This window comes from Heteronotia binoei, chromosome 2 (genome assembly GCF_032191835.1).
Source record: "Heteronotia binoei isolate CCM8104 ecotype False Entrance Well chromosome 2, APGP_CSIRO_Hbin_v1, whole genome shotgun sequence".
In the NCBI taxonomy this organism is placed as follows: Eukaryota; Metazoa; Chordata; class Lepidosauria; order Squamata; family Gekkonidae; genus Heteronotia; species Heteronotia binoei.
This window is the reverse complement of record NC_083224.1, coordinates 151,579,532-151,682,455: the sequence shown is the minus strand read 5'-3', so window position 1 is coordinate 151,682,455 and position 102,924 is coordinate 151,579,532. Positions and strand designations below refer to the sequence as shown.

The following is a 102,924-nucleotide window of genomic DNA, read 5'->3' as shown; positions in this document are numbered from 1 at the left end:
CTGCTGGAGTTTTTTTAACGGCATGAGACAGAAGCCCTTATTTTCTTTTCATTAGATTTTTTTCTTGTTTTTATGTGGCACTATAGGTCTCATTTAAAAAGCATATACAGTCTAGGGCAGCATGATTGCTGTCTCACCCTTCTTGGGCCAGTCTTCCTCCTCTTGCCTTCACAGACCAAATTATCTCATTCTCTTGGCTTTTTATTCACAAGAAAATTGAATCTGCCAAAACTGTATGTGTTTAATGATTTTGACTGGGAATCTGAAGCTTAAGACAACCCTTTTAACAACAAGCCCTGTTCTTTGGACTGATGAAGAACATGTTGAGTCAGAGATATGAAAGCAACCCAGAAATACACGCCATATGAAAGTGGGACAAAAATGCAAGTTTCACCTTTCCAGCTGGCTGGTCAGACTGAAAACTATGGGCAGCAGGCCAAGATGGAATTAAATGTCTTTTATTAAGTTGGTGGTTTGGTCGATCTAGGGATTCATATTATCAGTAGGCATGACAACTCCCCAAGTACACACTGAAAGATGTGTTCCTTTTCCACCAGACTGTGAATGATTATTTGAGTCAAAACATGGTGTTGCATCCCTTTGTCTCTAGAACAACTCCAAGCTAGTATGAGATCAATACAATTTAATTACAAAAAGGAAGGATGCAACTTGTCAGTTACTGAAGTTCAATTAAAGAAGATCAATTTTTGCATACAGAAGAAAATGAAATGGCACTGTATGAAACTCTGTATAAGAAAAGCAGTTTCTGCTCCAGTAAGCAAGCAGCTCTGTGCTTCCTGGCCTGTACAAGTAAATGGTGCAGCATTTTAATGAGGCACGACTCTTATTAGTCTGTATGTTCTGTGCCACAATCTTCCCTTCAGATTTGTTGCATGGCTTACACGTACAGAGAGACCAATGCAGAGATCCAGCACAGTTAAGTCTTTTCCTGTCAATTGCTTTATTGTACAGTAATTACACAATGTATATACGCTGTTGACAGTGAGACAAACCTCTCTCCCCCCCCACCCCCTCCTGCAGCACGTTTATTGCAAGAAAATCAAATTTTTGCCAACCAAGGATAATCAAAGAGCTGTTCGCAATGCAGGACCAGAAAATCTAAAATAGAGGCTGCCTGTGGTGGTAAAAAAGCAAACTGACCATTGACTTCTGTAGTATTCAAGGATGCGCTGCTTGGAGACAGGCCACCTCCCATCACCAGTAGCAATTATTTATGGAAGCATCTTAAGTACACTCATCCTGCTTTATGGTGAGACTGACCTCTTTGGCAGAACACTATCTGCAATATGCTTTCTCCTTCTCACCTTCGCAAACCAGTCTCACATGCATGCCTGCTGACTGTAGTGCACTGAGAAGCACGTCATTTCATGTTATGGACATTTGTCTGAGAACACCACCAGTCTCCACCCTACCATTTGCCTCTTCTCTTCTTACATCTCCCCAAGCAGAGCAGTAGAGTGACATCATGCCACCTACAGGTTTGTTATGATCACACTTATCTGAGTCTCAATTATAGCATGAAGAATGGAACTGGCATTTTCTGTTAATTTGGAAAGGCCCTAACCGTCCGCCCACAGAGACACCTTCTCTGAACCATGCAGTGTGGGAGGCAGGAGCATCACATGGCAGTAAGATGGCCTATTGGCCCAGGAGCATATGGTGGCTTTGTGCAAGCCTGCACTCTGCTGGTTTCTGTGGCTGTGACAAGAATCTCTTAGAAAGAAGGTCCTTTTTGGTTTTTTAAACAAACCCTACTGTAAAAGGTAAAAGTCCCCTGTGCAAGCGCCAGTCATTTTCGACTCTGGGGTGACGTGGCTTTCACAATGTTTTCACGGCAGACTTTTTAACGGGATAGTTTGCCATTGCCTTCCCCAGTCATCTACACTTCCCCTCCCCCAGCAAGCTGGGTACTCCTTTTAGTGACTTCGGAAGGATGAGTCAACCCGGAGCCGGCTACCTGAATCAGCTTTCGCTGGGATTGAACTCAGATCGTGAGCAGAGGGCTCCGACTGCAGTACTGCAGCTTTACCACTCTGCACCATTTTCTCTGAAACTTGGGTTTATGGCAAAACATTCCTTGGAACAGAGGTCACCAATTTATTACTTCTTTAAAAAATGAGAGCTACTGAGTAATAGAAAATACCCCAAACATGTTAGCGATTTTTGTTCTGTCTTGATGCACAACATGGGCTATGAAGAAATGAAGCTCAGCAGCACAGAGAAAATTATGTGTGTGTGTGTTTTGCTTTTTTTTTAAGCAAGCAGATTGTTTCAGAGGCTGAGTAAGGTATATTCTACAGCAACCAGCAAGCTATTGGCAGTTTATGAGCTAGCTGCTGGGGATCCTGCCCTAACTCTGATGTGAAGATATATTTTGAATTAGGTGCCTGATGCTGAGAAACCATATCCCAGTAGCACTTTACTACCTCCATGGCAGCTCTGAAATTTTTATATAAAGCAGAGAACAATTCAAAGACAGTACAAGCTGTGTTGTGTTAATGAAGTAAAAAATCCTGGTGCATATCATAATACTCATTAGTCCCTCCTGCCAGCCCTTACAGGCTCAGAACCTCTGAACCCTTCCAAGCATTCATTCATTCCTTCACCTTGTTCAGTGTTCCCAATTAAGGTCCTTGATGCTGCTTTACAAATCCTTGGCAGGAGAAATGTTACCTTCCTTGTCTCATTCATTGTAAACTAGACAATGGCTAGTCTTACACAGCTGTAGTATACTTGTGCCAACACTGCTGGAGTGGAATTGTTTGAGGTATGGGCCATGACGGGGAGAGATTTAATTACCACCAATCACCAAAAACTCCGATTCAATTAAAAATAAATAAAATTACTTGTACATACAGCAAAAGTTAAAATGCAAAAATATTCCCATGGCATCAGTTTTGGACAGCTTGAATCTCAAATTGTTTCTCTCCTTTGATACACTGGCAATTTTTTCACACACATATACTTTACTTGATGAGTGTATGTACAATTTTCTATATCCACTTAGTAGATATCATATAACTGATATCTTCTGCAAAGTTATTCCCATACCCTGTACTCATATTTACATTTGTTAATAACATTTGATGCACGACTAAACAAAAATCTGCTAAACAACCATAAGCCCTGCTTTAATGCTGTGGACAGCATTTCACTAGATAATTAAAAGATAATGTCCTTAACAAATAAATAGTTATTATTTTATAAATCAGTAGTCATTCTTATTTTTAAAAAATTATAAATAAATGCACATTGTGCAGTTTTCAGATTTGAAAGGCCCTGTGAATTTCACATAACAATAGGGTTGTGTCAAAAGAGGGTGGGTGCCTTTTTCACAAATAGCACAAAAGTGCCCCCCCCCTTCAGTCTTATTTTTTTCCAGGGGTTCCTCCAAAAGTGGATGGAACTACAAGTAAAAAAGTAAAGGTTGTCCCCTGTGCAAGCACCAGTCGTTTCCAACTCTGGGGTGACGTCGCATCATGACGTTTTCACAGCAGACTTTTTACGAGGTGGCTTGCCATTGCCTTCCCCAGTCATCTACACTTCCCCCCCAGCAAGCTGGGTACTCATTTTACTAACCTTGAAAGGATGGAAGGCTGGGTCAACCTTGAGCTGGCTACCTGAACCCAGCTTCCACTGGGATTGAACTCAGGTCGTGAGCAGAGAGTTTGACTGCAGTACTGCAGCTTTACCAGAGGGCTCTCTGGAACCACGAGTAGCTATTGCTGATTAAGAAAACACTGTAACTGGATTCATGAAATTGTCATGTATGCAAATCTGGCTGCGTAGTGTTGTGACATTGTGTTTGCCACACAATAATCGCCTGGGATCATCACCCTTCCACAGACAGCCTGGTATTTTGAATACAGTAGCATACAATGTGTGAGCAGGAAAAGCAACATAGGGTAAGGAAGTGCTGGGAAATATTTTGCTTCCCCAGTCCCTTTTTTAACTGGGAAAATATTTGGAACGGTCCCTGTTTTACATTTTGTTTTTCTCTGCTAAACAGTTAAACTGAATCAACTGTAATGGAAAGTCTGTTAGATACTTCACTGCTCAGTGTGTTTTGTTAGAGGAGGTTCTAATTTTCGGGAGAGTGCAGTTAATATCTGGTTGAATTTCTCGTATCTTTCACTTTGGTTAACCTGTGCTCCTTTGCTGCCCCACAGCAATCTCATTTGGAATTCTGTTTTGAAGATTTCACTCATCTCATCATCTGGCTGAAAACCTGTTGAGGCAAAAATAGGAAATATGTAAGGACAGCTATAAAACAGCATTTCCAGCACAGAAACATTCAAGACAAAAACCTCCATTTGTCTGTTGAGCAAAAAGACAAAACTGTTCTATTCAATGTTAAATACTTAAGGAGACCAGTTCAGAACATCCTTCAGAGAAAATAACATTTAACCTATCATGGCTGTAGCCACAGGAGCTTGCAGCTGGTGCTCCTGTGTGCATATGGCACTTGAAAAACACTTTGCTGCAATTATGTCAATTGCTATTAATGAGTAATCCTCACAGCCATAATTCTGGGGATGTTCTTGCATGTTTTTTAAAAAGTCCTAACAACAATTTAGGCTCCAGAGTAGCTACACTTAAATAATGGGCATCTGGATTTCCAGCTTCCATTCCTAGAGCCCCTAGCTTGAGGGGTGGTTAGCCATTGCTATAGATACCACTTGGGTGCTCTTTTCAGAGCCAGTTTGGTGTAGTGGTTAAATGTACAGACTCTTATCTGGGAGAACCGGGTTTGATTCCCCACTCCTCCACTTACAGCTGCTGGAATGGCCTTGGGTTAGCCATAGCTATCACAGGGGTTGTCCTTGAAAGGGCTGCTGCTGTGAAAGCCCTCTCAGCCCCACCCATCTCACAGGGTGTCTGTTGTGGGGGGAAATATAGGAGATTGTAAGCCGCTCTGATTCAGAGAAAAGGGCAGGGTATAAATCTGCAGTCTTCTTCTGTTCCTTGGATGTGTATTGAATGAATTAAAGTAAGATAATAGAATAGCTAGTCTTGAAAATGTTGCAGACCTCTTTTTCCAGGGGTAATACCAGCATAAAGCAAGTTTTTTTCCCATAGGTTCAGCAACATACTTTGCTATTTTAGAAATGTTTCTTGTCATTACTAGAATCAATGGCCATGTCAGCATAGCAGTGTCTTCTGCTACTTTTGCTAGGTAAGGAATGAGTCATAAGTACCTAGAAAGGGCAGATACCCTTTCTCCCAAGCCTTACCGACTTGCATGACTTGTACTATTAACAGGTAGTGCAGACATGGCCCAGCACAGTCTTATATACCGCAGTGGTCAAGTGTGCATGGGATATTTAATTAATTAAAACATTTATACTTTTCTTTTCCCACCATCCCTGTGGATTAAGGTAAATCTGTCCCCTCTTACACCACCATCACCCCTTTGAAATTAAAAAGATTTATTTCTAAAATTACATTTCAACCGCCTTGGGCGCAATAGCTGTAGTATTATTTAAACATCCCTGTCCCACCCTTCTGTGTTTCTAATTCTGCAAAAAAAAAAAGAACCTCCAAAAGAAACCAAACACAAAACCACCCATGGAGCTGTAACAATGTGAAGAAGTGCTCCTTCCTCCTCTCCTTCCTACCGTGCAGGATCCGTTCTGCATTTGTGCTGTTCAGGTCAGCATTTTGTGCTATTGAGCGAGCAGTTGCTAAATGCTTCAGCATGATTTCACAGCTTTGGTCAGTGTTCTCCCAAACATCCATCCCATCAAACACAACTACTTGGCGTTCCAGCAGAGTAACCAGAGGCATCAGTAGGGGTACAGTAATGATGTTTTGTGGAATACAGGTTGTCTCTAAAAGCAAGTAAGAGGAAATCCATTTACTTTTGCACAACTCCAAAGTACTGTTGAAGCAGGACAAGCTTTTTCCCAAATACAAACAGGTTTTGGTAATTATTTTGTTTATCATGCAGTACTAGAATGCTACCACAGTTAACATCTCTGTATTATTAGGTACTATTTCTCAACAAACAACCCAACAGAATTCAGCTGTTAGTATCTGGGCTACAATGGTTCTACCTTCTCTCCAGGAGACAAGATGTGTACCTTACGTCCACTGCGTGGACCTTGTCATAAGTCACTTGGTGAAGCCCAAAAGAAACTATTCAATCAGTCTTCAATCAGTAAATGCAACATTGGACTTACCTTGAAGGTTCCCTTTGTTTGAGAAGGTATGAGAAGGTTCTTGGTGTGTTTGGGTACTCCTATTCTGATCATCCTAGGAGCCAAGAACTAGATCGCTCTTTCTACCCCCATGGAGAGAAGTGCCCACCCTCTTCATTTTGGAGGCTTCCACAATTCCTAAAGAGACTACTTTGTATGGCTTGAGCCTTCCTCCATCCCAACTGTCTGAAACAACTTAAACCTTAACCTTAACAGGAACAAGTAATACTGTAGGAAGCAGAGAGAAACACACAGTAGTAGTTTCACAAGCTAATCTCTCTGTTGGCAGACAGTTCTCTCACCACTGGAGACAAAAAAAGCTTGCATGAGTCCAGATCGTTGCCCTCCTTGGTCTCAAAGAAAAGGAACTTTCAAGGTAAGTCCAATGTTCCATTTTCATTTGAAATCAGTAGGACATTGTGGCACATTTGAGAGGTTACAAAGCCACATGTCCAATGGGAGGGTCTTGACTAACAACCACAGACACAGGCCTGTCTTAACAGCTGCTGCTGCACCCTTTGGCCAAAGGATACATCTGCAGCTTTGCCTATGTCTTCCATTGAGTTATCCATATGGAAGACTGCTGTGGTAGATGCACTTCTGGTAGATTGAGAACTTTTTCACACATCCTATGTATTCTGGTATGGAAGCTGGTCAGTTACTGAACAGTTATGGGTTTCTGCTGGCATTTCAGACAGACCCAACTCAGTAACTGGCTGCTACCGGAATACTGTCACCTTTTCACACAGTCCCGCGGCTCTCCCGGTAGTGAGGCATGCCGGAGTCGTTACTAACAAAGAGCAGCTTCTTCCAGTTTTCAACCCCTCTTTCCGGGTTGAAATCGGTATGGGACGCTGTGTGAAATGTCCAGTATCTAATCCGGGAGCAGTTTTCGCGCCCTTTTTCGCCCACCGGCGCGCGATCTCCGGCTTTTTTTTTTTTGAATGTCAGGCTAAGATCGCGATAGCGACGTATCACAACAGCATCACCATGGGGATGCCTGGGTTCCATTAAGATGCCAGAGAGCGCCGCCGCTGAAACTTGATAACTTATCTCAATGGAGGCTAGCCATTTCTATGGTGGTGCTGTTGGGATACGTCGCTACAGCGCTATAGCGATCTTTGCCCGACGTTCCCAAAAAAAAAAAAAAAGCCGGAGAGCGTGTGCTGGCCGGCGAAAACGGCTGGCGCTGGTGGAAGCGAGATAAAAGCGGAACAGTGTGAAATGGCTTGCTTCAATCACGGAACCCTACCGGGAAAAAAAACACGTGTTTGAAAACTCCCATCCCTGTCTCGGATTACTGCAAGGCGGTACAATACCGACTCCCTTCCGGTTTCCACTGCTAAGTGTGAAAAGGCCCTGAATGTGCCATGATTCTTTCAGGCAGGATGAGACCTTGCAATGAGTGGGCTATTGATATGCAGTCTTTCAGCAACCTGCAAAGGGCAACTCTAGAAACCTTTTTGCCCTTCACTACTGCATGATATGCTACGAACAAGACTTTTGACTTTCTGGTTGGTTTTGTTCTTCTAATGTATATAAATAAGGCCCTTTGTAGATCCCATGAATGCCAGGGTTTTTTTAATACAATGCACTAGGACAGAAAGATAAGAATAGTTCCTGTGTCCTGTGAAAAAGTGAATACACTTTAGGCACAAATGTAGGTTCTGGACATAGGAGCACCATGTTTTTACAGAAGATGCATAGCCCTTTAGAGGCTGACAGTGCTCTCAATTCAAGTATTTTTCTTGCTAAAGTAATTGCTACCCAGGAACAGTACTTAAGTGTCAGAGATTTGAGAGAAATCTCTCTCAGTGGCTCAAAAGGTGGTTCAGTTAAAACCTACATGAAGTTTCCATAATGGGAACCTCAGAATCGCACAATGATGCACCTTTAAGGAAACATCTAACTGCTAGGTGCCTGGAAATGGGATAACCATCTATACTCGGGATGACTGAAGCCAGGGCTGCTACTTTGAGACAAACTTTGGGAGAAACGATTTTGTAAGAACAGAAGTATCTGGGGAAGACTCGCTGATGTGGTTAAGCACTGCTTCTGCCTACACCACCTCACTTATGCCTTCCATGTGTAGTCATAAGATGTGATGTAGATGGTCTACGTGCAGATAACACTGTGTGAACAACCTGCGCCAAAAAAACCTTGTGCTAACAGTGCCTGCTGCTCAGTTTCCTGGTGACCAGATGCAACTATGAAGGGTCTGGGTGTGGAACAGCCCTGCATTAGCACATTTGAAACTATTGACAGTTTCCATGATAGTAGAGTGGACAAGGTTACTAAACTGGAGAACCATGGCCATCTCAGAGCCACTCATGATTTCTGCCTTCTGCTTGTAGCTTTTGGGGAATGACTGGAATCAGAAGGAAGGCATAAAGGAAACCTGTCAACTACAGTGAATCAGGGCATCCACTTGTTCCACTTGAGGGCACATGAATTGGGGGAAGAATCTTGATACCTTTGTCACAAACAGATCTACTTGTGAGCAACCAAAGTGACTCATTATCTGTTCAAATAGGTCTGGGTTAAGTGCCCACTCTTCAGGATCTAGCTGGCTTCTGCTTAGCTGGTCTACTTGGATGTTTAGTGATCTCTGAATGAGTTCTGCTGTTATTGAGGCTATGTGAATTTCTGCCAATGTCGTTATGCATGATGCTTCCTGCTGTAATTACATCAATTTGGTCCTTCCTTGGTGATCTACATGTGTTTTGATTGAACTGTTGTCTATTCTTATGCAGACATTATTATGTTCTTTATTTTCTCTTGGAAATGTTGTAGGCTTAGGCTGATCACTCTCAACTTCAGGAAGTTTATGCTGCATTTGGATTCTGTTTTGATCCACGTGTCTTGTACATGTCCCAGTGGGCAATGGGTTCCCCAGCCCACTAGGCTTGTGTCCATGATAATCTGTACATCTACAGACCACTGAAGCAGCTTTCTTCTAAGAGAGATGGTTCATGATCATCCATCCAGCAAGATCCTTCATCAAGGAGAGCCAGTATGGTAAAGCGTTTAAGACAGGCAGACTTTAATCTGGAGAACCAGGTTTGATTTCTGACTCCTCCACATGAAGCCTCTGGAAGACCTTTGGCCAGTCACAGTTCTCTCAGAACTTTCTCAGCCCCACCAACTTCGCAGGGTGCCTGTTGTGAGGAGAGGAAGGGAAGGCCATTGTAAGCTGCTTTTGGATTCCTTAGGATAGAGAAAAGTGGGGTATAAAAACCTTTTTCTGTGTTCAGTCTGATATATTGTTTGAAGGTAATGTGTCTATGATACAGTAGCATCAGCCACTGTAATTCTTAAGAGTGGATCCTGGCTGAAGGCAGAGAATCGATTGCCACAATCACTTAATCCTGTAACTGTGCTAGCATAATGAGATTCATTTTTTTATCATCTAGGTTCTTTTTACTACCTTTATTTTCTGTGCACTTTTTGGAGGTAAGAATAATTTGCCCTGTTGAGACCCTATGATTGTCCCCCAGGAGGAGGACTGACTGTGATGGAGACAACTGACTCTTCTGGATGTTGATTAGGAGTCTGTGAGGCAGTCTATGATGATCTCTAGATCCTTGACAGCTTTTGGTGAGAGGGTGACCTGGCTGGAAGTTCATCCAGGTATAGCTGCACATGGATACCCTACGTCCTCAGGTGAGCTGCTAATGGAACAAGGAGCTTTGTAAATATTCCGGGAACAGATGCCACACCAGAAGCAGGGCCTTGTATTGGAAATGGAATTTGCCAAAAGATGAATCTGAGGAAGCGACAGTGTGCTGGAAAAATCAGTACATGGAGATATGCCTCTGTCAAGTTGATTGATCTCAAATTCTCTCACCAGAAAAGATTCTGCAAAGGTTCTCAATGCTTCCATATTGAAGTATTGGTACCTCACAAAATTGTTCAAGTATATTAGACCCAAGGCCACTCTCCAGACTCCATTTTAAGTTTGAACTGTTTACTGCGGGGGGAGGAGTAAATTCCTGAGAACCATTTTGATGATGGAACAGGCTCTACTGCATCTATGTCCAGAAGGTGATTTACTGCACTGAAGGTACACTGTTGTTTTGGCAGGCAATTTGAGACTGGGGAGTGCAGGAAGTGACTGGGTGGAGGAGCAGAAAATCTGTTAGGTAGTTGAGATTGTTTCTTTCACCTACCTGTCCCAAGGTAGATCTTGGCCAAGTTGCCTGAAATTGCTAAAATCTTTCTCCCACCTGAACTGTCCTGGCATCAGAATTGTTGATTTTTTTGCTTTGCATTCTTGTTGATCCCAGCTGACTGTCCAGCAGATTTGGGCTGGCAACAGGAGCAATAAGGTTGTCTTGACTTGTTCCAGGAATTTCTTCTTAACTCTTCTCTGAACAACTAGGTAGAGTTCTACTGGACTACAAGGCTAAATTTCATAGCCTTTGGAGCATTTCTCATCTTGTCTGTAGGTGAAAGGCATAGGCTTTTTTTTTCTTTTGGCATCTATGCTGTCCCCAAAGCTTGCTGTGGGGAGGAGCTTGCTTATCAGCCCCACTGTGCCTCTTTCTGGAAGTCTGCTTTTTGAGCTTACTGGATTTTTTTTCTTTCTAACAAATCCCTTCAGCAAAGATTAGAAGGATAATCTCAAATAATAATCTCTGGTTCATTTTCTGCTTGATGACCCCCTGCTGGAGTGAAGGCTGACCACACCCCCATACCACCGGGCATTTCTTCTCTGGTCTAGAGGCCTGCTCTAGGGAGTCAGGCCTTCCTCACTATACTCTACAGGAAGCTGGTGCATCAGTTTGCTCTTCACCCCCCTTGCTGGTTTGCTTTGTAGTTTACAGTTCTGCCCCTGGAGCTCTAGTTGGGCATGTGGTTATTTCAAGAGCTTATGCAGAGCCCTCCTGCTATGATGCCTGGAAAGACTCAATTGCTAAGAAGGAATGGGGGGAAGAAAGAAAGGGGAGATAGACTGATAGTATAACAATTCTCCCTTTATCTGTAAAGCTAAAAATCATGTAAAAATCGTAACAAAGGTTAGGCACATGAAAGGGAAAGATCTTGCTATCTAGCTGCTATCTGAGAATTGGTTGTCCCACAGAGCTCAAAGAGTGTGGACACTCCCTTCCCCACTGGGGGTGGAAAGAATAATCTAGTCCCTGCCTCCCAGGATGATAGGAAGAGGAGTACCCAAATGTGCCAGGATGTTCTCCTCATCTCGAACAAAAATAAGGTATTTATTCAAAGGGAATGGTTCACAATGAAAAACGTGTTCACATACATATCTTTTCCTTATTTGGGCAGTTGCGTTCTTATGTGAGACCCAATGTTCTCTAGTGGCTAGAGGGTCAGATTAAGGTTTGGGAGACCGAGGTTCTAAGCCCCACTCTGCTGTGAAATTTACTAGGTGACACTGAGCCAGTCACACTCAGCCTAAGAGGGTTTTTGTAAAATTAACTGGGAAGGAAGAACCATGGAGATCAACCCAAGCTCTTTAGAGGAAGGGTGAGATGAAAACATACTAGACAGAAATCTTTATTTGCAAGATAGTTCAGTGCCCGGTGGGAAATCAGGAGTTAACCACAAGCAAAACAGGGTGTGGTTGGGTCTAATGGAATCTACATATTATTCTCAATGGCAGGACTTTATTTGCTTGTACCCTCTTTGTTAATGTGATAGCAGCTGAGGCCTAAGTACTTGAGTTCTCTTGATGATGATAAATGTCATGCAGCTGCCTGCAATCACACATGTAATCACCTCTTCCTTCATGTAAGGCTTTGCTGAATGGCTTCAGCTGTTTCTCATACAAGATGGCTGTCTGGGTGTAGCAGTGCCTCAAAGTGGTCCACGTCTGCTCCAACCTGGTCACCTGCAGAGGCAGAACAGTTAGACTGTCAAGGAGTCCCGTCCATTGCTTCTTCCCAAGGAAAGTTAGATGCGTGCTTGTTGAACCCTGTGCAGTTTAGGAATCTATATATCTAACAGCAACATGTGGCCCCCATCTCAAATATCTAAATCCTCTGATCAGGGCCACATTGACACTAAATAGATTTTCTGGCAAACTTGTGAAATCATTAAAAAATATGCTGGAGGATATAAATTCCCCTTAAAAATAAATGCATTGAGAGTGTACTAATCCTTAATATTCAGAACCGATGACAGCATTTGCCAGAGCTTAGAGCAGCTCCTGGACACTCAACACCACTACAGCCAGCAGGTGGTGGTACCTGCAGCCACACTAATCTTGAGAATTGTGGGGGGAAAGATTCCCTCCCACACATACACATTTTTCCTATACTATTTCACAAGACAGCTAAGTAATATTTCTTGAGCCATCTTTCCACAGCCACAAAATTTTAATCATTGATCAAGATCTTCAGAATCCTATATATAAAGGAAAAGGGGAAGAGCCCCCAGATCAGAGCATGTTGTTTCCAGAGAGATGAGAGTCTTGGTATCTCTTTTTTAAAAAGCACACCGCACATACTAAGAACAGTGCTTGCTTAGAGACATTCTTATTTTTTTTCTATAGTATAGGCATGATCAAAGCTGTTTCCAAAGCCTGTGACCCACAAAGACAGAGGGCAGACAGGGAAATTATAAAATAAATCCTGTTCCTAGGAGCGTTGTTTAATTTACTCTCTTTAGTTAGGGCAGGGCATTCTCACTCCTGGTTTCTCAAGTAACACACCTGGGTGAAAAACAAGGGAAATATGCTGAGGTACCCAACCAGAACTGATACAATCTTTATTAGGACTATATAATATGAACACCATAATGGTAGTTCTTCACTGTCCCTGTAATTCACTTAAATGTACCAAGCATTTTTACTTGTTTTTTAAAACCAGATAAATGCAAGTTCTCTGATTGCAAATTGCAATATAAACTATCAGATCAAGGACATGAGAAAAGTTCAGCGTGAATGAATTACCAACTCTGTTTCAGATATGATAGCTGGCTACACTGGAGCTTCCCTCCCAAGCCAGCAGGTTGTGAGTGGGTGGGTGAGCTGACCTGCTTCTGATGCTGGATGAAACTGCCAGGGAAATGATGCCCTCTCCCTGCATGCTAAACAGAACATCAAACCAGCAGCTCCTCCAATGATACTTGCTCATGAGCACTGGAATATGATGATGTTTCTGTCTTTTTCCACTGCCCTTCTAAACCAGCCTGGCGTGTATCCTGGCCTACTATTCTCTGTCCACTAGCCTCTTTCTGCCACATCTTCCAAATAATTTTGATCACATCCAACACAACCGTATGAATATTGCAGGGTTTGAGTCGTGTTAATCTCTTAAACCAGAGGCCTGTTTGGTCCTTTCAGAATAAATAACCTAGCCTAGGGGATCCCTTTTACCTGAGGCATTTCCAGGGCTTTCATCACAGCTGAGAAGGCATACAGATCCCCCATGGAGTCCTTGAGTTCCACAGCTACCTGGATAATCCGATTTAAGGTTGCAACTCGCTCTTCTAAGTTTCCTGTGCAGCCTAGGATATCCACTGCAATTCCTATTGCCATGGTATTGTGTCTGAAGGGGGAAGCAAACCAAGAAGGTTAAGGTGAATTAACAAAATAGCTGCCAAAGGTGGAGTTGGTGCAAAAATTGTACTGATTCACTCTGATAATAAATGTTGGATAGAAATGAGCACTAGACATTCATATAATATATAATCAGTGCCCCACATGTAATAAAGACCACACTCAGAGCTTCTTTACTGAATGTGGTCTTCTTAGAAGTATTTCTGAGTAGGAAAATAAGTAAAACCCACATGTAGATTATTGCATGTGACTGCACCACATGGAGTTGGCCATCAGTTCAACTTTCTGATCAATGCAAGAAATCCAAAGCTAAAGTACCTTTAGCAGAAGGCTGTTCAGGCTCGCCCAAAAGACCTCCAGGGAGGGAGAGCTCTCCCACCCCGGGTAATTGGTACCACTGTGAAACTGCTTTTACTGTCAGGAAGTTTTTCCTAGTGTTCAGTTGAACTCTGCGCTTCTTATACCTTAAACCTTTCAGGTCTAGCCTTGCTCTTTAGGGCAGCAGAAAACAAGTCTTTGCCCTCCTCCATATGACAACTCTTCAAGTGTGTGAAGGGTGCTTCCTGGGACTTCTCCATATCTCCAGCCATCCTCGTTGCTCTTCTAAACATCTACGCACTACACTTTTCATAGCTTTGTAAGATGATGGCAGCATCATGGCTGGCACCCTCTCCTGCTCTCTGTCCTCTTGACTGATTTAATTCTCTCTCCCTCATATCCATGAGGCACCCACAGGCTGGAAATGGGAAGGAACTGAAAATTTCACCACTTGATCTTAAATTAATGTATTATACGTTTTGATATTAATGTTATGGTTTTTACTGTTTTTACAATTCTATTTGTTGCCGAAAGCCCTACAATTGTGGGGGCTGGGCAATTCGAAATGCAATAAAATAAACAGAAGACAATCTGTGCACAGGTTTTGCAACATCTGTAGCAGTCATTGTTTCAGCCTGAGAAACATCATCATTGGCTTAGTTGCCACATTCTGTGTCTTGGGGAAGGAGACAGCTGGCAAGTGTGTGGAGCACAAAACTTTGGAAGTTTCATGATAACACCGAAAGAGGAGAGGCAGTGGTGCCTGTGTCTGGGCAGGACAGGCCCACAAAAGCATTTCAGCTTGGTTGGAAGGGCCTGGGGGAGGAAAGGAGCTGCTGTCCCTCTTACTGGCAGCTGGAGGATCAAGGCTGGCACAGCCATCTGAATCTCTTCACAATTGCTCTGGAGTAGGTCATTTTGTTGCTTGGCAAGAGAAAGGGATACCATTTGCCAGTCCAACCATTCCAGTCCTTGGGTTTCTCCCAAATCTGGAGCAAGATACCATGGCAACCACACGGTTGGCTAAAACCTCTAAACCTTGCATGCAGCTTGCTCAGAGGCAATGTCGGAAGAGTCAGAGATGATGAAGACTTCTTGTAGTTGTCATGTATTTTCTGTGATAGCTGAATACAGTCTGCAATGAGTTGTCTGGCATTATTTGTGTATGAAACATGTAAGATACATTCGATTTGACATCCTTTAGGACTTACTGTATTTACTTCTTGACAAGCAAGATCATCCACCACTATATAAACCATTCTGTAATAGGAAATTATACTAGATCATCAGTCAACATTAAATGTGTTTTAAATTGGGATGATGTTCACTTGGAAAGTAAGGAACACAATGAATCTCATTCTTATTAATGCTGCCCATAGGTTTTCATCATGAAGGTTTTTGTCTTTTTTTGCTGTGGTACAAGATCTTGCCAGTTTTATTTTGTCATAGCTGCCCTGGTATTGTTAGAAACAATTAAATGTGACAGTTGGAGACAGTCAGTCTGATGTCTCTACTTGTTATTTCTACACATACAAAATATAATCCTTTGATCCAAAATACAGTAGTAGGCAGGTAAATAAAAATAAATGGAAGGCTGTCAGGGTGTGGGGGGGGGGGGACAGCTAGCAACATTTTGCATTTACTGGTACCTCCAAGAACCATAGTGTTTAACCCAATTTTTTTGGGGGGGGGGATCCAGTGATTCGCAGATACAAGGATCAGAGATTTTTCCTCTGTTGCCTTCTCACCAGCAGTCCAGGGAAGTTTATTCCTGGGTATGCAGGACTAGTGTAGATTTTAATAGCCCTGCAAGCTCAGGATACTACAGTGCAGAGGGGGACAAAATTACCCTCTGTACCCTCAGCAGAGCTATTTTCATGGAAGAAGCAGAAAACATCATTCTGTCATCCCCGCTGCAGTCTTCTGACTTGCATCCATGCACCTTCTGCAATCTTTCCCAGAGTATGAAAGGATTGCTGGAGGGAGGGGATGCATTTTGCTGTCAGATAACCACATCCAGTCCCTTTGTTTACAACCACTGCACTTGTGACACCCTTTGGGCACTCCTTCCTGTTCTTTCCCTGGATTCTGGGATGCATTTACTTGAAGGTGGACACCTGCTGTGGATAAGATACACACTAAGCATGAAGTTGTCCAATGGCTGTGAAAAAATTGTAATTTCTCAGGTGGAGACAGGTTCTGTTTCCTCAAATAGTTTAACTCTTGAGCAAGTGACCCTATGACCAGAACCAACGGGTTGAAATTAAAAGAGTTTCCGGCTCAACATTAGGAAGAACTTCCTGACAGAGCAGTTCCTCAGTGGAACAGGCTTCCTTGGAAGGTGGTGGGCTGTCCTTCTTCGGAGGTTTTTAAACAGAGGCTGGGTGGTCATCTGACAGCAATGCAGATCCTGTGAATTTAGAAGGGGCAGTATTTGTGAATTTCCAGCACTATGCAGGGGATTGGACTAAATGACCCTGGAGGTCCCTTCCAACTTTATGATTCTATGTTTTAAGTCTGTTTGTATTTAGTAAACTTTGTTGTCAGGACCACCACTGCTCCACCCCTCTTGCCACCCTGGTCCCATCCCATGCTGGAACCTGCCCCCTTGACCATGCAGCCAGAACACACAGACATTTCCTCTTGCTGCTCTCCCACTCCACAACCTCAAAGGCAGCCGCAAGTGAGTCCCTGCTGCAGCTTACGTTTGCAGCCTTAAAAATGCATGAAGCATTTTCTGTCATTTTCAGAAAGTTGCTTTATAGCTAACCTGCCCAATAAACGTAATTCCTATATATAGGGCAAAGAAAGATCATGATAGATCTACAGCTAAAAGTATTTCTAACAAGCCCCAACCATTTTCCCTGACAGACTACTATTTTAAGCAGAAGGTAAGAGATGCATACACCAATGATGATATTTACCTTTCAATTATGTCCAGGCGCAGTTGGTGGCCAAATGGCAATGTAATCAGTTCCAAGCCTGAATTTACCCCCATGCTTCTCCTCATCTCTTCAGAGACCTCTAGTATCCTAGCAACCTGTCAAATGCAAGAGTCCACAAAAGCAACGTCAAGAACATTAGCCCTAGGAACAAGAGGGTCTGGAAATTAAAAAACACATTTAAAACTTACAGTGCCCCAAATCCTTAGCCTTAATATGCCTGACATTTAAAGACCTTCCATTCACTGCAGCTTCCTGTGCCCACTGATATAACACAATGAAGTGACGTACAATAGTTCCAACAACAAATTCATATGGTTCCAGTAGAGCACCCCTAAGATTGTCCTCTTTGCAAGAGGCCTTCTCAGTGTGCCTTTAGCAGCAGCATGAAGTCTATGCTTATCTCAAGGTTGTGCATAGCTTATCCTTCCAAGTCTATGTATCCAGCTGTTTTAAAGGTAGAAGAGCCATCGACACAAATTTTTTTACCAGTTGGCTCTAGGAAATCTTAAAAGAGTTTTTCATCAGAGGGATCTGATGTAGTCATAGCCCTTTATAGGGAGGGATGGCAATGGAGCTTCTGATCTACAGAACTTTGAACTCTTAAGGAACAATTTTTCACAGTTTGAAAAAGTATATTTTTAAATAGTTTTCAGAGAGAAAATGGGAGGGGCACATCCTTCAAAGAGCATCTTCACACAACTCCAGCTGATACTGTGTGATAAGTTTCTATCACTTTTTAGCTTACTTTTAGGAAGGGTGTCTGAAGAACCAAGTCAAATTGATATAAGAGATTGAGGAGATGAAGTTTTAGGGCTTCCAGGCAAACTGACAACCAGTAAGTCTGGAAGTCAGATGAAATACACCCAAGGATTCTTAAAGAAGTCAAATATGACACTGGAAAGCTCAATGAACATTTTGGCCCACTGTGTAGCAGCAGTGAAAAAGGCAAACTCCATGCTAGGAATTATTAGAAAAGTAAAATAACAAAAATGTGCAATATAATGCCATTGTATAAAACTATGGTGCAGCCTCATTTGGAACAGTGTGCAGGTCTGGTTGTCATACCTCAAAAAGAACATTACAGAACTGCAAAAAGAACAAAAGAGAGGACAACTAAGGTGGTTAGGGAGCTGGCAGATTATATCCCACCCCCTGGATTTCAGTAATGTCAATTTCCTACTCCTTTCCCCAGCTTTCTATGTGTTGAGTCAATCTGTATGGCAATACACTGGACCCCAATCTCCCTGTGCACGTGGTAACCTTATTACTCATGCTGACTGGCAAACTCCAACTGTTCACCTGGCCCCACCCTCCAGTCTACTGGCTGTAATACAGCCCTCTTGAAAGAAAGAGATATGCTAGGGCAGGAGTAGCCCAACTGCAGTTTGCAAGCCACGTGCAGATCTTTCACACACATTGTGCAGCTTCCAGAGGTTGAGGGGGAATTTAATGCAGGGTTACTCTCAAGTAAGTATACATGGGATCTCAGTCAGCCTCTGAGCTCTGACCCATAGGTAGGTGACTATTTCTGTTGTGTGTGCAGTGAGGGAGGAGGGGGAAATAGGCAGGTTTGCAAACTCTTCTCCACCACCACAGAGAGTCACTTGGAATGGGAGAAAAGAGAGCACAAGAGCTGAGGGAACCACTGACAGAATTAAAAGGGGCAGTGCAGGGTTCCCCCTTAGCTTCATAGCTCTTGTAGGAGCTGTATTAACCCTGGTGTTAAGGCAAAAAGAGCTAAATAATAAGGCAAACGGTGGTTGGTGATTTATATGGTACATGTGTGCTTCCTTCTCCCAATGGTGCCAAAAAATAATTCTCTAATGTTTCCCTATGCTGGTCTTATGGGAACTGTTATTTCCACCTTTTTTTTTTTAAGTCTCCTTCTAGCATAGTTGTGTTGTATTTTATCTTTCTGTGCAAAGAAAGTATTAAGAATTTTAATAAAGGTGTATATGTGTAATATTGTTCAACCATCTGACGTTTATTCTGTGTGGCCACCCCTGTGCTAGGACAACAGGGATATATCATATATGCATAAGTGTTCCCTTCCCTTGCCATCTGCTCCATACCCTGACCTGTTCAAGGGTTAAAGTTACTTATAAATGGGATTGCCAGCTCCATGTTGGGAGATTCTTGAAGATTTGGGGGAGATAGGAGGGACCTCAGTGGCATATAGTGGCACCCTCCAAAGCAGCCATTTCCTCCAGAAGAACTGATCTGTGTGTTCTGGAGAAGAGTTGTAATTCTAGGACAGCTCCAGGCCCCACCTGGAGGTTGGCAACCCTACTTGTGCATTTCATAAGTTTTGGGTGGAGCTTTATGGCCTGGTTCCCCCACCCCCATCAAAGATCACTCCAGGAACCTTTTTGACACAGGCAGGGCCTTGCTCATAGCCACAGGCCCATGACATATTACAATCCAATATAAGGCAAGTTCTACATCCACCAACAGCCATTACAATTCATAGTGGCAGTCGTATTTTACTGTATTACCCAAATCATCCACATTAGGGATCTCTAGTCTCTCTATGCTGTAAGCAGGTGGCACCAAGAGTCATTAGCACAATTATCCCCTCGGCTTAATAACATGCCCAAAAAGGTATTTGGCTTAACTGAGCTCATCGGAGAACCCTCCTGTGACTATACAAATGTGAAAACAGGAAACAGGCAATTCTTCCAGTGCACCATTTAAATGGGACATAAATATAGATTAAGCTCTCTGAGCAGAGAGCTCCTGAGTAATGGACAGAAGTGCCAGAAAAATCTCCCTCTGGCTTCTGTGGACCAGCTGATGCCAAAATGATTTACAGACTCATCAAACAGGCTGTTATTTCTAAGAAGCCTGTAATTGCTTGGGGGGTGCATGGGGGCACGTTCAAGGCAATGTCATTGAGTCCAGGATAACGGGAAATAACCTTGTGAAGACAGGTGGAGATAATGCCGATTGACACTTCACCAGCAACAGTAGCCTCAAAACCAGAAACCAGACATTTAAATAGACACTTAAATATCACTGCAGACGTCAGTACATCTGGACTAGCAACAATCAGCATGGTTGATGGGTCAATGTGTCCAACCTGCAAAAGCAACTCAGTTGCTGAATAAAGTCTGATGTCTGGAACCATCCTTACGATACATCTGCACCATCTGTTAAATCTCAGGCCAATCCTGATAATCAAGAACACATTACTGCTGGCTGTACCCACACTACTACTGCTTCATGCTTGTGGACTGCAAACATGAAAACACAGCAGGGCACACACACAGGAGCAAACTAATCCTTCAGTATTATTCCATATTCCTTTGATGTCTTGCAGGAAGCCACAGACTTCTTATAAGAGATCTAAGGTCCTTGGTGATCTCATTTCTCATCCTTTCCCACACTACTATTCTGGAATAGTCTCTCCGAAACACATCAGTTAAAGCCAAATAGCTTAATTCCTGTGAAGGGGAAAGAGCTCCACTAGAGGGCAGAGTAGCTCAGGAGGAGTACCTCAGATGCACTGCCAGGGCCAAACTCCTCTATGACCAGATACCAGAGGGAGCCAAATGTCATTTTGGCTTGTATCACAACTGAGGAGGGATCGATATGGACCCTGCCTGTAAGTCTGCATTCTAGCTTTTTATATTCTCACCTAATACTGGAGTACCCAGAATAATTTCTAGGCTCTCCTGAACAATATGGCTGCCATCTGTTCAGTGTGCCATTTTTATCTTTCAGAGACACAAAAAGCATTCCCAGCAGCCATCTAATCCTAGCCTCTGCCTTGCAACAGGAAATCTCATCATTTCACAACTTTGTAAGATAATGGCCAGTTTCCCTCCGTGCCTCATCCAGTAATTATTTTATGCAGTTAATCCTTTAACAAGCTGTAAGATCTGGTACTCGTTTGCCTAGGGACAGTAGCACTTCCTTTTGGGCTAAAAGCATGCCATACCCTTGATCCAGCTGTATAAGTGTGTGTACGCATCAGTCAAACCATTAGTGGTAGCACCAACTATCTACAGACATGGTAAGGCTGAATCTAGTCTCCTGACCAGATTATCAGTGCTATCAAAAGTGCAAGCATAACTGAACTAAAGATTCCATATGGCATGTCACATAATACTATATTATTTCCACTTTTGAAAAATCTGGCAACATTAATTGCAAGACCAAGATCCTACTATAACATTTACTCATACATCTCCTTCACCAAGGCCTTGCTCTTCTCGCGCTTCTCCTTTCTTTCTAGTTTTAATTTGCTTCCTGTTCTTTTCTGGCTGGCCATTTCTCTTGTGGCACTCATGAATAAATGGCTAATTATCAGCTCTTGGGGAAAAGGATGGTTTTTGCTGCTGTTGTTTTTAACTTGGTAGCAAGCCCAAATCATAGCCTATCACTGTTGATTTTATTTTATTGTCATCATCCTAATGCAATTACAAAACAATGGTCACATAAAGTGAAAAAAACAAACATCAGTGACTTTGCTTGTTACAAAATGAAAAACTTCAGTTCTCAAGTCCCCTTTATTTATGAGTGCCTCCAGCTGAAAGAAAAAGGAATTAACTAGTAAAAGTGAAAATATTTTAAAAGGACAGTATTTCTAGGAAGTCTGGATAGGATTTTGACTGCAGACACAGGATGGACTGATGCTGCAACTGAATATTGTAAAAAAAAAAAAACCTGCCTCAAATCAGGACTAGAAGTCATAGGGAAACACACAGAAAATACTGGCCTGCAGTGAGCATAATCTGTATTATCCATGTTTTTAAAAAGACTGAACAAACTGCGGCAATTACAGACTAAACAAGTAGTATGGAGGCTTCCTACAGCTATAGACATCATCTATCTTGTACATTTCTATCCTGCCATTCTGCAAAGGGAGCTCAGACTTATCACATGAAGCTGCCTTATATTTAATGAGAGCATTGGTCCATCAATGTCAATATTGTCTACTCAGACTGGCAGTGGCTCTCCAGGATCTCAGGCTGAGTTCCTTCACATCACATTACCTGATCTGTTTTTAAATGGAGATGCTGTGGGATTGAACCTGGAACCTTCTGCATGCCGAGTAAATGCTCTTTCACTGAGCCATGGCCCATGGTTTTCCCCCCTTCCTTGGTTCTGGCTGCTATTCTTTGGATCTGGACCTAGAGGTGCTGCACCCACATAATACAACCTCAGCTCTTTACTTGGAGAGGGATATGCATGCAGAAGCAAAAACTAACACAGTATATTCAGTCCACAGCTCATACTTTTAAATGGTCCAGACACATTTTTGGCTCTGACTGTGATGAGCCCTGTGGTGCAGAGTGGTAAGCTACAGTACTGCAGTCCAAGCTCTGCTCATGACCTGAGTTCAATCCTGGAGAAGCAGGGTTCAGATAGCTGGCTCAAGGTTGACTCAGCCTTCCATCCTTCTGAGGTCAGTAAACTCAGTACCCAGCTTATTGGGAGTAAAGTGTAGATGACAGGGAAGGCAGTGGCAAACCACCCCCTAACAAAAAGTCTGCCAGGAAAACATCATGATGCGATGTCACCCCATGGGTCAGTAATGACTCAGTGTTTCACACAGGGGACTACTTTACCTTTTTTTTTTTTAACAAGACAAAACTAGGAGAGCTGGTCTGAAACAATGGAGCTGTTCCATTTGTAAGATCAGTTACTCCCTCATTAAAAGGAACACAGATTTAGTTTACCTTGCAGTCCATTTTTAGTATATGCAGAGCAACAGTCTTTGCATCGTTGTTCGTTAACAGTTCCTTCACCCTTTTTAACATGGCCACTTCCAGGGGTTTGTTTTCTGAGGGAAGGAGTTTGGATTGGAAAGCATTTGGTCTGAAGCTGGAGACTGTCTCAAGAATGGGTGTGACAAACACGCTGCTCTCTTTGCCCATTTCAGTCTGAGTTGTTAGCGGATCCACAGAGCTCAAAGAATCATTATCACCGAGGATCAAGTAGCTTGTTTCCGAATTTCTGGATGAACACATTCCATTCTCCTTAGCTGTCAGATGCTCTACAAAGCTGTTCTTCTGACATAAAGGTTGCTTTGTCACACTGCAGTCTGTGGGAACAGCCGCATTAAGTTCACAATAGAGCACCTCTGAAGAGTGTAGGGGCCTCAGAAAGGGTGCTTTGCTGGGCTTGGGTGGAGGCCGAGGGTACAGCTGGCTGTCTGAACTTCTAAGAGCATCACTGATTTGTAACTCAGAGGCAAATCTGCGAAACATCAATGGACTCAGGGCAGGCTCACTGCCAGTTCTGTATGCTGGAGACTTTGGGCAAGGACTTAATTCAGCTTCAGGACCCTGAGCTGGATACCTTGAACCTGAAGTTTCACACACACAAAAAAAACCAAAAAAAGGATTTTAACAAAGTGATACATTACCAAAATTTAAACTAACAGAAATCAGAGGATTCTCAAGGTCCAGATCATATCAAAGTACTTGGAGCCACCTGATTTGGACAGGGACAGGGCAGGAACTATGGAAGGTTTCCCTTCAGATCCAGACAAATTTAGCAAGTGTAGGATGAGGAAGCCCACAGGTGTTGCTGACCTCTGGATTTCTCCTTTATTTTATTTATTATTTATAGCCCATATCTCTTCCCTAGAACAAAAGTTGTCCTGTTCTGAATGCTGCAGAGCATAGAGAGGGCTCCCCATGTTCTCCAGTCTGGGGCACTGGCCAACGCCCAGTGGTGGAGAAAACTGGTTTTCTTTTGATGATGTAGAGCTGTAAATCATCTGGAGCCTGGAGCCTTCCTTGACAATGGAGGCCCAGATAGCTGCCACTGCTAAATCCGCCTTCTTCCATCTTAGGAGGGCGAGGCAGTTGGCCCCCTTCCTGGAACGTAGAGACCTGGCAACTGTGATCCATGCAACTGTCACCTCGAGGCTAGACTACTGTAATGCCCTCTACATGGGGCTGCCCTTATACCAAACACGGAAACTGCAGCTAGTGCAGAATGCGGCAGCCAGGCTGTTAGTGGGACTACCTCGGTGGGAACATGTGCAGCCTAGGCTGCGGGACCTGCACTGGCTGCCAATTGTGTACCGAGTTCGCTATAAGGTGCTGGTTATTACCTTTAAAGCCCTATATGGCCGAGGACCTGCCTACCTTAGGGACCGCCTCTCCCCATATGTTCCTCAGAGAGCACTGAGATCTAGTTCTCAAAATCTTTTAAAAGTCCCTGGACCAAGGGAGGTTAGATTGAAAACAACGAGGGAGCAAGCCTTCTCAATAATGGCTCCCCAATGGTGGAATCAACTACCAGAAGACGTGCGAGCCCTGCGAGACCTAAATCAGTTTCGCAGGGCTTGCAAAACTGCCCTCTTTCAGCTCGCATTAAGATGAAACCCGGGAAACGACATCTAGCCATCCTATACATAGTTTGAGCTGTAGCACCGAAATCTATAACTTACAATGGTTTAACTGTTTATCTAATTTTAACTTAATTTATGAATGTAATTTTATCTATTTTAATTGTTTAACTGTTTTGTAGTAATGATTGTATTTTACCGTAATCATGGTGCATACCATATCGTGTTAGCCGCCCTGAGCCTGCCTTTGGTGGGGGAGGGCGGGATATAAAAATAAATTTATTATTATTATTATTAAATCACTTACCTAGTATTTTTGTACACACAGCCTGTCATGGAAATCTGGAGTAGAGTCAAGGTTGTCTGACCCATCATAGTACATTTTACATGTTCATGTTTCTAAGCCAGGATTTTCAACTGTATTTTAATCTCATTTTATTTTAATTGTCATCTCTGTTAATTCTTGTTTTTTATATTCCTGATTCACATTTTTCCCCTCTGATTTTTATTCCACTAATGTTATTCTTATTGTATTGCCCTTAGGCTATATGCAATAAACCTCTCTTCCTCTGCAAGGATTAGGAAGTTTATGTGCTTCTCCTAAATCTCTCTCCAGCCCTGTCCCTTCTGTGCACTGCACACTGGCTGAAGATTTAGACCTGGAGTAACTTGAACAGCTCAGCGTGAAGGAGGGCTCAATAAGGATACAGGAGACACACACAACCTAATGTCCTGGTGTGCTACTTCTGGATATTCCAAGGTGGAGCAAGGGAATAAACAGACTCCATTGAGTCCTACAGGGATTCCAACACGTGTAGCTGGGGTCTTGTACAGGGAGGGAAGATCATGCCCCAGATGGCTTCCCTTACAGAACCTTCCATAGCCGAACACAATGTTTGCGCCAGTGTTGCAAACCACCCTCAGGCCATGCACTTCTTCCCATGATTGTCACTGTTTCCTGGGGGTAAAAATGTTTCAGGTCATTTGAGTTCTTCCCGGTACCACACACTCTGTAGGATTTAAGATGCATCATTTACCAACAACTCTGCCAATCCTTCCCCCAAAATCCCAGATATGCAAAACAGCTGCATTGTCATGTCATACTTGGGTGACTATGATAAATCCCCTGAAAACATATATATGCTGTACCGTCAGAGAGAGAAAATCTCCACGGCTGGGAATGGGTTTGTAACCAGATCTGATGGGTAGCAGCAGAAATAAGGGCTTGTGACTCACTGGAAACAGCACCACATTTTGCAAGGAAAGAAAATGTTCTTGAAAGGGAGCCTGAGCGTGCAAGAAAATATGGAAAGAATGAACATCAAGGTCACTGCTCATGGCTCAAAGGCATTTGATTTTAGAATTACAGGGAACTACCTACCAAGGCCTTTAAGGCACATATACATCAGATCCTAACTGCCTAATTATTTTCCCAAGAGCTGCTTTGAAGGAGATGCAAGAGCCAGCAATGTCCCTCTTCTACTCCAGCCACCACCCTCCACTTTCTATTTTTGGCTTGTTAATTGTTTGGATGATGGAAAAGAAAGAGGGGGAACATGCAAGGGACCAAAAGAGATCCTTCACTCCTCCGTTTTTTCATTCCTCCTCCACTGTGAAGCTGATTCAGGCAGTGTGGATCATACTTCCAAACAGCAAACAGTGCCACTGACCCCCTCAGTACCATACATAAGAGTAGGCATGTTGGATCAGGCCAATGGCCCATCCAGTCCAACACCCTGTGTCACACAGTGGCCAAAATACCAGGTGCCATCAGGATGTCCCATCAGTGGGGCCAGGACACTAGAAGCCCTCCCACTATTGCCCCCCTCCCATTAAGCACCAAGAATACAGAGCATCACTGCCCCAAGCTAATATTGCTGGTAACATTCAGGGTTGGGTGCAGCTCATGCTAAAACAATTAAAAGTACTGAGTACTGAGAGTACTGAGATCGGGAACTCGAAATCTCCTAGTTATCCCCGGGCCAAAAGAAGCCCACTTAAAATCCACCAGGGACCGGGCCTTTTCTGTGGCGGCCCCCTCCTGGTGGAACCAGTTGCCGAAGGAGGTGAGGGCCCTGCGGGACCTTGCCCAGTTCCGCAGGGCCTGTAAGACAACCCTCTTCCGGCTGGCCTATGACTAGCTGGTACAAGAAATCTAAATGTAGTTATATTAGAGGTTGCTGTCCCTAATGTTTTAAATGTTTTATAATTTTAAATATTTTATAAATTTAAATGTATTAATTAATTTTACCTGTTCTATGTTTAAATGTTATTATGTGGAATCTTATACTGTGAGCCGCCCTGAGCCACTTGTTGGGAAGGGCGGGATATAAATTAATAAATAATAATAATAATATTCTTCATCTAGAAGACAAAGCTCTGCACCATAGGAAATCCTACATACTAAGGTATGTACAAATCAAGAATGATGTGCCTGCTTTCTCTTATTCTGCAGGCTTTATCGGCTGAGAGCCTAAATCACTGCTCCATTGCTGTAACAGGACATAATAAGAGTTCCACCAATGAAATGACATTTCCATTTCTGAGGGAGAGAACGATAATGTTAACCAATTCCACTCTTGCCGTAGACCCCCACATTGCCCCCCCCCCATGTTGATCCTGGAGAGGAGGGGGGTCCACTGACCTGCAGAAGCTCAGTTTTAAGGGGAGGAGATAGAAAGTTGCAGTGGAGTGAGGAAGCTGCCTTCTTCTACCATGATGCCACTCGTACTGCTTAGAATCCAAGCTGTTATGCACAATTTTGTGAGTAATTTATTGTGGCAAAGTTCTTCTGGCTTTGAAACTGTTAAAATTGTTATTGATGTCTTCTGGCCTTGCTAGTCATGAGGAGGAATGACAAAGCTATTGAAGGTACTAAAGCTGCCTTATAGTGCAATCCTTAGCAGAGTCAATGGACTTAGAAAGATGAAACTATTTTGAACTATGAAACATCCCCATTCTGGCTTCCGAAGCTTCCACCGATACATTTTCCAGCATACTTCGGATATGTAGCAGCTTTCTTTTTAAGAAATGAAATGATTCTCAGGAAACTCAGTTCTGAGTCTATAGCCATATGATTTGCCTTTCATGCTTTTTCCATGCTCCTTCTTCTATCTCAGCATATAACCAAGCCCCCACAGTCAGTGGCATGTTAGTAATGCTGCCTTTCCTGCCTCCATTTGTATCTATTCTTTGGCTCCCAGAATGACAGCAATAGTTGGGACAAGGGACATATAGCCGTAGTTTCGTATCAATCACTTATTTATTCCCCAGTTTTTCTTACAACATCATTCTCCTCCATTTTATCCCCACATCACCAACCTTGTGAGGTAGGTTAGGCTGACAATGTGTGACTACCCTTCACCCTGTGAGCGTCTCTGGCAAAGAGAGGATTTGAACTGGGTCTCCCAGATCCTGATATGACACTCCAGCCACTACACCATGCTGCCTCTCATATACTAACAGCAGTTATGATACTAATTATTGTTTTCACAGCACTTAGAAGAGTCAGTCTTCACCTGCACTCTTGATCACCATATATTACAACTGTCCCATAAGTCAGGCTTCTTAGTGGCTGAGGTGTATCTTATTCATGTAAACTGTGAATTTTATTATTTTAACTGAATTATTATGTGAATTTTCTTTATTGATGTACACCGCCCTCAGCCCTGTCCTACAGGGGAGGGCAGTTTAGAAATCTGATTTTAAAATTAAATTAATTACATTTGAACTCAAGACTTTGTGATTCACAGCTCACATTTTTAGCCACTGATGTTACCCAAGCCACATCAGTTCATTTTAGTGGCACAAACAAGTAGCAGTGCCATCCTATGCAAAGTGAGTCCTTTCTAAATCCTCTGAAGTCAGTGAGATTCAAAGGATGCTTAGGTCGTGGATAGCAACATGAAGGACAGCCCTTCTCTCAGAACTAAAGAAGCACCATTGAGTCCATTATCCATTATAACGAGGTTGAAATGTACACAATATCTTTAAGGAAATCTTTAAAATTAATGCTACCTCCCTCCAAACCCAGTGCATTGGTCAGACGTACCTATTGGCAGATAGCTTTCTGACTGGTGGGCCTTTAGAGGGAATCTTTTCTCTTGCACATGGTCCAAGCATGCTGGATGGCTACCACTCTTCTCCTTGTTCCTGAAAAAAGGGGGGAAATGGTACTATGAATTTCATTGTTTGAGATCAGTTTCAGACACCACGCTGTCTCCTCTGACCACTGTGTTCTACCTAAATGTTAGAGAGAAAAGGACCTTTCACGAGTCACCACCAGTCTCAACCAGAACACATGACCAGTGGATGCCACATCACTTGTTCACTTGCCAAGAGTGTTAGTTTGCCCAAAAGAGGAGTTCCTGGCATCTTCTCTGCTTTGTTGCAGCGGCTCTATGACAGATGGCCAAAGGTAGAGTTGCCCCCACCAGCAGAGCAGGCATCAATGGACACAAGGGACTATGAGGCCTGGCTCTTCATTCTGAGCAGTTCTTTGCTCTGGCACAGACTGATCTCTCAGAATGCCAATCCCATTTGACAGTTGGTTTGTCCACAGACCATCAACCCTAATATCTCTGCTTCCCTCAGGAATATGTGATTGGGGGGGGGGAGAGGTGTCATTTTCTCTGAAGGCTTACTGGTGTAAGATGTAATTTTCGCACACACAAAATCACCAGCATTTATGCCAGGAGTTCCCAAATTATGTACTGGGAGACTAAATTACAGGGGTTTGTGGCCTTAAAGCACCAATGCAAAAGGGAAAATAATTAGCATTGGGTGTGACTAGATAAATCACTCCTAGTGCAGAGACACTGCACTGTCTGCCTTCAGAGGAATGCTGGGGTTAGTAATTCTTCCACAAACACAGAGAGGTGGGCTTTTCTCAGGAAAGCTCATTCTTACACCTAGGAGTGAATGATGCCTCTGATTTTCATACAGAAGCAGATCTCAGCTGTTGCAGTTTGGAAAACACTGGTTTATAATTAGCATTGCTCTTTCAAAGGGGAGGTGGATGCAGCTCAATGAAAGGACATATGCCTGACATGCAGAAGATCCCTAGTTCAGTTCTTGGCATTCCAAGTTAAAGGGCCTCAGGTAGGAGGTATCAGGGAAGACCCTGTTCTACCTGAGATTCTAGAGAAGAGTAGCCACTATTGAGGTGATGGGGCAGGGGTCAGATTCAGAATAAGGCAGCTCTTATGAAAAAAACTAAAAGAAATGCCATCTTCCAATATTGCATTTTCTGTTCTCTACCAGTGTATAAAATAAACTTGTGCTCACAGAACATACACAACGTATGAACATGCCACCACGCTGCAACCAAGTTATCCTAACCAAAGCATGGGGCTTTCAAGGCAAGTGAGAAGCAGAGACAGTTTTGCCATATCCTTCCTCTTCAGAGTCTTTCTTGGTGGTCTCCCATCTCAGTACTGACCCTCCTTAACTACCAAAATCTCATGAGTCCATACCATACTGCCTTCTCTCCCCTTCCAGATTAATTATAGATTAAAATGAGCCCTCACTAACTAACCTATTAATTGATCAATTAAAGCTTTAGTTAGTTTATCTACTTATTCAACTGTGCCATTTTACTTAAAATAGTGTCTTAAAATAATACTTCATGGAAATCAACCATAGTCGAGGCATAATCAAGTATTTTATGCAACATGCTGGCCTATGGGAACACTCTCCCGACTGAGATCCAGGCCCTGCTGAACTTAATGCCGTTCTGCAGGGCCTGCAAAATAGAGACGTTCTGCCAGGCAGAGGGTTATTTACATTGGCCTCCCCTGCATGGTTGTCATTTGCATTGTCTTTTATCTGCCTGTTCCTCCCAGCATCAGTTGTCATCCACCTGCAAGCATATGGGGAACCTATGCAGGAGCAGATGGAGCTGGGCTGACTGAATGGTGCCATCAGTTATTACTGTTGATATTGTTTTATAGCATCTGGGTTTTAATAACTGTTATATTTTAAATGTTAAATTGTGTTTTTTATTGCTGTTGTAACCTGCCCTGAGCCTGCTTGTAGGGGAGGGAGGACTAGACGCCAAATAAATAAATAAAATGCTGGCTATACCTTAAAAGATTTCCTCGGATGGAATTCTGTTCCTGTGCTTGTCGGTTGCACATATTAAGGCTGAGTCTCTTGGGGAGTTCCACTTTTCCTTCAAGAGTGCTGCTCTCTCTTTGCCGCACTGGAGATACACCATATTTTTCCTCCAGATACCTCAGTGGAACAGTCCTGTTGATGGGCTGAAATATAATTGCTCCACTCTGCTTTGATATTGGCCGGCGGTTTCCCACATAACACCGCACCAGGCCAGGGATGCTGTCAAAACTTTCATCTTCAAGCTGGTACTGAACACGGCAATAAGCTTCATTGAGTCTCAGGATGGTTTTATTGATCTTGAAATGCTGAGAGATGTTTTTCCACTGGCAGGTAAGGACAAAGTTCCCAGGACTGGAGAGGGAGTCCCGAATTAAGAAATCTCCATCTCTCTGAATGAGGCTTTCAGCCAACTGTAAAAGAGAGAACCAAATGCACTTTGAATCAAAACATTAATCCATACTAGACTTTCATGCTGATTTTTTCTCCTTTATTTTACTGAAAGCTTCACCACAAATTATTTTTATTATCACTCATTTATTTATTAAAGTTAAAAATGCACATCTCCTACCAAAAAAGATCATACAATTGAAATACAAAAGCACATTAAAGATATTCTCTGGAACATTTGGACCAAAATTCAGCAAAACTGGCTACAGCTACAATTCTATGCACATTTACTTGGAAGGAAGATTCTTAGTGATTTACTTTATTTACTTCATTTATACCCCATCCTCCTCTACAATGTGGACCCAAAGAAGTTCCGTTTTGTCTTCATCATAACCCTGTGAAGTAGGTTAGGCTGAGAGTACATGACTGGCCCAAGGTCACCCAGAAGTCTTTCATGGCACAGTGAGGTTCTTTCCCAGATCCTGGGACTTTAACCACTTCGACCATTACACCACACTGGCTCTGATGCATGTATAGAACTGGGCTACAGATCACTCTCCCTTCTCCCTCCCCAAGCTTATCTCAGTGTTTGTTTCACTAATTTACTAGACTTGAATCATAGTTGATTGATTTATTTGAGGGCAAAATTTTTCTCCTTGCTAGTGCAAGCATCTTTGTGTTCCCTTGGGGAGAAAAGTGGGATAACATAGCTGCACTTACCTGTAACAGATGTTTGTTGAGTGGTCTTCTGTGCAGGCACATATGGTACTGTGCGCATACAGGCGTGCTGCAGAGAAGACTTACAAGATTCTAGAGCTTTCTAATTTAAGAAATCACTCTCCCCCCTCCTATCTGGAGCCTGCGTTTCCCACCTAAACAAGCACATGGAGGGGAGGCAACCTTCCCTTAGTTTTTCTTGCACCACCAAGCAGCCCACCTCAGAGAAGGAAGGGAGGGATGTATGCCTCCACAGAAGACCACACGATGAACATCAGTTACAGGAAAGTGCAACTATTTATTTTTATTTTATTTTATTTAAATTTATATCCGCCCTCTCTGTGAACAGACTCAGGGTGGCTAACAACAAGAAGAAAATTACATATTAAAATCACTAAAACAATACAAAGCCAAAAACCATAAATACAACATTATGGTGCTATTCACAACTTCTTATGGCGGTTCACAGTGTCATCAGTGGGCCAATTCAATTTCTATTAATTTCTTAAGTTGGTCAGTGGTCCTTTTAGTGCTGCAATCTACACATTTTTTAAACAGGGCCATTTTCATCTGACAGCTGAGAAGAAGGACCACCAAAAATCAAAGAGAAAGAAACAAAGTGACAGCTTGAGACAAACAATCCTCTCCTCAGGGCTGGGAAGAGAAAACTGAGGGAAGATCGTCCCCTCTTCCTAGTCACGTGCACATTTAGGCAGGAAACCAAGGCTCCAGATGGGAGTGGGGAGAGCAATGTCTTAGACTCAAAAGCTCTATAATGTTTTAAGGCCTGAGCATGCGCAATGGGATGTCACAGAAACCACAAAGACGAAATAAATGTTTAAATAAATAATGTTCTCCCTCATCTTGAACTGTATTTAGTTTGTCTTTCTTGGAAATTGAAATCTGAGTGGCTAACAATAACTTTCTCAAAAACATTCTGTGATATAATTGCATCTTATAAGAACCATCAAGATTACCCAGTCAGCACAAACTCTGAGTGGATTAGGAATAGAGGCAGAATCCATAAAATAGCCTAACCAAAAGAAGGAAGGAGATCATTTGAATTATTGTAACTCTAAAGTAAAAACGTCCATTGTCTTAAATCCAGCAATTCCTCAGGGAAAGAGTTTTGATGAGCAACTGGCTGACCCTTATCCACATCAGCACAAGGTTTCCCATCCAGTTCTATGCAGGGAACAGTGCTATGAATTAGAGAGCACATAGGCCCCTGGGTTGGCTGGAAGCCACAATTTTTCTTTCCTTGATGATAATCTTCCAGAAAGCCTGCCTAAGGATTATGGGTGGCTCTCTCACTACAAAAAGTTAATTGCCATTTGGATATGTCCTGTACTTCAATGTGCAGTGCTTCAGTAAGCAAAGAGCAATATGCTAGTCTTACAATATATTCCCCTGGTTCACTTTGTTTTCAGGGCACACACAAATGTCGGATGCTTTTTCAGTCCCTCTAATGCAACTAATTACGTAGCCTGAAAGAACTTTCTTTCAATGTAAAACAGTTAATCTCCAAGGCTCCGTGCAGCAATCTTCCTCGTTTTGCTGCTGTAAAACTAACACAGATCCTCTTTTTTGGCATTTACTTTTGGGTGAAAACACAAGTCTATAAAAGGAAATAATTAGCATCTTTATGTGAATGAGAATGCAGAGCTGTACAGCATATCCCTAAGCAATTTACAGCAATGCTTTGTGGGAAGCAAGACTTCCCATCATGCTAGTATCAGCTTTTAGCAGGGCTTTTTTGGTAGAAAAAGCCCAGCAGGAACTCATTTGCATTTTAGGCCACACACCCTGATATCACCATTGTTTCACACAGGGCTTTTTTGTGAGAAAAGCCCAGAAGGAACTCATTTGCATATTAGGACACACCCACTGATGCCAAGCCAACCAGAACTGCATTCCTGCTCAAAAAAAAATCCTGGTTTTTAGATAAAGCAATGGGGTGTGTGGGTGTGAGGGGAATCCATTTCTTTTTCAAAGTGGTCAATTAGGAAACTTCCTAAGTATGCTGATGAGGTCCAGCTGTTTTTCCTTTTCATCTACATCGGGTGAGCTGGTGGACACTCAGGACCAATGCCTGGAAGAGAGAACGGGCTGTCAACTGAAGCCAAAGCCAAATAAGACAGACATGTTGGTCAGTGAGATAAACCCTAGGTTGAGGTGTCAAGTCCATTCTGGATGAGGATGCATGTCCTCTGAAGAAACAACCTCATAGCCTCAGGACTAAGATTCCAGCTTTTAGCTGTCCCTTTAGTATCAGTTTGATCTGCAAGCAAATTATCAGGTGAGGTTACTTAACTTCCTGCCACAAAAAATCTTTGTCTGCCTATTTCCATTAATTAAACCTCTGTTAAAGGGATGAGTCATTCCCCCCCCTGTCCAGTTGGCAATCTTACTCGGGGATGCTCATCTCTCCCAAATGTTCAGATGACGACACCAATTTTCTCTGTGGTCCACACAACTTTTGATCAATTTTAGTTTGTTTGCCCGCTTCAAACCTTCCTGGAGAGGTTTACATTAGCCAAGATTATCCATGTCCTAATCAAATCAAGGTTGGACTAAGGATTATGGGTGGCTCTCTCACTACAAAAATGTAATGTCCTTTATATGGGGATTGCCTTTGAAGATGGTTCAGAAGCATCAACTGATGTAGAACCAGACCTCAGTGTGTCCTCAGTGTGGAGAGCCAGTTTGGTGTAGTGGTTAAGTGTGTGGACTCTTATCTGGGAGAACCGGGTTTGATTCCCCACTCCTCCACTTGCACCTGCTAGCATGGCCTTGGGTCAGCCATAGCTCTGGCAGAGGTTGTCCTTGAAAGGGCAGCTGCTGTGAGAGCCCTCTCCAGCCCCACCCACCTCACAGGGTGTCTGTTGTGGGGGAGGAAGGTAAAGAAGATTGTGAGCTGCTCTGAGACTCTTCGGAGTGGAGGGCGGGATATAAATCCAATATCTTCTTCATCTTCTTTAGGCTCATTAGAACAGCTTCATCAGCTTTCTATTCACTTCTCAGCCCAATTAAACTGTGCTAGTTACTATCTTTGACGCCTAAATGGCTTGGGACCAGGATATCTCAAGCAGAGACTGGTTCTGTATGTTTCTCCTTTCTCAGAGGTAAGACGGGCAGTGCACAGGACCAGGGGCTCTTCCCTTGTGATGCCTCCATCTTTGGAATGCCTTCCCCTTGGATGACTGCCTGGTGCCAGATCTGCTGTCTTTCAAACATCAGGTGAACAGATACTTTTTAAATTCTCCCACACTTGTAGGTGAGATTTTTAAAAGTCTTTTTCTCTTCCCCTGCTGCATTATAGAGGCTATTCAATTTTAACTCTGTTTGTTTTAATGTTATGCTATTTACACTGCTGGTTTCAAAATTTTCTTAATATGGAAATTTTGTGATTTTATCTTTTTCTGATTTTTTAAAAAAATTCTGATTAACATTTCATCACTACAATGTAAAAGTGTTTTGGTAGGATGCTAGCTGCCCTAGAAACCAGCATTCTAGTTGCGGGGACAGATATATAAATGCTTTCAATGGTTTAACATCCTGGTTTTTATTTCATTTCTCTGGTAAAATTTCTTAAAATTCTGTAATACTGTATTTCATGGCTTCCAGGTTCTGCTTTTTCTGAATTGTTTTCAGGACTGTCACCCACAGAGATACTCATATGTCAGATCTGTATTTTTATTCCTAGCTCATGCTTCAGAATTGCATTACATTAAAATAATTGTGGCAACTTTCTGACAGCTGTTGAGAGCAGACACAAATATTGCTGAATGCTTCCTACTTTCAGCAGAGTTACTCCAGTGTATGCCCACTGAAATCTAGACTGGATTTAGAAGTGTGCACCTCTGCTTAGATGGCACGGCCAGTCTCCAAATTCCAAACTAACTGATGTTCCTCACTGCACCAGGTCCACTCACTTCAGAATGGCTGAATACAATCTTCCAAAGTCTGGATCAATCCAATTCCACAGCAAAAGGTGCATATGTCGTTGATCTAAACATCCTGCTACTGGATCCTGCAGTCAGACTAAATTTCATAGATTAAATGTATTTCATGCTTTAGGTTTCCAAATAAGTTGGAACTTTATTTTTCAAGAAAGAGAGTGACAGAAAGCAATAGTGGGAAGGGCAAAATGGTCAGGCTATGACAAGCTAAAAATATTTGTTTTTAAATAGAAAGCTGTGTTTCTCAGAATGGAATATCAAATTCTTTGCCAGGCAGCAGGCTCTGCATTCATGTAGCAAACCAACTGATCACACATCCTGTAAAGTATACACAGAGATGTATATTCAAGGCATGGCACAGGAAGGGTTATTTTAGCACCCTTAATTGCCTGCACCATTAGCTAGGTTCAGGAAAGAATTATGCCATGTATGGAAGGCTAGAGTGGGTTAGAGCAGGCAGGCTCCTGTCCAAGGATTCTGGCATGCTTTTCGAAGATTACATTCTCTCTTTACTGTTTCATCAACAGGCTGGGAGGATAATGAGAGGGAATGAGATACAAGCATCTTGTACACACCCTCTGTACCATTTGTGACAGCATTAAATAGGGAATATCTGGGCCCAGTCTGTATCTGTATTGGCACTCACATGCCCTTTCTTGTTTCTCTATATTTCTTTATATATCATATACATAAACACTTCCTCCTTACAGACTGACACACAACCAGGGCAATATTTGTTTTAAAAACCCACTTTCCTGGGAATAAGCCCCATTAAACACACTTGCGTACAATTGTAAGGGTAGCCTGGGATTGCTCTCTATGTGTGTTTTTAAAATTTTCTTCAATAATTGTACAATGTACACATTCTTGACAGATTTGGTCCTATTTACTAAGAAAGGAAACAGGTGAATTGGAGATGGAACGCTCTCTCTCTCTTTGTGTGTGTGTGTGTGTGTGTGTGTGTGTGTGTGTGTGAGAGAGAGAGAGAGAGAGAGAGAGAGAGAGAGGTGGGGGGGAGAGAGGGAGGGGAGGGAGATAGATCTACACAATCCTTCCAGGTAGCTGTCTTAAGAACTTAAGAGGAGGAGCCATGCTAGATCAGACCGAGTGCCCATCAAATCCAGCATTCTATTCACACAGGGCTGGCCAGCTGCCTCTAGGAAGTCCATGAACAAGAGGACGGCAACAGCATCCTCTCACCCATGTTCCCCAGCAACTGATATAAGGAAGAATGGTGCCTCTGGTAGGAAGGATTGTGTCTGTCTTCAGAACCTTGACTGAACAGGAAACCAAGATGGGACGCACCTGCCGTGGAATCCGTCCGTGGTACCAGGCGTGGCTGCACAACTCTTCACTGCTCAGCTGCAGCTCCTCTTCCAGTTCTTTCTTCAGCTTTTTCGGGGCACTGTCCATTATATGCTTCTCCTTTGAAAACTGCAACAGAGAAAGAGGCTTGATTGTGCCTGGTCTGACAAGAAACACCCTACCCTTCGCTCTAAACTTTCATTTTCCCCTGTAGGTCATGAGGTCTTTGACAGCCAATGGCACTGGCACACCACATTTTACAAGCCTTTGATCCATAAGCAGCATTTGAGAAAACTACTGCCAGGTGAGAAGCTAGGTAATGATTACATGGTGCAAGGTGTATTGTAAATGTCCCACCTGGATGCTTGAGATAATAACCAGCGTGCCTGCTGAGTCATTTCTGTACCTTCACAGGAGGAATGTATCATTACACAGAAAGAAAGAGCAAGAACCTCAGTTGAAAAAACTCCAGCCCAAATTGCAGAGGCTTTTACACAGGTCAGGTGTTATGCCTGACCATTATTGCCAAACCAAACCCTACAGGCTTCATCATGTGGGTCTTCAAAGAGCACCTCCATTACACTTGTCCTTTGTGAAGTCTTCCTGCAATTGTCTCTGTATCAGCAATATCGCTATATCGGATTCCCCTCCCCCCCCCACTCTGGCTCCCAGGATACGTAATGGAAGAACATGCTGCTGCGTAGTTGGAAACGTCAAGCTTTATTTTAAAGGTCACTTAGATGACTATTACAGTCAGAAGCTGAGTTTTCTCATTTCTGCTTCTGCTATCAAAAAGGGAATAAAAGCTTCATGCAGTTACTCTTTAATTTGAAGTGCATTTTGCCCTTATGGTATTCTGGATTAGTTAATATGGAACAATTATTGCACCCTGGATTTGCATTTATAATAATTAGAAGCAGTACTCCTCAGATACATTGAAACAATTAGGGGAAAGTTCATACTATTGCCTTACTCATTTGTATTTTCCATAAAGGAATGGGCTGGTGTGGTTTCTCTGCTGCTGCTACAGCAGCTCCAAATACAGTGCAGTGCCTATGAGATTTCTGTATGGCAGGTTTCCCTGCATTTTTTCTGTCCTAGTCCCACATAGTGGACATGCTGTTTCCTCACACCACCATGGCAGTCTTTGTGTTTTTTTGTTCAATTAGCAATCCATTACAGCATTATAACAATCTATTGGGTTCACTGAATTCTGAGCTTTCATTAAAAAAAAAAAAAAAGCATCTGGAGTCTAGACCATGGGTGTCAAACATGCGGCCCCACAGAGGGCTCCAATCAGGCCCTCCAGCAACTGGCTGTGGTCTGCTTCATTCTCCTTTGCCTGCTGTCCGGTCGCCATTTTGTGTTTCTCTCCAGCGATCAGTCAGCCACCAAAGCAGTCTTTCATGGCTTCTTCTCTCCCCCCTCCCTTTTCCCAAAGGGAGGAGGAAAGAGGAGGAACCTCAGCCAATGAAAGAACCTAGCTCTATAGTTCTGCTGGGTGATTAAGTTTGCCAGACTCAATTAATCACCCTGCAGAGCTACTGAGCCAGCCCCTCTTCCTTCCTGGCTGTGGCTCCTCCCTCTCCTTGTGCCCTGGGGGAAGGAAGGAAAGAGACAGAGCTACCTTTGCCCAGTCCTCACCATCGGGAGAAATACAAAGAGCACTTTTAAGATTACTGAGGTTTTATTGAAAGTATGAGCTTTTTGCCTTGCTACAGAGAGAGAGGGAGGGAGGGAGATTTGTTGGACTTGTTATGGGTGCAGCTGGGTTCCCATAATCTTTTTCATTGTATTCATGTCCTCCAGTCTTTCTCAATAGGAAAGTAGGTGAACTATTTAGAAGAGAAATAACAAGCTAGCATTAGGCTGAGTGTATGTGTGTCTAGCCCAGGTTTACCCAGGAAATTTCCATTGATTTTTCTTTCACATTTTCCTTTGATTGGGGATCTTGAATTTAGACTTCCCAGATAGTAGGCTGACAGTAATCATTGCACATGGCTGTCTCTGTTCTTGTACTGCCACATAGGAGTTGTAGTTATTTTTCTGGAGAAGACTATAGTTTTACAGACAAGCACATAGCCCTCAGTCTGTGCCATGGTACCTTCACATAATTTTAACCAGCACATGAAGCAACTTATGTACAAAAGCTCACAATGCCCAGCCGCTTCATGTTTTCCTTTGGGTCTGAGGCTCAAAGCATTGACTATGAGATCTTTGTAATGAATGTCAATAAATCAAAAGTAGGTTTGCAACTTATAGTAAAGTAAGTAAGTAAAGTAAATTTATTTTTGTATCCCGCCCTCCCCCGCCAAGGCGGGCTCAGGGCGGCTCACAGACATGCGACAACCATGATTTGGATAAAATACAATCAAGACAAAACAAGTTAAAATACAATTAGATTACATAGGTTAGTTAAAATAGATAAATAGCTATTATAAGTTAAAATTGAGTTAAGGTGCTACAGTTCACAATCGTATATAAGATGGCTGGATGGCTACAGGTCAGTTCAGTTTAGCTGGGTTCTGTCTTAAAAGCAAGCTGAAAGAGGATGGTTTTGCAAGCCCTGCGGAACTGATTCAAGTCCCGCAGGGCTCGCACCACCTCTGGAAGTTGATTCCACCATCGGGGGGCCATTGCTGAAAAGGCTTGCTCCCTCGTTGTCTTCAATCGAGCCTCTCTTGGCCCAGGGATTTTTAAAAGGTTTTTGAGAACTAGATCTCAGTGCTCTCTGGGGAACATATGGGGATGTTATAGATGTGCACACTTGAACAAACACTTGACCAGCATATTCAAGATTGGTACAGCACAGACATTGTCTGCAGTTTTTGATGCAATAATTCATAGCAAGACATGACACCAGACTGTAAAACAAAATACTGCAAGAGTGCTAATGTTTCAAGTAAGAAAAAAAATTGTTTGTCTGGCCCCCTTTATACAATTTATATATTCACTATCTGGCATTACATTTTATGACACACATGGCCCAGACTGACAAGGTCTCATTTATGTCAAATCCGGCCCTCATAACAAATGAGTTCGACACCCCTCATCTAGACATGTCATTGTTGAGATATAAGTGGAAAGGCATGTCTCTGCAATGAAAGGGGATTTAAAATGAAAGCTGAACGCTTAATAGAGCCTGATAGACAGACTGTCGTGTTACATTGATATGTTAACTGCCAATTTGTTTTCTGGAGGAAATAAAGCCTTTTGGTGGCAGGCAGGGAAGTGGTCATTCACTGCAGGGACTGTTATAGGGAAAATGGCACTAACCTAGGTTGAACTGGGGAACACTTTCCCATCCACATTCCCATATTCATATCACAGTAAAATAGGTTTGGGAAAGATTGCAGTAAAGAAAGCGTGGGGGAAATGGAAAGTGCACATGCTGCTGAGAAGTGGGGGGAAACCATTTCCCAAAAGCATCCAAGGTAGGGCAAACCTGTATGTTAGTCACCATTGTGACCACAAGGCTTGTTTAGAGCAGGGATGTCAAACATGCAGCCTGGGGGCCTAATGAGGCCCACAAAGGGCTCCTATCAGGAACTCAAGCTAGTCTGCTTCCTTCTGCATCATAGCTTGCTTTGCCAGGCCTGTTCAATCTCACAGGAACTACACAGCAAAGCCTCTATTTTCTCCATTGGTTGAGGGTCCTCCCTTGGGGAAGAAGCAGGGAGGGAGAGTTTGCTTTGCCAGGCTCTCTCAATCACACAACAGAGCAACTGAGCCAAGGATCTCTTCTTTCTACTGGCTGAGGCTCCTCCCCCTCGTCTCCTGGGGAGGGAGGGAAGAGCTGGAGCTTTCTTTGCCCAGTTCCCTTGATCCCACAAGAGAGATACAAAGAAAGTACCTTTTTTTAAAAAAGAAAGTAAGCACCTCTGTGTCCTTTATAAAGTTTGTGTCTGTTTCCTGGCATTACAATTTATGACACACATGGCCTGGCCCAACAAAGTCTCATTTATGTCAGATCCGGCCCCTATAACAAATGAGTCTGACACCCCTGTGTTAGAGGGAAATAGTTTATTTTGAGCAGTACCCTTTTAAGAATTTGTTCCTACTGGCATCCATGTAATTCCCCTTTCAGCCTCTGGGCCCTCCCTTATAACAGGGGTGGCCAACGGTAGCTCTCCAGATGTTTTTTGCCTACAACTCCCATCAGCCCCAACCAGGGGCTGATGGGAGTTGTAGGCAAAAAAAATCTGGAGAGCTACCGCTGGCCACCCCTGCCTTATAAGAAACATAGGATGAGACTACCCATTGATTTAAATGCTCATTTCCTCCATTTCTGAAGTAAACACTGCATTAAAACTGACATGTGAAGGAATGTCATTGTGCTTGGCGCTTCCTGCAAAGCAGCAGCCAATGATATGGAACAGGGATGAAGACATCCAGACCTTTAAGATATCACATTGCAAAACTGCTGTAAAGCACTTCAGTGGGAGGTATGGGGTAGACAGGTAGAGGGCAGCAGCCATATATGAACATAATTTGGGCTTCCAACATTCTTTTGTTCTTGAATCATGAAGGGGAGGAGTTCTCCACCATTAGAGGACCACAAGATCCTCTGAAGTGCCGCAGAATAATGATCAAGAGACCCACATGGACTGTTCGAATGAATAAACTGGTGGGAGGAAAATGTCATTTAGGTACATCTAGTTTGACTTGTATTTTTGGTAAAGAAGAGGTGTGATCACAGAACTGAATATTCAGACAAGGCAGCTTTATTAGTGCCACTCTGGTGGCATCAAGTAGTCTCCCTTGTTTCTGTATTCCCATCTGGCTGGGCTCTTCCCACAGAAGAGCCAGTTTGGTGTAGCGGTTAAGTGTGCGGACTCTTATCTGGGAGAACTGGGTTTGATTCCCCACTCCTCCACTTGCACCTGCTAGCATGGCCTTGGGTCAGCCATAGCTCTGGCAGAGGTTGTCCTTGAAAGGGCAGCTGCTGTGAGAGCCCTCTCCAGCCCCACCCACCTCACAGGGTGTCTGTTGTGGGGGAGGAAGGTAAAGGAGATTGTGAGCTGCTCTGAGACTCTTCGGAGTGGAGGGCGGGATATAAATCCAATATCTTCAATATCTTCTCAATATCTCTTGTCATAATGTCAGTGCCCTGTTAGAAGATCTCTTGCCATAATGTCAGTGCCCTTCTGGTCCTGAGAATTTTGATTAAGGATCAGCTGCTTTGTTGCTCCTGATCAATGAGTTAGGAGTTGAGGGCTAAATTAAAGACACAGGGAGCTGAAATAATCCCACATATTTGCTCCCTCCCCTTCTATTCCTTTAGTTCAAACAAAGAAGTAGAAATGACATTTTAATGAAGCACAGCTGGTTCTTCCGCTGATACCACAGTCTTCACTTCAAAAATCAAATATCAGCTACAAAGACTGTGCTCCTACCCAAACACATTTGCTTCCTTTACTATGCTAAGCCTCCCAATTCCACAACAAAACTAGAAACGAAGGAAATATAACACTTCCAAATCAATGGCCAATGTAAAAAACAGTCCCTAGTGTCACAAACATCTGCCAGTCATAAGCAGCAGAGAAAGCCTGTGGGCACAACATAACTCTTCAGAGCAGAAGGAGTGTAAGTCCCCAAGCCATTTACACAAACAGTGTTTAAATCAAAATTTTATTTTCTACAACAATAAACTGAAAAGGGCACACCAAGGAGTATTTATATTAGATTTCAAAATCTCTCTTTTCCTCTCATTCACACAGGGCACCGGATCCTATGAATCGGTTCCATTAGTGGTATAGTTTCCCATGGGCAGAACATACTATTTTCCACTGAAGTAAGGCTCTTTGAACCATACTAAAGTTTTGCCATTAACAAAGCATCGGATCTGACCCTTTTCTAGAAGTGTTCCATTCAAGATGAAGGACAGACACTTTTAAAAGTGAGCTGAGAGATATTACTTCCTATGTATAGAAATCTCAAAACAAAATTGGGGGGGGGGGGTCCCATGGACTGGTTTTGGGGGAGGGATTATTTTGGGAGTTTTGGAAAATTCTGTGTGTGGGGGGAAGTGCTATGAAATATTTTTCTTCTGGAATGGAAAAAATTATTTAAAACAAGGTATTATACATTCAAATGTATCGCATGGAGATTTTTATATAAGACAGTCTATAGCAATCTATATAAACTAAAAACTGAATGTGGACTGATCTGCAGATCTAAATCTAAATCTGCAGATTGGGGCCATGCTGACAGATGCTTCCCCCCCTCTCCAGGTTTGCAGAAAAATCTGGAAACATTAAAAATTATACTGGAGAGGTTTAAATCACCTAAACAATAAAGTTGTCTGCACGTGGGCAGACAACTCACCTGAGCAGCCTCTTGGATCTTTACTGTAACTGGGCATGGCACAACAGCTGCTGGGGGCCCTGCCACTGATGTTGCAGCCCTGTAGAGGGGTTCCAAAATTTCTGGAAAATGTACATCTCTACCAATGCATTATGGACACATTTCTGGTGTCCATAAAGGGTTTTGAAAATGGAACACGAATTAATTCCAACAGCATTGATCTCCCTTTTTGAAAAAAAATTGGTTATTATCTTCTAAAGGTGCTTTTAAGCATGCACTGCTTGCTGCCTTGCTACCCCCTCACGTGTCTTCTCAAGCTCACCTCCTGAAGAGCCAGCCCCTTCCATTTCCTGATCGTCTTTCTGCTGCTGTGCTGTGGATCAGGCTGGATCCAGGAAAATCTGGTTAACCTCCTTCTGATCTTTTCACAGGCTGAAATTCCCAGACTCTACTCATCTGTCCAGCAGTCAGGGCTTTTTTTTAGCAGGAACACAGTTCTGGCTGGCTTGGCATCAGGGGTATGGCCTAATATGCAAATGAGTTCCACTGGGCTTTTTCTAAAAAAAAAAAAAAGCCCTGCCAGTAGTGCACAAACACTACTCACCTGTCCATCCACAAGGCACAGAAGCCAATCAAGTCAGCTGAAGAGCATCTTGATGCCTTGGGGAAAAGCATTCTAGTCATGAGTACCAGCTCCAGCATATAGCCCAAGTGGAGGAAAGTGAACCTGAATCATGAGTCCCATCTCATGGATGCTGCCACTACAAATAGTACCAATGCCTTAAAACAATGGAGTGTATCTAACCATCTGCTAACAGAGTGAGACTTTCCCACGTCTCCTTCCTGCTGCAGCCTGCTAAGTCTCCTGCAATTCTGTTTATGGGGATCAGTGGACCTTCAGACACAGTATAGGGGGTTAAGCGGGAATCTGCAGTGCAAGAGAGGGAATTCCCCCACTGAAGATGCTCACAATAATAGCTGGGAACAGAGCCTGTGATGGTACCGTTTGCTCTTGCCTATGGCATCCCCCCTTTCAGTCCTCTCCCCTCAGTGGAGCACAGGCTATTAGAACGCAGAGAATGGGGTGAAGAAATGCTGACGGCAACTGAGAGATTCTGGGGTTCTCTTCATAATCATCATCATGATTTATTCTAACATCTCAAACATTCTAATCTCAAGCAAAGAGCATTACAAAAACATTCCCGTAATTCAAGGTTCTGATGAAAAGCTATTTTTAAAAGCCAGCACAATATAAATAGATGCTAGATATTTGTGGAAGCTTGCCAGTTACTAAATAGACCTTTGCTAAGGAAGAGGCAAAAATAAAGTGACACAAATTTGGAGACCCGATTATTGTAATCTGTGGGTTACTATGCAGCTATAACCACAAGAACATTTTTCCCATGGCTGTGTAAGTTCTTCTTAGTAACTTGGATGAACTCCCAGGCCTTTGGTGATGTGAAAGCACTTGCAAATAGCTTAAAGAAGTTTTCACCCTCCAATCTAAATTTTTTCCTCTGCAAACACGCCAGTCCCAGGCATGTTCTCCTTATGAGCCAATTTCTATAGCACTCTCTGAAGACGTGGCATATGCTACACACTCCCTCATGCTCTCCTTCGTGTGCCTTTAACAACTAAATTTATCTCCATATTATTAAGGCATTACCTCTAACAATGGAATAGTGCCAAAAAGGAAAGACTGCTTTTGTTTATGAAATAATATTCCTGTCACAGAGGAGAAACTGGAGTAGAATCCTGCTAGTTAGCTGGCTAGCAACAGCTGAAGGACATCTCACTGAGTTTGTTCTCCTCTTGCTCACAGGTCCTTAAGGCTTGGGCATGCCCAGAGATGTGAGCCCTTCAGTGCTTAGCCTGAGGGCATAGCCTAGGGCTGGGGGGAAGAGTGGGGGGAGGGAGGGAAAGAGAGAGCGCCAGCCTGCTTGGCACTTAGAACAGAAGTCCAGTCCCTTTTCCCACTTGTTTCTGTACTGCTCTCTAGCTAGGACAACTGAAACCATGCCACAGCTTTTATTAGTGCCTCTGAGCACATATGAAGGGCTTTCAGCTCAGAGGCTGCATCTCCCAGGAAGCAATACAGATCCTGAAGTTTCTCTGTTTCCAAATTCAATAATGCACACTGCTAAAAACCTACGGTGATCCTGACAAACACACACAAAACCCTAAGAGATAAATGAAGCATGAAAGCTGACTGAGAGAAGAATCCAAAACAAATGATTTCTTTCTTACAAAGTACTGCTGCAAGTTTTGTTGCTGCACTAGCGAAACACCAACAAAACAAATGCAGTTCTACTCATCAACGTATAGGAGACAAGCAGAATATAATCTTGGTGCGAAAGAAATATCTGAAGCCAAAATGCCAATCTAATTCAGCATATTTATACCATTTAAATTAATAGGCCTAATTCTATGTCAGATTATAGCTCTCTGCCTCCTATATAGTCTCTCTACCTCCTACCACAATACTCTACAGAGGGTCCAAGATCTTAATCAGTACATACAATCTCCTGTTTTTTCCCCTCATTACCTCATTGTCATCTGTCTTTTTTCTTTCTTTTTTAATGTTGGGGCAGTTTTAGTGGCTCCATCTGATGCCAGGAAACCTGAAACCCTGAAGGGATTTGAAGTACACAGTTTATTAGCATCTCTGATTGTACATCTTCTTGATGTTCTCCATCCTCCTGATAGGATTTCAATTGTTTCCTGCTGTTATGTACAGAGCCCTGCCAAAAGACATTTAAATTCACCCCAGGAGCCGCCAGTCAAAGGATTTTTCTTGTTTATGACAAACAAGTCTGCAGTGGGAAGGTTTCCAATTTAAATGAATAAGCAAGTCACATCAGACTACTTACCTTAATCTATATAAAAATGTGCTATTTGTCAAAGCACCTAACCCAGTCAACACACTTTTTTGTCAGTGGCTCGTGGAAACAGCAGCAAAACATTTGTGGGAAGAAGGGCTAATGTGTTGTGCTAAGGGGCCCAGTGTATGTAAGAGCAGCATTATGACTCAGTGTGCAATATATTAAGCCTTCAGGGTTTTGTTTGAAGCAGCAAACAGACCTAAACAGCAGAACTCCAATTTTTATCCTATCAAGGGATGCAAATATGAATCTCCTTGGCACAGGTCTTACCTGGCCACACTTTTTTTGCACAGACCAGAATAGAAAGCAAAATCAGAGGAAAGTGAGTATTGATTTGATAGCACATTTGATTGTGAAAACATTCTTCTATGGCCAAAGGCTTGTGTGTGTGTATGTGTGTGTGAGAGTGAGTGAGTGTGTGTGTGTGTGTGTGTGTGTGTGAGAGAGAGAGAGGGGGGGGGGAGGGAGACGGAGAGAGGGAGGGAGAGAACCCATTCTCATCTATTCCCTGTATTCCTTTTGTCACTACATGTTTGATAGAAGAAACTGAAAGTCACTAGTCAGTGATAAGAAGAGTTGCCAAGCAAAGTCCTGATTTTGTATAGCATCCCAGGAACCTTTTCCATCGGGTTGCCAATCTCCAGTAAGTGGCAGAGGATCCCCTGGTTTGGAAGCCCCCCCCCCCCCCGCTTCAGGGTTATCAGAAAGTGGGGGGGATGAATGTCCACTGGCACTTCATTATACCTATGGAGACTGGACCCCATAGGCTATAATAGAACATTAATCCATGGGTATCTAGGACTGGGGGGGTGGGTGTTTTTTGAGGTAGAGACACCAAATTTTCAGCATAGCATTTGCTTCCTCTCCTAAAAAAAAATCCCAACTTTCAAAAAAGATTGGACCGGGGGGGGGGGGGGTTTGAATTCTATGAGCCCCAGAAGAAGGGGCTCCTCCATTATTTCTAACTATTTAACTACCTTTAATCCAGTTATAATACTTTGGGTATATAATTTTTTGTATGTGTTTTAGGAAAGGTGTTTAGTTTTTCATATTGGTTTTGTAATATAGCAGCAGTCGGCATAAGGCCTGTTGTGAAGGGAATACAACAGGCTCTAGAAAGAGGCTCTGGGTGACTGCCCCCCCCTGCTGTCTTCCCAACCACTCACCCAAGCGAAGGCATTCACTCCCCCCAACCTTGGTGCCTTTCCATCCACCCAAGGCAGCCATTTTCTGTAGGGGAACTGACCTGACTTAAGCTTTCCACATCCTCTCCCCTCTCTGCAGCCTCTACCTAGGAAAAGTATATCCTTTCTCCACAGTGAGGACCAAATAATAATAATAATATAATAATAAATTTTATTTCTATCCCGCCCTCCCCACCTTAGCGGGCTCAGGGCGGCTAACAGCATATTACAAAGCATACAGTGATATTATAAAAACATTTAAATCCAACAATATAAAACATCAACAATAAAACTACTAACATTAAAAACCAGTTCAATGATATAATTATTCTGCGGTGTGAATCTTCAGACCGCATTGGCGGCTCCTTAATTCTTGATCTTCCTAACAGTCCGGATGTGCCAGTTTAAAAAGGACGGTCTTGCAGGCCCTGCGGAACTGCTCAAGGTTCCGCAGGGCCCGCACCTCCTCGGGGAGTCGGTTCCACAGAGTAGGAGCCGCACTCGAGAATGCCCGTACTCTGGTGCTCTGATGTTTAATCTCCTTCGGCCCGGGGATGGTCATCAGATTTTTCCCGACTGACCTCAGTGCTCTCTGGGGTTCGTATGCAGCTTACATCATTCTCCTCTCCTCCTTTTCATCTACACAACAACTCTGTGAGGTAGATTAAGCTGAAAGTCTGTGACTGGTATGAAATCACAGTATAGACCAAAGCAGAAGGGAAGCAATGTCAGCAGAGTATAATGACAGAGTCCACCCTGCAAAACAGCCATTTTCTGCAGGGGAGCTGATCTCTGCCATCTGAAGAGCAATTGTAATTCTGAGTAATCCCCAGCCCAAACCTGGAGAATGGCAACAACAGTTTCCCAGGATGAAGTGGCTGGTTTGGAGAGTGGAGTCTATGGCATTGTACCTGTCTGAGGTCCCATCCATCCTCAAACCCCACCTCTCCAGGCTCCACCCCTCAAATCTCCTGAAATTGGCAACCCTATTTCCTCCCCAGCCAATCATTAGCCAGACAACTATGGAAGGAATGCACTCCCCACATTTTGGATTTCTAGGTCCAAGGGTTTGGGCTGGGCATTGATAAGTCAGTCAGGACAGCTGTTCAATTGTCTGCAGTCTCTGATTTTCACCTCCAAACATAGAGCTCCACAGCTGACCAATCAGAGAGGTATGCAAACAAGCAGCAGCCTGCCAGGCACACAGCACAGCTTTACCCCTTAAAATACATTTTACCTCTTTTCACCCCCTTAGGGGTGAAATTTCTAAAAATCCCTTCAGAGTGGAAGGAATGCATTCCCAGAATGTTGGGGTTCTAGGTCCAGTGGTTTGGGCTGGGCATTAATGAGACTGTCAGGACACTTTTTAAAATATATAGATGAAGGGGGAGATATTTGTTTATCAAAGGTAGGTTTCAAAATAGAGTAATAACGCTTATAAATATATATGCCCCAAATACAGGACAGAGGAGATTTTTGAATAAAGTTATGCAAAAGGTTCAGAAATTCTCAGAGGGAGAAGTTATTATAGCAGGAGACTTTAACATAGATATGACCAAGGAGAAGGAGGCCAGGTGGAAAAGGAATTTGGTAGAAGCACATGAGGCCTTAGGCTTGGTTCCAAAGCCGACACATTTATCAAGTAGACACAAGACAGCTTCTTGTATAGATTATATATTTCTTAAAAAATCAAATAATTGGGAGTTGAGGAAAGTAACAACCCATCCAATATGGATCTCAGATCATGCTCCACTAAATATAGAACTGGTGATAAAAAACGAACAAATTAGAAGGACTTGGAGATTTAACAGTATGGTCTTATTAAAAAAAGAAAATAGACAATATATGGAAAATCAAGTAAAACAATATTTTAGAGAAAATAAGGGAACAGTGGCCACAAATATCTTGTGGGAAGCAGCAAAAGCAGTGTTAAGAGGTCATTGTATGATGAAGGAGAAAGAAATAAAAAAAGAATGGTATGCTAACAAGACACAGAAACTTCAGGAATTAGGCGCACTGCAGAGCAGTCAAGGTATTAGATTCTGCCCTGATAGGAAAAAAAAGATCGATGAAATTAGGAAACAATTGGACTTTATGGATTCGAGGGCATTATGGAAAAAACAAACCATGGTAAGAAATGAGTTTCAAAGACATTCAATAAACTCCGTTAGGAGATTGGCTAATTATCTCAAGACTAGGAAAGAAAAGCAAAAGGTGGAAAGTATTAAGAGACAAGGAAAGGTCACGCAGAACCCGAGAGAAATTAGGCAAGTGTTTCAAGAATTCTACAAAGAGTTATACGCTAGGAGGGATATAACAGAACATATTGAAGAAAGTGGAGAAGTGTTGGGAGATACAGATAGAGAGAGTTTGGAGAAGGAAATAACAGTTCAAGAAATAGAGGAAGTTGTGAACAATTTAAAAGTGGGTAAATCCCCAGGGCCTGACGGCTTTACTGTGGATTTTTATAAGGAGATGAAGGAGTTACTGATCCCCGAATTACAACAAGTGTTTAATGCTATATTGAAGGGAGGGAAAGCTCCCGACTCTTGGAGAATGGCTGAAATAACCATAATATTAAAACCCCAGAAGGATCCTCGGGAAGTGGGTTCATATAGACCAATAAGTTTACTTAACCAGGACTACAAAATTTTCGCTAAAGTTTTAGCAAATAGGTTAAGGAACATATTACCTCATATAATAAAAGAGGATCAATATGGCTTTGTAAAGAATAGGAGTATTGCACATCCTATAAGGAATATATTTAATGTGTTGTACCATAAACGTTCTGGGCAACTTGCTTTACTTAAATTAGATGTATACAAGGCATTTGACACGCTGTCCCATGAATTCTTATGGTCCATAATGAAGAAGTGTGGGATTGGCCCACTATTCTTAAAAGCCATTCAAGAGGTCTATAGGGAGGGGTCAGCAGTGGTAAGAGTAAACAACGAACATACGGATCAGCTCCCAATTGAGAGAGGTGTGTGAGGCAGGGGTGTCCACTTTCCCCATCCCTGTTTATAATGGCGATAGAGCAACTAGCAGAAAGGATTAGGAAAATATATAGATGAAGGGAAGACATTTAAAAGGTGTGCGGCCCCTTTAAATGTGATGGCCAGAACTCCCCTAAGAGTTCAATTGGGCTTATCATAATCTTGTTCCTGGCTCCACCCCAAACTGCTCTGGCTCCACCCCCAAAGTCCCCAGATATTTCTTGAGTTGGACTTGGCAACCCTATTTTCCATCCAAATTTAAACAAAGGGGCTGGAGAAGCAGTCATTGGAGCCTGGTTTTAGAATAAAAATCCAGTTGGCTAGTGTGACTCAAGAGTGTTAAAGATATCCCAAAGTGCCCCTACAGAAGTGTCTGTGGCAGGCTACCAATTCCAATCTCCTCAACTATTTTCCCATGCCCCAATAATCTCCTTTGAGACTGAACATTTTATAAGAGACAAACTGCAACTTTTTCAAAAATGACTATTCATCCACGGGTAAAGCTGTTGCCACAAGACTCCTTTGTGGTGTTTTTGCAGAAAGACTAAACACAATTACCTCACTGGAATTTATATTCACTTGGAATCTTAGCCCAAATGATTGATTACTGTGGAACAAGGCAAGGTTGTAAATACACTCCATATGCTGCCAATGTTTTGTCAGTCTCATTAGAATCTCAAGCTCCAGAACTAATTATTTTCTGCTTTGAAAAGCTGTAATTAAAGAACACCTCTTTACAGTTAACTGTATTTCAGACTGAGACGGCCTCTAGTGGAAGATGGAATGTGCAGTGTTAGCACTCAGATCTCGTGGCTTTGAAACGCTTGAGTGGAGTAATTCAGACAGAGGTGGCGGGAAAAAAACATTTCCACATGTCAGTCAGTGCTATACGCAGGGGCTGTAATACTGAGCCAGAGTTCAACATGTGGCTTTCTCTGGCCATCTTTGGTCACTCACATGGATACTTTCTATGCCAACCAAGCCAGTATTGAACACTGACAGCAGATTCTGGAAGGACACACCATTATTATTTTTGCTTTCAATCTCTTTATCTGGAAGATTTTTCTTAAAAGGGTGGTATCCTAGTCTACATATGCAGCAGAATAACATGGCGGAATGAATTACGCTACCTGAGAATGCAGGTGAAAAGTATCACATTTTGTAGCTATTCCCCTGTATTTTTTGTTTTTAACTCCATAAAACTAGAAAAGCAGTACAAGAAGTGGTCTCAGAATTTGGGGGAGCAATTAAAAAAGATTTTCCCCCTCCTGAATACTGAAGAGATTTGGTTTAGGGATAGGCAACTGTCCATCTGAGAAAAGAATGGTGCATCAGCAAAGAAAAAGGTGGGGGACGAGGGAAGAGATAAAGCCTATAGTTAGCCAGACACAATGGGAATGAGCTGAGCCTCAAGCATTGTTGTCACTGCCAGAGGGGCTCACTTCAGTCCTTTGGGCAGAGAACTGGCCCTGTGTGCCAATCCTGACATAAGCTGCATTTTAGGACTACATTCTTATTGCTACACATTCTAGCTATAACAAAAATTCTGGTCAACCAATGTTCAAATGCCATCTTTGGCTCTCCCTTTCTAGGCTTGTAAATGCTTTTAAAATAGAACTTCCTTGGATTTCAGTAAACATGAAGCAACGGAGGTCTCAAAAGTTCTGCAATACATATATCAAACCTATTTTAAATACTGGAAAACTCTATAAATAGAATTTTATTTCTGAACAAGGCCAGCTGTACTTCTATATCAAATCCTGCTTCCCCTCAGTTTCTCCAGAGGCCGTGTGGATTGGACCGAGGGAAAGTTACCATGACAACATACAGCATGATTTTAGGTATTAGCTGTTCATGCCAAGATAAACAATGCAGTCAAGAATTATAGCTCTAATTCTGCTTTGATAATGAACACTAAGCCTCAAAATTCATATGGAAGCTTTTAAATTCGCTGAATTAAAGTAACAGCTTTTATAATCTAAATCAAAATTAGAGTCCTTTGTTCACTGGCCTCTATACGGGCACCCTTTGTATTTTTTTCTTGTCAGTTCAGTGAATTCATGCACCGCTCTTTGTGGGCTTGCTGTCCACTCCGTAAAGAGCAGCACCAGACTTCTTTATGAGTAAAGGCCGGCTAAGACAAAGCTGGGGGACTTGCAACTTGATCTGAGGGCTAAGAGGTTTCTGGCCTTGAGAACAGCAAGTCAAGCATAAATTCAACATGTGCAGCTCCCCCTTCACCACCTTCTCCCCAATGGCACTGCACTATATCTGCACCAGAGCTATGTGTGTCCAGTGCTCACCAAGATTGCCTTCTAACAATGGTTTGAAATCAATGTTTGAAGCTGAGTGTGCAAACTTTGATTATGGAGCAATTGGGTTAGCATTTGCAATAGCCAGCATCAAAGCAAACATGACAGAGAGAATGCTTTAAGTGAAGAACAGGAGGCAGGGGGGAAATTCACACAGTACATCAATAGGCCAGAAGAGGGAGTTGGCAAAACAAAGGCATGGTCCTGACCTCCTAGCTAAGGCTGTTATCTGCACTGAATAAGCACTGCATTTTGCCAGCAGTTTTATTTTCCTCTGAGTCTTCAGATTTTAACAGCAAAATGTTTTAAAGTATATTTTACTAGTACCTTTCCATGTAACTCAGAAGGCTACATTCTGTATTTTAATTTTGGCATACAGGTTTGTCATTTTCAAAAAAATTCTATGCCTTTCCCTTCAAAATGCTTCAGGAAACCAAACAATCGCTTTCACTGAACCAATCTGGAAATAATCCATCTATGTTTTTTCTGTGTTCTTCCACTGTGTGATGCAACCCTCTGCCTTGTTTGCCAGCAGATGCATTTTCAGTGCTTCATTTTGCTGTCAATTTCTACTATATCATATCTGTGTGATGTCCTTGCTCCAAGGGGCTCAGAGCACCATAAGTGGTTTTTTTCCTCCTAATTCCTAATTTCATCCTCATAATAATCTTCTGTGTTCTGGCAGGGAGCAACTGGTTCATGATCATTCAGTGTGCCAAACAGCTAAACTAGATTTACACCTGCCTGGTACAAGTACAAAATTTCACATTGGCCATGTATAACAGGATTCCTTTCATTAACAAGAAGCTTCACAATCTCCAGATCGATGAATGTACTCTACACATGATTTCTATCAGATAAAAACTTTTCAATGCACTATAATGTTTTTACTATTGTCAATACATTTTTATTAATGCGATGAGACACCTACCTTGATTCCAATAAGAGACTTACGATGATAAAAACAGCAGAGAGTTGCTGCAAGCGTTTGAAGAATATTATGGTCTTTAGGCATTTTCCACTCCTTTACCCCTGTGGGTCAAAAGCCTCCCTTGGAATACAAGAGAAAGAGTCCCTCCAAGTTACTTTCCAGAGTTCCCACAGTGCTGTTGTGCTTAGCTGCTGCCTGCTGGGCCTTCTACATTCCCTCAGCCCAGACTTTAATCCCAGGCTGTTTCCTCAGTGAAAACTGATCCTGTCATCTAAAAGGGCATCTCCCTCCCCCCCCCCTTCCATGCAGCACGTACCAGAATCCTAAAGGGACTTTTATAGCACTCACCAACGAAATCTTAAACCTGCTGAGTCTCTCTCTATTTGGGAATCTCCCCCTCTCACATGATTACAAACACAACTTAAAACACACATCCCAACAAATGGCATCACCTTTTTGCCACCAGCATTCAGCATCTGGGACCAGAAAGGTTTGCCACTCCACCTATTCCTCTGTAGCCACAAAAGATAAGTAATGCCCATGCTTACATCACTAATACTACTAAGTACACAACTGATAAGGGCATCTGTGAGAACAATTGTTGTGTGAGGGTTGTGTATCCCTGTTACTTTTCATAACCAAACATAACCAACATCATCTAAGGAAGCATAAGTAGCCAAGGGCAAAGCCCAAACTGTTTGCTTTGAATTAGCAGTTTGCTGATAACCCCTTGTGTAAAAAACAACAGAGAGGAGCCGACTACTGTTTGCATCACACTAATCAATGCATTGCATCCTACTAGTCAACAGCCTTCTTCCAGTTAATTAAAAGATCAGCCTGTGAACTGCCAGGCTTGGTGCTGGTCCTATACAACTAAGCAAGCTTTTAGAAACCAAGATTTAAAGCTTAGAGCTGTAAACACTGGGTGCCCTCCAAATGCTCCTGGAATTTCCACCACCAATTTCTACAGACAGTGGGTTTCAGACTTTGAAAACATAGGCTGAGACCTACTTTGAGATCTGCAGGCAAAATAAATACTGATCTCTACAGGAACACAGTATTAGCACCATGAAGCTTGCCCAGATTGTTGGCCATTCAAAGCATATTGTCTTATCCATCCATATCCTTACTGCAGGTCACAGCACAGATTCCAAGTATGTGGGAAAGATTTGCAGAGTGAATGGCTCCAGATGAGTCAAACAAGTGATCCAAGCCACACACAAAAAAGAGAGGTTCACTGTGCAAACTGGACAATTCCTTCTTCGTCAGATAGATAGATAGATAGATAGATAGATAGATAGATAGATAGATAGATAGATAGATAGATAGATAGATAGATAGATAGATAGATAGATAGATAGATAGATAAATTTATTGTCATTGTTCTCAAAAAAGAAAATGAGAGCAACAAAATGAGGTGCTCTTCCACAGACATACCAACACATCAACACACCCCCCCCCCAAAAGAACATATACATAGACCATTTAAATGCATCTAAAAACAAATAACCATTCATAACCCTGCATTTAGCCTAACCACGACACTTGGATAGAAGCTACCCTTGAATCTATTTGTCTTAGCCTTCAACACTCTATATCGCCTACCTGACGGTAAGATCTCAAATAGCAAGTGGCCCGGATGTGAAGGGTCCCTTAAGATCATTTGTATCTTCCTTTTACATCCCATATTATACAGATCCACCAATGAGGGGAGAGAACATCCACAAATCTTCTGTGCTCTTACCATCACTCTTTTGGAGCACCCTTCTCTCTGCTTCCGTGCAGCTCCCAAACCACACGCAGAGGCAATAAGATAAAATGCTCTCAATGGAACTATGATAAAAGGCAACCAGCAGACTCCCTGACAGTTGTTGTGATCTTAAGAGTCTTAAATAGTATAGTCGTTGCTGGGCCTAATAGCATGACCAAGTCGACAATTCCTTCCAGAGTGGACAATTCCTTTTTCATCATCTAATAGCATGACCAAAGCCAAGTTTATTGGGCTAACTCCACAATTCCTAATAACCTATCCTCCAGTTACAGCAGGTGTCTTATAACTAGGAGGCATAAAAGCACAATATACCTAGGGAAGAAACATTAAAGATCTCAAAAAAACTAACCATATGCTGCAAAGAAAAAAAACACACAGCTTCTCTGAGACCCTACAATTTCAGAGTGCAAAAAGAAAATGTACATATTAATCATCTCACATGTCAAAAAAAACCCAGCCAGCAGAAAGTTAGCTCTCTCACATTCCAGTTTTCTATCATCATGCAGGATTGGGGTATTTAAAAGAGTAATCCAACATGTGATTTCCAACCTACAGTCTGAAATGGTACAGTCTACAAACAGTTACAGGATGTGATATGTTTGAACATATTGCTTGGCCGCAATAGAAAATGGGTAGTTTTCATTCAACATTATAAATAGTTACTGGAATTCTCCGCCACAGGGCATTTATTATGAAGCAGTCATTTCAGTAGTTTTAAGAATGTGATCAGGCATTTATAGCTATGAGAACAACATCCAATGTTTAATTTTAGGGACAATTACAGATGGAATCAGAAATCCCTTGAGAAAAAGATGAATTTAGAACGTGTCCAAGAAACAGCTAAGCACGGGGCATTTATATGAACAGCTCCCATACTGACAGCTTTGTCTCTATGGTTTTCGCAAGAAACAATCTACGAATTTCTGTTCTGATGGAGAACAACAACATTGACTGAGATTGTAAATGAAGACCCAGACGGTGCTACATTTATTCTGGAATAATTTATCCAGATTTTTTAAAAGCACATGTTTAAAAAATAGATTCTACTTAAGTAGTAACCGACAATAATCCTAAAGCCTTCTTTGCCAGCAAACAAATGCTTAAAGGATAAGTAGTATCATTTAAAAAAATAACTTCACACTGAATTCTCAACAGAAATGGTGCTTTGCAAATACTGGGGAAACTTTTTTAAAAAAATTATTCTTATATTTACCTATCATCCAAAAAAGGATCCCATAACACTTTTCTAACTGAAGGGGAAATTACTCCTTACTAACCACAACACCCCCCCCCCCCAAAAAAAAGTGCCTGTGTATAAATTAGAATTTCAGAACAGAGTTTTTATCATCACTCTCAAGAAAGCACAATGACATCATATCTTGGCGCAGCTTTTGCCAACTTTGGTTGATACACCAGTTGCATCTTCTGTGGGGGAGAGATGATTTTGCTACACTAATCCACATTTTGGAAATATTTAGCTTCAATTACTGCAATGGACTGAATACATTTGCTTTTTGCTTTTGCAAAATGTTTGGAAACTTCCATTTGGTCTAGAATTTGATGTGTGGGTTATTAACTAGGATCCACTGTGGAGCTCATACACACCAATACGTAAAGATGTTTGTTTCTAGTTTAAATTCAAGGTACTAATTTGAAACTGAGAAATCTCCACATGGTCTGGACATAGAATATTTAAAGTGATGTTTCAACCACAATAACGTCCTCCCCTCATACATTCACCTGGTACCAGTGCTGTTACCTTTAGGCACCAGATAAAATCTGTCCTGTTCTCCTAGGCCTGCAATGGTAAAAACCGGTGGCTTACCTGTAACTGTTCTTCTTTGGAGGTAGCACTAGGGTGGCCAGACCGTCCCGGTCTCCCGGGAAAGTCCCGGTTCTGGCCCCCAATTCCCAGCTCCCGGGCTGGCTATACCGGGACCATTAGAGGTCCCGGTTTAGCCAGCCAGAGAGCCGGTGGGCCGCACGGGGAAGGCGGCGACTGAGGGAGGGAGAGTCCCTGCGCGTGCGCAGGGCGATTGTGACGGGCTCTGTGCATGCGCGGGGACGCTCCCTCCCTCACTCGCCACCTTCCCCGCCCGCGGGGCCCGGCGGTGGTGGCGGAGGCCGGGGAGGCGGCGGAGAGGCCGGCGCTGGTCGCTGGAGGCCCTCCAGAGACTCCGGAGGGCCTCCAGCGACCAGCGCCGACCAGCAGAGGCCGGCGCTGGTGGCTGGAGGGCCTCCAGAGACTCCAGAGGGCCTCCAGCGACCAGCGCCGACCAGCGGAGGCCGCGGAGAGGCCGGCGCTGGTCGCTGGAGGCCCTCCAGAGAGTCTGGAGGGCCTCCAGCGACCAGTGCCGACCAGCGGAGGCCAGCGCCGACCAGCCCGCCTGCCCGGAGGGGAGGCCGCCACCCGCCCTGGAAGAAGGTAAGCAGGCAGGGAGGGAGGGGGCCGAAAGCGGAGGGGGAGGCTGGCGGGAGGGGGCGGCCTGCCTGCCTTCCTTCCTTCCTTCCCTCCTTCCCTCTCTCCCTTCCCTCCTTCCTTCCTTCCTTCCTTTCTTTCTCCCTCCTTCCTTCCCTCCCTCCTTCCTTCCTTCCCTCCTTCCCTCCCTCCCTCCTTCCTTTCTTCCTTCCTCCCTCCTTCCCTCCCTCCCTCCTCCCTCCTTCCTTCCCTCCTTCCCTCCCTCCTTCCTTCCTGCCTTCCTTTCTTCCTTCCTTACCTCCTTCCCTCCCTCCCTCCTTCCTTCCTTTCTTCCTTCCCTCCCTCCCTCCTTCCTTCCCTCCCTCCTTCCTTCTCGCCCTCCCTCCTTCCTTCCTTCCCGCCCTCCCTCCTTCCTTCCTTCTTGCCCTCCCTCCTTCCTTCCTTCCCTCCCTCCTTCCTTTCTTCCTTTCTTCCTTCCTCCCTCCTTCCTTCCTTCCCTCCGTCCCTCCTTCCTTCCTTTCTTCCTTCCCTCCTTCCTCCCTCCTTCCTCCCTCCCTCCCTCCTTCCTTCCTTCCTTCCTTCCCAGTGGGGTGGGCTCCCGACTCCCTCCGCCGGCTGTTTCTGATAGCCCTGCGCCCCCTCTTTCATTTGATATGTGTCCCGTGCGGGTGCCACCCTCCTGCCGGGAGATGCCGCAAAATGAGCCCCCTTGAGGCTTATGGCGGCCGGGCTCGGGGGAAGCGAGCTAGACTGCTGTTCTTTTGAGGGGTTATAGAGTGTTTCGAGCCCGTCCCTGTGGCATCGGCCCCATCATTGTGGGACCCAGGGGGCCGGCGCAGCGGCCGGCTGAAGCAGCCTGTCGGTCACTTCCGGGTTCCTGTCCTGCATCTCGACCTGTGTTATTAGTGACAGGCTGCTTCGGCAGGCTGCTGTGCCGGCCCCCTTGGTCCCACAACGATGGGACCGATGCCACAGGGCTGGGCTCGAAACACTCTATAACCCCTCAAAAGAACAGCAGTCTAGCTCGCTTCCCCCGAGCCCTGCCGCCATAAGCCTCAAGGGGGCTCATTTTCCGGCATCTCCCGGCAGGAGGGTGGCACCCGCACGGGACACATATCAAATGAAAGAAGGGGCGCAGGGCTATCAGAAACAGCCGGCGGAGGGAAATGATGTCACAGGAAGTGATGTCACTTTCTGCTTCTGGCAGGTGGCGCGCGGGGGGGAATGATGTCACAGGAAGTGATGTCACTTCCTGTTTCCGGCGGTGGCATGACGTCACCGGAAGTGACGTCACTTCCTGTTTCCGGCGGCGCGCGCGTGCTTCGCGCGCACGCACTCACATCATTCTCCCCTTAGGGTGTCCCTGGCTGGCCTCCAGCTATTATGGCCACCCTAGATAGCACATAAATTTGCCTTTTATTGAATCAGACCATTGATTTATTAAGATTGGTACTATCTACTCTGAATGTAAGTGGCTCACCAGGTTCTCAGGTTGAGGGCTTGCATATCACCTTCTACCTAGTTGTTTTAACAAGAGATGCTGAGGGCTGACTCTGGGGCCTTCTGCATGCCATGCAGATGCTCTGCCACTGAGCCACAGCCCCCACCCAGATGAGAAGTCATCTTCTTTCTGTGCTTGTATTTTTAAACTGTATAGAGGGTTTTTTGCTTGTTTGATCTGCTAACTTATATTTTTTAAGTGACATTACCGACTTCTAAGGCTCAGTGTGTGGCTGGTTGGTTGACAGATATTGCACATATTATAATGCATTCCAAGAAATGTGGACAGGGCAAGAGGCAGAGCTTGTCACCCACATGTACATTAATCACCCTCCTTTCAAATATCAGGAAAAGGGCACCTATGTTTACAAACTGATTTTCCTCATACTGTAATTGAATGATGTGGATGAAAATATTTGATCAATCTAATCTATCTCATGTATGTATGTGTGTGTGTGTGTGTGTATATGTGTGTGTATATATATATATATATATAATTGTTAATTAAACAGTCTGATTCTTCAGCCTTTTACAGCAAGATATACAAACACGCATCTCCTTTGTTATCTGTCAGAGCCCGTTTTTAGAATCTACATGGCAACAGACTGAACTCTGGCTCCCCCTCATGGATAACAGCATGCTGAAAAGAGATTAAAAACCTGCAGCTGTATAGCACTGCTGTATTTTGCTCCTTTTGACAAGAAACTGATGTTCCTGTCAAGGCCAACTCACAGGTAAAAATAACAAGTCAGCATCATTATAAACAAAATACATACACTAAGACTAGTAAATCTTGAATATTGTCACTGTAGATGCATAGTCCTGGCTGCAACTGAAAATCCCCCTCTCATTCAAATATAAGCCTGAAGAGACAACAAAATTCCCACTGCCCAGTGTTCCATATCGTGCGCACCTTGGCTTGTGCTAGAATTCAGACCTCTGTTAAGTGGTAGACATTATCTCCCAGGTTTTGAGCATTAGGTACAGAAACGTTCCTTTTTCACTCTTAAAATATATACAGTGCTAAAATATATATGGTGCTAATTGTCAGCCCTTGAAATGGCTTTGAAATATCATTACCATTTCAGGACATGTACGGAGTCTCCTATTTTGAGAGAGGGATGTACAAATATCTCCCTGTCAGATTTTTCTAGCAACTGATATCTTTGCACTATGCATGCACTGAATTTCAAGGTTCTTACTCATCACAGAAAGCACCTCGACAATTTCCCTCATTCCCACAAATTAGCAGGACAGTTGGTCAAATGAGGACCAAACATTGCTTTGGGGTTCCCTCTCCGCCACATCCAGTTAGCAAAATATCCACAATAATGAACAGGACTTGTATGTCTGAAAAGAAGACTCATACAGTGCAGAGATCCTACAGAGAGGCTGCAGTGGGACTGCTTTGTACAAATGCTACAACAACCAACCACTGTGAGCCAGTCAATGACAATTCACTGATGACTCATCAAGGGTCAAGGATGGAGAGCAGATTTTGGTTTCAGCAGCCATCCCAAAAGCAGCACTGTATTTTTTCCCTTGAGGAGTGAATGGCAACCTTTGCTTATTTTGACAGAGTAGCGACCCCACCTACTAAGCATCAAGCCTGCTCCTAAAGCAGGAGCTGTATCACCTGGAAACACCCATCTTGAGTTGTGGTTTTGGGTCTTGCTGCAGGGTCATGGACACTTCAAAAACAGCTGATTAAATATCACCCATACCAGAACTAGCATAAAAGCAGCAACCATGTTCTCAATAACTTTGTCAAGCATTGAAACTCAGTCAAACCAGGTTGCAACAAGGCCATAAAGAAGCCTGCAAGCATGGGCAAGAACACTGGTAAGAACTGTGCATGCATCACAAAGTGCAGGAAGGATCTGGAATTAAGATTATTTTATTTCTCCAAACCAGTATCAAACCAACAGTAAAGATGAAAATAAAGCTGACAGGCCTGAGGTTCATAGCTTGCAACTCTCACCTACCCTGCACAAGGACATTTTTTTAAAATTCCAGAGGGTCTCTTCCTCCCACCAAGTTAGGCCAGGCAACCCATCTCATTTCAGAGCCAGTTTAGATTACAAGGAGCTCTCTGACCCCATAACCACAACACAATATTCTGGCTGTTAGACTGAACAGTTTTTTTCTAAAATTTTAGAGTTTTAGTCTTTATTACTAAAAGCTGGGTTGGGGAAGCTCAACTTTCTTTAGGTCTATAGATGGAATCTTCTTTCCAAAAATAATGTTTGGATTGCAAATCATAGAATGTGATGTCAGGAATAGTCTGGGACTGAACATCATCAATAAGCATATGAAATTCAGCCTCCTCTCCCCATTCACTTCTTCTTTATACACTCATTTTCCCTTCAGATTTCCAAATTTAAAAGCTCCAACAACAATGGAGACTGTAACAGAAATCCCCTTCCATATAAATATTAAGGGTATGTTAAGATTTAGACCATATATTTAGCAATCCTATACTTTCAAGCTTAAACCTCGTCAAACCTTGCCTGTCTACTTCCTTACTTGCTTGCTTTAGAGTTCTCTCCTATCTTCAGTTCCAGTCTCCTCTACCCTCTCCCTCCTTTCTTTTCTTTTTTTTGCATTCCTTTTATTTACGTCCCTACTTTTACAAACCTAGCCTTCAGCCTACTTTCTGCAAGCATGTTCCTGGGTTTCTGACCCATAGCTTTTTAAATTCCTGGAATCTCCTTCAGGTCCTTGTGTAACCCATAACATTGCTCCTATAATTGGTGACAGGTTTCTATCCAAAACTACATCTTTACCTTTCCTCACAGAAGCTGGACGGCAAACTTTCTGACAGTTTTGTTCCCTGGGCATTCTGAACACTCAGAACATTCTGCCTCAGCTTTGCTACCTACTGGAAGGAATCATTAACAAAGAACAAAATCTGTGAAAAAATTACTAATGACTCTCATATAGTCATTAGAATTATACAGAAAAAAATTTAGTGCAAAGCTCTTGAACAATTCATCATAAATTTCAGAGAAAAAGTTCCTTAAAGTAGCCACAAGGCTATAAATTGATTGGAACAAAACGGAGTGCTAGGAAAAATATCAAGTCCATGTTTTCCAGGAGGGAAAAGTTTCAACAGTCTTCAAGCTCTCAAGTTCTTTACTTTACAGGGTAACCAGCACAATGTCTTATGGTGGAGAAAAATCTGATGAAAAATCTCTCCACCATAAGACATCGTGCTAGCTACCCTGTAAAGTAAAGAACTTGAGAGCTTGAAGACTGTTCAAACTTTTCCCTCCTGGACAAAGATGACATCACATTGAAATATGTAGAATATGCTGCTATCCACGTTGAGGGTCGTTTGGAATGTCTACTCCATCTGGAACATCTGAAACATGGACTTAGTATTTTTCCTAGCACTTTGTTTTGTTCCAATCAATTTATAGCCTTGTGGCTACTTTAAGGAACTGTTTCTCTGAAATTTTTGATGAATTGTTCAAGAGCTTTGCACTAATTTTTTTTGTATAATTCTAATTAATATATGAGAGTCATTAGTAATTTTTTCACAGATTTTGTTCCTTGCTGATGATTAACTACTGGAAGGAACTTCATCAGTACAAAGGCAATATACTATATGTTGCTGAAAATCTTTGTACACTGCTGCAGTTTCTGTACCATCTTCAGCCTTGCTACTGACAAAATATAAATTCCACAAGGTCAGCCATGTTAATCAGTTGCAGCAAATTACAAAAAGGAAACTTGTGGCATCTTGAGACTAACAGTAAATCTGCTAGTCTTTCAGGTGGCACTGGGCTTTTTTTGTTTAACATACAACACCATCACACCCCTGTAAAAGTAAACAGATTCAGCTTTATGTTTATACAGTGAAGTGCTAAAAAATACCCCCGTTTTTCCATCCCTACAGGTATTATGATTATGACCCATAGCTAGTAATGTATCTAATGTTGCACTTTGAACCACAGTTATATGGCTAACAACAAGCACTTCCTCCTAAGACACATTTTTTTATTGCATAATTAAAACTGTATGCAGTTCTCTCATCTCAAAAAGCCAAAATGCATTTATAGTTCAGCTTTCATTCAAATGTCCACCATGTCTGAGTTGGTCTTAAACTGATAAAGACTTACTGGAGAAGCATGTCCCATAAACATGTAGATACATAGACAGGATCTACTGTTGTGGTGGATTTTGGGAGGGGGTGCTTTTGTTTTGTATTTGTCTTCTTCCAGAGTCTCTTCAGTCAAAGCTCAATAGCGTTACACCTTCTGGCATACAAGCTGGAAGCAAGAGGCCATTTTTAAAACGACTCTTAATTTTAACACCAGATGATTGGTTTTTCTGTTGCATTCACGGAGAAGTTCCAGATTGTGATTCTGTTCACCACACTAGAGGGCAGTGAATTACCACAAGGCACTTTATTAAAACACACACTCTCATAGGACATCTTCTTAAATCATACCTACATTACAAAATCTAGAAATTACAAGACTGGACATAACAACAACCTACAACATACAACCAAAATGTCTCATTTCAACTAGATAGCACCTCTGCAAATTCCCAGTCTTCCTTATGAACCTTTTCAGATTATGTCTTGCTGAAAAGGAAAAACTAGAAAAATAAAAAGCATAACAATAAGTTTTCTTAGCATATCCAGGACTCTTTCCATATATTACCTCAACATTAGGATAGCTAATGTGTGAAATACAAAAAAGCTACAATAGCAGCAATCCCTCCTTAGTTTTTGTTTGTCTGCAGTCTAACAGCGATGTCTCCACAATGACCCCCCCTCCCAATCCTGGTATTAATGCTAAGTGCACTGCAAATTGGGACATGCAACTGCATTCAGTTTGGCATCCAAATCCTCAGCCTTCCCTTGATGCGTCATACTCAACAAGCACTCCCACACTTCTCATTCATAAGCACTCACAGTGTGGCACAGAAAGACAGAAATTTAACAGACTCGCTACAACATGAGAATTACTTTGCTAGCAGCCTAAGGGCAGCATTCAGTATCAGGTCCTGTCATAGAATCATAAAATCATAGAGTTGGAAGGGATCTCTAGGGTCATCTAGTCTGACCCCCTGCACAAAGCAGGAAATTCACAAACACTGCCCCCTAAATTCACAGGATCTTCATTGCTGTCAGATGGTCATCTAGCCTCTGTTTAAAAACTCCCAAGGAAGGAGAGCCCACCACCTCCTGAGAAAGCCTGTTCCACTGAGGAATCGCTGTAACAGTCAGGAAGTTCTTCCTAATGTTGAGCCGGAAATTCTTTTGATTTAATTTCAACCCACTGGTTTTGGTCCTACCTTCCGGGGCCACAGAAAACAATTCCACACCATCCTCTATATGACAGCCCTTCAAGTACTTGAAGATGGTGATCATATCACCTCTCAGCCGCTTCCTCTCCAGAGCCTAGTCTGATTCTCTAATCATTGTACCACATTGGCTCTTAATGTGTTTTTAAAAACACATTGCTTAGCAATGCTCAGTTATTTTCACATTCTAGAATGTCAAACATCCCCAATTCAGTTTTTCAAGATTATGCAAGATTAACAACAAGCCCCATTTATTTGACATCGCCATCTTTCTAGTCCAGTCTAGCCAAGGAGAAGAGTTTAAGGAGGGGAAACCCTAAGCCTGCCATATTTGACAGAGCCGTCCTCTGGTTTATCTTTTTCCAGGGACATTAATCTATCATGTGGGTAAAATGACTCAGTAGGTCAAGAAGATTAGAGAAGGCACCCCTCACGACTGCAATTACTGTCTGCTCAAAAGAAGGCCACAAATTGCCAAAATGTGTTTAGTTTTAATTTAGCAAAAGTAATAAAAAACAATCACTCTCCGTCCTCTCTTGATTTACCACCCCATAAATGTCATTCGATAAGCAGCAATGCTTCCTGCAGGGGAGGTCAACGCTATAAAAAGAGTGGACTTGAATGAATAGCTGTGTGGAGCAATGTTTCCCAAAGGAAATGTCAGGATGAACTCAACAATGAGATGCAGAAACAGTGGGGGTGGGTGGGATATGAGGCTTTGGGTGGGTGGTCAATGGGCATCTGGAGCAATCTGTCAAAAAGGCTGAAAAAGACAAGACTGACAAGTGCATCTTCAACAGATAAGAATTCCTCCACTGGGCAGAGTGCAAGGAAACAGCATTCCCAGGGCTTTTTTTGGAGCAGGAATGCACAGGAATGCAGTTCTGGCTGGTTTGCCATCAGGTGATGTGGCCTAACATGCAAATGAGTTCCTGCTGGGCTTTTTTCACAAAAAAAGCCAGGTGTGAAACAATGGTGATATCAGGGTTTGTGTCCTAATATGCAAATAAGTTCCTGCTGGGCTTTTTCTGCAAAAAAAGCCCCGAGTATTCCAGCACAGTATATGACTAGAAGTAAAGGTACTGCTAAAAAACCATAAACAGATCATGTTGTATTGGATTCATGCATCTTTCCCATCTTCCATAGGCTTCATTTCCCTATTTACCAAGGACACTGTTGGAGGGCTTTTCTTTTGGCTAATCTACATACTTTCCCCTCTGCTGTTTTGTTGGGTAGATTCCAAGGAGTACTCTACTGGGACAGATTACATGGCTCTGGTGCAACTGACACTTTATCCCACATTTTCCATGATTATGTGCTGACTGACCCTTTAAGAGACCCATAGATATAGCTGGGGATAGCTTCTGAGGTTTCCTTTGTTGCTATGCCTTTCCTGCTCACTGATACTGATCCTGGTATCACTTTGGCTGTAGCAAAATTTCTGGTAACAGTGGCTTCCATGCAAAGATGGAAACAGAGGGTGGTATTTATAAGATTCGTTCTGTCCAAGACTGGGTCAGCGGCTTGTTAATTAAAGAAAGGATGCAACACAAGTCTGTTAACAGCTCCCTGGTTTAAAAAAAATTCTGCCCCTATATTCTGCCTCTAGAGAAAATTGTGGGAATACTTTTTTTTATGGTGTTAATGTGAACTTAATACACAGAGATTTTCAGGGTTACCAGAAGTTACTACTGAATAAGGTGAGGGATGGTTGCATTTCCTTGGCTCTACAGATCTAGCATGCATCTACATGAACATGAACCCAAGATGGTTATGTCCTGTTTTCCATGTGCACACCTCAAATACCTGCCCATCCAGACAACCATCAGCGTTGCTAAATATATTTGTGATGCAGCTGCTCTGCTATATAGCTGATTTAAATATAATATTCACTGTAAGGTTAAGGTTTGTATATTTTTAAGAAGGAAAACTGTTACTAACTGATCCTGCTTGAGAAACTAGTGCAGACAAGTTATTGCAGAGTGAATGCACAGGGGGAAAAGGCAGGGGGAAACACCAGCACCAATTGTTAAGAATGGGGGTGGGGGGAGACATTTGGACAAGGATTCTCAGGGTGAAATTCTGGTGGGGGGGGTTAATGTGCTTGTCTTTATCACTTGATTTTTGTGGTATGTGGTGGACTCCACCCCCAATGCTAACCAGCTTCCCCCAGTCTGCCATAAGGATAACAAGAAGTTAGAATTTGGGCTGTATGGGATTAAATGGGCCAAATCAGGACACATAAAGCATCCCCCACATACACAGGGAACCTACATGGATGAACCCTTTCTAAGTAATTTGAAAACCACTGGTGTCTAGGGAAAGAAGAATGCCTTAGCCATAATATTTACTGTTGCCGCAGACAGTTAAAATTGTATGCAGCTTGTGATCAGGCAAAACAGCTCAGAGTTCTTACAGAAATCAGATAAAAACACCAAGAATAAAAATTTACAAAAAGGAGGATGAAAACAGAAATCTTTACAATCACTAAATTGGTGAGGTTCCTGACTCCATCTGAGGCACTGGAAATGCACAGCTGTACTTTGAACTAGCAGGGCCCATTTCAACCCAAAGCAAGATCATTCCAACAGGTGACTGTCCAGCTGCTGCCTAAGGAACTCCAGCAAATCCTCCTGTAACTTATTTATGTCAGTGACAAAATGAAGAACTTGATTTTTGACTGAAAACACTAGATGAACAGTCATAAACGTCATAATTCCTCCCCATCAGGTGATCCACCCACAGCTCACTATGAATCTTTACTTTAAAAAAAAAAGTATGAAGCATTCAAAAGAGAATGTGGAAAACTTCCTTTTAAGGAAGAGATTAATCCATTCCCCTTTCTTAAAGTGCAGACCCAGTGGAAGCTAGCCCTTCTCCTTTACAGGACCAATTCCAATATTTTCAACACAAAAGGGAGGGAGCAGAACTGAACATAGATCCTTCAAAATTTTATGGCCAATGTTCAAACATTGTCTTCCAGTCTCTCAGGTGGCATCGTCTGATCTTCTCTTCCCCAAAAGGAGGTTGCATGTCAGTCTTGAGCTAAGGGAGAAATAGTCCTCAACATCTGCCAATTTATTTCCCTTGTCTGCACAAAGTCAGGATGTATACAACTGTTGCTAGTGATGTGCCTTTTCTAAAAACCATATGCAGCTTTCATTGCCTTTTTAAATTTAAGCATAAAATTTCTTTCATGGCTTTTTTGTTAGCAGCTCAAAGTGGGATTGGCCCATTTCACTTGTGGAATAAAAGCCAATTCTAAAAGAGCAGCTATTTAACTGTGACCAGAATTTCAGCAACGCGGAGAGAACAAAAGAGGGGCTCAAGTCCTATGGCCACTTTTAAGCAGGGCGATTTCACTAGATCAGTACATTCGCTTGTTCACAGGCACCCGCTCTTGCATAACTGCCAAACTCTCTTTTTAATCTGTCCAATGACCTAATGCATCAATACTTTTAGACATTATAAAAGCATTCATTTGCATTAACATTTTATAGCATATGTCTTTCTACAGAGTCAGCATTTAACTAAAAACACTCACACTAATTTTCCAAGAATTGATGATAAAAATAAGCATGCTAAAAATATTTTCTCTTGTGTATTTCTGGGCAGCATTAATGAAAGCAACATTAATTTCTTCTGCTTTCACTCCTCAGTGCAGCATCTCTAGACAGATCTCTTAATTTACATCTAAACTGCAACTAATTATTTGCTGGAGAGACAGACAGAGCATTTGTCAAACAAGAGGAAAGCGCAGACAGTGAAACTTAAAATCATACCAAAAAACCTACAATGAAAGCTTTGCTTAAAAAACAGACAGTAAGTAGAGTTTAATAGCCTGAGACAGGTATGCTTTGTTTATTTCACAGATGCAATGGAGGGGGGGGGGGGTCTATTATTATTTTCTTGATATCAGCCCAACTAGAATTCATCTTTACTCAAATATATGTGGCAACCCACAGTGAATTCCCCCCACCATCTGTCTAATACCAGGAGTGAATGTACACAAGCAGTTTACAAAACAGTTATTTTAACACAGTGCACTTCACAAGCTGGTTGTCTATACTATTCTTGCCATGTGAGGGAAAAACCTCTTCTCCTGGTTGCTGATCAAGGGCAGAAGCATACAAAGAACAGATTCTTTTCCTCACCTGGCAAGACAATCCAGGCAAGCCACTTGCTGAAGGATCACATACATGACCATGACAATCCCAAACACAGCTAGGACAAGAATAGGTGAAAGCAAAAAGTATACAAACCTAAAAGGAGAGCCTCAAAATCACTACACACACAGCAAGGACAGTGTTTATTTATGTCTGTTCTTGACCAACAACAGCATGTGTCCTCACCTGATGTGCATAAAAATCAAGCAGCAGGCACACAACATTAGCCTCATCTTTCAGTATGTAGCTCCAGCTGGCTCTTGTACTACTGCTTCTTTTTACTGCTCATCAGAGCTTTTTTTGTAGGAAAAAGCCCAGCAGGAACTCATTTGCATATTAGCCCCCCCTACATCATCTTTTCACACAGGGTTTTTGTGGTAGAAAAAGCCCAACAGGAACTCTTAAGAGTGTTCCCTTAAGAGTGACTGCTGAATGTAATGAACAAGACTTCAGAAGCCACACTATACACAAGCTTATCTTCACAAGCCACACTATACTAAGCTCATACCAGTCCATCGTTCATTCCCATGATGGCAGCTAGGATACAATGGGTGATATACCAGACGGGCGTTTAAAGCCACCCGGGGGACGGGAGGCAGGTAGACCAAAACAGCACATCCACATGTGCACATCTGCCTACCATCCCCATCCTGCCCCCATCCCAGGCTTGCCAGAAGCCAGCTCAAAAAGGCACCACTTTCAAAGTAGTACCTTTTTGCTGGGGCACCTCTGAGGTGCCTCCCCAGCCATCTGGAAAGCCAGGAGGCATCCGGAGAGTGCCTGGGGAGCTGCAGACAGGATGCAAGAGCATTCCAGGTGCCCCATGGGTGCCCATGGCCCACCCCTTTTCTGAGCGCCATCCGGAAGTTCCAGGGTGCTTGATTTCCAGCTAGGTCTCTTTGGGACAGCTTGAAGCCGACCCAAACTGGCTGTCTGGTATCAACCTATAGAACTTTTCTACAGAAGGAGAGATTCTAGTGACATTGACTCCTCCATCAAATTCTAATTTTTGCACATATATAGCACAGTTATGGCTTTCATCTAACAGTAGACCATATGTGGTCTGTTCTACCCAAAGTATATAATAGAATTTTCCTGTGTCATGTTATATTTAGTTTGCAGATAATCCTTCCCAAACTGGTAAACTGAGAACAAAACTACACAAGAAACATAAGACATGGGCAGATGTCTCAAAGCCAGGCATGACAAGTGATAAACACAGTTCCCAATGCACCAGGGCCCAATTCAGACTGGAACTGCAGTGTGTGGGGAAAAGGGCTTTAGGCCTCTTCCCAGAACCATTTTCTCAACTCAAAGCAGCCCCAGGAGGGTGCTATTTCCCCTGTTGGTGGGATGTACTGTATAGTATTTCGGAAACCTCAATCTGACCTGTGCCAAAACATCTTTTGCACCTCGGCTCTCATGAGAACCAACCATGCGGACACTCTCTTAGTTACACATGAGCAGGTTGCTTGATTTACCCCCATATATTTGTCTACTAGGTCCAAGTCTGAGCACTTGTGACCCAGAACCTTAGGCAAATTAATAATCTACCCAGGCATCTGTAATGACTATCAATTATACAGATGAGCCTATTAACACATAAGAATTGCACATCGCTCTCAAACCCTGAGGTCTCACTGAGACATCATTTCTCCCTGCTCAGGACGCTGCCACAGGAAATTGTACAGAACGCTTGTCCCATCCTCAATGACACACACACACACTTCATTATTTTATTTTCAGCAACTGTCTTCTTGGCTGCTAGTAGAATTTGCCCAAGTAAGCATCTGTAATACTGAAACTTAACAGCATAACCCTATGCATGATTACTTAGAAGCACTGCTGACTGCCAAGAAAGCATGCCCAGGTCTGAAAGTTCAGGGTTACTGCTGTGGCTTCCTGCTTATCACAGTCATTTCCTTCTAGGACACACTTGTGTCAAAGATTATCTGGAATGAAGAGGTGAGATCACTAATGGAAAACCTGGAGGGTGCTTTAACTCTATGAACTTAAGGAAAACAAGCAGACTTTGTGCCTCAATGCCAACTGCACAAGTGGAAAATGAAAACAGGAAAGGAAGAAGCAACACACCTGGTTGCTTAACAAATCCCAGCACCCTGGGCAACTTTACAAGGCTATTATTTGACCAAGTATGGATAACAATATTTATGGCAACATACCCTTTCCTTCAGGATGTAATGGCCATAAAATGATGCTGATTTTTAACCACATGTTCAAGTCCTGTTTTACAACATAGGTTAACATTTAACTATACTACCTCAGAAGCATCTAAGAGTGATTCAGTAACAGGCTGGCCTAAAATGAAAAAACAGGCCTTGAACATATGGAGAAGCCAAACTTTGGGCAGTGTAAATTGCTCCAGAAATCTTCTTAATTAAACTAAAACAAGAATTAGGTTACCAACAGTGCAATTTAAAGCTTAGCTACATTTTTCAAAGTCTATTGAGGCTAACAGGCTTAGAAGTAGGGTTGCCAAGTCCGGCTCAAGAAATATCTGGGGACTTTGGGGGTGGAGCCAGGAGCAAGTGTGTGACAAGCACAACTGAACTCCGAAGGGAGTTCTGGCCATCATATTTAAAGGGACCACACTCCTTTTAAATGCCTTCCCTCCACTTGGAATAATGAAGGATAGAGGCACCTTCTTCTGGGGCCCCCTTCTTCTGACCCCGCCCCCCAGTCCAATCTTTTTGAAACTTGAAGATTTTTTGAGGAGAGGCACCAAATGCTATGCTGAAAATGTGGTGCCTCTACCTCAAAAACAGCTCCATCAAAGCCCCAAATACCCATGGATCAATTTTCTATTATACCCTATGAGAATTGGTCTCCATAGGGAATAATGAAGTGCCCAGCAGACATTTCCCTCACCCTCCACTTTCTGATGACCCTGAAGCGGGGGGAGGGCCTCCAAACCAGGGGATCCCCTGCCCCCACCTGGGGATTGGCAACTCTACTTAGAAGGCATAACTCTACTTAGGATAAGTTTTCAAAGGTTTGAAAAAGTACATCAAATAGAAACAATAAAACTAAAGCCAGCTGAGATGTTCCTGTGATTACTAGTGTGTATCAAAATCCTTCAGGCACTTCCAAATGTGCAGAACCCAATTACTGGATGTTACACAGTCATAAGACAGTACTGTTGCCTGGCACTTTACAAATGCACTTTCCACACAGCAAGGACCTCACTGATTTTCCTGTTTGATTTGCTCTGATGGTTCCTGCTCTTACATAGATCAAGACATGGGTCTGGACACAAAATGCCCTGATGACAGAAGTTCCATTCACACACGGTATGTTGCAAAGCTGCACAGGAAAGCTCAAACTGCAAATTTCTTTTGTTTATTTCTGGTACAACAGTTTAAATGCTGCAATATGAGCAGAAGAAAATGAAAGTGACAATGATGATTAATTACAAAAGTCACACGCTGACACTATGCTCTGCTTCTCTGCTTCAAGCAATCTAATATTCTCTCTCTTCCCCCCATCCCTTAAGAGTCAAACCACATAAATACTGGGGTATAAAGAACCACAAATGAAGAAGAGGTGCATCACTGGAGCTATCAACATTTACAAATAAAAGAAAGGGCTGTTTTACAAACAGGTTTGGAAGTAAAGTGGTCTTTCATACCTTGACATACTCCATAGCTGGGTCCACAGCAGTCTGCTTTCTGCAATGGAAAGACACAGCAATGAGACTGATGATTTCTTACTGTAAAGATCAGATGCAGAACAAAATCAAATGTACTGGATCTAAAGGCATAGATAATGCCACAGACCATCACAGAAAAGCTGGAAAAACTACAGAAAGGGGATGCAAGGGAAACTCAGGACCCAAAGACCCTTTTAATTTTGGCTCTCTGCCATTGCCACAATTTGCATAAGATATCACAAATATGTCCAAATCATTGATTTTATTCGGAGGTAGGACAAATTCACAAAACATCCTTAAAGGCTTATCTTCGATTAATGCTTACTTTTGAAGTCTTTACTTATTTGGTACATTTGTAGCCTGCCCTTCCATCCTTCCTCCAAGGAGGTCAGGGTGGCATACGCGGTTCTCCCTGCTCCGTTTTATCCTCATAACAATCATGTGAAATAGATTAAGCTAAGATTTAGTGGTTGGCTCAAGGTTATCCAGAGCATTTCTTGGCAAGCAGAAATATAAACCCAGGTCTCCACAGTCTTAATCCAACACTCCAGCATATATACCGCCACTGAGAGAATCCTTTTATCAATCATTGAGCAAATTCTTTTGTTTATCAGTCATTTTCTTCAACCCCAATTGAAGCTGAAGAATTTCCATTACTAGCCATCCAGCTATATATTTCAAAGTAATGAAAAGGCAATTTTCAAAGCACATCTAATTGAAACAAATGCATCAGTAGAGTCTAACCATTAACAGCAAGTGGAAGCATCTTTCATTTTCAAAGTGGTAATTTAATTTTGAATAGTGGGTTCAATATTACTGTGCCTCTTGAAAGATCTATTGTAACTGGAAGACAATTGCATTATATGTTACCTTGATGGAATTATTTGCTTTTGAAACCATAAATCAGTTGGAGCCTTGTTCTACAATTAAAAAAATACCCTCCCTATGCAATACAATATATGGATTAAAATTGTTCAAATCAGTAAACAAATAAGAAGAGCAGCTCTTTCTACTCAAGTGCACATAAACAAAAAAATCACTAAAAGTTTTAACACTTTGGAAGAGAATTTGGCACCACCCAGCCGGGCGGCCAATCGGCCGCCTTAGGATGGGTGCCGTTCTTTGCCTCCCCTGATGGATGGGGAGACTTGGTTTGCCCTGACTGCTTGGGGTGTGTGGCTGCCTTAAATAGGCTGGCCCATCCCCTCGCTGTGCAGTTGTCCTAGGGCTTGCTGGAAGAAGTTGGAGCCAGGCAGGCAGGCGCGGGGGAAGCGCCGGGATCAGAGGCGGAGGCAGCGGATCGCCCCCCCCCCCCCGAGGAAGGTACCTTCGCTCCATAAGACGCACACACTTTTCCCCCCACTTTTTTTGGGGGGGGGGTGCGTCTTATGGTGCGAAAAATACTGTATTTCAGCCTCTCTGTATTGTTCAGAAACAGGCCACACTCAACGAACTCCCTAAACTAACCAAGACTGAATCCTCATACTCATTTGACATGGCAAAACCAAGTGTAGCAATCTAGCTGATGATGCTCACCTCCACCTCCAACCCAGATAGGTTGCTCCAGCAGTTAAACTGCAGAATACCACACTTGAGCAGGAAAAAGCAGTATTAGGTGTTAGATCAGAATTGCTAAAGGAAGAATTAGAACTGGCTGCACAAGAAGATGTGAAATTATAGCTTCTAGTGGGTGTGGAAGAAATAGTTCACTGTTACTCTTGCTCTGAACAAACTATGGTAAAGACAACTTCCCAGCCTCTCCAGTAAAGTCTTTGTAAGTCTCCTATTGTAATATCTCCCTACAAGGTCCCTATTTTCAAGTCAGGCTTTCTACAATATTTGTAAGCACCAACTGTAGTTAGATGCCAGAATCCTGTTTCAGAACCAACACATACACCATGGTTAGTGCAAGTGATTTCTAAGCTTTATACCTGCACCAAACCAGGACAAAGAACTATGTATGCAGTAAATTCAGGTGGGCAGTATCTTATATCAGAAGAAGTGTGCCCATACTTAAAAAAAAAAATTGTTGGTCTTAAAGATGTCACTGGCCTCAAAATCTGTTATATGGTAAATAATTAAATGTTGTACATGAAGTTAGAACTAGACTCTGAAAGACAACTGATCTAAAAAGTTACAGACCAGAGATGGCCAAACTTACGTAACATAAGAGTCACAAAGAATAAATATCAGATGTTTCAGAGCCGCAATACATGAATGCCAGATGTTTGAGAGCTGGGATGGACAGAGGGAGGGAAGAAAGGAAAATAGATGGGAGAGGGAATGAGAGAGAGGCGGAAAGAAAGCAACTTTAACTTTAAATGCATTCTCTAAGATACTGGCTGGCTTGGAGAAGTGATTTAATGAGATAAATGCCTTTTCCAAGCTGCCTGATGGAGTGGTGGGCGTCAGACCCAGAGTCAAGGAAAAGACAAGTGAAGTTCAAGATCTTTATTCCAGCTTCATGGACATACACATGCGTTGTCGGAACTCAAGCCAAAGTGCGCCAAGCTAAAGCAAAGGTTTGCGTGAGGTTTCTATTAAGCTCTCATCACCATAGCTGCTGTTATCAGTTCCTGGGTCGCATCTCCTGCAGTTCCATCGAGGGAGGCAAATCAGTTACAAAATCCATAGACATACATTCCCATGGGCGTGAAGCAGGGGGAAGGGGTTGTAAATGTCCCAGTGGTAGGCCCCCCCTCTTCTTTGCCATGATACAGGTGGGGCATCCTGCGGTATATTCCCCCACATCCTTCTTCAGCCCCGGCCACCAGAATTGCCTTTGAATTAAATGCCCTGTTTTAACAAAACCGAAATGCCCCCCCCCCAACTTGGAATCGTGCGCCCTTTGGATCACTTGTTTACGTAAGGGGGGGCACGTAGAGTTTCTCCCCTTGGCGCCAGAGCCCATCTCCTGACTTGGCCAATTGTAAATCCTTCTCTGGGGGGTTATTGAGAAATGCTTGCTTCAGTTCTCCCAGGAACCCGTCAGGGGGTTCCGCTTCCTTCCGACTCTGTGCACGTGTGGTTACCAAAGAACTGAGTTGGGAGGGCATGAACAATGAGTCAACAACCTCCTCCCTCTTGCTGTTGTGTTGAGGGAGGCGGGACAACGCATCCGCCAGGAAATTCAGTTTTCCGGGGATATGACCCAGCTTGAAATTGAACTGCCGGAACAACCCCGCCCACCGAACTTGTTTATTGTTGAGGTTTTGGGTGGCGATGAGGGCGGCTAGATTTTTATGGTCTGTTCATAGTTCGAAGGGCTCCCTTGCTCCCTCTAGGTAGTGCCTCCATTTTTCTAGGGCAAGTTTTATGGCGGAGGCCTCCTTATCCCACACCAACCAATTGCGCTCAGTTGGGCTGAATTTTTGGGACAAGTATGCGCAAGGGTGCAACTGGCCCCTCCTGGAGCAATACGGCTGTGCGGGCAACATCGCTTGCGTCACATTGCAGCACAAACCTTTTGTTCTCGTCGGGGTATATTAGACAGGGCTCGGATGTAAACTGGGCCTTCAGTTCATCAAATGCCTTTGGCACTCTCCCATTCACCGGAGGCTGGAACTACACCTTGAGGCATGTGGTCCCCTCCCCTTGGTTTTCAACAGTTCTGTGAGGGGTAGGGTGACCTTGGCGAAGTTATTGATGAACCCCCTATAGAAATTTGCGAACCCGAGGAAACTTTGGAGCTGTTTGTGGGTTCCAGGAGACCCCCATTCCACCAGGGCTTGTAATTTATTTGGGTCCATTCCCAGCCCACCCATGGAGATGTGGTACTCCAAAAAATCAAGCTCTGTTTTGTGGAATTCATACTTGGACAGCTTGGCAAACAGTATGTGGTCATACAGGGTCTGTAGCACCTCCCTCACCAAGCGAACATGGGAGGGCAGGTCTTGAGAGTATATAAAAACATCATCCAGGTAACAGACCACGCTCTTATAAAGGTATTTTTGCAACACTTCATTTAGTTCATGAATACTCCCGGAGCCCCCTTGAGACTGAACGGCATGACCAAATACTCATATTGACCCTGTGGCATATTAAAGGCAGTTTTCCACTCATCCCCTTTCTTGATGCACACCCAGAAGTAAGCATCGCATAGATCAAGCTTGGTGAAAATCTTCCCTTGAGACACCTCTCCTAGGAGGTCTCATATAAGGGGAAGAAAGTATGCATTACTCATGGAAATTGCGTTCAAGCCGCGGAAGTCAGTGCAGAGCCGCAAACTGCGGTCCTTTTTCTTTCTGAATAACACCGGGGCGGCATGGGGGGACTTGGTGGGTTGTATGAACCCCCTACATAGGTTGAGTTCTAGATATCTTTGTAAGTCTTCCCTCTCCCCCCAGCTCATTGAGTACAGCTTGGCTTTGGGCAGCGGCTCCCCCTCTACCAGTTCAATGGGTCTGTGGGGGGAAGCGCCTCCTGGGCATCGAACACCTTCTGCAAATCTTGATATTCAGAGGGCAGACTGGGCACTTCGACCTTGGTGACGCAGTTTTTTCAAACTGGGGAAGGGATTCCTCGGGGATCAGCTCCCGAAACTGCAACACCGTTGACTTTGCTTTGGCCATTGGGGCACTGGTGCTGCCGGTCTTCTTCTTCGCCTCCGGCTTCAGTGGTTGGAGGTCCTTGGTTCCTTCGGCTTACTGGGACACTTGCTGGCAATGTGATTCCCCCCCACACACCTGAAGCACAACTTTGCTTTGGCACTCCGGTCACGCTCCTCTCAGGAGAATTGCTCAGGGGCTCGCTTGGGTAGGCTGGGTCGGGGTGTTTTCTCCCAAGCTTCTTTTGTGGGGCCCCCTTGTTGCTTCTTGTGGAGGGCAATCATCTTGTTGCAGTCCTCTATCTCACAAGCCAGCTGGGTCCACCCGACCAAATCTCGCGGTTCTCCCAGCTTCAAAACTCTCCATAGATGTGGGAATTTAGGCCCCTTTTGAACTGCTCGATCCTGGCCCCATCATCCCACCTACGGACCTTGGAATTCAGCGCCCTGAATTCGTTGAGGTAGTCTCGGGCCGACTCGGCACTCTGCTCCAGGTCTTGCAGGGCCACTATCACATTAGTCTCCCGCAGAGGGTCTTCAAAGTGGTGTCACAAAGCCCTCAAGAGGTCGGTGGCCGAGTTCAGAGCAGGCAATTGCCTCTCGAACAGGGTGACATACCATTGAGCTGCCGGTCCTCGAAGGCAGCTCCCGATGTATACTACCCGTGATTGTTCCGTTGGGAAATTGGGGGCCCAGACGCTGTGGTTACCCTGCACCGTCACTATGAAATAAGCCAGTTCAGCCCATCGAATCTTGCCTCACTGACTCGGGGACCCCCCGGCACTGGCACCAGCTCCTCAGGACCAGGTTGAGGTTGGGGCAACGGGTAGCACCCTGCAAGTGGGTCGCCTCCCACTGGGGGTTCCCTTCCCCAGTGGGGATCAGTGGTCTCTCACCCCCCACTGGGAATGGTTGCAAGGGGGCGGCGGCCACGATCCACTCCCCCATCGCTCGCACTTGTCGGGCGAGGTTCTGCATCTCTTGGATCATGAAGATGTGAATGGCTTGCATCTCCTTGCAGAGTTGACCGCTTTGGCTGGCTAGAGCTTCTTGCATCCACCAGTCCAGGAATCTTCTCCTCAACTCTCATCGCCCTGGAACCCCCATGGGTGGTAGAAACATTGCAAACCCGAGAGTTGATGGTATTGTTGGGGTCCTCTCTCAGATCTCCGATAATACTTTCTCGGAAATCCATGGAGCCCCAATTCTGTCTACGCACCATCACCATGACAGGAGTGACCCGCGGCCCTTCAGGCTTCAGTTCCTCCTCACCATCTGGTTTAGTAAGCCCTGTAGCCTGGCCCTGTTCGCCAGCCATCGTGAGTCTGGGATTAGGCTAGGCCAGGGTAAAAAGTCAGTTCCAACAAAATGTCAGATCTGGCGTCAAGGAAAAGACAAGTGAAGTTCAAGATCTTTATTCCAGCTTCATGGGCATACACACGCGTTGTCGGAACTGACCTTCCCGCCAGTCCCTCCAACTTATAAACCTTTGCCCTGACCGTTATAATTCAAGCCAAAGCGCGCCAAGCTAAAGCGGGAGATTGTGCAGGGTTTCTATTAAGCTCTCATCACCATAGGTGCTGTTATCAGTTCCTGGATCACATCTCCTCCAATTCGTGGCCTTGGTTGCGTAGTAACTAGTCAATTCCCAGACATGCCATCCTCCCCTCAGATACACAACAAGCAGCAATTCGTATCAAGAGCAGCACAGCAAGCACGCAGAAGCATAGTATTGTATAATTGGATACAGATGGAAAGAGGAACAAAATGGAGTGACTCTTGACAGTGGGGGCTTCAAGAGCCACACAATGTGTGTGAAAGAGCCACATATGACTCCTGAGCCACAGTATGGCAACCCCCACTGCAGACCAAAGTCAGCAAAAGGAGCCTTTTATACATTGTCATGGTTATAGAAAAATGGTGGTTTACCACTAGTGTTGCTAATAGCTATAACAAATATATATCAAACAGTTCAGCAGTTACGTTCTATGGTGTAGTTTTAAGACAATAGTAACACATGTATAAACACAGCCAGTGTAAACCCTTGCCCTTCAGTACAGAGCCATAAATGAAGGTACTTCAGGGAGCATCTTCTTCCATATTAGGTCAGCAGAGGAGTTTCTACTCTGTGTGCCTTCCAGTTGGAACATGACATTCTGTTAAATATGCATAATAAAACCTTCTCGGCTGTGGCACCCATTCTATGGAACTGCTTCCTCTGTGAGGCATCTTTTTCAATTCAGTGTACATTTTTTTGGAAGTTTCAACATCATAACATACAACAGTGACATATTATGGCTTGTCACAACAGTGGATGCCTTTAAATAGAGTTAATGAGACTTTGGGGAGAGGGGAAGAAGGAAGGAACACCATCCATAGCAGCAAACAATTGCTGGCGATGACATCAGATCTATGCCTTAGCATCCTCCCCCAGGTGATTTTTGGCTTCTGCTTCTGTATGTAAAGATGTTCCCAGCCAATGCCTCTAAGTTACAGTTCCCTTGCTTTATTTCTCTGTAAGTGTATACAAGACTAAAGGGGGGGGGGGGACACAACGTATCACTGATGTTATATTTCCCACTACCATCTGTAATCACTCATGTTTACCCGAGCCACCAGGAATATACCAACAGAATTACAACTATGGTCAAACACAGCTGCCCATAAGACCTTTATCATGAATCACAGCTGAAAGCCTCTTTCATTGCCATAATAAGCTCAGTCTTTCAACAGGCATTATAAAACTCCTAGTTAAAGGATGTTTAGCTTTCTGTTGATTTGTCTGGCTGTTTGCTCAAAGGTGCACATTAGGATTGAGGGATGCTTCTCCCTACTTGTGTATGGAATTAACTAAATCATGGGTTCACGTGCTGACTTTCCTCTGTATGTTTGGATTCTCAGTGATCAGATAAGCCTTATTTCCATGTCAACAAAAGAGCATTTGATGTATAAGAGTGGCTCATTAGCATTGGAAAGGAAAAGCTGTCGAGTCCTTCAGAAGATAAGAGAACAAAAAGCAGCTTCCCATTTGAGGAATAGCATTAACTTCTGACCCGTTTGCGTGACATCACTGACATTCGATACACACGGCAGGAAAAACAAGTTGACAGTTAATGTTGAGGCTTGCCTTTTACTAGGTTAATCTTCTAGATGAATCGGGCCTTTTTCTCCATCTTAGCATATCTGACAGGAAAACCCAACCAAGTTTCAAACGCTGGTTTTTGTTTTTAGTTAAAGGGTTTTTGTTCTGGTATCAGGCAGACAATTTTGGTAATCTTAGTCACATATGCGGTGATAGGTGCTGAAGGAACCCTATTTGTAATTTTTTTTAAAGGTAGTCAAAATGGGATAGGTGTTTGGCTGTGATGTTTCTTATAAGCTAACAACCAAGAGGCTTCCACTAGGTAGTCAACTGAAAGTCAATGCAGTAACACAGAAGGATGCTGAAATCCCATTTTTCCAATAGGGCAGGTCTAAGCATGGGACTTGACAATGTACTTTGATTTGGCATTTGAACTGATTTTTATCTCACCCTTCCTTGATGGAACTCAAGCTCAAGTACATGGGCTCTCCCCCTCTATTTTACCTTCACAAAAACCCTGTAAGATAAGTTAGGCTGAGAGAACAACTGGCTCAACAATATTTATAGCAAAGTTAGGATTTGAACCAGGTTTTCTTACATAGTCCATCACTCTGATCACTATAAGGCTCACCCAGGAGGCAAGCTACAGGCCAAGAACCCTTTGGCTCTTGTTTTTCAGCTCACATCTCTTTTCACACCAGGTACCTATAGCTGAAATGGAGGAAGAACAAAAAAATCCAGCCCAGATCTCATTCAGTTACCATAAACGGGAGGTTCCTAAGCTTCCTCCCCTGCATACTGGCTTTGTGCAAACATCGACAGCATCAGGGTTTGGTGTGGTCAGGTACTTCGCAAGACCCATTCCTCATCAGCTAGCTATAGCTGGATGGATCTTGCCCCTCCTACCTGCCAGCTTGGTGAAGTGGTTAAGTGTGTGGACTCTCATTTGGGAGAACCAGGCTTGATTCCCTACTCCTCCAATGCATCTGCTGATGTGACCTTGAGTCAGTCACAAGTTCTCACAGAGCTGTTCCTCTCAAGAGTAGTTTTTGTCAGAGCTCTCCCAGCTCCACCTACCTCACAAAGTGTCTGCTGTGAGGAGGGAAAAGAGATTGTAAACCACTCTGAGACAACTTCAGGTAGTGAAGGGCAGGATATAAATCCAATCTTCTCTTCTTCTCATTCATTCACCCCTTCTTTCTGCCTAAAAACTGTAGGCAGTACACATCGCACAGCAGTGAAAATCATGGACTAAAACAGGAGGAACAAATGCCAGCATCAAAACATCATTCAGAGTCCTTCCTGTCATTATTCTGCTCCAGAATGCCTGGCAAGAAGGCACCACCGGGGGCGGGGGGGGGAGCGGTGTCTATAACCTGGAGAAGACAAAAATCTGTACAGCCTGCACTGAGACCTTGGGAAAAGGAAAGGAAAGGTCCCCTGTGCAAGCACCAGTCATTTCCAACTCTAAGATGATGTTGCTTTCACATTTTCACGGCAGACTTTTTACCGGATGGTTTGCCATTGCTTTCCCCAGTCATCTACACTTTCCCCCCAGCAAGCTGGGTACTCATTTTACCGACCTCGGAAGGATGGAAGGCTGAGTCAACCTCCAGCCGGCTACCTAAAAACCTAGCTTCTGCCGGGGATCAAACTCAGGTCATGAGCAGAGCTTAGGACTGCAGTACTGCAGCTTTAACACAGCGCAATGGGGCTCTTAAAGGAAAAACTATAAATGTAAATAAACTAATAAAAACTCTTGTTAGCCCCACTGCATGCATAGCAACATCACTTTCTCCTCCAGAAAAAATACGTTGCAAGATGATTTATTTTCTAACCCTACCTGCTCCCTCCTCGACATTTAATTTAAAGTGTCATCCTCAACAAGATATTCAAGTCCAGAAGAGATAAGGCAGAAAAATATCTCTCGTTCCAAGGATAAGTAAGAGGTCTGCCTTGTGTAGTTGTTCCTGTTGCCACACCCCTTGTTCTTGAACCATTCTGTTTAGCATCTTTCTTTCCCAACAGAACCCTGTGGAGCAGAGTGTTAAAGCTGCAGTACTGCAGTCCTAAGCTCTGCTCACAACCTGAGTTTGATCCCAGCGGGAGCTGGTTCAGGTAGCCGGCTCAATTGGACTCAGCCTTCCATCCTTCTGAGGTCCGTAAAATGAGTACCCAGCTTGATGGGAGGAAAGTGTAGATGACTGGGGAAAGCAATAGCAAACCACCCCGTAAAAAGTCTGCCGTGAAAGCAACATCACCCTAGAGTCGGAAACGACTGGTGCTTGTACAGGGGACCTTTCCTTTCCTTTTTCCTTCCCAACAGTAGATGTCCTTCCTGAAAGAAAGACCAAATCCTACTCAAGAGGAATATAATCACTGGTGCCCAAATTTTGACTTGTCTTACTTAGCCATGTCATTAATTTGGAACACCACAAACCCTCCCCTCTCTTCATCAAGTCTTGCGATATTCACATATAATTCTATGGAGGGAAGACAGTTTGTGCAAATCCTGCGCCACAGCCCACATAGCTGTGCCTTGTTCAAATTTTTGAAGTTAGAAACTCTTAAATACTCATGCTCATGTACGCTTCTGCAGAAAGCACAAGCCTGCCCTACTGCTGTTGTCCACAAAAGTCTACTTTCTGCCTCCCAATAGCAATGTGGACCAAAAGAAGAGTATTTTCTTTTCCTCATTCTGATCATTTGCAGGAGATATCAAGAACATCTTTCCTCCACAGAGACAGAAGGGGAGGAGGTGTGTGTGTGTTCCTGCCTGCAGAAGCACAATGTTCATGTTCCCCATGGAACAAAGGAGGAGCTACTGCCTTTCCCATGTGCTGGATTTTCTGTTGGAAGAGAGCAGATGCACTTTGCCAGAGGTAGGGAGGCAAGGAACACTGAACATAATATTTTTAATTTATATCCCGCCCTCCCCGCCGGAGCAGGCTCAGGGCGGCTCACATAATATAAAATACAGTATACAGTAGTACAATAATAAAACAAAATAAAATACCCCAATTTACAATTATTCATCAGTTAAACATTAAAGCATCAATAAAACCAGAGTTTAAAACCACAGATTAGTTTAGTGCTACAAATATAACATAGCTTTGCATAATGACAGTATAATAATTCCACATTAAAAAGCCAGCTGGAAGAGGACGGTCTTGCAGGCCCGGCAGAACTGTACATCTTACAAACAAAAGTTGCTAGGAACTTATGGCACATCTAAAAACCTGAAAATAGCCTCGTCCCCATGTACAAAAACTTCCTATCTCACCTGGCTGGAACTTGCAGGGCTCTTTTTCTAGCAGGAACTCATCTGCATATTAGACCACACCCTCTGATGTAGCTACTCATACTGGAGCTTACAATAGGCCCTGTACTAAGAGCCCTCTAAGCTCTCAGAGGATTTGCTACATCAGGGGGGCGTGGCCTAATATGTAGAGGAGCTCCTACTAGAAAAAGTGCCCTGGCTGGAAGTAATTCTTGTACCACAAGAATGTGGTTGTTTATGAGCTTGATACAAATGGTGCCAGAACAAGGCACATCTATGTGGGCTGCAGCACAGCATTTGCATGAACAGCTGCCAACCTCAAGGCAAGGCCTGGGATTCCCCCAAAATTACAACTGAACTCCAGATTACAGGAATCAGTTCCACTACAAAGAAGCATAAGGTAAACTCTATCACAACACATCTTTGATGAGTTCCCTCCCCAAACTCCACCCCCAAATTTCCAGGAATATCCCAACCTGGAGGGGGCAATTCTGTTTGCAAGATTCCAGTTTTACGTCCAAATAATTTGTGAAACCTGACAGGACAGGCAGGAGGAACTCCTCTTAGCTGAGTGTACTCAGCAAGGAGCTACACAACAATACTGTCATCCAGTGATGCCCTCAAATTACTAGTTACAGTCCTACTGCCAAATCTGAGCCAAAATGTACATCTTGAAAACAGGGCACCTAATGACCAGACAAGCTTTAATAGAGATAAGAGGATAAGGAGTCTCTTCATATTTAGAGGAAAGGATGATGATGATACTGGATTTATATCCCACCCTCCTCTCCAAATCTCAGAGCAGCTCACAGTCTCCTTTACCTTCCTCCCCCACAACAGACACCCTGTGAGGTGGGTGGGGCTGAGAGGGCTCTCACAGCAGCTGCCCTTTCAAGGACAACTCCTACTAGAGCTATGGCTAACCCAAGGCCATTCCAGCAGGTGCAAGTGGAGAAGTGGGGAATCAAACCTGGTTTTCCCAGATAAGAGTCCTTACACTTAACCACTACACCAAATGAAGGGGGAGGAACCCTAATTTGGGCTGCCTGCAATATGAAGTCTACTTAGGCCTGTGGGCCTTATATCTGAGGACCCTTAATCCTGCTTTATCATGTCTTGGGAGAAAAAGAAAACAAGGACTGCAACATCTCTTCTTCAAATAGATACAATTCATTTATTGAAAGAAAAGCCAATCCCATTTATCAATGGCCTTGTCTGCTCATGCAGCAGAATGAGGTGGCAGAGTGCTGAGAAGGCAGAACAGCCTGGACTGTACTCCTTTCAGGCAAGCAATCACATTTTTCAAAATCCCCTGTAAATACCTACAATAAACAATACTCTCTGGGGCTGTTCTGGATAAGGAAAATGAAGGGAGGAGACTGAAACATCATCTCCCCCTATGCAGTGATCCATAATGCAAACTAGGAAATGGTGGAGGGAGCCAGACACTACATGCTATAAAGGGTAAGGAGTGGTTTAGCTCTTCATCATAGGAAGCTGCAAGTAGGTGCATATGCTGGTTGGGGAAGCAGAAGATAAACAGGTTTCCTACCTGTAACTGATGATCTTCGAGTGGTCATCTGTGCAGTCACACCGATGGGAGAAGGCGCCAGCGCCGATCACGATCGGTAAACTTCAAAGCTGCGGATTTCCGCATCTCCGCCCCAGTGCGCATGCCCAGGAGCCCCACCGCGCATGCCCACTGGGACGGGAGCGGACATCCCGCCAGTTCCTTCTGACCGCTGCGTCAGCCCACTGACGGACCGGCCGCAGAGGGGAAGGAGGGCGGGTAGTGTGACTGCACAGATGACCACTCGAAGATCATCAGTTACAGGTAGGAAACCTGTTTATCTTCTTCGTGGTCTCTGTGCATCACACCGATGGGAGACTAGCAAGCTAAGCATACCTGGAGGAGGGTGCCACGGTTCGTCAGTAGGAAACAGATTGCAGCACAGCACGACCCACCAAAGCCTCCCGATGACGCCTCAGGTCCAGGGCATAGTGCAACACGAAGGTGTGCGGTGACGCCCATGTCGCAGCCTTGCAGATGTTCTGAAGGGGTACACCCCTCATGAATGCCGCCGAGGTGGCCATCGCCCTAGTGGAATGGGCCCGCACCGGCCCCGGAAGCGGCGTCTTGCAGAGCAGGTAACAGAGCCGAATCGTCTCGACAATCCACCTGGACAGTCTCTGGGACGATATTCTCTGCCCCCTCGTCGCAGTTGCGTAAGACACGAACAAGCGGGGGTCCTTTCGCGAGCCCTTCGTACGATGTACGTAGAAGGATAACGCCCTTTTTACATCGAGAGCGTGTAGCCGGCGCTCCGATTCCGACGCCGGGTTGGGGTAGTAAGCCGGCAACGAAATGTCAGCGTTGAGGTGGAAGGAGGACAAGACTTTCGGTAAGAAAGTAATGTCCGGACGGAGCACTGCCCCCTCTGGCGTGAAGGACAAATAGGGGGCATCACTTCGGAGGGCCGCCAATTCGCCCACTCGCCTGGCCGACGTCACCGCCACTAGGAAGGCCGTCTTCCATGCCAAGAGGTGCGGAGCACAGGTGGCCATTGGCTCAAACGGCTTGCCGGTTAGAGCCTTGAGCACTAAGACCAGGTCCCAGGTGGGGGCGGGCGCCCGCACTGCCGGAAATAGCCGAGCGAGGCCCTTCAGGAATCTCTTGGTATCCGGGTGGGCAAAAACAGAATGTCCATCCACCCGAGGGTGTTCTGCCGAGATGGCAGCCAAGTAGACGCGCACTGACGTAGCCGCCAGGCCCGCATCTACTAAGGAGATTAAGAAATCCAAGATAACTGGCAGACCCGCTTCACGCGGGTGGACCCCTGCCGCCTCAGCAAAACTGGAGAATCTGCTCCACTTATACGAGTACGATGTACGCGTGGAAAGCTTCCTGCAGTTCATCAGAACAAATCTCACTTTCTCAGATAGCTGTCGCGGCTCAGGCGCCACGCTGTGAGTTTCAGGTGCGGGACATCGTGATGAAGTACCCGACCGTGGTGCGACAGTAAGAGGTCCGGCACTTGTGGGAAGTGGTGAAACTCGCCCTTGGCCAGCTCCAGGAGGAGTGGAAACCACTGCTGCCTCGGCCACCACGGTGTTATGAGGATGCCCACTGGCCGGTCCTGCAGAATCTTCTGCAGCACCCGAGTAATGAGTGGGACGGGGGGAAACAGGTACACTCTGTGCCAGCGCCACGGGATAAGGAGGCTGTCTCCCAGGGACCTGGGATCCGCTCCCCCTCTGCTGCAGAACATCCTGCACTTCTTGTTGCCCCATGTCGCTCTGGCGTGCCCCAGCGCCGGAAGACCGGTTCCAGACAGTCCCAATTCAGCTCCCACTCGTGGAGCAACGCCCGACCTCGGCTGAGAAAGTCCGCTCGAACGTTCTGTTCCCCCGGGAGGTGAGTGGCCACCAGGGATATCCCCAGGGACCCACACATCTCCCAGATACTCATGGCCAGTCTGCACAGGCTGCGGGACACCGTGCCCCCTTGCCGATTCAGGTAGGCCATAGCCGTGGTGTTGTCTGTCAGAACAGCTATAGACCTGCCCCGAATCAGAGTCTGGAAGGAGTGCAGGGCATGAAACACTGCCATCAGCTCCAAGAAGTTGATGTGCTGACACTGTAGACGACTGGGCCACGGGGCCCCCACGCACAGTCCCGAGGCATGAGCCCCCCATCCCCACAGGGATGCGTCTGTCGTCACCGTGATGGAAGGCAGAGGTCTCTGAAACGGGACCCCCTCCACTAGGTTGTGCTCTATCCCCCACCAGTCCAGGGACTTCAGTATCTCGGGAGGGACTGTCAGTAGACGAGACAGAGGGTCGCTGTTGCAGTTGAAGACCCGGAGGAACCACAGCTGTAACGGGCGCATGCGAAGCCTCGTCAGGCCCAAGACCCCCGTCGTCGCCGCCATGAGCCCCAAGAGGCGCTGAACCTGACGAGCGCGCACCATGGGGTTCTGGCGGAAAAGACAGACCGTCCGGATGATGACTGCTGCGCGATCTAGAGGGAGGAACGCTCTGCAGGCCACCGAGTCCAGGACTGCGCCGATAAACTGTACCCGTTGAGCAGGCTGTAGATGGGACTTCCCCCAGTTGACTTGGAGGCCCAGGTTTGCTAGCAGAGCAAGAGTGAGATTGATGTGTCGCATCAGTGATTCCCGTGAATTCGCCACAATCAACCAGTCGTCGATATACGGGAACACCGTTACCCCCTGCAGCCGCAGGTGAGCCGCGACGACCACCATGGTCTTGGTAAAGACCCTCGGAGCAGTGCATAGGCCGAAGGGGAGGGCCCGGTATTGGAAATGGGCATCCCCAATAGTGAAACGTAGGAATTGGCGATGGGAGGGAAGGATAGAAATATGGAAGTACGCATCCTTCAGATCTAGGGTGGCCATCCAGTTGCCTGATCTGAGTAGAGGAAGGATGCACTTCAGGGAAGTCATACGGAACTTGTCGCATCGGACAAAAAAGTTCAGCGCACGGAGGTCCATGATAGGCCAAAAGCCCCCATCCCGCTTGGGGACCGTAAAGTAGCGGGAGTAGAAGCCCTGACCCCGTTGATCCTCCGGTACGACTTCGATGGCCCCTTTCAGGAGGAGGGATTGCACCTCCTCTTGAAGAGTCGGGGACGGTGAGGTGTATACGAATTTGTGAGTCGGGGGGTGTTGCAGAAATTCTATCTTGTATCCCCGCCGTATGATAGCCAGGACCCAGAGGTCCGATGTAATGCGGCCCCATACGGAGAGGAAGCGGGAAAGGCGGATAGAGTCCACAGCCGTGGGTGGGCGAGCTGCCCGGAGGGAGTCAAAGGCTCTGCTTCTGCTGCTTAGAGCCCTTCTGTCTGACAGACTGGGTGGCAGGTGGAGAGTACTTGGGCTTCGCGGAGTACTGCTGACGTGGGAAGGAAGACGCCTGCTTCGGGCGCCACGAGCGCTCTGGAGACTTTGCGTATGGTTTCCTCTGCCACGATTTTGTCCACTGGCGCTTAGCCGTCAGGCGGGACGCTGACACCCCCAGGTTCCTGGACGTCTTCATGCTCTTATCGAGCTCCTGGAGGACGGAGTCCGTGTTAGAGCTAAAGAGGCCCGAACCATCGAAGGGAAGATCCTCGATGTAAGCCTGAGTGTCAGGCTGGAGGGCGGTAGACCTGAGCCATGAATGACGCCTCAACGATATGGCGGTAGTCAAAGCCTTTGAGCAAGTGTCCCCAGAGTGCTTGGATGCATTCAGCTGCTGTTTAGCCAGCAACATCCCTTCTTTCTGCAGCTTCCGGAGAGCAGACCTGCTCTGATCTGGCAGGGCGGGCAGAATGCTGGAAACCTGGTCCCACAGCGCATACTGGTATCTGCCCATACAGGCAGAGTAGTTGGCTATCTTTACGCCCAGGGAACCCGCCGAATAAAGTCTGCGACCCATGGAGTCCAGTTTCCTGCCTTCCTTGTCCGGAGGCGTGGAGTGTGTCTTCTTCGCTTTGGACGACGAAGACACAACCACCGAGTTCGGCTTTGGGTGGGTGTATAAGAAGTCCGCAGTGCTCTCCTGGATTCGATACATGTGATCGAGACGTCGGGAAGACACCGGTGTCGAAGCGGGTTTATCCCATGAGGATTTTGCCGTTTGGAGCATTACATTCGTCAGGGGAAGCGCAACCGCGGTCGAGGTGTCGCGCTGGACGATGTCGAATACAGTGTCCGTCACCACCGGCTGTGGTTGTTCTGTCGGTAGCGATAGTACCTGGGCCATTCGCTTAATCAAATCCCCGTAGGATTTCAAGTCCTCCGACGGGGAGATGGGTTGTTCCTCCGACGTCTTCTCCGGTGGGGAGGGTTCCGCCGGGGAGGAGCCCTCTAGTTCCTCTGGGGAAGAGTCCCGCATGGACCTTGCAGAGTCTCCAGGGGACTGCGAGGGGTCCGACGGGTTGCGGGGTGGCGGCGACTCGGGTTCAACAGGCGCTTTCGGTTTAATCACCGGAGGCTGTACCAACTCCCGACGAGGTTCCACCTCTGGCGGCTTCGAGACCGACGCCGATGCAGAGTGCTTCGGGGTGCGGTAGGAAGTGCGGGACCGGTATGACGAGGCTGAGCGTTGATCCCATTCCGTCTGTCTGGGTTGGAGCCACGGGAAAGGCGGTTGCATGGGATACGCGCCGTATAAGTACTGCCATTGACGCTGGTCCCACGGGACGTGAGTCGCTGGCCGATGCGGAGAGCGGTCACCGTCAGTGTGGCATGGTGAGGGAGCCTCCGGTCGATGCTCGCGGGATGAATCCCATCGGTCCCGAGGGCTTCGGGAGCGGGGGGTCCCCAGTCGAGGGGGAGGGCTCCTGTCGGTGCCGAAGCGTTGGGCCGGTTCGATCTCGGAGTCCGAATCCGATATGACCAGCTGGGTCGGCATGGGTGCCAGAGGGCTCTGTCGATGAGGCGATGCAAATAGCTTTAGAGGAGGAACAGTCCTCGTCGGGACCGACGGATCCTCCGACTCCGGCGAGAGCTGCAGGGCTGGCTTGCGAGACTTCGCCTTTTCGGCCTTCTTGGCCTTCTTGCTGTGCTCCCCTCGATCCTCCTTGTGCCGCTTTACAGGCACTGAGGAATCCGAAGTTTCAGCCGAGCCCGAGCGTTTTTGTGGGCAGTCGGCGTCGGAGGGGGCCTGTTCGGTATCGACCGGTTTCGGTGCCGATACCTGTTCGGTGGCGGCCTTCGGCTCTTTGGCCATTTTGCGGGGGGAAAGCGCCTGTTCCATTAGCGCCGCCGCCAGTCTCGCCGCCCGATTTTTCCGAGTTTGTTTGGAAAATTTGGAGCAATGCACACACGAGTCCGGTTTGTGGCGTTCACCAAGGCACAACAGACACAGCGAGTGTCCGTCAGGCGGTGCGATCTTGCTTCCACACTTGACGCACCGTCTGAAAAATCCCCACCGCCTTTCCATACGAGGGAAAGCGGCGGGAAGGGATTGCGGGGAACGGATAGGGAAGCCGCCCGGAGGGTGGAAGACTCACCCTACGTTCCCGCGCAGCAGAAAAACTACACTAACTATGCTAAAACTAACTAGGAACTAACTAACAGCTATCTAACTAAGAAACCAATAAATTGGAGTAAGTTCACCGACCGTAGCCAAGGATCGACCGATCAGCGCGGCGGTCAGAAGAGAACTGGCGGGATTTCCGCTCCCGTCCCAGTGGGCATGCGCGGTGGGGCTCCTGGGCATGCGCACTGGGGCGGAGACGCGGAAATCCGCAGCTTTGAAGTTTACCGATCGTGATCGGCGCTGGTGCCTTCTCCCATCGGTGTGATGCACAGAGACCACGAAGAAGATCTTGAGTAATACTGGTGGCTATTGAAATGTACTTTGGTAGGTAAGATGTGGAAGGAAAGCATGGGGCTTCTGAAAATATCTCAGCCAGGGTGGTGGCAGGCAGACCTGGAGGGGAGAGTGGGCATGTGTGGGATTAAACACTCCTTACCCTTGGGGAATCCCCCTTTCTGTCTTCACATGACCCCAGCAATCACATACAATGGAACACAAACCCTCTGAACTGATGTTCTCTTCTGCCTCTACGTTGTAAGCTATCTACAGGATCCTCAAAAAGACTCTTCATTGGGGTTTTGCAATATATTTGTTTACTTAAACGACGAAGCCAGTCCTTTGATTGACTTAAGGCTGGGCAGAAATCCCCCAGAACAGTCTAGATGCGGTGTCAAGATTCTCTGTTTTGATCTTGTACAGAGCTCCTTTTAAACTCTACAGTTGTCTTTCACCTTCATTATGCTAAGCCTCTGAACAACAAAGAAGACTGCTTAAATATAAATATAAATTAAACACTGTTTTATTCTGAAGACTTTTCATGATCAGAAGGTTCCAAGATATCTGGGGAGGGGAAAGAACACACACAGAAGCAGACTTCTGTAAATTTAGAGGATGATGGGGTTGTAAAAGGGTGCTGCATGGGTGGATTTCAGAACCAATCCAGGTATAGCCATTCATCTGATCTCCAATCACCTGATAAGATCTCCAATCAGGATGGGATAGTGAAAGAGAAGTAGGAGGCTGGATTTAATCTCTTGTTCCACACACCTACCCCAGAATGATGACTGCCATGAATGATCCGGCTAAGACTACACATGTTTAGACGCTGTATGTATAAAGCGTTGGATCAGAACTACTGTGATCTATACAAGAGAAAATTCTTGTCTGGTATATATAGTCATAGGAAGTTTCTCCATGTGCTTTATGGCCAAGTTCTTCCTAGCATGGAAAGACTTAAAACTGACCCCTGTGAATTAACAGCCATAACACTTTCTGGAACAAAAAAAAAACAGGCAGGCACAACTACATTTTAGCAGCCACATTTCTTCTCTCTTTAAATTCCTTTATTTAAGTAGCTGATACGGAATGATGACCTGACGAAGCAGCACAAGATAAGAAAGGAATTTTAAATTAAAAAAATGAAATATAAATCAATATACCAGTTGCCTACAAGGCATTGTGCATTCCAGAGCTCTGTTTGCATTTTTGTTCTCCTCCTCCACTCTCCCTCCCCTTTTCAATGTTCCTGTAATTCTAGTTCACCTCTGTTATTATTTTAGGATCAACATTTTTATCTTCAAGATCGGAAAGATAAAAATGCAAAACCTTCACAGTCTAACATTGGAAAAATTAAGTTAATACCAATGGCATTGCAGAGCTATAGCAAAATAAGGATTCCCAACAGTCCTGGAAAAAAGTCTCTTGTCCTAGAACATTTCTGCCATGTAGATATGGGCAGCTGGTGTTTCCTGGAGATAAGCAACATCATCTGGTAAATAATATCTATTAAGGCCCAGACCTGCAGGTAACTGCACCCTGAAATATCCTTATTCAGACTATTCTGGTAGGCTTCTAGGGTAAGTAGATCACTTCACTTAAAAGGACTGCAATCTTTATTTTATAACTCATATTTTTTCACTTCAGTTTTATTTTCTCAAGAGCTCGCTCTCTTATTGTTCCATCTTAAAAATTATTTAAATATTATTTAAGATGGAGCAATAATATCATTTAAGATGGAACAATAATAGTAAAGGCCAGTGTGGAGATCTACAGATGGTACTGAAGCTATCAGAAATTGAATATGGCATTTTTAAAAAAACACATAAGACTATGCTTGGAGGGTTCAAAGAGAAACTGACCATCCTTTCTTAGGAATGCCCATCTCCATCTAACTCCAGCTTTATAAATACTACAAGAAAAAGTCAGACAAAACAACCATTCAAGCTTGCCTATCTGTTGTGGGAAGATGAGTCATAAAATTAGACTCAAGATAGAACACAGTAAGGCTACTCAAGATAGGCCACTATTTTCCACACTTCTGATAGCCACAACACACTTTTCTGCAACTTAACACAAACATCCTAAAAGGTCTACTTGTAGAATGACTAAGAAAAGTTTCAAAGCAATTCAAAGGCACTGACTCCTTCAAATATTAAGCAGTCCTGAGCAATGTCCCCTCTAAGCTGAGTTAATGTGAGCTAGCTCACAGTTTTTTAGCCTCCCGCTCACATGTTTTCGCCTTAGCTCAGGAAAAATGGCCCCAGAGCAAGCTAATTTATGCAGTAGCTTATAACTTTAATACCAGTAGCTCATGAAGTAGAATTTTTGCCCACAAGACTCCACAGCTTAGAGTATTGGTCCTGAGTAAATAGTACTGGTGCACTATCTACTATTGATAACTGAATTATCAACCAATACAATCAAAACCAAAACAGAGACATGGCAGAATTACCCTAGTGGTTTGGAGGAGCTGTAAAGTATGAAGAAATGCAGCAGACAGCCTCATCTGTGATTCAAGTCCTGCAGCACTGTAAGACCAGTAAGATTTCAGGGTACACATCAGATACCTAATGAAGGGAATTTTGACTCTTGAAAGCTCATACCCCGGAAATCTTCTGGCCATTAAAGTGCTGCTGGACTTGAATCGAACTCTTCTACCGCAGATGACAACAACTACCCAGCCTGAAATTGTATGATTTCAGAAACCTTTAAATACATTTATCTCTCATGCTATAGCCATAGTTCTCCCCTGGTGTACAGGTTGGGAAATACTATACCAGTCTAGACAGACCCGGTTCTTGTCCTGGAAAAGGCAGAAATGTTTATCCTTCACAAGACCGTGCACAGAACAACATTACTTAACAAATGAAAAATGACAATTTTTAGCTATGATAAATTATTTTTAACTTGCAATGTTTTCCCTTTCCTGGGGAAAGGCTGGTAGATTACTTACACAACACACAAATTCCAAGAACTGCTTACATGAAGGAAGGCCTGGGAGAAGTCTGCAGAGCATTCTTCTAGGAGACAGCTACAGAGCATTCTTCTTCTGATGCTATCTCAGATTATTTGCACAATTTGTACAAGGGAAAGACAGGACAACTTCATAAACCATAAGGCTTCCCTTATGGGCAGGGGTCATTTCGTAGAAAAAGAGGTGCCAGAGCTCTTTAGCACAACTCATTTGCATAACTCATTTGCAAATACCACACACCCCTGACATCACCAGAAGGTATACTAAATTGTATTAGCTCAGCATCTACCTTAAAATTATTCTTGAATTATAATTGTCATAATAAAACCTTACTCCCATCATTCTTTTAAAATTACTTTCTCCTATGTGGCCACCATGGCAAAACAAAGATTTCCATCTTTCTGCTTTATATGTTTGGGTTATTTCCCCCCCTTTTTATAGGGAAAAATATTAGAGTTTGTCAAATCTTAAGAGTTCAGCAAAATTCTCACAGGGGGGGTTGAACATAGGGGGTGGGGGTAGGAAAGAAAGAGCACAATAAAATTTAGAGGTTCCAGAGCTCCACTCCTGTACGTTCCTACCCAAAATGAGGCCTGCTTAAGGGAAAGATCCAATGGGATGGGGTGGGGTAATATTGACACATACATAAAATCCCAGCTTCTCCAAGTAGGGATTCTCAGGCAGCAGGACATCTCTGATATATTAATCCAGATCTACTGCTAGACACTTAAGATCTTGTCTTCCAGCTGTGTGCAAAGCAGATGAAGGGGGAATGGGGAGAGCAGCATCGGAAGAGGAGCCCATGCTGTTTACAGACTGAAAACAGCAACACACAGTGACTGGGGCTTCTCAGAGTCATCCACTGTGAGTAACAGTCCTGGACTTTTAAAGATTTAGTAAACTGAAAGAAGTCCTTCACTGCTTCTCACAGACAGAAAACACAATTCCTTCTGAGGCAAAAGATCAGGGGAAAAGGATATTTGGTCTCCTTCCAATGGCTTTAAGCCACTGTTCTCCCTTGGAATGTTTAATTCCAGTATCTAAAAAGTTTTATCCTCACTCACTAAAGCTTAAACCCAATTTAAATTTTTTTATCTGGGCTTTGGATTCTCTTCATATGGTCAGGGGTCTCATACACACTAAAGAGCCCTGTGACACAGAGTGGTAAGCTGCAGTACTGCAGTCCAAGCTCTGCTCACGACCTGAGTTCGATCCCGGCAGAAGCTGGGTTCAGGTAGCTGGCTCAAGGTTGACTCAGCCATCCATCCTTGCAAGGTGGGTAAAATGAGTACCCAGCTTGCTGGGGGTAAAGTGTAGATGACTGAGGAAGGCAACGGCAAACCACCCCATAAAAAGTCTGCCATGAAAATGTCATGATGCAACATCACCCCAGAATTGGAAACAACTGGTGCTTGCAACTGGTGCTTTACCTTTACCACACACACACACATCACTTTGCACAAAAGTTAACATCTCATATGAGGGTTCTACACATAGGGCTGTGTATGTTTAGGCAATATGTGTGATTTACCCTAGAAAAAGGCAGATGGGAGAGACTGCAAAAAATTGGATCACACAAACACAGATCTCTCACATACCTTTTGTGAATTATGCAGTCATCCAGCAGCACCACCAATCAGGTAAAGATACAAACTACATGTTAGTTACTTACTTTCAACTATTCACAAAAAGATGAGAGAATAAAGCTTCTAGTTGCCTTATAATCCCTCACCATGCCTGCCAGCTAGTGAACAGCATCTTACCATGAGGGCACAGATTTGTATTTACTCTGAAGTCAGACAGCTGTCAGCATTAAACACTCTTCTTTCTAGAACACTACATTTGAAACCCAGATACTGAAAAATCCTTCACAATTAACTACTTGACCTCAGTGCTATTTTTGTAAGAAAAGCCCAGCAGGAACTAATTTGCATATTAGCCAACACCCCCCGACATCACCATTGTTTCACCCAGGGCTTTTTGTAGAAAAGTTCTAGTAGGAACTCCTTTGCATATTAGACCACACCCCCTGACACAAAGCAAGCCGGAACTGCGTTCCTGTGAGTTTCTGCTTGTCCTAACAGGCTTCGTCAAAGCTAGCGACTTCATTTCTACTTTTAGTTTTAATGGTAAAAGATACAACGTGAAAAACCATGAAACTTCAACACCAATGGTTTTGTAACCAGATCACAGCAATATCCTTATCTGTTACTAGGTTTCAGATACATGTCATGGAAGCACAAACAGGAACACAACATTCTGTTTTGGATTACACTGCAATATCTTACCGTAATTACCAAACATTTAGTGGATCTCAACAGTCCCATAAAAATTTAATTAAGATCCAAAACTGATTAATGTATTCTACACTTTGTGATAGACACCATGTGAATACTGTTGATTACATCTGGGTGAACAACATTCACCTGGCTACCTCTAGGTTTTCAGACATCACAAAATCTGTTCTGAGATTGTCCATGCACAACGTAATCTGGAGTTCTAGTATTACAACTTCCCATTCTTCTAGCCTTTTTCTGTCTAAGACATCATGATATGTACCTCATTCATAACAACTTTTTTTTTTTACTTTAGTAGGACGGTGTTAATTTACTGTACTGTATTTGTTTTAAAATACTGTCACAAATTCACTATTGTACAACTATTGTCCCAGAAGGGCCTTCAGAAGCCATCCAATTCCCACACTCCCCTCCTTTCTATTCTGCTGAAACAGCATTAGTTATCTGTATTCTATTTATCTGCATAGAAAATAGGATTAACATAAAACCACCCTCAGAGGTGATTATATACAGCTTCTTTTTGAAGGTCTCCAGAGTTGAGGATTCCACAACCTCCCTTGGTGATTTAGCAGCAGCTGGACAGTGGTAAACAATGCTGCCAAGAAACCATCACGTACCACTGCCCTGCATTTAAACACAGCAGCCAATATTCCAAAGCTGTTTTTCAAAAGTTATAGTTCTATGCCAAACAGAAATTTGGTGTTTAAAAACCTATATACTCCAAAGTAGCAAATCAATACATTTTAAAATGGGAACTACACCACAGAAAACAGTGATTGCTTTAAGGTAAGCTCAGTTCATAGAACAAATGAGCTCATTTATTAAAAAAGGAAACTAATAAAAATAGAAAGCACAATCCTCATTCACTTATCACACAAGCTTTCCTGTATTCCGTAGTGCTCCGTCCTTGAGTTACAGTAATATTTAAGGCTTATTTCCCAATCAGGCACTCAGCCTACTTCAGGGTGATATGATTTGAGGGGGGAATTGTCACATGATTCTACCTGTCCCTTCCACCAAGGAGCTCAGGTAGTGTACGTGGTTCTCACCTGGATAGGCAATTAATGGCACTAGGTCAGTGAGAAGGGACTGAACCCCTTTGTCCCTGATTCTAATCTAACACACTAACTGCTGCACCATATTTTATTAATGACAGAATTCCCACCATCACCACCAAATCCCTCAATCACTTAACATATGTCAAGGAAATCTAGCCAAATAACTTCCCCATCAATTTTCTTTGTGAATTGATTTGTGCATTCATTTTTTTAAAAAATGATTTGTTTATTATGGTCAAAGGCCAACACAGGTAAATTACAAGAAACATTACAGTAAAATGTTACATAGATTACACAAAAATAAGCAAATATGATTAACTGAATAAATACAGAGCTATGATAGACTCTAGCAACTGCACAGAATCTGGCCACTTTATTCCTGATCCAAGGTTCATGGTCCAAGAGGAGAAAAGAAACATATAGGCTGAGAACAGACGGGCATTTAAAGCCACCTGGGGGGCGGGAGGCAGGCAGACCATAAAAACGCCTCCACATGCACACATCTGCCTCCTGTCCCGTGCTACAATGACACTCAAATCACTTTAACTCCAGCGAACTCCAGGCGAACACCTAGATAGGTCACAACTCTTCACAACCACAAGTCTCAAGCCTGTAACATCCAAGGAGCAGCTCTTACAGCCAGTTGTGGCATCATCAACAGCTGCTACATACCAGTTGAGCCACATATGCTTCCAGTCCCAAATATGCCCAGGGTTTGCTGGAGACTCAGTTATCTTGCGCAGGGAAGGGGAAGGGTACATCACATGGACTCAGTTTAATGATTGTACTGTTTGCTCCTAAGATGCTACAAAAAGATAAGCCTAATAAAAATACTTTATCACATGCAGTAATAGTAATAAAATAAAATTTATTACAGTCCATGACCAGAATACAAACAAAACCTCTAAAACACTCATATTAATTGATAAAAATCAACAAATACAAACCAAGAAAGCCTCCAAGACCCTGTTAATAAAAATACTGAAACAATAATCTAAATTCCAATCAGGCAGATATAGATAAGAATCCCTCTCTAACTTCTTCTTCAATACCCTGTGAATAGTATGAAGTTTCATTGCTTGGGAACAAAATCTAGCTACTTTCCAAGTGATCTCTGTATTATCATCAGACAAGAGCAAATTTATAATACCTGAATCAGAAGCATCTGAACAGTGTTCAAGTAATGGGAGAATATGTACAGTACGAACCCATTTTAAAAAGAACAGTGGAGAAACACATGTATCATCGTCTCTACCTCTCCACAATTACAAGGACAAAATCTCTCTACCAGTGGAATTTTATGATATCTACCCTCAATAACTAGAGCCAGAGCCTTTTCTGTAGTGGCTCCATGCTGGTGGAATGAGTTGCCAGAAGAGGTCAGGGCCCTGCGAGAGCTCATACAGTTCCGCAAAGCCTGCAAGACTGCTTCCACCAGGCATTTGTAAACTAGACTGCTGGCCACTACAGCTTTTAGGCAACATACAAACCACCCCTTGCAATCTACTGTACAGCAGAGAGGACAACCTAAGATCTGCTTTACAGGGAATTACGGCAGAGCAGAAAATCTAGCAAAGGTAAAAGCTCTTCTTTGGGTATCATTTTCCAAGGTAATAGATAAATAGCTGGCACACATGCAAATATAACTTACTTAGGGTACATTCACTGTATATCCTATTTTTATTCTAATACGTTGCCTCCTTACACTGTCCACCAAAAAGAAGGAGAGACCACTAGAGTCTGTAAAAGCACAGGGCTTTGAATGTGTCAAATGAAACTGAAGACTTTTTTAGAAAATAAAGGCACAAATTAGAACCCAGAACAGACAAAGATGCATTTTATGTACAAGAAGCTTGTTGCTTTTGTTTGGGTAGTGGAAGGCAGTCACATCTGTTAGTTTATAAAAAGTCCCCCCCCCCCCCCCAAAAAAAAGGGTTTCCCTTCACTGATCACAAAGCATAGTAAAGAGCAACTGGGCAACATACATGGACCACAATTCTCATTGCCATAATTCCTACCAAAAAGGATAAGATTCAAATATAATGTTGATTCTGTTTAGGGCTGCACACAAGGGAAGATGGGACCTAATACTTCTACACACATTTTTATGTGGTTGTGAAAGTTTATTTACCATTATACTTGCACCTGCCTTTTTTATGCTAACATGTGCACTCACAAATGGCTGCTGCAGGTAAGTAAACAAATAAAATGCCTATAAAAGGGCAACATATTAAATTATATGATGCTTCTCCTTTTATATTTTCAGAGGGTAGCCATGCTGATCTACAGTGGAACAGCTAGATTCAAGTCCTTAGAGAGCAAGATTTTCAGGGTAAGAACTTTTGAGAGTCACTGAGACGAAGGGAATGTTGACTCTCGGAAGCTCATACACTGAAAATCTTCTTGGTCTCTAGGTGCTCTTCTGGACTTGAATCCAGCTGTTCTCCATATACATGTAAATGTATGCACACTGTAAACAAAACTAATTCATCAGAAACAAGAGGTAATGTTTAAATCCATTTTCATGGCTTAAGTCTTTTCTAAAGCCTCACACAAGGCCCAAATTCTCATATTAGAGCAATTATTTATACTGGGTTAAAAAAACATTTGGGAAAATAACTTTAGATACTGCCGTTGATTTTAAAACGTCTGTGATAATTTTGTATACTGCTTGCCAATAGCTATTTTAAGGCTTTTATAAAAGCGATCTTGAATAGTGAATAGTTTTTTCACTATTCATGTTGTTATCTGTAAATAGTGGAGTTTTTTAACAATGACATAATTTTTTAAATAAAATTAAATTTAAAAAATAAGAGCTCTTTATTGTACAATCTATTTTAACTTTTACTTCAAACTGTTGCTCTTTACTGTGCTGTTCTAGGGCTGCCATTCCCCAGTTGAGGACACAGGATCCCCTGGTTTGAAGACCCTCTCCCCCTTTCAGGGTTATCAGAAAGTGGAGGGGGGGTGTACACTAGGTTGGTCCCCATAGGAGCACACAGGAACGCAGTTCCGGCTGGCTTGGTGTCAGGAGTATGGCCTAATATGCAAATTAGTTCCTGCTGGGCTTTCTCTACAAAAAAGCCCTGTGAAGAACAATGGTGATGTCAGGGAGTGTGGCCTGAAATGCAAATGCATTCCTGCTGGAAAACAATGGTGATGTCAGGGGATGTGGCCTAATATGCAAATGAGTTCCTGCTGGGCCTTTTCTGTAAAAAAAGCCCTGTCATAGGGTATAATGGAGAATTAATCCATAAGTATCCGGGGGGTTGTTTGGGACCAAATTTTCAGCACAGTATCTGGTACCATCCTTAAAAAAAAAAAACACCTCCAAGTTTCAAAAAGATTGGACCAGAGGATCCAATTCTATGAGCCCCAAAAGAAGGTGCCCCCATCCTCTATTATTTCCAATGAAGGAAAGCAGTTAAAAGGAGCACAGTCCTTTTATATGTGATGTCCAGAACTCCTTTTGGAGTTCAGTCATGCTTGTCACAACTCCACTCTCAAAGTCTTCTGGCTCCACCCCCAAAGTCCCCAAATATTTCCTGAGTCAGACCTGGCATGGCAACCCTAGTCATTAAGCATATTTATTTTATTTAAACATTTTAATGCCACTTTTCCACACAGCTTAGGGCCTCAAGGCAGCAGAAAACATTAAAACAAACTTTTAAAAATACAATGTATAAAAATAACAATTAAACAGACCACAAACACAGTTAAAGTACATACACAAGAAGGAGGTTCAGTTGTGTCACACTGAAGTTATCAGAGTGCAGGAAGTGCTTTTTATTATTTTATTGTATTATTTTATTAACCATAGGCCGCACCTACAATTGAGGACAGCAATGGTCTACACTGTGGCTCTCCCTTTGGCCTCCTCCATGACCAGTCCCCTGATCTGCCCGAGGGAGGGAATGAAGCACAATTTTATACCATCAACTAGTGTGTCACGTTCTCAGGGTGCAGGCAGGCAGGAGTCCAAAGCCAGTCCAAGGTCAAAGTCCAGGAAGTCAAGCAGGAGCCAAGTCACCAATGCAGAATCACAAACCGGAATCAGAAGTCAATGTCCAAAAGCCAAAAGGTCAGGGTGCCAAGGAAATCAAGCAGGTCAGGATCAGGAAGGAGTGTGGATGCAAGCCAGAGAATAGACTTGTTGCTTCCACAAGGTTACCAGGTCCTGGGTGGGAACTATATGGGAGTTTCAATCAGCCTGCTCCCTGGGTGGCAGTGACTTTGCTAGAACTCAGGGCTGAGAGATCTGAAGCATCAGCATGCCTCATGCCTTCACTCTGAACGTTCTTTCCGGAGCCTGCTTTGAACTCTTGAGATGGAAGGAGGAGAGCTTGGAGGAGATTGATTGTCAACAGCTGACACTGGTGCGTGGAGAGTGATTGATGGGCCAGCTGCTGTTCAGCTGAGGAACTGGCTGGCAACTCTTCCAGCTCCTCCTCGTCAGGGCTCATGACATAGTGCAGCTAATTTTACTGTAAATGGAAATTAATGTGCTGCATTTTAACCTGTTGTGCACTGCCTTGAGACCTTTGGGGAAGGGTGCTCTATAAATTTAATAAATGCTTTTTTAAACAAATAAATGTAACACCTAATAAGTATTAAAAACCAGAATAGCCTCTCTTTTTTTTCTTGGATTGTGAACACACCTCTCTTGAGTATTATTAGAACTGCCAATACATTTAACTAGCATTTATTGGTAGTTTAAACATACCTGTGGTGGAAGCTGTCATTCTTCCAGTTTTGCAGGGGATATTCCTCTATGATATCTTGAATGAAGGGCCCCAGAGGTCGATGTCCTTTAGAGTAAGGCAAGGTTCCTACATGGCTAAAGACATCACAGGATCTAGCAGGAACGGCCCCCTTTTTCTTCCGTGGAAGGGTGCCATGGATAGAAACATCTTGACAAGTATTGGAGTGATGTTCAACCAGAGATGGTTTGCTGCTTAGAAGATCCATAGAAGAAGCCAGCGAGAACTCATGATTCATCTGCATGTTTCTTGGTAGACTTGCAAATTTCCCAGCTGCTATCATTCTTAGCTCTAGAAAACAAAAGGTATGCATGGCATAAGCACAAAAACTATTTACTTAAAAAGATGAGAAAGTCAGAAAATGAGTACCTTTCATTAGATTAAAAGGAGGATATAAAAATGTGCATATTCTAAATGTAAGGGTCATCAACTGCCAGCCCTTGTAACCAGTGAAGTCCAAGAAAAGCCAGCCACCACAAATAATACTAATTAGAATTCCCAGATGTCATCATACTGAGGGATGTGAAACTTCTAAAAATTTTGAAGTCATGGTGAGGGACAACTTCCCCTCTCAGAGAAAAAGAACATACTTCAGAGAAAATTAAAATATATGTAATATTTTTATCAGCCCGACATTTAATGTACTGCTTCATAAACAGAACATGCATCATTCAGCTAACATAAAATTGTACTATTTGCCATATTTATGAAACTGAAGAATATTAATGCCTTCTTTTTCTAGAAGCAAAATTGTGAGTGAGAGTACTTCAGTTCAAATTCCTGCATCCTAACCCATGGATCCTGCATTCTGCTATCTCAGAGTAAGAGGAAAATGAAAGTAAACAAAAAAAGGCATTTTGACCGAAACAGTCTCATACATTCACAATAGGACTAGCAGCATATTTGGATACTTTTGTCACTGAAAACACTGAACTCTTCAATAACTTATATAACCACAATTATAGCATATTGTGAATAAAACTCACATTTAAATAATGAAGATATTCTTGAAAATGTAATCCAGGAACTACTATTTTATGAGTTTCACATTAAAATCTTCCTACTACACATTTTGATTACAAATTTATCTTCCAGAGATATCCCTACCAAAAGTGGAAAAATGCTTCCCTAGTGTTTTCCAGTGTTCCCTTAATTTCTGTATTTTCTACTGGAAAACAACAACAAAAAAAGTCCTTGGTGGTAGTGGAAGCATATTTGTGACAGACAGGAGTTGGTTGCCAGGTCCAGCTCAGAAAATACATGGAGATGTTTCCATTCCCTAAAATAAATAAAACTACAGCAGTGCCGTTCTCCTGAATACAGTCTTCCTGTCCCCCAGCAGCTGC

General features: G+C 43.7%; 1 protein-coding gene across 2 annotated transcripts; it reads right to left on the bottom strand.

Moving 5' to 3' along the window:
• Positions 1–4,045: 4,045 nt before the first annotated feature.
• On the bottom strand, positions 4,046–101,873 carry BCAR3 (BCAR3 adaptor protein, NSP family member). 2 transcript variants are annotated; one of them, XM_060232239.1, is made up of 11 exons: positions 101,542–101,873; positions 72,236–72,275; positions 36,801–36,929; positions 30,397–30,839; positions 28,364–28,464; positions 22,691–23,319; positions 16,986–17,101; positions 13,561–13,732; positions 11,961–12,072; positions 5,640–5,852; positions 4,046–4,249 (listed from the first exon to the last, which is right to left on the bottom strand). In XM_060232239.1, exons 1-11 carry the CDS (start codon positions 101,859–101,861, stop codon positions 4,071–4,073), a joined length of 2,454 nt encoding a protein of 817 aa, XP_060088222.1. In that variant the 5' UTR covers positions 101,862–101,873; the 3' UTR covers positions 4,046–4,070. The 2 variants fall into 2 exon arrangements, with proteins under 2 accessions (XP_060088222.1, XP_060088224.1); XM_060232241.1 differs by lacking the exons at positions 72,236–72,275; positions 101,542–101,873 and adding an exon at positions 53,412–53,635.
• Between the last annotated feature and the right edge of the window lie 1,051 nt (positions 101,874–102,924).

Excerpts from the sequence above, each read along its gene's own strand:
- BCAR3 (XM_060232239.1), bottom strand. The coding sequence starts at position 101,861 with ATGATAGCAGCTGGGAAATTTGCAAGTCTACCAAGAAACATGCAGATG. Across the intron at positions 72,276-101,541 it reads AATGACAGCTTCCACCACAG|AAAGCAGACTGCTGTGGACC; the intron begins GTATGTTTAAAC and ends TTTCCATTGCAG. Across the intron at positions 23,320-28,363 it reads AGAAAGCTATCTGCCAATAG|GTTCAAGGTATCCAGCTCAG; the intron begins GTACGTCTGACC and ends GTGAAACTTCAG.